This window comes from Corvus cornix, chromosome 3 (assembly GCF_000738735.6).
Source record: "Corvus cornix cornix isolate S_Up_H32 chromosome 3, ASM73873v5, whole genome shotgun sequence".
Lineage (NCBI taxonomy): Eukaryota > Metazoa > Chordata > Aves > Passeriformes > Corvidae > Corvus > Corvus cornix.
Genome location: NC_047056.1, coordinates 85,446,202 through 85,590,380, shown reverse-complemented (window position 1 = coordinate 85,590,380; position 144,179 = coordinate 85,446,202). Strand labels below are relative to the sequence as shown.

Sequence of the window (144,179 nt, the reverse complement as noted above, 5' to 3'; positions counted from 1 at the left end):
GCAATGAATATAAATATTATGGCTAAATCAGAAAATGAAGAACATTTTTTCTTTGTTTTTTTTATGGTTTTGATCCCAGCTTACATTACTTTGTAAGCTATTGTATGAATTTTAATCAGAATGATTTAAAATTTTTTATATAAAATAAATAAATATCTGTGGTGCAGAGATCACTGGAGTCCATTAAGAAATAACACAAGAGATAATCCTCAATCAACTTCAGAAGATTATCTCTTCCTGATAAGATACTTCTTTATTGATTTCTTGCTTACTAAACTCCCCAGGGTCTTTCCATAAGGGATGATTACCAGCTTTTAACTAATGGCATTGCAACATCACTTCCACCTTCCCTTTCAACAATAAAAAGTAACAAAACAAATCATCTGCAAGGGAATATCTGCTGCAGAATATGAAACCGCTGTGTTCACCTTTATGTTAATGGGCAAAGGTCGTGAAAAATGGAAAACAAAATCTTTAGCAATTTTAATATACATCCCACCTGATTTGAAAATGAGCTCACTGTTCTGAAAGCATTTGGTATCCTGCATATGGGATTTGTTTATACAGCTGGTTTTCAGTCCATTGGCTGATGATGACATCAAATATAATAAAAACAGAACACACATCAATATTATCATCTTTTTCCTGTAATTAAAACCTTAATTCCATTCTCTACCTGAAACAGAGATGTAAGAAAAGCAATGTGAGATGATAAACATAATATGTATCCTTTCAGAAGTTAGACTTGATTAAAAGTTCTCATTCAGGTCAGTTGCCCTCTTCATCATAATGCTACAAATTCAATCACCCAAAAAGCACTATGCATAATAAATGTATAAACTTTTTAAAGTTCTTTTGAAAAAAGAAAGTGACTAACATGCAGAGGTTTGAATCCTGACTTGATTTCTTTGCTATTAACTTCCAAGTGAAGGAGGGTGACTCAGTATGTCCTTTGACAAAAGCAGCAATGTATGGCACAAGCCCAAAAAATTCCATCCAAGACCATGAAGAGATGTTCCAAGTAATAACAAACCATAATAGTATAATATGACAGGGAGGTGTATTTCATTTTGGTTTTACAGGTGTAAAAACTTAGGGAAACTAGGGTACCAAAGATCAGGCAGGGCATCAACAAAAAAAAACAATACAGAAGCCCTGAGTCCTGAAGACTAGAGTTCAGAGAAATGAAATTTTCATATTAGTATCATGCCCTTGTAGGATGAGAAGAAGTTTATGTGTTGAATAATGCTATGAAGATGAAAGTCACTACTTTTTTGAAACTAGTTGTTAGGACATTTGGCCTCTATGCTGAAGACACTGACTTCCTGAATAGTTTGAAAGATTTTTAAAGTAAAAAAACCACCAAAGAACATGTCAGGAGATATCCTAGTAGCTCATGGAAAGAAAACTCTTTTTTAAGGGTTGTGAACATCGTTCTTGTCTTTTCTCATGTGTCTGTGCCTCAGACTGCATCTGGATTTGCATCGCAAAAGAAAAGTGACAGGTGAGGAATAGAAAAGTTCTTCTCCCATAGATTTTTATTTGATCCAAAGGGATGAAGTTGGAAAAGAAAGCACATCCAGTATTTCCTCTATGACAGCTACTTTATTAACTTCCCTAATCTTTTTCTTAATGGTTTCATAATATTTTCTTTGTGGGTCTTGGAATTTTGGGGGTGAATTGTGGGCTTTGTTTGTTTGTTTGTTTGTGGGGTGGGTTGTTTTGTTTTGTTGAAATCACTTTGCTAGAGGAGGGAATGGAGAGAAGGAAGATGTCAATGGAAATCATGTTATCATGTTGCATTAACTGTAGCTGATGTATCGGACAGTTTCTGCTGAACTGGGACAAAAGTGAATCCATTTGGAGGATAATCTTTATCTCCTTACCTTTTGACAAGAAGCTATACTGCTGCCAATACCAATTTGAATGTTAGCATATGTTTTTGCACTTGATGTCTTTAGCTGTAAGCTGAGCTACTTAGATTCAGGTATTTTTTCACTGTCTAGGTAGGTGCTATTGAACCCTCAAACATCTGAACAATCCTCTGCTCCAGAAGCAGTTACGTGCCAGATAGTGTTTAATAACTGCAACCACAGGATGCCATCATGGGGCATCTATACAACCTCAGCATTTCAGCCTGCAGCTCTTGTGATGCTCATTCCAAGCAAAGGTGGGAAAGTCAGGCTGACTGCTCTAGGGCAGGCCGGGTGAGAAGGAGGGTAAGGCTGCACAATCAGAGCATGCCCAGAGGAGGTGAGCAGCATCTCACACACCCCAAATTCAGCAACTTCCACACAACTCTTCCTCTTGCCGCTTTTGCCCCAAGAGCTCTTGCATGTGCTTTGCACGCCAGTGATTACAGGCCATTTCAAGACTCTACATCCAGTCTAGATTGTAGATGTTTTTCTCTACCTCCCTCTCTGCTCAGTCATTAATCACTTTGACATCCTCATCCTCTCATTCCTCCTTTGTTCTTTCCTTTTATCCTTCTTCATGCAAAAATAAAACCGTTTCTTATTTTCATATTAATTCTTCTACCCTCAGTTCAAGCCTCTACAATATGTTAAAATTTCTGTACCCCAAAAAGGACCCAAAAAGATCCCAAGTGTCAACACTGTATTTTATTCACATTCAGATGCCTCCATTCATATGTTGCAAATGGTTTTCTCATCTGCTCTCCATCATGTCTATTAAAGACTTCAGGTCCCAGAAGCAGAAATTGCTCATGGGTGTCAAAAGCCTAACTGGGAGGATCAGCACTCTAAAACTGCTACTAGAAGGATATTTGTAACAGTGATACTTAAAGATTGTAATTGAGTAGATTTGCTGGTGATTTGCAAACATAATACTGAAAAAAAGCCCAAGGCAAGAGCGGTAAAGCTTAAAACTCATAACAAGTTGCTGAATTACACATTGACACATTATGATATGCAAGGGAAAAAAAAGTATTCAAATCTTGAACAAATCTTGCAAGTAAAAATATGACATAGATTTCAGTGCTGAGTTATTCAGTTAAAACACATACTGATCTTTCTCCTTAAAAATGGTGGTAATCTTGTAATAAAACCTACCTCAGGCAAAACTCAGCCTACCAAAATTTTGTCTCTGAGGAGCAAAGCCACTCTTGTCCAGTAGAGTAAGGCCAATAAAGTTCAGTTGTGACTTCTCACAGTGAGTAGACTCTATGGACTGAGACATGAGGCAGCAGATTAGATGGATGAAGAAAACATTTTGATTGTTACTGTAGGTACAAAAATGCTGTTAGTGAGGATCTTCTTGTTATTTTTCTAAGTCCGTGAGAGACTTTTCTCTCTCACAGAAGAGGTAGCAGGGAATGTAAACAACCAAGCCACCTGCAACCTTGGAAAGTCTTGTTTATGGTATAGTAGAAAATATTTTGATAATGGATGTTTTAGGATTTTGGCCAATCGCCCCCAAGGGGTGGCTGGTCCTTTGTCCAATTAGACTATGAAGAAAAAAGTCTATAAAAGAGTTTGTAAAATAATTAAATAAATCAATCTTGCTGCACAATTCCTGCCTGCTGGATCTTCTCCTCCTCCCTATAGCTGCGGGACACGGTGATATACCGTAGGAACCAGGCCTGCGATAATATGTTACCATGTGTACAAGGTTCGCCAAAAGACCAGGGCAGCTCCTTTGTAGCAAGTCATAGTTCCTACAGCCTGTGTATCTGTTAAGGAGAGATGAGAAACAATGAGATGGTAAGAGTAGTTTGTTGCTTCTACAGAAGTGATTTCAAACATTCACTGGTGTTTCACATACATCAAAAAGCAAGTAAATGACATACAAAAGATCAGTGAATTATGTCCTCAGAAACCAATGGGCATTTGTTTTTGTGGTATTGTCTCATACTGCAAACTACATTCTCAGCAGGTCCGATGTGTCACGCAGCCTCACGTGATCATAGATGCTTAAAGAGAGATGTCTCTTAATCCACATCTTAACTTCACAATTTTTTCTCTACCTCTTCTACACAGTCTTACCACACAGCCTCACTGCCTTGTCCTCATGATTGTCCCCCTCCTTCTATCATGGACTTTGGCCTTCCAGCAGCCTCAATATTGAACTTGACCTGAAAGTGCCGTGACAACAACTGGGTCTAGGCAGGAGCAGGCAGTCCTACCCAGCTGGCACACCCAGCTCTGGGGCAGGAGGTATGTGCCATGTGGGCATGGGCTTCTATTGCAAAAAAAGCAGTGTCCACAGACAAGAGAAATTCAACCACATGTGAGTAAATAGAAAGAGCACCCTCCTTCATGACAGACACTGGGAGTGGCATTCAGTATTTTGATTTTCACTGTTTCCATTTTAATTTATGCTGACTGTTAACTATAACACTTTCCAGACACTTTGTTCACATTTTCTTTAAACCACCTCAGTTCAGCAGTCCTCAGCATTGTTACTTCCTTGTTACCTTCCTCTCCTCTGGCCTATTTCCTCATCTCTTTTTTGCCCTATATTTATCTTTCTGTCAAGTAATTCTCTTTTTAAAAAGTCAGCCTCAGGAACTGAAACATCCTTCCAATTTACTTCATGGAGAAAGAAATGAAAATCGTGGAAACAGCAGGATATTTTCACAGAGTTCCTCTGCTTGTAAGATTTATCCTTTCCTCAGATGGCTTCTCTCTCTCTAGACTACTTTGTTTGTAAAAATTTTAGAAAATAGGAGTTTTTCCTAAGGTTTTGTGCATGGTGATAAAAGGGCACCCAGAGTGGCCTATAATGCACTGCAATATGCTCTTCCTGTTGCTGTTTTTCAACATCGCAATCCTTAGAATATAAATATTATATTAGAGATAACGAAATGCAACCTCCTGTCATAGACAGTACTCCACTTAAAAGGTGATGAAGGTGTGAATAGAGTCCAGCTGATTGCTTACCAGAGTGGGATAGAAACTTTTAGCCACCTGATGATCATAGAATGTATTACTCATAAGTACATAGTATGTGATAATTGTTTAGTATATGTTATTGTCTTTTGTAACATCTGATCAAGTAATTTAGAGGATGCAAAAGAAAATGTGGATATTGACGCTGAACACCTGTACATTGTGTGTTAATTGGTGAAGGTAAAGTTTCCAAAAGCTTTCATTAGCAGGGTTCCTCCAAGCTTCCTTTTTTGCTTTCCTTCTTATTTCAGCTTCTGTGCAGTTCAGAAAGAAAGAATTATCCATCAATATCAATAAATTAAATAAAACAATAAGAATGGGTAAGATCTTTCCTTATGTGAACAGATGACCATCGGATGCTTTAGTGAAAGGGCATCTAACGTAAGAACTCTGAATCTGTCCACTTCCTCCAGGGCTGAGCTCAGTGTTGCAAAACAGCCACTTTTTCTCTTCCGTCTCCTGCACACTGCCTCACATGTAACAACAGCCACACTCCTGATGGGTTTCAAATTGCTTATTAGGTGCAGATTTATAAGATAAAAAGCAAGAAAAAAAGCACGGTTACCACAGGGTGCAGAATATACAGCACAACTATAGATGGGTATTTTAAGGGAAACCATGGAGCAAAAGCCAGCTGCTGCAGGGTGCAGATGGCAAAGCCCAAGCCAGAGTTCAGGTTGCCTTTGTGGCAGCTGTCACACAATACTCTGCAGCTGCTTCCTACTCCAGCTTCTCAGATTATCACTGAATGCATAGCCCAGCTGATAAATATCTTTAGTAGTATGAAGGAAAACAAATTATTTGTTTACAAGATAAGGCATGCTTGGGAAGTTTGTATTCGGTAAATTATGAAGTCTCTTTTGTCATACTCTGGTTTTGTGGTTAGAAAGTAAGTTTGGGTAGCTAAAGAAGAATTGTTACGAAACAGTGTTATTAAGCAATCCTGAATTTAGAGGAGCATACAGATACAGACCAATTCCTGTTTAGTTTTAGATAAGTACACACAGTGAAAGAATACCATTAGCTGAAGTTTTCATCCTGTTACATATGTCATAAGTTCAGCCCATGGGAAAAATGGGTTGCTACTTCTACCGTGTCAAGAAAACATGGCAAATAAGTGGCTCATATAGTGCTCACTGGTTGCTTTATGAAACAATTTCATGCTCAAATCTGGTATAGAGCCAGAAATCCTAGCCTGTACTAATTGTTTGCCTGATACAGCACACAGCCTCAGCACTCTGACCTGGGATACTCTAACACGTTGATGTTCCCATTCGGTACAGGGCCAGCATATTAAGCCCTCATCTCTTCTTTTGTGCATGCAGCTTTTGGTGAGGTCATTTTAGGGATAAGGGAGGTAGGGGGTCCACCTCAAGGTGCTAGTTCTTAGGCTGTTCAGAGCAAGAACCTCATTTGGGAATGCCATTGCTCTCTTTTAGATCTCATGGCTTAGTTTCTTCAGGAAAATGAGTTTTGCTGTGATTAAATACAGAATGGGTGAGATGAGGGAACATGTGGTGAATAATGAGATCTCACTCCGACATGGAGGTGACCCATGAGCATCGGGAGATATGCCTGGAGTTCACAAGGCTGCAAATATTCCCAAGTACCCCAGGACAGACAGAACCTGACTTGTTCTTAGAGTTTCAGTTTATACCAGGGCTGGGACCATTCTGTTTACAGTGCTGTAACAGTCCTTTGGATAAAATCCTGGTTTTACTGAAACCTGCTAACTCCTCCAGTCCTCAGCAGAACTAGAGTTTTAGCCTTTATTATTTTTTCCCCTAAATACATATACATGTGTACAAAAGAAAGAAATCAGAGATATTACGGTTCTATGTCCATCAAGTCACTGAAGATTTGCTTCCCTCTACTCACACCAAGAACTGAGGCCAACTGTTCATTTTTATTTAAACTGAATACTGTGACTTTCAAAGACAAATAAAAATGTGGGATTTTTTCATAGTAAATTGGTATTAATTTTTTGAAAAATATATTTGACAATCAGAACTTTTTATTCAGAGTTATTTCCAGTTAATAGTTTCTGAATGTCAGTTTTTGTGTCCCAGTTGGGGAGGAGAACAATCGCAGAAGCAAATAGAAAATCCAGTATGAATAGTTGCTGTGCTAGATGTATAAATGCTTTGGAGAAGGACCTCACCACTTTATGTTGTGTATATCCACTAATTATAAATGTCTATTACCAGACTCCTAAGTATCCATCTGAGTTTCACTCCCCCTTTTTTCCTATCTCTCCCAGCATCCTTTGTACTTGTAGTGGTTTGGTCCAAAATACTCATACTAACCTATGACAGTACTTTACCTGATAGGGAAGGTGAATACATTACTGTTTTCACAGATGACAACAGTGAAATATATTTCTTATTTCTCATCTTCATTCCCAGAGACTGACCCTTTAATTAACCAGATGAAGTTACACTTAGTATCAATTCAGAAATTCTAAAAACCCTGATTGTTAACTTTATTTTTTTAAGTATAAGCCCAAGTCTATTGTGAAAAATATATTATGGACCTCTGAAAGTCACTTCTTCCCATTTTTAAATAAATATTGAATTAATTTTAAAACCTTAAATAATAAATTATTAAAAATTCATTAAGAAATATGTCATATTTTAATAGCCCTGATTCTAACTTCTGATTTCCTTGCACTCATTTCAAATCTTATAAAATACTGATTTTTTTTGTCAAACCCTTGATTTACATAGTAAGGAAATAGTGTATCAATGTTACAAAATCCATACACTGTATCCTTCTGAAGGCAATATTCTTTGCAGTGCTTGTTTTGCTATGCACACAGTTTAATGCCAGAAAATATCAACATGATAATAGCTGCAATTATGCAAAAAAATTTAGAATTTAGAATATGTCTGCGTATTACTAAAAAAATTAACAAAAAGTCTGATACACCCATCCCTTGTAAGATATTAAACAATGTGACGTAGACTCCACTTACTCTGCAGGCTATTGGAAGACTACATTTAATGCCTTTGCTGTCTCAAATAGAGCTTTATATGTGTTCAATCCAGTTTGCCTTTCAGGCATTTCTAGAGATACTTAAAATCTCTGCACCTATATAATGTTTTCTGGCTGAAAGTGAAACCATTACCACACTGAGTTTTCAAAACTGCTGAAGTCTTAGGCATTTGTGCAGGCTGCAATACTTTGAGGAAAAGTGATAGTTGTGAACAGCTCAAGAAGTGTTTTTTTGAATACGAAGATTCACAAAATGTACACATCTGTAATACTCAAAACATGGAAGTACATGGAAGATAGACTAGAGTCCATATACTACTTCCTCTTTGTTTATATGGCATGGAATTTTATTTAGGATTTTTTGTTAGTAGCACTGCACTCAACTTACACAGTCTTTAAATCAGTGTGATGAGATAGCACAGCCTTACCCTGTGTGGTAACCCTGGGCCTCCTAATCTCTTAGTTTATTGGAGGCATAAAAGAGCTGAACTTTTAAATTCACAGTGTAAAAAGAAGATCTTCAGAGTATGTCAGAAATTCTGATTTTTATGTTTTTCTAAAAACCACCTGTCAAATCTTAGAATGTGATGTATTAGTATTGCTGTTATGTTGTATTCTTTCTATATTACTGTAATCATAGCTCTGCTATTAAAACCTTTTTTTTCCTTTAAATACAATATTATTTTTTTAAAAACATAACTGAGGGGGTTTTAGATCCAAATCTCCTTTTTGCACTGTTTTTGCACAGTGTAATATTCTTACAGGATCTGTCCTGAAGATTACCAACCAGTCTACTGTTGCTGGATCCTCTTTTAACCTTCCGATTCAGTTACATTCTAAAGCTTCCTTTATTATACCAATATTTTATGTGCACAACTCATGGCACTGATATTTTTCTCCTTTCCTTTAAGGTGGGATATCAAACTATACTGTTGTTATACCATAGTGGTCATCTGCTGGAGCTGTACTCCCTTATCTTTGGTAGAACATTTCTCCCTGTTCTTAGAATTGAGATTTGGTTGGCACTCCAGATCCTATATAGCATCTTTCAGAAATGTTTAGGAAATTATATGACTGGTTAGGGAAAATTCATGCCAAGCACTGCCATGCATACTAATTTTTGACAAACACAACCTTTTATCCGTCAGCTCATTGCAAGTTCTGAGAATTCACTACAAAGAAGGAGCCCCTGTTGACAGGGGACTTGAACTTTGGAGCCTGTGCAAAGCATGAAGGGACATATTTGTTTTCATACTGGGATGGATGTTTATGTAAATCACAAGGTAAACAGGGAAAAACTGAAAAATGGCTGGTTTATTGGAAGAGACTTGGAGTCATTTCCCACTATTACCAAACTTGTTCTCTGTGAAGCTGGTATTTATAATCTTGATGCTGGCACTCGTAACAGGCTGTTAAGGGGTTTGAAAGATCTGTTGTCATGTTTGCTCATATTCCATAATATGCTTTGGATAGATGATTCCCACAGGTTTAAACCATTTTTCTCACTCAAAGAAAGGGTGGGATTACCTGCTTAAGCCAAAAAGGATACTCAGCACAAAGATGTTAGAAAACAAGTGATTATTGAGCTGATGATCCTGTTACAGCTGTAATGAAGTTGGCATTACAGTCCTTACCTAAGCCAAGAAGTTGACATAATTTTCTATAAACTGAGATGAGAAAACTCACAGCATACTTATGCTCCAAAAAAAGAGATTTTTTTTGCCCAAGTTTGCTTTTAAGTGTCTAATTTCTAAGTTTATCCATAATAATGAGAGGTCGATTGATTTAAGTAATAAATTCTGAGACAGTGTGTCTGGCAGCTAGATTTCCTGAAATTGCTGACCAAATTATTGCAGAATTTGTAGCTGAAATGTTTAGCATATCTTATGCAGTGGTAAATTACCTTTTTTTTGGCAGTGTATTGAAATAAAACTGTTATATAGAGAAACCTGTCTTCTCATTTAAATAATTATTGACCTACTTTTTTTTTAGTGAACCTGATGGCAAAAACTGCACACTGTCAGTAACACAAGGCTATCTTTCTGCATAAAATGACTGGCTGCATTTTAATCAAGAAATGAAAAGAGTTCAGTGACAAAAGTAATTGGACTCAAGAAAAGACTTCCAGATGAATAAGAATGGAAAAGGTTAAGTTCTAAAGGACATGAATAAGGAGAGACATGAAGAAGTAGACTGTTAAGGGTAGGATATTTGCCACCTGCAAGCTGTGGGAATTCTCTCTCCTTCCGTCCTCTTGAGGACCTTTGTAGGAACCCAGAAACTGGAAAAAATGTTCAGTCACTTGCCTAAATCTGCTGTGTCAGTCCAACATTTGTCTAAGTCCCTTTAATTTAAAATGCATACACAGGCTGCACCCTTTACCCCACACAACCTGGAAGCACCTTCTAACTCCCTTCATAAACATTTTCCATCCTTTGGAAGTTCATCATTATAGTTAGTCAGGGAGAACAAATGAGACCCCTCAGAAGTGTTTGGCAGAGCCCACAGTCTACACCTAACCTGCCTGACAAGTGACCACAGCCTTGTAAAAGCTGCTCTCCCCTCCTTCTCCTTCAACTGCACTTGAAGGTGATGCTATGGGGAAAACAGAAGCAGAGAAAGGGAGAAGTGAGTCCCACCTTATGCAGCTTGAGAAGAACCCTTCTTCCGGATATGTTGGCATGGCCCCTGCTGCCTCTGCCAGGAAAAGTTCCCCATTGTCAGTCTCCAATTGCTGTGGAGTTAGTGGCACCTGGCTAGTAGGTATGTGGGTAAGCATATTGACCTTTCTTATAAGGATTTCATAGTGGGTATGGCAAGGGATGACTAACGATGGATGCACCTGAGCTAAGGCTTTCTGCATCACGTTTCAAGCACATTGCTCTTCTTAAGAGACAATATGGACATAACTATTGTCTATTTTTTACTGTTAATGTGATACTTGCAAGTAGTCAGTTGTTATTTTCTGAACTTGCACAAGTCTTCTTTCACTTGGAATATATGAATGACATTTAAGGATATATTCCGTATGAAAAAATGAGGCAATAACACTAGAACACTCTTTCAATGTACTACAAATGTCAAAAAATGAGCTTTGTTTCCCCAAGAGAAAAGACCTTTCTGGCCTGAAGTGTTACCTTAGAACTGCCTCAGTGTGGATGTTCCTGTTCAGTCATTACATTGCTGCAAACAAAGTACAGAAACCTTTTTATATCAGCATTTTTTTTATCTCTTTAAAATACTATATTCTGTGCAAGAAACTGTTTAAGAAAATGCAACACAGAAAAGCAGGTGTGCAAAGATACGTGTATGAAGGAGGTGAGCATAACTCCTCATCCCTACACTGCCAGCATTTTTAGTTCTTCTGTGATGTCCACACTTCCTCTGTCTCCATCAGACTAGCAGGCCACGCTACATCATGCACAAATACATGCACATGAATAGGTGTGCCTGTGTGGGTGTGCAGGAAGCAACCAATAGGAAGTAGAACAGTTGTGTTGATAGCAATGGCAGGTTTGTGTGCGTGAAGGGAGATGCATTTGGAAATCTAGGACAACAGGAAACAATGGCTCACTAAAGCCACATGTAAGAAACAGACAACTTATCTATTAAGTCATGATTCATTCATGTGCCAAAGCCCCATATCAAAACTCAGAGTAATTACTGCTGAGTCATGCAGACAAGGGGACGAGCTCAGAGCTTGCACAGGTATTGAAAAGAAGTGATACAGCAGCAATCACCTGGGGTGGGGAGAAGGGAGGTGCTGATTCAAAATTTTGGGCAAGGCCAAAGGCCACACAATGAGATCAAACTATGAATGTTTATTTTAAAAGAAAACATTTCCCATTCTGCCAGGTTATGAAGAAAACCTTAAAAGTATAACAGGCTACCTCCTTTTTGGTGTACAGCCTGATATATTAGCTTCAGTAGGATTAAGCTGTCCTGCTATGTCTCTCTCTAATACTTGCTGCCAGCTAAAGAAGGAACATGTACTGTGGGAACAAGCAGAGGCAGAAGTAGAAGGTCAGACAGTGCAGTTTCATGCAAAGCTTGGCTTTTCTTTGCCTCTGGAGAGGCCCTGTCCATTCTGGGCATGATAATCTTAATGCAAAAACCTATCTGCTCACATTTTCTTGCTCTCCTTTGCAGGGTGACTTTGCAAAACTATGAAAAGATGATTTATGCATGACGTACAAGAAGGCTGGCTATGAGTCACAGTCAAAATGCACAAGTTCATTCAATGGAATGTTCCACACTACACCAGTTATAATTTGAGTTCACTGCCTTGGTTGAAAATTCCTCCACTGCTTTGCACAGCAAACAAAAAAAGCACAGAGTTAACTAAGCTACCTAAGTGAACTGGGAACACAGCCACATGTATTTAGGCGACTTGTCCTGACACAGTGAGGGATGAAATGAAGTGCACTTTGGGGAGCTGGTAGCCCTCAGGAGAGTGCAAGGTGTCAAAGTGTTCTGTCAGCACTGCCTAATGAATCGAGTATCTCCAGGCTTGCCCCGTGCAGCAAAGGCTCAAAGCTGGTGTAATTGCAAGGGAGTGAAGTCTCATTCCCAGGCTGGAGAGTACAACACTTCTTCCTTGGCCTGCTGCTGCTCTTGTAAAGTTCCTGTGTGCCAGGATGGAGTCTGTCACTGTAGATGAGATTTTTGTGGATTTTTAGCATCTGTTCCTTTCTCTATCAGGAGTGTGACATTCCTGTTGGCTATTTAAACCAGAACTGACAGGCAGCCACGTTCCTCCTATGTGTATTTATTGTGGCAGCTACCCATTTTCCTCTCTAAAATGCATGGAATTCATAGAAATGCATACACCTTGACACAGTCATTTAAGTAAAAAAATTTAATATTCACTAAATACATAACATCTTGGAAATAAAAAAGATTTAGTAAGATTTTTGTCTTGTTAGTATCTAAGGGATTAAATGCATCTTTGGAAAAGAGATTTACATTATTACTCTGAAAGAAAAATTAATTCTTTCAGTCATTAACTAAAATAAAACTGGTATTGTTATATTGCAAGTAACTCTGACTTCACAATCTTTGCTTAGGGAGTAATGATTTAGATTTTGAGAATCTGGAAATGAAAAAAATGCAAAATAGAACAATTCATTAAGAAGTCATTATGATTAGCTTTTCTTACCCCTCTGTAGAAAGTTTATGCTGCTGCTGGTTGCTTTGCAAGTGAGTCTGTTCTTGGAGGAGCCTAAAAAAATCTTGGTCTCACACAGAGACAGGGAGATAAAAGCTGTAAAGCTGAGGGTGGGACAGAAATCAATTTATTGGCTACTCTAGACTTCTAATCTCTTTTTTCCCTTAATAAAAAGAAAAGTCTACTTTGAACATATCAGAAATACCTGAAAATATGTGTAGAAGGACTGTGGAAAAATAGATCATCTTTGCTATATTACAGGTAATTGATGCAGTTTATTACCTGTATACTGTTTATTATCTGTATAAATTATCTATGAAAGCGGTAACTAAGAGAAGTCACGAGGATAAAATTTTCAATAAATCTTCTCCATTTAACCTGTATTCAAAAGATTAACTTTTTATATTTTCAACGTTCGAAATGGGTTTCAGATAAAGCCAAATAACATTGCTCATGAAAATCTTTCATCTCACTAAATTAATGAAGTGTTTCTGACTTTTAAGTATCTATTCAAGAGTGCATTATCTTGTTTTCATAATCTTTTTTCTGTTAGAAAAGTGGGTGTCATGTGAGTCATTTCTTTTTGAGTTGCATAAGCCAAAGACTTGTGTATGAAACCCGGCCAAATTAACTTCCCAATTAATATAAATAACACAAATAGCTACTTTCCTTAGCAAAAAAAAAACAACCCACCTTTCTATACAGTACATAATATACACTCAGATAACAAGGGTACCAAACAATTACTACCTAGAGTGTGTTAAGATGTACAGCATTTCACATGTAATCTGAAAAGAGATGTACTGTCTCAAACATTTAAATAAACAAGGTTTTCGTCCAAGAAAGAGAAGACAAATTATATAAACAACCTTGGGAGAAAATTTTGAATGGTCAATGCTTGTTTTGAGATTAAAGCATTCAAAATGTTACTTACCAGCAGAAAAAAAGTTTCCAGTAAGAAAAAACTTCAACAACCTTTTGAAAATGGAAAATTGGTGCAATGAAGGAGTCACGGTCCCGAGAGCGGTAACGGGCTTGACTGTCCCTGCCCACCTCCCTGGGTCTCCCTGCCCAGCACCCCGTGTCAGCCCGCTGGAGACATCATTCCCTGCTCCAGTGATGCTGTGGCTGGTCTCTAGCTCCCCACAGCCCTGTCCTGCCTGGCCATGGGCCCTGCTGAGCTGGGCCCCACATCCTGGCCTGGCCACAGCCCACCCCAGGGAGGTGCCCAATGCCTGGGGCTGGGGCTGCCTCAGTTCCCTGCTGCTGCAGGCCAGGGCAGTGGTTTAGCTGGGGGTGGGTCCCGGGCACAGGGGAACCAGCCAGAGTCATGACACGAACACCGATCCGATTTGAGCATCGTGCTCCAGTTTTATTGTTTACCTTCACCAAGTTATACTTTGCAAAGTTCACGCCCCATTCCCACGAAACAGCCTCTAAGCAGCGGGGGAGCTGAGCAGTGGATACCTTTTCCCAAGGCTGTTCAAGGCTGCCAGCTAGCAGGTGCCTTGCAAGCCTATCTTCAGCCTGAGGCCCCATCAGGGATACTTCTGCAACAATCCTGGGGTGCCCAAGCTCTCCTGGGGTATCATATGCCCCTGTTCACAAGGAATTCCTCCACACAGTGGGATGGGCCCTGACTGCCAGACCCTTCTCTGCCAAACCCCTGGGGACTCCCCACCACTCCATCCCCAGAGAGCTGCCCTGGGTGCCGGAATAGGATGGCAGCATCACAGGGCTGCTCTCAGTTCTGCAAAAACATACACCTACATTCCTCGGCCAGACTTCTTCACAGTGTTGGTTTTTATTTTAATCGACAAATTTATGTTTAAAACATAAACACATTAGAAAGCCTGCCTTCCTGAGGTAAAGAGCACAAACATGCCAATGCTGGAAAGGCACAGATTTCCCATGCTTCCCCTTAATCGGAAGAACAGCAGCTGTCAGATTTTATGAACTGTTTCCTGACCAATAGCAGGTACCTTCATAATCCGTGGTTTTTTATCTATTTTTAACTTCCAACAGAAAACTTCCAGTAGGTATGTTAAATGAATCGCAATGTTCAAGGCTTGCCTAGTGCTTCTAACACAGATTAGAAGGAACTACAAGGAAAGCTGAAGCAAGTAAAAACTGCAAAATAGAACAGCACACTGTGCCCCAAAGCAGCCTCAGGAGTGTAAGGATGCCTTCCCACAGTTGCTCTCCATGCTCTGGCCAGTGCCACACAGCAGGTCTTCACCCCATGGGTTAACTTCTGACTCCACCTCAATCTCTTGTCAGTGAGATCCCCTTCTGCCAACCTACTTTCCACCCATTCAGTGTTCCAGTTGCAAGATTGCACACTATTTTCACATCCTGAGTGCAAGACACTGCATTTATCTTTAGTGAGCTTCATGAGATTTCTGTTTATGAGGCCTTCTCCAGCCTATCAACCTCGTCATCAAGGCAACCCTGTCCTCCAGCACACAGATTGTTCCTCCTACGTTGGTGTTCTCTGCCAACTTGTTGAGGGTGTGTTCCACCCTATCGTCCAGGTCATCAATAGACGTCAATGTTAAACAGTTTTGACCCCAGCATCAGTCTCTGGGAAACACCATTATTAACTAGACACCAACTTTACTACAAACTCCATGAGCTCATTTTTTCACCCATGTTACAGCCTACCTGTCTGGAACAAACCTCCTTACTTTGTCTATTAAGATGCTATCAGAGAATGTGGCAAAAATCTTGCTAAAGGTAAGGTCAATGACATCTGCTGCTCCCCCATTGTTCCTAAGGCCAGCCATTTCATCACAGAAGATACTCATGCTAACCAGGCATGATTTGTTGTGAATAAATCCATGATGACCATTCATAGCCTGCTTCTGGGCCTTCATGCATTCAGAAATGGCTTCCAAGTTAATTTGCTCCATAAACTTTCCCAGGAACTGACTTGGGGCCGAGTGATCTGTAGCTGTCCTGTAGATAGAGCTTTCCTTTTGAAAGCGCCTTTTTATGGTCACTGGGAAACTCCCCTAATCATCATGGACTTTCAAAGCTGATAGAGCCTGGTTTTGCAATACAGTTGACCAGTTCCCTCAGCATGCAGTCTGGACCTATGCATATCTTTACATCCAAAGTGCTTAAGTAGTCCATAACTTAATCCTCTTTTAGTACGGCCATGTGTCTCTCCCTCAAACTCAATCAGTCAGCAAAGACCTAGAGATGTTTGGGGAAATATCTGCTCAGTAAAGACTGAGGTGAAGAAGGTACTTAACTGTGGTTTTCATGTCCTTTTTCAACCACCCCATTCAGCAGTCAGTCTTCCTGACAATGTACCTGTAGAAATTTTTTCTAGATTTCTCACCAGGTTTAAATCCAGCTGAGCTTTGGCTTTTCTTTGCATGCCTGGGCAATGCCTCTACACTCCTCCCATGTAATCTGGCCCCACTTCCACCTTACGTACACTTTAGCCTCAGTGATGTGCTCTGCTTTCAATCAAGCTGGCTCCCAGTCATGCTGGCTAGATGCCCTGCTTAAACATATCCAGGAGTTTTGGACAAAAACAAACTATTAACTTGTTTTATACAAGCTTTTTGGTTATAAAACATGTAGATATTATCAATAGCTATTTTGAATAGTTTTAACATGCATGAGTCAAGAATATATCTCCTTTGTCTTCCAGATTCATCAATAACAATTCTAAAAAAACCAAAAATACCTATCTAAAATTTTTCTTCTTCCTAGATTTCTCATATTTATTTCTTACAACCAAGTCTCTAAGACTCTTTCCTGTTTCCCTTGTGTACAGATGTATAGATAAAGTAACATGCCATCAGCCTGTGTTAGTAAAACATGGTAAGTCAGCCAACATGTAACATGCCTCTACAATAGCCATCTTATCTATTTTATTGACTATTAGAAATTCAAATTGCTTAACTGTTTTATCTTCATTAGTCATCTTTGTAATTTTATTCTTGTAAGTCTTTTATTCTGATACATCTTGTATGCTAATACACCTAACGTGTTTTTATAGATCTAATATTTTCTAATACACCATAGTACAGATACAAGAGTTGTGCTCATAAAAGCTATTGAGTCACAGATTGGTAGAATCATGCACATTTTTATGCTTCGTTACAACATCATAAGTCAAACACAAATTGCGTCCTCTCATTTACTGCTTTGACTGCCATGTAAAATGAAAAAATCATGAAGAAACTTACCAAAAAACTTGCAAAGCATTTTCTTACAAGGATTGGAAAAATCCATAGAAACCAAATCACATAAATCATGAGGTAACACATAATTATCTTTCAGCTCTCTTATTGTCTGTGTTTATGGCATGAAGGTTTTTTACCCTATGAACTGTAAAACACTTTAACCATGCATTCTGCCTTCCATCACCTCCTCACATGTCTCAGACTGAGCAGGAGGAGGATGTGTCACTGTGAAAGCTACACAGGTAGCATTTAAGTAAAGACAGCAATTGGGAGAATTAATTTTTATAAGTGATGTGTGGTGCCTCAGCGCTTCTGTTTGGAACTACTCCACCTTTGAGATGAGAGAATGACAAAGAAACTGTCTCTCCCATCCAAGTGACCATGCCCAGACTTGCATTCTGCTTTTGGCTCTGCTGTGTCACACTGACCCTAACCCTGACAGTCCTGGAGGTGTAAAGGAAGCAATTCAGCCTAACCACCCCACTCCCAAGACTCACAGCAATTTATGAATGTGTCAGATGTAATTTCTTTAAAAGGTACGTAGGATATGTGGGTTGCAAAACGTTACAAAATCCAGATACTTTCACAATGTAAGCCTGTAGCTGCAAGTCAAGTCTGTGTCTGAGCTAAAAGACATATGGATGTAGCAGTCAGTCTTGTGAACTTCCTGTGCTTATATCAAGGGAGGGTCACTGCCTGTCAGCCTAAAGATGCCCCATTTGGATTCCCATTGCAGGCCTTGAGGCATAAATGTAAACTGTTTAGTAAATGAATATTGGTAGGTCCAGTCTTTCACCCCTGGATGTGCTTTGGTACAGATAAAAGATGTATAAAACACAGAGCTAGAAACAGATTATCATCAGATGTATTCATGACTGAGTCTTTGAAATGAAAATCTCAAAAAAGAAAAATGTTTGTGTTTGTCAGCTGCAGTGGGTATCTGAGACCCTCCAAGAAGGATAAGATTTTTCCTATGTGCTCTTAAGAAATTTATGAAGCAATTATTTCTGGAGCATTAGATACATATTGTATTTATGATTATTGAGGCTACCAAAACTATAAGCTATGCTCACCCACATCTTTCTCTACTTTCTCATAGTGATGCATCCCAGATCTCATCACTCACTATGCACACAGCTGGGGAACATCAGCCCAAGATCTGGATTCTCCTGGAGGAGCCAAGGACATGAAGGTTCAATGCTACAATTATTTTCCAGAAATAACGATTCTAAATAATGCCAAAGTGCACATATGCTTTTGGGGGCAGAGGGTGTATCTGCATTCATGTTATGAAAATCAGGACAAATATTCATGTGTATATGCTTCAGCAGGAATCTGGATTTCCTGAAGATTAGTGAGGTAGAAGAAAGACAATGGGACACTGGCACCATGTCCATGTCACCTGAGCAGGAGGTGGTGCAGATGAGAAGCAGATGCCAGGACGCCACATGAAGCCCAAGTGCCTGGACCCTCAACCTGTACCAGCACATGTTGGGTATTTGGTTCTGCTGCTACTCTGAAGCGGGACAATCTTTGCTTCCTAAAACCTTCACCTTGGATTCAGTGGTGTTTCACATTGCTCAGAAAGCCAGACATTTCCAAGGAAGGCTGATCCTGCTGTGCCTGTGCATGACCAAGAACATGAATGAACAGTAAAGCTGCTGATCCCAGAAAGTGCCAGAACGATGATGTGCTCAATTAGCTCATCCAGTTGAAAAAGTGAGGATGGTGTCAAGCATCTTGGCTGGGATGGTGCTGTGCCCTATGGCAGTAGAGCCAAGGGCCAAGTTTACCTTGCAGACTGACTGAACGCCCCCAGAGATATAATCTTGATAGTCATCAATTATTTATCAGGAAATAAATTTATAAAGAATTCCATAAAATTACACTCTTTACTACACAAGTCAATTATTAAACAAAATAAGAAAATAAGAATAATCCCTTTATCCCTGGATATTGTTGTTAGGGTGCTGCATAGAGCATTAAATTCTGCTGTAGTTTTGGTGCTGGAAATTCCCTAACACTGTCAAGGTATGGAGGAGGTAGCAACCAGAGTCTGAACCCAATGCTGAGTGCGAATAGCAGTCTTTTCTATACTTCAGATTGTTTAAGCAAGTTATGGACTCAAAACCTGCTCAAAGTCAATTGAAAGTTTTCCTTTGCTAGGATGCCTTAAACTGCCAGTAGAGCCAGCTTCACTGTGTTAGCTGGCTGTACTCATTATTCTTAAGGGTCCCTTTTCACTACTCTTTTGCAGGAGAGTTCCACTGACTTGAAGCTTCCAAACCACTTTGTCGTCTCTCTCAGTTCTGGTACTAACTTACTAAGGGTAAATCCAATGCAAGTAAAAATATTTCCTTGTAGAAGATACGAAGAGAAGACACAAACTTGCTGATATGTTGCCATCCTTTTCTAGAACAATCATTGCTTTTGGTCTGTCCTGCTGGACAAGGCCCTCTGTAAAGTGTTCATATGCTAATACTCACCTCTGATGCTTCTTGTGCTTGTGGTGGCTCTTTCCATCTATGCCACACTTTTGGAGATTACTGGGTTTTCACTTGACTTTTCAGATGTGGTTAATAATGATAAACAGCATGTGGTAACCTGAGAAAATTATCTAAATATTCCTTGTGCCAGAAAAAAGCTCTGGTTCTCTCCAGAAATTCTATGTGTTTGTTCCACTAGATCATGAAATTCTTTGTGACAAATGCAGATATTCTTTTGATGGGTGTTACATTAACTCCTTTAGAAGAAACTGAACACATGATTTCCAATAAGAAAATGAAATGGGACATATCTTCTTTGGTAATCAGAATGCATCTTTTAAGCTGATAAGTAAGAAAAAAGGGCACAAGTGACCTTGAAAATTTTATACATGATTGTTGTGTATACCATGCCAGATTTCTGACTGTGAAGAAGATGAGTGAAAGAAGTCTCCTTTTTTTTTGCATTTATTTCAGTGTGGTTGACAGTATTCAGCAGACTTCTTTTCCCTAGTGAGGCCGGATCAAGCTGACACTTGTTTAATTTTAGGACATGAGTAACTAACTCCTCTTGCTTCAGCAACACCAGGCATTACAAAACCCACCTTGCTCTCACCAGCTTGTAGATGATAACATGGATCACCTTTGCAGCAGGTCCAAAATGACAATGCAAAATCTGAGAACTGCTAAAGCAGACAGTGTCAGCAATTGAATCACAGACCCAGACCAGCAGGGAATCTGAATCGTTTATTCAAAGAAATGAGCTGGTTTTATACACTTTTCTAAGCCACAGTATTTCCTTATATGGTAATTCTCACTATGTGACCCATCCCATGGCAACACACTTTCTCAATGTCCTTCTGTGGGATGGTCACTCGCTGTTCACCCGTCCCTGCAGGGGTCTGCCGTGTGACACCTCCTCCCCCCAGGGTACGGTGGAGACAAACCTCTGTGTGCTGCCATGTGCTCCTTTGTGCTGCCATGTGCTCCTTTGTGCTGCCATGTGCCTCTGCAGGCAGGTTTTACAGCTCACAACCCAATTCTACCTTTAATTCCCCAAAAGAGATCATGGTTTTTTCATGCCCGTTTATGTGACCATCAGCCTTGGCTGCTCAGGGCTTTCCTCCCAGCCTCCACTGCCCTGGCAAACCACTCATTTGATATAAATGGTATAAAGTGGTATAAAGAACCAATAGAAAACTATTTGCTTTATATTTAGTAGGAATCATTCCATGATCATTTATTTCCTTGGATGAGCTGCCCATGGAAGCAGAAGGAGGCATCCCTGCAGGTGTGGGGTGAAGGTTATTTAAGGCTTTGGGAGATGAGAGTAGGAATATAACAGCCCAAATATGAGATCAGTTTAAGTTTCTGTAGTACCACACCCAACAGGCAAATTACCTAAAATTACTTTCAGCTGTTATTAGACTCGTTAACTTTCATACTAACAGTTTATCTGAAACACCAGCTTGCTTCTTTCTTTTTCGTCCATCTGTAGAAATTATTCTGAGCTGTCAATACAATGAAACCAAACATGGTGAGGGGAACATTAGAGGCCTCAAGAATACAAAAAAAACCACTCCTATCTTAAAAGCTCTCTGCTGTTCTAATGGTAGTGAAGAAGTGGTTTGGGTTTTGGTTTGTTGTTTGTACAAGGCAGCCCACAATATTAAAATAAGCAGATCCATCAGAGTCATAATGTATCCCTGTAGTTTATAGTATGCAAACAAGTAAAGCAATTGACCTAACAGTGCTCTTTCAATTTTGTACTAATCTTGATCTATAAGAACCAGCTTTTTTGGCTCCAAGGCACTGCTAGAAATTAACAAGCCATTTAGAAGACTTGAAATGACTGCATGAAGTGCTGGGCAGTAAAGGAACGGGGGTTTGGATCTGAAACAAACGGGTTTTAGATGCTTTAAATGAAAACTCACTCAACAGTAGCATCTGAACCCCCTCTTTGCTTCAGTGTGTTTTCTGCCCAAAAGACTAACTCTTCTGCTAGAATCCATGGGTGCCTAGGTTCCAGTCCTAAAGATCTTCATACAACCCCCTGTGGTGCTCCACACTTAAAACTCAGGAAGACTCACAAGAGTCTGTCCTTTACCTGTCTCAATGCATGACCCATCTGAGAGTCCTTCCAAAGCACTTTCAGTGGTTTTTTCCTTGGTACCTGTGCTCCTAGTCCAGATGGCCTGCTGGTTTCTTTCAATCCCGTTTTTAGGATCCACATAAATACCTACAGGCTGAAAGTGGGGCTAATGAAGAATTCAGAGAATTAAAATCAAGGTGTAGGTAATGCCCAGCAGTACTTTTATTTGACCTAAAGTCTTTGGGCATGTCTTTTTTTACCAGAACAATTCTTGAGGCACTTACAGTTGTATTTTTTTGAACTAAAGTGGACTTCTTATTACCTAAAACTGTTTGGATCCACCTGCTAGTAGTCTTTCCATGTAAATCCCAGTCCAGTGTGCAGGTTTACTAGAATCATGTCTTTATCTTACATCAAATATTATAAAAGCTGCATTATGAGAAGTTCTTCTGTGGCTCTGACCTTTGATTTCTCAGACATCAGTAGTTTTCATGTCCAGACTATGCTTTTTTTTTAGTATTAAAAAATGTAGTTTTGTCATGTTCTTAGTCTTGATTTTCTTGCATAATTTGACTTCCAGAGAACAATTGGCAGCTAGAAGACAATGTTTCCAGTATAAATATTTCTCATAAAATGATGTCCTTTCTTCACTGTTTCATTTCCTTTTTACACTCTTCAGATTCATTATTTTCCCACCTTCTTGACTTTTCTTTAAATGCATTTTCCTGAAAACATGGCAACACTGCAAGGGGATCCCTTGCTTTTCTGCACATTGCATTGTACCTATGATTTTAAATATTCTCATAAAACAGATAGAATATCTGTGCTGAAGAGCAGAGACCAACAGAAACATGAACATCAGAACTGGGAACAGAAATATCATCAGAAATCAAATATTCCTTTAAATGCTCTCAGTATGAGGAATAACACACCAAATAAGGAGGAGAATTCCTGTTGTCTAACCATGCTGAAGACTTCCATGAAGGCTTTATTAAGTCTGTTTTTGCCCCCACATCCAAGCTGTTTCAGTTTAGCTTTAAAAACTGAATGTGCTTTCTTACATATTTACGTGACTGCAGTGTTTAGTTTAGATCTCAGCTGCAGGCAGATGAGGAATTCTATTGCTACAAGGACAAAAAACATGTATGCAGGCAGAGAAGGTTAAAATTAGATGGGCTGTTTGCTACTTGTCACATGCTGTTTTAGATTGCATTGGCAATAGCTCCATGTATGCTATACTATAAAAAGATTAGTCAAAGCCAATGAAAGGAAAACATTGAAATTGTAACACACTGGAAAGGAAAAAGAAAAATAACTGTGTACCATTAACAGTCCAAACCTTTACCCTCAAGCACATTTTTTAAAAATCTTTTTATTGGTGTTTTGCCCACTTTATAAAAATTACAAAATTACAGCATTTAATTATAAGCCAAAAAACAAAGGAAAAAAAAAAGGAATATATTAGAGTACAATGCTTCCATGGAAAGGATAAATTGTTAAAATTAGTGTGCATGATCATCCATGGAAACCTATGTTTGAATCACTGATTCTAATAAAAGAGATGTGTACAGTAAGAAACCACGGTGACACATGATTATATTAAACATACACAGTAAATCTCTCACAGCAGGTGTAGTTTATAACATTCAGAAGAAGTAAGTTGCCTTTTTAATAGAGACTTTTCAGGTGATGACTTCATTTTTCTCTGTTGCCTTTTATATGTTTTATTAGTGAAATGGCAATGAAAGAATCTTGGATAAATCCATGATTAAGTACCAGACCCAGGTTTGCTGAGAGAGAACAGGGAGGGATTGGGGCAGAATCTTGACCTGGCAGCATTCTAGCTGCTTGATAAGGTTGATTTAGTTAGAAAATAATTCCAAATATTAGGGAAAATACGTCACATTTCCATCCTAAATGTAAAAAAACAAGCAAACAAAAAAGTAGTTTGAGATCACAGTTTTATCTAATTTTCTATCTTTCCTGAATTAAAAAGTCTAGCATTATATTGTGACTCTTGCAATATGTGGATTTTATTAACTTTTGCTTAACACAGTAAAAAAAAATGAAGAGTAACTTCTTTGATTATTGGATGACATTTCAGAAATCAGGCATTAAAGTATCTGTGATAGTTACCTATAAGAATTTTTTAAATATTAATTTTCACTTCTGTAGGAAAAAATGTTGGGTCAAATGTTTTAATGAACAATTCTTTTGCCAAAAAAAGTTTTGGCCAAAAGAAAAGAGTGTTTTTTGATATAAAAAAACCTAGTAGTTAATTCAGGAATACAGAATCACTTTGCATAAACATTTTCAAATTATTAAATATCTTGCTAACTCTTAATTTTCAAAACCATTCTTTCTTTAAGAATATTTTCTGTATTTTTCTTTCCACAAGGATGAATCAGTTATTTGAAAAAACTATTTTTTACTACATTTGTAAATGGGTTACAAGTAAACTTCATTTATACATTTAATTCTGGCTCTTTCTCGTAGGTGGAAATAGCCAGATATTTCTGTGTAAAGTCCATGTTTAACCAGAATGTATAGTCAGAAGAAAGGCCCACTGTACTCAGTGTAGTGAAAATTCAATTTCAAAATTGAAGTTCAGATTTCAGTAAGTGAACAGATAAATAAATTAGTTTCATGTAAAAACAAAACTAATAAAGCAGTCTGGGAATCCATTACAGCCTGCACCAAATTCCCTTGTAAAGAGTTTTCCATGAAGAAAACTTGTAGGTCTTGCCTGAACAGTTAAAGACTTTAAGGACAAGACTGAAAAGGATTCACAGTGAGAAGAAGAAATTGTAAAAGGTCAGATTAGTATTGTTTTGAAGAAAAAGAGTTTGAATTTGCATCATCTGGCAGAAGAGACAGGGTTTTTTCCCACAATGTTCAGACAGTGCAGGGAAATGGTAGAGGGTATTACAGATTGTTCCCACTACCCTTTTTATACACTATGAAGCCAGATCCTTACTCACGTGGGCTCTTTTGAGGCTTAGGAGGAAGGTGAGCTCTAAAGATGAATAATGATACCTAACACAGACTTCAAAGTGAACTCCTTACGTGCCAACTGGTTACTACTACTTAAATGGGCAATGAAAACAGTATGAAAATATACTCCTAGCCATAAATACATACAGCATTTTTTAAATTGAAAATAATAAACTGTTACAGGGATTAGATTAATAAACAGAGGAATAATTGCTGTCCTTTACCAGGGTACAGTATACTCTTTCTAAAATATCCTGCCTTGAATAGTAAACAGTTTCAGAAGCTTCAAAAATATCTAAACAAGAAATGGGAAATCTCCAAGATTTAGAAAGGGAAAATGGTAAGAAATTACTTAAGTAATTATTGATCAACAAACTGATAACACAGTCTTCAACTGCATATATCAGGTTCCCTATTTACAATTAATTTACAATTACATAATCAAATCAACATATCTTAAAATATGTGCATGGTCAGGATTAGCAGATGGCCATCTTACTCTGCTCAAAAATGCCTTCAAAAGCTGGTCTCTGAATAGGAGCTGGCAGGAAAAATATGCAGATGGCTGAAGTAACTTTAATATACATCCATTACTGATACTGAATTAAATGGGACAGATAATTACACATCATAATCACTGATGATTAATTACAAACAACAGACATAAAACGTATATGTTTCATATGTTAGTTCTTCAAGTGGACTGCTAAGGCAGCTGGGCATTAAATAAAAAGATTAAAACCCAAACCAGATATGCTGTTGGCAAAAAAAACCCAAGGAAAAAAACCCCATAACTAGTCAATCAGCTGCTCAATACAATAGACATCTCTTGCACTGTAGCCTGAAGGTCAGTCATCTGTGACTCTGATGGCATGTCAAGAAGAGTGATTTGCTTCAGCTGAAAAGAAATCTGCCCATAATTGAAATACAGCCAGTATGCTTTAAATTTAGATCCTTTTTTCCTGTCAGAAAAACAGAAGACAATCTGTATTGTGTACCCACAGGCATAATAAAGAACATGACAATTGAGCACACATGAGAGAGCTGAAATAGCTTTAGGCTACCTATGTTTGGACTACAAAGATATAGCAGTGGTTCCTGAGACCATTCAAAACAGTCATGGAAGCCATCAAATTACAAGCTGCATTCTGGACTGTTGTATCATTTGTAGCACTGTGTCAGCACTGCAGAACAAGTAGACTTCTGTCCTTTACCTTGGCCTACTGGCCTCCACGCCAATGCTACCTAAAGCCAACATCACACACCCCCTTTAGAGTCCTCAGAATCCTCCTTCAGGCTGCTATTAGTGGTGTCAGAGTTTGTGTGTCCTTTTAATGTAATGGAATTCTTCCCCAAAATTGCTGAATCTACACATAGGTCAAACACAGCACCAGCACTGAGGTGATGCTTCAGGTAAAATAATTTCCTTTTTTTAATGAGAGGCTCATCCTGTCTTATATACATCCTTACTGAAATACATGTTAATAGAGAACAAGGCAAAACATGGGGGTAAAAAACCAATGTCTTTCACTAAAATTTTATTAGAGGGAGGTTCAAAAGAATATGCCATGTTTCCTTTTTCAGTAAGGATGTTCCCCTTTCCCTTTAACAAGCAAACGTCAACTACACTCATCAAAATGTGTCTTCACCTCCTTGTTTATTGTATCAAGCAACTTATCTGTGGCATAGTAATTACTGTAGCATCTGAATACAGCATCAGCAATGGCAGCTTTACCCAAGTGTGATGAACAGCACATTGATCACTGACACAAACCTCGGCCCAAGTCCATTTCAAATGTTTACGCACAGCTTTCGGGTCACCAGCCTCAATTATTAATTCTATTGTTGTCACTACAGAAGTGACATACTGCAGACCCTGAATATTTTTCAACAAATAATCCTATCCTGGTCCCATAGGATTTCTGAGTCTGAGTTTATGATTCTTTTTTCAGATAAAACTCTGAAAAGGCAGAGGCGTGGATTAAGATAGTGCACACAGGAGCTGCCAGCAGAAAAAGATAGTTGGGTACAAAGAGCTGTGGTACTTACCCATCTACTGACAACATATTCTTCCTGTGGGAAAATCAAGGTTCAGTCATTGTAACACTACCAAACTGTTCTAAAGAGTATTGAAGGCAAAGACTCGACTCTGCTTCCAGTTTAAACATGTTTGGGTTTTGTTTAACTCTAATTTCTAGGCATACGTATTTTGAAATGATGTGTCTTTATAGCATTTGAAAAACAGTGAAATATCTTCACTTTCTCAACTTACCATGTCTCATAGCCATTTTTTTTCTATTACTGTTTTCCATTCCCATCAGTCCACTCAGACTTACAATAAAATTTCCTTGAGAAACTTCACTTGAGAAACATCAGAAAGACTGAATGTACCCAGCTACTCAAGAGAGTAAGATTAAACCCTTTCCACTAAGTTGGTGCAACTCTAGTTGAGAAGGAAGATACCAGCTCATAATTTTAAAACCAGCTGTCCTACTGAACAATTTTACTCTAAAATGCTGGATTAATGAGTTTGATATATGATTTCAGTGGACTGCACCTGACTAACTGGATCCACAGCTTATAGCAATACTGCATATGAGTAATTGTACATGAATGACACATTTTTCTGATGTACTTTTGTAGTGTTCCAACTTGTTCAGCTGCCAGATGATAGAAAACTGGAACTGGGGAGATGGAGAGGAGAAATTGAAATGGGTATTTAAATCCCTTGGATTGTATTATCATTCTGACATTTTAAGAAAATGTATAATTTTGAAATCTGAATTTCATGAATGTTACAGGAGTTTTTCAATTTAATTTAATCATTACGATTGGTGAAGGCAAGACATGTTACCGAAAACATTATTTCTCTGTGATTTATATTTTGTGACTTCTCTACATAAAGGAGAGATATAAATTGTGTTTATGGACCTGAAACAAAAATTCCTATGTTTATCTTGAGAATAAAATATACTTGAGGCTATTTAACATGTAGACTTGTTTAAGATGGCTCTATAGATTATCTCTTTTGTATTATACCTTTATATATTTGCCTCTGAAATTTATAATACATACAAATTTCCATTAAAAGTTTTATTAATAAGATAGGACAATCTTTGTGATAGACAGCCAGTTTCACTAAAGAGCTTTAATGATTTTCTGCAGAAACAGATAGCAGTGATCAAGTGTATTTTTAAAAACTATTAATTAAATCATTATGAGTTAACCTTAGCCATCCAGAATTTTAAAGCAAGAACTCTATTAGGGAAGTGCATCGATTTAATTGCACTTTTTATACTCTTAGTCAAAATGTCAAAGTTATGCTCTGAATTGTATATTATCTGATGGCTTGATTACTTGCTTGTTAATAATTGTATCACTCATCTGGAAATAAACTCTTCTGACATTTAGCTTTAGTCTGTTTGCTTTTTAAAGTGAGACGTGATCTAGCTAAGGCAAAGAAAAGAACATGAAGTAGGAAGCGTATGGAATTAATTATTTACTGTGTAAAACTACATTTACATTTAACTGAGTTAGACCTGATCAGCTGGGGTTTTTAAACTCCTACTGGTTATGGATGTGGATGATGTCCTTTTTGGATTTATCTGCCCTCTGCCCGCCCTCTGGGCTTGCTCCCACTGCTGCCAATCCGACAAGAGACCTCCTCACATTTCCCTCAGAAGTTCCAGCTCAGCAATGACTGTTTGAATAGTCAGGCTGACAGTTTAAGTCACCATGTTGTCTGGACCAATAAAAAGATGCAGTGCTAATAATATATTACTTAAGCTAATACATGTCACTGCAGATGAGAAGTCCTCACAGGAGCTATTGCTGCAGAGCACGGCAGTGCCTTATGCAGACACATACCCACAGCTAAGCTTTTTTAGTCTTCAGGATTCAGTGTGGGCTGGTCATGCTGTGGCTAAATTACACCTTTCAGTGATGATATTCCCATCCACACATAAAATGCTTTGGTCATACAAACCCTGACAACATTGTTCAAGACCTAGGTGGGAGCTAGCTCTCAGTAGAAGAGTAGAGCACAAATCCACATGCTCTGAGTTCTGCACTGGATGGCTAACCATGCTGGTTAGTTCCATCTGCTTTGCTCTGTCTAGGCTTGTTCAGCAAACAGAGAAACTGGGCTGCAGGCCTGCTGACAGAACAAAGAAAATTTCAACGCTGGATTTGGTTGCAACAAATACTTTATTTGGGGTAATATCTTCAACATGATAATCAGTCTGTAGAAAACAAGGCTCTAGGAGATCTCATAGAAGCCTTCCAGTACCTAAAGAGGGTTCACAAGAGAGCTAGAGAGGGACTTTTCACAAGGACATGCAATGGTAAGACAAGGGGGAGTTACTTTAAACTGAAAGAGAGTAGGTTTAGATTAGATATTAGGAAGAAATTCTTTACTGTGAGGTGGTGAAGCACTGGAATAGGTTGCCCAGAGAACTTGTAGATTTCCCATCCCTGGACGTGTTCAAGGCCAAGTTCGACAGGGCTTTGAGCAACCTGATCTAGTGGAAGGTGTCCCTGCCCATGGTAGGGGGCTTGGAACTTGATGATCTTTAAGGTTCCTTCCAACCCCAAAAATTCTATGCTTCTATAATAATACAATTCAATTTTTTACTACAGAGTGGACTGTCAGCCATTATTATTGGGCCTGAATAGACAATTTTCCAAAACAATTTCATATCAGGTTACGAACAGACTGTATTCTATTAATTTCACTGTTTAGTGGGTAATATTAGCAAATAGTTTCTATTTCCTACACAATTAGGGGGCAAAAAAGTGATTGTAACACCATATTTCCTGTCACTGCAACTTCTTCCTTCATGGATGGATGTGATAGAGGAGAAATATTGCACTCATGTCCTTAAAAATATTATGTCTAATATATTATGTAGCAAATGATAAAAATTAATAAATTGTCTCAAGTAAGTAAATTGAGAGTCTTCCAGCTCTTTAAGTCATAGCTCACTTCCCACAAGATCTCACTAGATCAGGGATTCAAGTTTCACTGTGGTGCATGCCATCCAAGCCGAGAATTCGGAATTGCCAGTGCAGAGCTCCTCACCACAACCCCGTGTCTCACAGTCTGAGAGGTGCAGAACTAATGAGCTGTTTTCCAGTAATGTTTAGACACATCGTAGTAAATTATTGCAATTTAAATATTTCCTATTGTTATACTGAACGCCATGTCAAGCAGACAACAGATGTGCTGATTCTCCTTTTTCAACAAGCTGATTCCACATTCATCCCTCTCCCATTGCAAGAGGGCTGGTGCTGCATTATCACAGCCTATTTGAACATTGTTGATAATTTAAATGCAGTCAGAGCCAAGATAAGATAAGAAAATGGGCAGAGTCATGTTTCCAGCTGCTGCTTTGCAAATAACAAAGCAGAATCTCTCATTCAAAAGGAAAAAAAAAGAAAAAAAGTAGAAAAAAACCCCAAAGTAAAAAACAAGAAAGCGAGTAAAATGAAAATGAAAAACTAGAACAGGAGCTGCCACATCCCAGAGTTAATTACTGTGTCTATCTGAGTTCAAATGTCAAACTTGCTACCTGGATGATGTCTCAAAGGTGCTGTATATCACCTAGCAATTTCTGCACTGCTTCCTCCTGCCACCACTTACCTTCTACCAAGAGCACGTCAAAAAATTAGGCCCAAGGTTTTACTTAGAAAAATACAGGAGAACATATATTAGAACAGACTGATGATAGACATAATTTAATATATTGCTCTGTCTTTTCATCTGTACTCAATGCATCAAAGTCATCTTTAAAGAACTTGGATTAAACTTATCCATATTGGTAAAATTTGTTGCCAGTACTGTGATGCTTGAGGATGTTAAAATATATTTTAGTTGCTGAAAAATTATGTACATTTTGAATTCACAAAATAAACTTTTCCTGTTAATGGACACTAACTTCCATAGCAGAAGTGATTTAAAATACACTGTGATCATGATCCATAAGAAAACAAATACAACTACTAAAATAATCCTTAAAAAGTGAGAGATTTACTAGATATTAATTTCTGTATGTTTCATATGAGTTTAACATACCCTCCTCCAAGTAATAGTACAAAACCTTCAGAAGACCTTTATCTCATATTAAAAACAAACTATATTACTAGAAAATTATATCCTATGAAATATAGAACCATAGAATCACAGAATGGCTTAGGTTGGAAGAACCTTAAAGATTGTCTAGTTCCAACCCCCTTGCCTTTCACGATCATCATAATCAAGTAGTTTGGGTTGGAAGGGACCTTTAAGTTCATCTAGTTCCATCAAAAAATGAACGGTAACAGAGGCAGGAGAGAGGGAACACCTTACAGAAGAATGAAATCTCTGCTAGTGACTGCAGGCCATATATATTCAGGTGTCTGTTCTCCTTTGCTTTGTAAACCTTGTGTTCTTGGTCACCTCACTCCAAACTGAAGAGGACCTTACACAGAAGGACTAGAGAGGGCATCAGCTCTGAAGAGAAAGTAACTGAAAACCTTCTCGCATTCCCTCCCTCTCCTTCCTTCCTTTGTTCCTTCTCCCTTTCTTCCTCAGAAGACATTTTTGTGCTATACCTGAGTGAGGTTCTGATAACTGGCCTCCGCCTCAGAATTTAACTGATAATGCATGGCAAAAGTCATTTAATACTAATTGCAGATTATTTAAGGCATAGAGGCCTGATCCACTGCAGAAGCATCACATCATTAATGTAAGTGCAGTGATTGGTATCTGCACTCTGTATCTGCGTTTGGCTGGATGAAGCAATTCAGCTAAGAGAATGCATGTTCTCTAACCCTTGATGTCATCGCTCATTGCTCTGTGGAATGCTCTCAGCCAATGTATAGTGAGCATTAAAATATGAAACAGTCTAACACTTGGAAACATTTCCCAGAACAACTCAAGCTGACGTGGCAGGGAAGGCACACTGAAGGTCTGTATTCTTCTCTATTTCACTCCTTTCTTTCAGAAATACCACTGAAAATGGGATACAAGCAGCAGTGGGATCATGAGATTTCTGCAACACTGAAACTTTTGGGGGGTTTAACCATTGTGCCATCACTGCTCAGAATTGTGTTGCTTTTATTCTGGAGCTTGGCAAAACAGAATGAAATGAACTGGCCAAGAATTGAGTGCTGGCAATTCAATCGTTGGCCCAGCAGTCACAGATGTTTTCAAGGCAGCTCATGCTGTGCTGTTCACCAGTGTAGTCAAAACTTGAAATATTCCCCAAACAGTTGTCTTTAACTGGGTTTAAATGGATGGGTTATGGACTGAATGCATATGTATCACCAGATATGAAACTAGCAAGCACAATAATAGAAAAACCCTTCAGAAACTTGGGGGCTACTGTTCTGTGTGAAGGGATGTAGTGGTTTTGGTTCAAAATATTCATAACTTACTTATTTTCCTTCTGTGAGATAAGAATTAGGAGAAAAGCAAAGCAGGCAAAAACCTTAAACAGTTGCAGTACAATGAAAGAGTTTTATTACTAATAGAGTTAAGAGTAAAGAGAAAATAACAAAACAAAATTAAAGCAAATCCCCCCCCCAGCACTTCTCTCCTTTTACCCAGCTCACACAAGGGATAACAGAACATGGGATGTTAGTCAGTGTTCCAGTTCTTGAAAAGTCTCTCTCTTATGCTTAAGGAAAAAAGGGTTTTCCTTCAGTTGCACGTGGTTCCCAAACTGCCACCAACAGCAGATCCGCCCGGAAACAAACAATCTGCTGTGTGTAGAACATCTCTCCCATGAAAAATCTCACAGTTCCTTCACACTGCAAAACATGGGCCATCACATGGGGTTATTCATCTTTTTAAGGATGAGTTATTTTGGCCTGAACACAAAGGCTTTCTCCGCCACAAGTCTCTAACAGCCTCTTACTACTTCTATATAGCCTGGCATAGGTATTCTTCACAATCTTCACAGGCACACGAGGATACTCCATCCCCCCATGTTCTTCAAATGGATTAAAGAGACAAACAGTTTGTGGTATTACAGTTTCTTACCACGGCAGGCAAGAAAGTTTCTTTTAAGGTGCGCGCCAGAATCGCGGCGCCGCCCTCTTTTCTCCCGTCGCCATTTCCAGTTCCGTCCCACATGACTCACTTCTCTTTCTCTCTGACTCTGAAGCCGCCATGTTGAAGGGTGTTCTTGTTCAGGCTTTACGGTGGGGAAAGCCTCGTTCCCTCTGTGCTGCTGGCTGCATGGTGTCCTCTTCAGTTCAGCACGGAGTGTGCTGGCTGCAGACAGGAGGCTCTGCCGGCTCCCGTTGACTCTGCCGGCTCCGCATGGAGAGGAGAGGGACCCGCCTGTCCCCAGAAGCCGCGCTGGATGGGTTTAGCTGTGGCAGTCCATGGCTGGTTTTAGCTGTGGGCAGTCCATGGCTGGTTTTAGCTGTGTGGCAGTCCATGGCTGGTTTTAGCTGCCCGCGGCTCTGGGACAGTCTCCCCCAGAGACCCAGGGTCCGTGCCGCAGTGGTGGGAAAGGGGGGAAGGGGCAGTGGCCCTAGCCCGGCCCGGCGGGGCCGGGAGGCTTGGAGCCCCCCCACCTCCCAGCAAGCGAGCTCCGACAAAAGGGGCAGTCCCCCCTTTCTGTGCGGTTTAAGTATGTAAATTGTGAGAAGCGTAATTGGTCTTAAAGACTGTCCATCAACTCAGGGTCAACCCAATACAAGGGATTAATGGAATACAGGATGCCTTCAATATCCAGAGATCTGTTATTAGGTTCATGCCAATACTTTTTTCTCTCTTTGCAACGTCATAAATGATGTGTCATGCCAACCCTGATTCTAGGCAACCCAAAGAACCATCTGCTGCCTTGATTGCAGACGCCTTGTCCTGACATGTGCCAGCAGGACAAGTGGCAGCACAATGGTGTTCAGAGTACCATGCTGGAATGTGATCCTGGACGACTGACAACAAACTGGGTCTGTTTGCTTTCTTGTTTGGATACTGGGCATGTTTTCCTCTTCACAGTATCTTTGTGAACAAAGAAACAGCTTTGCAGCCGCCAAATACTTAAAGCTGTCAAAGGTGCATTGTCTGCCTCAGCAAAGATGATAAGGAACACCTGTATGTATTTAAATTCCCAGTCTTATCAGTAACATGTTGAAACTCATTCAATGATCTTATAGTTCACTGGCACTATTGCCTTTTATTTAAATTCAGCATTTTTCCAGGCATCCAATGTAAGTGAAATAGCTGTCTGACTGTGGTGAAAAATGAAAATGTTGCATATAACTTCATCACATCCTGATTTTACATTATTTTGATCTTATTCTTTGAAGAATATCACTATCATTGAAGGAATAAATCCTGTTGCACATGAACCTGATAGGGGAAAATAGGGTTTTGTAAAGTATAATGTAATTCCCTGCTTGCAGTACACAGCTGTAACTGAGAAGTAATAACTTCTGTCTAAAAAAAAAATCCATTGTGCTAGCTGATTCTCTGAGACAGTCAACTTCTGCATATAGTAAAATTTTGTAATAGAATTGTTTTTCACAGTAAAGCAACTGGAAGGCTGATTATAAATTATCTGTACTTTATCTTTCAAAAATATATATGAATAAAAGGACAGAATCCCAGCAGGAAGACCAGTGTTTTAAATCCTTTTCAGTAGGCTAAAACTTCATAAACACTGTGATGTTCAGATATAAGCACGGAGAAAAGATCTTCCCAAAGAAAGGAAGCCACCCACCTGTGCAGGCAAAACCTTCCCATCTCTTGTCATATAATCAGATATATACTGTTGCATTCAACCACTGTCTGCAACTAGTTTGAGAAAGGTTTTTCCCATTGCTGCAAGCAGAATAATAGCATGAGCAAGGAATAAAGGCTGAACAGAACTGGCCTGTAGCATGAGAAAAACATCCTCTGAGCACTGCTGCAGAAGCAAGGGATTGTATGACAAAACCCACCCATAAATTTCACATTCTCTGTGCAAAAGAAATATAGGTGAACCTATCATACCCCATGTTGATGATCACTTTTCTCTTCTCCCTCAAACTCACTTTAATTCTTCCTTGTCCAAAGTGAGAAAAAGGTAATTTGAGCTAAGAATGATCTGATCAGCCAGTATGGGGGGTTGCATGAAAGGGGAGGTTGTGACGTATTTTTGCACACATCCCAGTTTTGAAGACGTACCCATCATTAAATGAGGCTCATTGCTCACAGCACTGTAGAGCCTGTGGCCGGGTCCAGGCTGCCGAGGCTCTGTGGGGTTTCTGAAGGCAGATCTATTGGCAGCAGTCCTGAGGGTGACATATTCATGCTAACTCAGAGCACAGTAAATGAGTCCCATCAGTACTAGTTCACAGCTCTCTGCACCACACAGCAGTAAGCAGTACAGCTGTATCTATGTGCCTATTGATCTTCTCATACTTTGCATCCTCTTTACCCAATTCCTGCACTCGTGTCTAGCTATCTTAACACCATGATAAGCCCCTCAGTGTGTAGATCTAATACTAGACAATTCAATGTTGCACTTTGAAGGATTAAAAATATGTTTTCTTTCTTGCTGTGGTCCAAAGTTGTATCTCAGGGTCATTTTCCAGCTAAGTAGTATGCATGGTATTATTCCTGGGTCCCTATACCAGTGCACAGGATGGATGCGCAACAACTTGTATAAAAGCACCATTTTGATCTGACTTCAGCTACAGTTAATTTGATTTAGCAGTGACAGGACAAGCTCTTTCGGTGTCTGGCTTGTGTACACAATGGTAAGGTAATTTTGCAGGCATGCAGGAAAAGCTATGTTAATGCAGACTATTCTCTGAGAGGTTAATGGCAGCTTGCTTTGGATTTGTACCAGCAGTAAAGAGAGACACCTGCTTTTGCCTCTGTTGTTCTGGATAGGGAGTGGGACGGGGACAGTCAAGGTATTGTCCATTTCAGCTCCACCTGCTATGATGAAAATATAAAGAGATGCTTAGACCCAATGTCCAGGCAACCACAAACAGGCAGAAAACCAATTACTCTTACTGTCTTGACCAGACAGTAGTAAAAGCCATAATCTTGACTGGAACTCTTTTTTTTACCTGAAAAAATATAGTATTTTTTCCATAGTACCACTTCAATAATCCAAAAGATCTGGCAGTTAAAAAAATCCAAATTAATGGAAAAGTTTCACTTGCTTTGTAGCTGTCTCAGGTCTGGGTCTCATGTTTTCCAGCCTATTTTTATAAGTCTAAGAGCAGCAATGAAGCATTTCAAATCCCAGACAATGTGAGACTTATAATAAAATAATAATAAAAAAAATTTTAGAGCAGACATGATAGATGACGAGGACCTTCCTTTCATTTTATTAGTGAGTTGCAAAATTAATTTTGTGCCAGAACTGGCTGAAGTAATACAATAGCATAAAATTGAACAATAACCTGAAAACCACTTTTTTTTTTTTCTGTATTTCTAAGTGGCAGTATTTGTATGACTTTTGGTTGTGAGTAGAATTTGTGGTGCTTTTGCTCATCCTTCTTTATAAAAAGAGTATTACAGCTTTCCACTTCTGCAGATACCTGAACCAGCTTGTATGTGAGGTAGCTAAAGAGAAAAACAAATAAATGTTCTTCTGTTGGAGATACCTGCCGTGACACAGCATCATCTTTTTTCCCAAAACTTATCTCACTTTTCTCCAGGGCAATTAAAACCTAAAACACTTTCAGATTCAGCGGAGATGAGATGGCTTCAACAGTTAGTGAAATTTGGAAGCAGACTGACTGTAGTAATAATGAAAGTATTTGCCCTCAGATGCAACTTTCTTTTCACCTTGGAATGACATTTAATGCTATACAAGGGCCAGAAAACTTCAGAATATTATTTCTCATATATTAACTCTGAAAAAGACAGTATTTTATTGCAAAAGCCCTTTATTTCCACTGAGTCTGTTCAAATGCTTGCCTGATATTAGAAAAACAAGTTGTCTCTTTGGAGTTTGCTGTTTCAGGATGGCATTTCACCTGTGTATTTCCATTTTCATACTTTTCAAATTGTTATGATCATTAAGATCTTAAAATCTCAGCATTTCAGAAGTTCCTATCTAAGCAATTGTTTCTCTTTCAAGACAGTAACTTTTTTAATCCAAAATATAGGTACGATGTTGGGGTCCCTCCCCTGCCATGTAGCCCTGGGAGATGGGCCCTGGGGAACAGACACGGGGTTTCCCTTCCCCTGGTCAGCCTCATTTCCCATTGGTTGGTTTGGGTTCCCCGGGGTGGCCAAGGACCCTCGGGTCCCGTGACTGGAACAATTCCTGAGCAGAGCCCCGGCCATGCGGCTGGAGAAATAAACATCTCTGAAACATCTACCAGGAATCCATCCATATATATTTCCTTTCCACGGGACTCCTGGTTTGATATATGCGTGTTACAGTAATCCCCGCTGTAACAGTACATCTGTGGTAGATTCAAACAAATGACCTGACACTACTGAAATTGTGTAATATGATTTAAATTTTGCAAGGATGCATTTTTTTTAACAGTTGAGGTTGTAAACTTAACAGAAGCTTTAGAAAGAATCAATGAAAGACCACCAGGATATCTTAGTGATTTTCATATTCTCAGTAAATATAAAACACAACAATTTAAATTAAAAATAACACACAGCTGTTTGTATTAAAACCTCCTACTAACATATTTCAAAACCAACAATATAATAGATTTGACATTATCTACATTACATATTTTTGTATTCCCATGGTTTAGAAGCATCATTGTTGAGTGACACCAAAGAGGTACACAAAGCTTTTAAAACATTTCCACTAATAGAGGTGCATTTTCAGGAAACTGAGTCAATAAATGAGACTTATGCTTTAATTCACCTCCTTCAAATCTCAACGAAGTCTTTTTTTTTCTTTTTTTCTCTTTTTCTATTTTTTTTTTTCTTAAGGTGATTGCAATCACAATGGTGGGGAATGTCTTGTGCCAGTGCTATAACAAACCAGTACAGGACTCATGTTCTTTAAGCTCTGGCCTCAGGGCATACATGACGTTTATGTCCTTGACAAACACAAAAGAGCAAAGGAGTGATCAAAACATGGTTGAATCCCAAAAGATTTTTGTTTTCTTTCCTTCAGTCTTGTCACACCACACTTCTCTGTCTCTCTCTCTCCTCTTTTTAAGCTTATTATGAGAGCTCATTTGAATCATCAGTCACATGCTGTAGAATAAATCTATACAGATTTATTGCATTGCTGTGCTTCCCCGCTCCCAGAAGGATATACTCTCATTTAAAAAAGAACAGTAAATCTTATACTACATAATCAAACAGAAGATTGGGAAAGATACTGTACACAAAAGACAATGATAAATAGCAACATAGAAAGTGGGGGAAACGCATCTAGTTGAATATTTTAACTGTTGGTTTTAGGTTTGGTCTCAACAATTTTCATTTGTATTTCAGAAGCAAAATCAAGCAATACATTAATTAATCTTAGAAATTATATCCAAACTATGTAAAAAAATTCAGCAGAAAGAAAGCCAGTTTTCCAGAGAAACTAGGTATATGACTGGTAAAAATGAACTACCCCTGATCTCAGAAAAACGCAGGCAAATAATGCAGGAGAGAAAATACTCCAAAATATCATGGAGTTGGTATTGGATATAAAATTGTGGAAATCTCATTTGTATTTCCAAAGCACAAATTAAAAAGTTGTGGGGCATTTGGCTTGAATACTCAGACTGACCCATCAGTACATGCAGTGGTCTCGCTCCACCTGGTATCAGCCAGTTTATACTTCAAGTACTGTGTTTTCCTCCATATAAATTCTACAGAATAATGGAATGAAGTCAGAAACCAGTTACCAAGTGAAGTTACCTTACGGGAAGAGCTGGTAATCCTAAACTTGTGAAGCTCAACATGATAAACAAAAATTTCTGGTGGAAACATCAGTGTATGGTGCTATTCAGGGAAGCAGGCTGCCCAGAGAAGTGGTGGAACTGCCATCCCTGGAAGTTCAGAAGACGTGCAGATGTGGCACTCAGGGACATCGTTTAGTAGTGAACACGGCAGTCATGTGTTAACAGCTGAACTCGATTTTAGAGGCTTTTTCCAACCCTGACTATTCTATGATGCTATGATCTATGGTATTCAGTGCACAGCATAGAAGAACTGTTAACGTTAAGTGCAACCTAGGATAAAGAAAAATGTGATTTCAGTATAAGAAAATACTTATTGGAATATTCTTCCAACAGCCAGGGCAGAAGGCCCCAAGGCAGAAATCGCTTGACATGTGACCTGACCACTGCTGGGTGTTAGCAGGACCAGGCCCTGGGTATCACTGAGAAGAAGGGGAAAGTTCAATGTGGGTGCAGCTGTGGCCAGATTCACAAGACCCCACCCCTCACTTGACAGGGCAAGAGAACAACCTGGAGAAAAAACTATTTTCAGAGACTCCACAGAAGAGTGCACCCATACCCTGCAAACAGGGCACTTTCACTCTCATCACTGCCTAGGAGAACTTGCTCAAAAAGTACTGCTGTTGCACTGGGGAAAGTGTAATTAGCTTCTACTGTTGCCTTTCCAAAAAGGCTGAGAGTTGAAATTGTTAGATGTTGACATGATTATTAAGTATTACTGCATTGAGGTATTTAGGTTTGATACATGGGAACTTGCTAAAGAGCAATGACAGTTAATGCAAATGTATTTCCTGTAGCTTCTCTTGGCATTAGAGTTTTAAAACAAATCTTCAAGTAGATTACTTTCTTAAATCCTAGCGAAGAGATTCAGAATAACTTTTTACATCTCCTTCCCTCACTGCCTTTCATTTGATGAACACTAATATAACATATGCTCTGCCCTTCATGCTTGCAGTTCTTTCTCATGTAAAGAAAAGCAAAACCAAAGGCAGTTTTCTCTGCAGAATCTGTATTTCTCATCATTTCTAACTGACTATTGGTGTTCCAGCACCCTATGGACTACATTTCTTCCACATCCTTGTTTCTTCTTTTTTTTAGAAGGGTAATTAACATGGTATTTTAAATCCTGTTTTTTTCTGCAAGGCTGCATTGCAGTCTTCTACTTCTCTGCTTCCTTTTTTCCTTTTGAATGTACTTCCACCTTTTGATCGTCCCCTCTCCCTCTACAACTTCCCAATAACCAGTGCCCTTGCATTAATACTGTCCCCATCTTCACTTGCATGGTTCCACCACCTAACCTGTGCCCATTCATTTAATCCCACCTCTAGCTACTTTGACACTTCCTGAAGGTCCCATATTTAAAGTCAGGGCATCTAAACCGAAATTCCTGAGGCTGTGTCTGAAACCACTGACTACAGCAATGGTATGAAGGTTTTCCTGTATCACCATTAGCATGCTGTGTGTTAGAAAAGCCAGTTCCTTATTTTTGCATCAACCTCATACCATACAAGCTGAAGGTAGCTACAGCACTGAGTTCCCCATCTTGAGCAGCCTTTAGAGAGCCTCTGTTGACAAGAGGAAGCTGACCTTTTAAATTCTATTGCCATATTTTTATATCTCTCATTTATTCTCCATACACAATTTGTTAATTTTCCCCCATTTACTTTGCAATTCCCAAACAACCAAAAAATTATCATTATTTGTCATATGAGGAAAAGTAGCTTTTAACCAATCTTCTGTGAATCCTATAAATATTGCATCCATTTACTATGTAATAAAGTTTAAAAGCTACTTTAGATTGTTTTGACCAAATTATTTAAAGCAAAAAAATTTCTAATTGTAATGCTATTTTAGTAGCATACCAGTTTAGTTATGATTTTATAATTATATATTCTAATGAGAACTGTGCAATCCCTTGCAGTACACAGAAGCATCTTTTCATTCACTGTTTTCAACACACAGTTATCAAAATGTTCTCAAAATGTAATTAGTTTCTATGTTTTCTTATGATTAAATCCATTGCAAAGGATGTTTCACAGAAATCTGTTATCCGAAAATGAACATGCTTAGTGCTGTGTATCCTATATCTGGATATTCATTTAGGGCACACAGCCAAATCTGGCAGTTGTCTAGAATTTTGTTTTTATTGAGCAATCAGTTGAACGTTCATTCAGCATTTTTCCATATTTTGAAGCAAGCAAACAAGCACAATCAACAGCTGCTTCGCTGACAAGAGTCATTCCTCCACTCATACTTACCCAGTTTTAAACCCTAGACACAGTAATACATGAACCGTCCCTGCAATACAATGTTCACTCCAAATCTGGCAATCTTTATCATCCTATTCTATGCCCAATGTTTTCTCCTCTGGTAATTTTTCTGAGATTCAAGTATTCTCTTTGTCCACCTACATAAACTTCTCAGAAAAACTATTTACTTCAAATTCTTGAATGGCCTCCTGATACACCAACCACTTGTGCACACTGTTACCAAGCTTCCTTGCCAGAATATCTACTGTGGGCTTTTTTTCCCAGGAATCAGGACTGAGCCTCACAGAATATTCCCAGACTGGTGGTTCCACTCAGCTTCACTAGCTCTTTACCACATTATTCCCGGTGTGCTTGTCTATACTATACACAGGAGCAGTGCAGGAAGACCTCCAGGTTATCTCTGGAGAGGCTGGCTCTGAAACTGGAAACCATGCAGCTGCTTTCTTATGGCTTTGCATCTGGGTTCCCAGCCCTGCTTCTCAGTTCATCTACTGGTGACTCCACAGCTTTTGTTTCCTAGTCTGCATGACTTCAATGCTAGCTAGAGGACACAGATCAGTATTATTGCTGTATTGGACCGGGCAGGCATATCCATAAATCAATAACCTATTTTTAAGAAAATCCTGGATTAGAAAAAATGCTCAGCCCAGCAATATGAACTAAGGATTTAATTTCATTTCACATGGAAAAGATGGCTTCATCAGAACTCAAATTGCAGAAGTGGTTTCCAGAGTCTCCTAGATCATACCTAAGCAATCAATTACTTCCAGGCTTCCCTGTGTTAGTTATTAGTGAGAATAATCCGTAAGTTTGTGATAGGGATCTCTAATAAGCAATGCTTATCAGTGCATCCAGGCTTGAACAGGATGCCCTTTTTGTGGCAGTTCTTATGTACAGCACCCAAACTTTAAAAATCTCCTGGACACAAAGGCAGCTTAGCACAGAGACTGAGGGAGCTGCTGTTCCCCAAGGAATAGCATTGTCTTCATTCAGAAGGGCCATCAGATCATCCCTTTCTACGTGGACAAACAGGGAGGCACCAGAAAGCGCATGGGATGCATGTGGGATGTCAATGGACCGATGCCCAGTACTCACCGCAACATGCAAAAGAAAGGCAAGGTTGGCAGCTGGGCTGATTGATGATACATCTTCACAACTGGATTTTGGTGACGGAGGAAATTAGATTTCTCTAATGGGAGTTCGGCCATTTATAGGAACAAGCTGCCGGTTTTCTGCTCGTATCAGTGGACAGTACAGTTACCAAGAAATGCTTCCTCCATCTAACAGGAAAGAAGCTTGCAATACACATTCTCCTACCAGCAGAAGTCTAGTTAAGGTTAAGGAAAGATAAAAGAACAAAAAAATTACAAGCCAGACAAGAATTTATCTGTGCAGATATATAAAAGCCCATCCAAACTGTCAGGTTGGCTTCTGGACAATTCAGCATCCAGAACATCTGCAATAAAATCTGGCTTTTGAGATCCACAGGCACTATCTGGTGCTGAGCATCTTTTAGTAGAAAGCTGCTGCATTTCTGAGGCAGGTTTGAGGCGTGTTTAGGCATGGTGAGACCTTTTGTCAGCCACACACAAATTGCTCCAGTATTTTTTAGTTGTTGGAACTGACTCTGCGGGACCATGAAGCAGTTACTAAAGCCTATCCCGAAATAACCAAGGATAAAACCACAAAATGGCAGCCACTGATGCTGTCGAAACTGCCTTTTTAAAAAGCCTTGAGACACTCACATGCTCCTGATAGAACAGAGGAAAGTTTCATTTAAAACATTAATCTCCCACTAACTGAAATCTCTTTCACAAAAATTAAATTTCCACATAGCCATGAGTTCAACCTGCAGTAAATTTCTGCAAGTAACACAATCTCAGTCAGATTTCACAGAAACAAAAGGTGCTGAGAACTCACAAGGATGTCTCACAAAGCTGGTTTTGGTACTCCATGGCAATCAGCTTCTCATTGCTGTGTCATTTATCCCAACCCAGCGTCAATCTGGCTCCCTGCCTTCAGAGTCAATTTTCTGTTTGCATGTCTGGATGCTAAATCAATTGGTGACAAAATTATTGAAAGAATTCTATGCAAACACTAACATAAAATTTAACATTGCTGTCCACCTGACTGGACTGAAAGACCCTCCTTTAAATAAAAGCAAATTGTCTGCTTTTCAATTCCTCTCTCTGCAAAACAGCTACAAGGTTAGGTTTGGCATTGAGAAGGAAGCACTCATTGAGAGTATGAAAAACTATGCAATCTTTCTTCACATCCAAGATTTTTTTTTTTTCAGATAAAGGCAAGCAGATAGAAGAGGAAGAATAGTATTTTTCATCAAACAATAATTTTGTTTACAATAGTTCTCTGAACCAATTAATTTTCAAGCTTTGTGTCACACTTGTTAATGAGAGAGTAGTACCCAGCATCCCTCCTCCCAATGTTAAAGACTATCAGTTGTATTAGTGCCGTTTACAGCCGATTTACTTCTATTTTGGCATCACGTACTGATAAAAAGGCTTACTGCAGAAACGAGAACTGTTTCTCCATAAAGGCTCATCGCCTTCAGTCCTGCACCCTCTGCCAGACCTGCCCCCCGCTGCCGCCCACCACCCCGGGGAGCCTTTTCCCCGCGGGCTGTTCTGTGCTCCGTGCCCAGGCCGGGCAGCGGGCACCGGGAAGGCAGCGCTGGCGACCGCGGCACGAGGCAGGCCTCCCCGCCTTACAGCGTGCGCCACGAAGGGGTCTCTGGGGAGCGGGCCGCGGGTGGAAAGCAGCCAGGGCCAAGCCCGGGGTGGGTCGCGTCCCTCCCGTCCGGGGGGTCTCCCGGCCCTTCGGGGCCGCCCCTCTCCGATCCCGCGGTGCCGGGAGTAGCGCGGGGCGAGCCGGAGCTCCCGTTGCCAGCGGCGGCCGCCGTGGGAGCCGCACGGGAGACTCCTCGGAGCCGGAGCGAGGCGGTGCGGAAAGCCCGGCGCGGGAGCCGAGGATGCAGCCGCTACCACCGGCCTCTGCTTAGCCGCCGGCGCAGCCCCCCCGGCGGCGGCTCCAGCACCCGCCGCCCCTCGGCGCCGGGCAGCAGGAAGCGGCGCTCGGCCGGCTCCCAGCGCCCCCCTCCCCTCCCCGCCCAGCGCAGAGCGGGCGCCGGCGGCAGGGCCGTCGCAGGAGCAGCAGGCGCTGGCGTCGGATGCCTGCGCTACGCCATCCCGGTGCTGCCGCGGCCTGGACTCCGCGGGGAGCACGGACGATCGGCGGGCAGCGGCAGTCTCTCCTTTGTGTCCCAGGTCGGTGCTGGGGAGCGGCGAGAGGGCGCAGGGTGGTCGGGCACAGCGGCGGGACCATGTCCGTCCCCTCCCGAAGGGCTGGGACAGGCGGGTACCCCTCCGTGCCCGGCCTGTCTCCGGGGCCGCGGGCATGGCGGGCGGGGGACTTGTGTGTTCGGGCTGACCTTCTCCTCCCCGCACCCCGGCAGAAAACTCGGGGAGCTTTTCCGCAGCCCGACCGGGTGGGCGGCGAGGCGGAGCGGGGGGCTCGGCCGCCTTCGCCCTGGGGCACGGGACGCTTCCCGCGAGCCTCCGGTCGGGGGATGGCTCGTGGCCCCGGGGAGTGGCTCGTGGCTGGAGAAGTTTCTGCCCAGGCAGCGTTTCGCCGCCGCTGTTGATTGTTTATCGCTCCGAGGCGGCGACGAAAATAGGTCAGAAATAACGTCCCGCTCGTCCGCGCCGCGAAGTGTCCGAGGGCCGGCCGGGGTGCTGGGAAGTGCCGGAGGCGATGGTGCCTTTCCCCTCTTTTCTTTCCTGAGAAATACCGGACCCTCACAGGGTTTGAAACACTGTGGGGAGGAGGGGCGGGGGCGTTAATTTTTTTTTTTTTTAAATGTTGGTTTTTGCGTGCAGTGTAGAAAGTTGCTGGCCGAGCGTTAGGAATAACTCCCAGCTATTTCCTGGTGCGCGGAGGGCGGCACTGGCGGCTCCCGCCCTCCCGGTCCGAGCGGGAGCAGCCCGTTCCCCTCGGAACGCCGGCGGAGCGGCGCAGGGCGCTGTGGGCCGGCGGTGCCGTGCCTCCGGCAGATGCTCGTAAGCCCCGTTACCGTCGGCAGGATCTCGGCCGGGCTCAGTTAACCTCGGGGCGTGCTCGGCAGGATTTGCATGATCAGTAAGCGCTCTGGTGGAAATAATCTTTCTTTCTTGTGTTACTGTAAGCAAAATTTCGAACAGAACCTATTTGAAAGCTTTATTTGGTAATTACGCGTTGCAAACATACTGCTTGGAAGAGAGGTTGCATAGCATAACGGATTTTTAAAATTTGTAATTGGGGGATTTACAGTCATGTTGATACTATAACTAAAGCAGTATTTGTGCTGATATGTTTAAGCCCACTTCCCCTTTTTTCTGGTTGCAGAGGATTTTGCTGACTGAAAAGTAAACAAGCTCCTGTTTGAGATCTTACATATTATCAGGTAGAGAGGACATAAATGCCTATTTTGTTTTACTGGGTTTTACATTGTTTTTTAAGTGATTCTTTCACCTTGCTTAATGTATTATAAATAGGCAAAGTCTAAGGTAAAATCCACATGCACCACCTTTTGGTTTGCTTGACCAATAGCGAGGAGCAAATGCTGCGGAATCTTTGTAACTCTGGAAGGGAATGTATTACATTTTCATCCATTAAATAACTCCAACTTAGCATTTTGATTGTGAAGATAAAATTGCTTGGCCTTTTCTAAGGGATAAATAGCACAGCCCAAACATGGCTCAGTAAATCTCTGCTTTGCTGGAGCATTACAGCTTTTTTACAATGAAAGAATTCTGGATTTGTGGAGGAACAAATTAAGGACTCCAGCATAGTTTTTATTATTCTGTTCTACAGTTCATTGCCCATTAGAACTGTACTGTTTTGTAGGAAGTGAACAATAATCTGGGTTCTAGCTGTATCTTCGCTAATACTTTAAATGAATGAAGCACAGAGTTGTCATCTTGCTCTGTTTCTACCATGTGACTGTGCCAGTAGTCACAGTCTGAGTACCTGCATTTGGTATGTCAGAGTATAGCTGTAAATCTTAGTCTGTATTTTCCTTGGATGGACCAACTTGTTTTCCTTTTCCCACCACTCGTTTTTCCCCTTGTAAGTGGCATAAGTCAATTCTTAAGCTTTCCCTTGGTAATTGATAAAAATCAGAGAATATTAATTTGAATTCATGCTTTGGAATGGTTTAAATATCCCTTGTGTGAAATACAAACCTACACAACTGGTAAGAGTTGACTGATACGTGAAAATACTGGTTTTGGTCTTAAATTAACACTTTATTAATATAAAATTGATTTGTTACCTTCAATTCAAATTATGGTCAGTACGACCGGCCTGGATAAGATTTGGCATGAATAGTAATAGGTAATAGTAAAGTGCACACAGCAACTGAAATATCTCTTCAAAGCTGTGATATTGAAAATGCGCCAAACCAACACATTTGTTGGTTCAATTTAGTTCCATTGAGATAGAACTTATTTTTGTTTTGAGTTAGGTAAAACCTCAAAAATAACACATTGGGCTCTGTTCAGATTTCAGAAAAGCTAAGCCCTTGCATCTCTTCTGAAGCCCCAGTGATGGATGTGACACTGTAACCTGATACTGCAGTTTTGTAGTTTTAACGTTTCCCTTGGCTGTACCTGGGTTTCAAAGCTCAGTTCCAGGACTGTCTCTGGTGTTTTTTTCCTCACATAGAAGAATTAGTTCCCAAGCAGGGAGAGATGTGAAAACTGAGATCCATTGCTCACTCTGGCATTCCCTGTTGACTTTGCTAGTCAGCTATCTGCTGAGAAAGACTCTGACAAGTTCTAGAGGACTTCATTGTGGTTTTGAGATATGATAAACACTCTTTGACAGGATGTTTCTATCAGCATCTCATTCTGACCAGGTTACAATCTGGTGTTTTTGGTGCAAGCTTCTCTTGCTGGAAGTGATTAGAATGGGATATGAATGCCACAGCCATCTGTCTGGCTGGGGAGGTGCATAGGAAAGCAAATCCTGGCAAAGGAGTGAGGCAGATTACTGTGAGTAGCAAGGTTTTGAACTACTATGGGAGCCCTTTATGAGCTCTGACTCTTGTACTGTTTTTTTCCTTGAAGAGAACCTGGTTGCCTACACCAGTGTAGGAGGCAGGTACCTGAATGTTTATTAATGTAATGCTGAGAGTACTGATGCCCGTGTCTCTCCCTTGGCCTGGCTGCTGTCCCAAACAAATTTGAAAGTTAAATCAGTATCAAAGATGGACCTCAGTGTGAGAACCAGCAATCAAGGGTTGTGAATTCTCGTTACTGTTGACCTTGTTTCAGTGTTTCAAGTTGTTATTGACAGAGACTAATGTTTCTCATCCGTGCTTGGTAACTGTTTCATCTTGTACTTTGTGTTTTCTGTCTTGAAGTCCTTTTGTTCTTTTTCATCTCCCAATCCCTACAGACTGCAGGACAGTCTTGGCAGAATATACTCTCTTGTTAACCAAGGTGGAAGAGTTGCAGTTTTATTGTGTGGGTTTCCCCCTCTCCCCTTTTCCTCTGTACAGAAAAATACAGTCTCACTAGTGCTTTGTTTTCATGACAGAAAAGATGAGTAGCACCTGTGTGTTGACCAGCCATTGTCCCTGATAAATATTTGTTTTGACAGCCTGTTGTTGAGTGTCAGTTACCTCTGACAGGCTGTTGCGCAGAGAGCCTGTAGCCTAAATAAATATTACTTGGTTGAGTACCAGCACATGAATTTCTTTTGGTTAACTATGAGCATAACTCAGAGTTTCTTGAATTATTAATTATTTTATCTTGCATTCAATATTCCTCCTAATGAACAAGCATGGAAAATATGGGGGTTATTTTTGTTAATGAAAAGTTTGTTTATCTTGCAATCTTCAAAAGCTTTTTAAGTTATATAATATATCCTGGTGATACAGTTCAGTGGTTACAGTGGTTGTGCTGGGTTGACATTTGGACTTGATGATCTTTGAAGGTCTCTTCCAACTTTGATGGTTCTATTCCATGATTCCATAAGTCATAATCCTGCTGCTTTAAAACAGGAATGAGAGATTGGTTAAATCCATTCAAAAGTCACATTTTCGGTCCCTGTGAGCTTGCTATGATCATACTATGCTTCGAAAAAATGCTAGTCTTTCTGCCACTGCTAGGCAAAGCAGTAAAGTATGTCCTTACATTCTGTTAACATTACTGCACCATGTGTTTTCTCCTTGGCAAGACACGTGATTTTATGTTTGCTACGCATCTGCTGATTTTGGCCTTCTCTAGCATTTTGCTAAGCATGTTTTGAACGCACTAATTCATTGGATACATCTCATTAAGTATTGTGTGTAGGAAAATAAGTTACTGTTGAAGTACGAACATAATTAAATATTTATGCATTCATTTATAGCAAAAGCAGTTGGTATTTAGTAATGGGGTATTGCTGGTATTAGTAGAAGTCTGTTGTACAAACTGTCTTCATCGAAGAACAATGTGTGGAACCTTTGTGGTAACAAGAGTATACAAGAAAGAGTATACAAGAATAAAAATCTGAAAGGGAGGAAATAAGTTTGCCGTAGTTTCGGGTCAGGAAGAAGTCAGGTGAGCAAATTGTGTTTACTTCAGGCAGGAAATTGGTGACAGCATTGTTCTTGGAAAGAACAGGCAGAGAAATAAGGAACAGAATCAAATCTCACGGAGCTCAACTTACAAGTGGAACAAAAGTTGAAAACGCTAAAGCAAATTGAAATGACATCAATTCTATTTTTTGTTAGATGGTTTCAGTGTTTTGTTTTTTTTTTTTTTTTAATGGATTTTCTGTAGAGGTTTTGAAATTGGGAACATTTTTGTTGCTAAGAATTTTGGACTTTATATTGTGCAAGCGGTTTTGTTGGAAACATGATACAAAGTTAAACTTACCAATATTTCTTACTAAAAATAAATAAAAAATGTCCACATTTCTGAATTGTAAGTCTTGTATCAGAAAAAAGGGAAAACATACACATTTTGCTATTTTTAGTTTTCTGGTGAGAAGTTAGAGATTTTTTACCTGTAATACTAGAGAATTATATATACATACATATGTGTGCATATGGTTTGCTGAATCTTGTTTGTAAAATAAATCACAAACCTGTACACACCATACCCCCAAACTAAGAAGAAATCTATAGCATTCATCAGTTAATTGTGCAGGAAGCTTTACACTTGACCTCTGACATTTTGAAATAATAAACTGACTTGTTTTCCAGATGCAAGTCTGCTTACTATAATCACAACCTTGTTCACGTGCTGTGACCTCATGAATTAATCCCTTTTACTGACAATGCCATAAGTCACTCATTACCTGTTGCATAAAGCATGTTGAGAGATACTGCTTTATCATGCTTTCTAGCTATAAAATAAACTGAATTCTCTTTATGCTTTAGATGATTTTTATTAAGTTAATAAGCAAGGTTTTCCTTTCCATTTTCATATTAGAATGGCTTGCAGTACATCTTTTGTCTTCCTTCTGTTGAAATTTACAAGGAAAATGCTGTAGTATTTGTGCTTCTGTAGAAGTAGAGAAGAAGCTGTACTTTCTCCCCAGTTCTGTTATCACTTGATGATTTTTCTGCATAATGATTGTGTATTTCCATGTAAAAAAAAAATCAATCTAAATAGTATAGTTAATGCTCCTGGGTTTTAGTGGTAGAGGTAGTAGTAGTTGCATATCGAGTGCTTTTGAACTTAATTATAAGTGCTTGCCTGTCTATTTATATGTGGCACATCTAGTTTTCTATAAATGCATATATATATTTTTAAAAGATTTTCTGGGTAAATTCTGAAATTACACCAGCTATCAGTTAATTCTAGACCTATATTTTTAAGCACCTCTGATATTCAGTCCCTCACTCTGGTGAAATAATCCAGATCAAAGCATGCCAAGGTATTGAGGATATTTGAAGTACTGAAACAATAAAGCATAGATAGTAGAAAACATGTTTTACTGCTTTACATGTAAGACAGCTTAGAGGAAAAAAATTTGTAATGAGTGAGGTCAATACTAGACCTGAATGTGGAAGTCAGGACCTAGATCTCCACACGTGGCCATTCTGTCATGCTGGACTTTTTTTTCTAATGAAAGCCCTTGCTGGGGTAGAAGCTCTGAGCCGTGGGGTTTTACCTGCTGTTAATTTTATTCTACACGTTCTTAAGAGACAATCTGTGGAAGGTGCATTGTATGTCTTTGATATTGGTTTGAGTGCCAGCTGGTGCTACTAAAGTTTGGGCTGAATTTGAGTCTGTGACTAGAAGCTCTTAACAGATGTGTTACCTGCCCTTTGATTCAAATGTGTAAAAGCTGATGGAGTTTAGCTAGAAAGATGAATTTTCATGGCCAGTCAGTATAGTTTGTCCTTCTCAGGTAGGACAGGAAGGAACAACAACCTGTTTGAAAACCAACCGGCCATGCTATCAGCAGGGTAGGGAAAGCCTCTGATGACTTTGGTTCCTGGTTGTTGGGCCTTTTTTCCCTGAACGTGTTATGCTATATTTAAGGAGTGGTTTTACTTGTTCTAGTTATAGCAAATTAGAAAGCAGCATGTAAGGGATTTAAGGATTACAAATTTCTAACTTATCATGACAAGTAAATGGTGGGAGAAAAGCAGTGAACAAAAACTGTTCCGTACAAAACATTGTCAAAAGTTGTTTAAGTAGCATTGGTGATGGTTGAAGCTAATTCAAAAAACAGTTTTCTGATTTGTTTTGATGTAACCCTTCAAGTCTACCCATTGAAGTTACTAAAGGTGGTCATTAGATTTGTTTTGTTTCCAATGTGTTATTTTGGAAATAGTCTTGCCATTTTAGGTTTGTGTCAGTGTTTTTAGCAGCTTCTCACACATCAGCGTTGCTCTGTTAGTGAAATGCCACATGAGGAGCATGAAATGTTCAAGCTGCAAAATAAACAAAAGCAAATCTTGAAACTGAATTTGGTAATGCTACTATACTTGTCTGTTTAATAGGGACTCCTTAGTAAGATATTCTGGCACTGTAGTGGCAGAGGAGCAATGCCAGCACTCTGAGGGAGGGTTGCAGCCTGTGGAGCTCAGGTGGAGCAGGCTGTGCTGACTAGGGTAGCCCTGTCGCTCTCTTCCTCCATGACAGGGAGCGGAAGAGCCCTCTTCAGCAAAAATTGTTTCTATCTCCTGATGCCAGATGTATTTGTTGGTAACTCTGCAAGCAGAGTGTGTTTCTGGGCCTGTTGGGACAAAGCTGCTGCAAGCTGCTCAGCTTTCTGTCCTTCCATGCCTCCTTCTGGAAGGAAATGGTCTGGGTTGCCAAGGAGGGTTCCCAGGTGAGACGTTGCCTCCCTGGGAAGCCAGGCCTTTGAGTAGAAAGCAGAATTTGCCCTGTGGAGCAGGGAGAAGGTTAGACTGAGCTGCTGCTTGGGCTCTCGGGTTGTGTGCTTCCATGGAAGAAGTGGAGCAGGAGTAGGGCATTACCGTTCAACTTTTGAGGTGAATCAAAGAAAGGAATGGAGGATAAAAATACTGCCTCAGGAATGGCTGCGAGAAGGAGCAGTTTCTTTCACCCTGCTACTGAGATCTCTTTGCTTTGCTGTGTTTAGTCTGTGGCTTATGGAGGCTGAGGAGACAACTGGCCAGGGAACCGCTGTGTTGTGCTGCTGTGCTCTTCCCTTCCCTGTGCTCGATGGCACTGCTATTTGTGGAGCTGTGCTTTGAAACCGGATAAGGAAGTGATCCGATCAAGCCCTGCAAAAATAGATTATTCTAAAATGGTAACTAATTGATTTTAAAATGCTGTCCCACAAGCCCTGTGTTGGCAGTATTGAGGGGGTGATGTACTGATGCTATGAAGATGTGAATGAGCACCTGAGGCAGAAACTTCTGAAGCTGTTTCTAGTGTGGAAGACTTTGTGTAGTTTCATGGACAAAGTTAGTCTAAATTCTTGCTATGCCCTTACTCACCTCTTCAGGGCTAGAAGTTAATATAGGCATATTCTTTGAGATAGATCAGTAGAGCTGTTTGTGGAACCATGCTGTATTTATTTAAATCAGTGAAATGTTGCTGTTTAAATTAAAAAACAAAAAACCTAACCAAGCTCTTCCCCCCATAACCACCAAAAACTTTCAAAGTAACCTCCAAAATAACTGTAAAGATTTGGTTTGGTGCTGGGGGGCTTTTTGCCTCCCCCAACTGCGAGCACAATTGCAGAGGTGGCATGGGTGTGAGCAAGGGTAGAAAAAGGATATCATTTAAAGACTTCTCTACTGATATATAATGTGCTGTTTTCTTAGGGTGCTCTGACATCAATCTTCTTACAGTGTGCATGCTAAGATCTCAGTTTGTTCAGGCTACCATCACAGCTGTCCAGCAGTGCTGATCAGTGTTATCTTTACTTGACACTTGTTTCTTCAAAGACTTCCTTGCCTTCTTTGTCAGTAAAAAAGCACACACAGTACTCTGCGTACTGTGTTTAGTCCCTTGTCTTCTAAACAGCTAAAAAAAAAATAGAGAGTGATTAAATTTTACTGTGTTGTTTTTTTTTTTTTTTCTTGGGAGTGGGGAGTATGTGTTGTTTGGTTGGTTTTGTTTTTGGGATTTTTGGTTGGTTTTTGTTGTTGTTTTGTTTGTTTGGGGGTTTTTTTGGTTTTTTTCTGTTAGGTCAGATCTGTTTTGCTTCAGGCTTCAGTGGTAGAAAAGAGAGTGGGGAACATTAAGGACAGAGCATTAAAATCTTGTGCTTGAGTGGTTTGGGTAGTAGCTAAGTGAACTTAGACATTTAGGTATGTTTCAACTTAGTGCTCTTAGATTTGAAGGTGTGCAAGGCATAAGCTGCTGGAGGTGCCACCTGAGGTTGCAGAGAAAAGTATGTCTCTTCCTCACCTGCTCAGTATGAAGATAATTGAGCATCAAGAGAGCTTAAAGTCTTAGGCCAAACTGACGTGTTGATGTTTGTTCGCTACCATGTGTTTTTGAAAAGCTTTAATGCACATTCTTTTTATGACCTCGTTAGGTCATTGCTTGCAGTGGCAGTCTGCTAAATTGTCCTTCAACTTTGCACTTGTATCATCCAACCATAACTAAATTGCACTTTGTACCAGAATAATATGGATTTGACTGGAAAATTAATGCATGTTTTGTGTAGCAGAAAAGTTATAGGGAGGGTATTAGAAGAGGGGTGAGTTGTAGAGAGGGTCTTGTAGAGTGTTGGAAAATCAGTAACAAAGGAAGAATAAAATAACAATATATGATTTTTCTCAGGTAGGTATTGAATAAAGGCAGTGGGCAGATGTTATGAGAAGTTGAAAACAATGTTTTATATTGCCACAGTTTTTAGGTTTGGGTTTTTTTGTGCTGAGGATCAAAGAATCAAACTTTTAACCTAAATTTATGTGCTATAATGCTTACCTCGATTTATTTTGTTAAAATGGTAGGAAACTGAAAGCCAAACCACAAGGAAATCAGCAAAAATGTGGCCACCAGGACCAGGGCAGTGATTGTCCCTCTGTACTTAGCACTGGCAAGGCTGCATCTTGAATCCTATGTCCAGTTCTGGTCCCCTCACTGAGGTGCTGGAATGAGTCCAGAGGAGGGCAGTGGAAGGTGAAGGGTCTGGAGCACAAGTCCTGTGAGGAGCTGGGGGAGTTTAGCCTGGAGAAAAGGAGGCTGGGGAAGACTTTATCGCTCTCTACAGCTACCTGGAAGGACGGTGTAGCAGGATGGGGGTTGGTCTCTTCTCCCAAATAACAGGTGATAGAATGAGAGGAAATGGCTTTAAATTGTTCCAGGGAAGGTTTAGATAGGAAAATTTCTTCACTGAAAGGGTTGTCAAACACTGAAAAAGGGTGCCCTAGGGTAGTGGTGAGATCACTGTCCTTGAAAGCATTAAAAAAAGTGTGGAGTTGGCACTTGAGGACATGGTCTAGTGGTAGAGATAGCAGTGTTAGTTTAAAGGTTGAACTTGATGATTTTAGAGGTCTTCTCCAACTTTAATGATTCTGTGATTCTATGAGAAAAAAAGTGAAATCAAGGATTTTGTTTTTAAAGATGTAGCAGCCAACCTCAAATCAGCTGCCTTTATATTGGGTTATTAACATTAGATGTTGAAAAATAAAATAGTTTTTGATACAGTACTCCAGTGTATTTCTGAAAGCACTTACATTTGTAAGAAAGTCCTGTCGGAGTCACTGTTTTTCTTTGTTGGCTGATCCAGCCTATCACCACCGATGCTATTACTGTAGGAACTATCAAGGAAGTGGTTTTGTGACTACTGATCCTGGATCAGATTTACTATCAGATTATCCCCTAATGTAGCTTCGATCAGGCAGCCAAGCTATCACATTTCTTAAGTTAATAAGAGCATGCAATATATCATTTGCTCTAACCTAATGCCTACTGTGAGAGGAAATACAGTAACTATTTGGCATAAAGCCTTCCACTACAAAATCAACCTGTCAAATCTAAACTGTATTTACTGTCTTGTCAAAGAATGACCTCAGAGCAGGTATTGGGACAATGACTCAACTCTCTAAATTGTGCTCTTTCATTTACAGAGGACAACAATACAGAATTATTACCTATTAAAAATAATTTACTGAGCATATACAGTTAGATTTATTTTTCATTTCTCTTTAAATCAAAGCTTTTATTTTTTTGAAAATAAGTTTGCTTGTGGTGGGAGAGAAGTTGCAACTTTCTTTTGGAGACTTTTGATTCATAAAATATGGCAAAGTAATGACATTAACAGTTGTTGCAGACATTTTAATGCCAAATTCATCCATCCATATGGATGTATGTAATGAAAGTTACTTTTCATTTAATGATATTGTAGGGACATGGAATTCAAAGAGAGAGAGCTTTTTTCCTTTGTGTAAGTAAGAAAATGAAGTATGTTTTAAGTACACTTGGATAGACCCTTAATGTTTTATGAAGAACCTATTCCATTGGACAGAATCAAATTATTTTAGTAAGCTTCCCTCTCCTACCTTATTAATTCTTATCTGATACATCCTTCATAAATTCAGCAGTTTATAAGAGGGTGAATGTATTAAGCTCTGCGATTTGGTTTTTTAAGCCAAAATAATAGAGCCTGCAATTTATTGGTTTTTTTTTTCCATTTACTGTAATATCCTTATATACTTTTTATGTAAAGTTCCGAAAGACTTTGATTATTTAGTACAAGTGCTTCATTTTGCTTTTTCCCCTATAATGCTCTTCTGAATAGGTTAGGAAAATAGAGATTGTGAGTTCATTAATGGAAAATTATAAGCAAAACAAGTAATTAATTTACTAGATAAAACCTCTAACTACAGCAGCAGTAATGTATTTTCATCACTGTTGTTAAGGTAGCTCAGCTTTACTGCTGATTTGCACTGTCCACTCTCCTTGGTTCTTAGCATGAGTGTGTGGAAGTTCATTTTTCTCACTCAGCCAGTGTATGGGACCAAAGTGAGATGAGGTGGCTGGCATAATGTAATAGCACATATCCTGAACTGCTACTGTTTATCATCAAAATGCTCCATTTTGGCTGTTTCTGACTCAAAGGCAGTCTCATTGGGGCCAGTTATTTCATATCTCTTTAATAATTTTTAAAATGTGGGTTTTATTTTTAGGGGACGTCTTTGTAAAGGGCAAATAAAACATTCCATTTGGTTTGTTCATGTTCTGATTCCATTTTCTGTGCAAATTACTGTTGAAACCGTTGCTCAATTCATTTTAATGAGAAAGAGGAGAAGGGATCTCAGAGATGATGCAGTTTTTGTTTAGTGTAAATTGGTGGCTGAAGAGAGAAGACACTGAAGTTAGTGTCCATACTGGAAGGAAAAATACAGAAATCTGTAAGCATGGGGTCCGTTTTGCAGCAGGGGTTTTTATGGTGGAGGGAGAAGAACACATCAATAAGAAAGAGAGCTTTTAACTGTGCTCTCGCAGAACTTTTCATGTTAAACTTTTTAATGAGGAAGCTTAGAAATAACATGTCATTTGTCAAACAGACAAAGACCAATGCTAGGATAGAAGGGAATAAGCCTAATAAGTGTTCAAGATGAATTACTGTATCACATGTATGATCTATTAATAGGGGAGAAGAAAAGAAATAAATGCAACATCTTAATGACTTCCGTGCTCAGTGGGGATAATCAAGTTGTCAGCTCAAAGTAGTGAATATGTTGTTTTTATCAGTGTGCTGCATAGAGGACAAGATATTGGTGCTAAATTTAAAGCAAAAAGTATGAAAACTTGAATTTTAATGCCTGATTAAGTTGGTTGTTTATGTAGCCCATTAAAGTATCATAGGTATCTTGCATTAGCTTTGTTAGAATCCAGCCTTGTGGTTGGCTGGGAAGTAGTCTAGACTTAAGAGAACCAGGCATGAAGAAAATTGTGATAGTTGAGTTTTTCCCTGAGCCCATGAAAATTAGGTCGTTGTTTAACTATATGTGTAGTTACTTATTTCACATAATTATTTATAACTGTGAAGCTTTAAAAAAATTAATTAGGAAATCCTGATGTAAAGCAGTCTGTTCTGAAGTATTTTTCTAGTGGTGGTCATGTTGTCTTTTAAAAATTGGGATAATGAATTGAATAAGGTATTCTAGCTATTTCCACTTAAGGGTTTTGTTTGTTTGCTTGCTTGCTTGTTTTATGACATTATGATTATGCAATCCAAAATTCAACTACCATTTCTTTTCTACACCCTCACCTTTTTAATTATGGAGAAGCAGGGTTTATTTCTGGTGCTGGGAAGCTCTAGTCTCAACCAGAACACTGTGATACCGTGTGCTGCACAGCTGTGAAAGGATTTCAAAGGACAGGGGAGTTATGCTTGCAGTAGTCTGGGCTTTCTCTGCAGGGAATGCAGAGAGAGAGGTAAAATGATCAAAATAACAGGCTGGTTCTTTGCAGCACCATGCTGAACTAATACATGCAGTGAATTATGCTTTTTCAGCATCACAGTAATTAAAATAAAAGGATATTAGCTTGGATGAGTTTTGGCTGAATGGATAGATGGGACATATTTCTAATCACATGCAGAAAAATTTGGCAGGTCTTCTGTACAGTGTTGCCAAAGTCTATGAGAACCCAGAGAAAACTAAATGAAAAACAGTGTCTAGGTTTCCAGTCAGATTGTGCTAGTATGCACACTGAGAAAGTAGGCATTAGGAATAGCCTTGCTGGTCAGGTCAAGAACTTTGTTTTCACCACACTAGGTTTCAGCTGAAGGCAGTGTCCAAGAAACAGCTAAAATTGGAATTGAAGGCAGAACTCAGGTGGGGGGACAAACCTGTGAGTCATCAGCACAGAGATAGATGGTGGCTGAATTTGTGTTGGCAGGTGCTGGATCTCTGAGCATACAGGAGAAGAGGACTGGTAAAAAAGCTCAGGGATGGAGGTGTACAAAGCTCCTACAGCAACTTTGAAGAAAAATACTACTTGAAGAATATTAAATGAACAGCTAGTATCTTCATTTGTAGATTCTGTAGTTTTATTTTTGATTTCCACTGAATATCAAATACTAAATCTAAATCTAGAAAAAATTCAGTTCCTCAGAATTTTGCATGTTTTCTCTCTCTTAAAAAAAGAACTTAGTCCTCTTTAAAAGAGAACTGGTATGACACAGGCTGTAATGCTTTGTTAAACAAATGTAATAAATGTTGGTGCCATTTTTACGTGACATTATGGCATCAGGATTTTACTGGGTCATTATTAATAATTTGTGGTATCAAAGATGTAATACCAACATGACATGCACAAGTGAATTCCATTAAAAAAAAAATTCCAGATAATATTTTATGTTCTACTTTCTGTTTTCTTCCCTCCGACGCTCAGGCAAAACCAGTTTAGTTTCACAGCTTGCCTGCACAAGCTGTGATAGATTGTGTTTGTATTTCTCTGAAATGTACATACAGAAAAGATGTAAAGTTCCTTTAAGAGGGTAGAACAAAGTGTTCTCTTTTCTATGTCTTTGAAACCTAAAGGTCATCAGATAAAAAAGAGCTTTTGCATGTTTTTGTTGTATTTTTTAACTACCTTAATGGTTTTGGAGTACAGGAGAGATGAACTGATTCTTAAAGAACAGTTTTAAGGTAGTGGTTTATCAGGAGCTCTAGGGAGAGTTTCAGAATACTAGGTGATATTCACCTACCTGCAGTGTTTGCTCTAAGAAAGTGAGTTCGTGGTCTTAAGGCTCTCCTCCTTGTTCCCTGAATTTTGGCTCCTGCGGAGAAGGGACATAAGATTTACCAGGAGAATCTCATCAGACCTGTTCTTCTAAGTTGTCTCCTCCCTGGTAGCTATGTAAGGCCGTGTGGGGGCTTGAGCAGTATTTGATGACTCAGGCCAGAATATCCTCCTACCTCTTCATGGCTGTGTTGCTGCTGGTGAGCTGAGAGTCTCTCTGAAGATTGGGAAGCCTGCGGGGTGGCTGGGGGTGTACCAGAGTCCTCTGGGAGCTTAGAACTTGGTGAAGACAGGGATAGTTTGACTAGAAATAGCAATTTTAGCTTTGCCAGAGCATTGGCTTCATGAGAAGTTTTATTTTTTACTTTACTTTGTAAAAATACGTATCAGACTGCTACACTTTAAGAGAGCTGAAAACTGCAGTGCAGGACCCAAGGGCAGATTGGAGACTGCTGGTAGGCAGTTCTTGTATGATTGTTGGAGAGGTCATGATAAATGTTGTTATGAGAATGCAGGAAAAGAGAATGAAGTACATAAGTACTAAAACATTCTAGAGATATTGCTCTTAGTAAAACGTTTGTTTGTTTGTTTTTTAGTTCGAGCAGTATGTTTTTGACAGCAGTAGCAGAGAACTGGAAGACTGGTTGATTGACATACTAAAATGGAGTATTTACCAGTGCAGGTAAGACATTCTTTGAATGTGCTTTTGCAGTTTCGTTTCTTAGTGCTGTTTTGCAGTTCCCAGTGCAAATTGCTAGATTAATGCCAGTGTTACACAATCATTTTTCTGAAAACGAAGCTGGTTAGGAGGTTTCTGTCTTTTCAGTTCACTCGCAGATGCTCTGATGCAGCTGATGTAAATTAGCACTAAAATGATTGATTTAGGAAAAAAAACCAGAAACAAGAAGCAAAAAAAAGATTTTTTTTTTTTTTCCCCTTCAGACAGACCTTTAAAATATGTTATCCTGTGATCCTCTTTGTATTCTGGCCTCAGGAAAGATTAGCTTGGATAACTAAAGAAGTGGTGAGCTAATGTGGGGCCAGCATGGACCAGCCCAGATATATAGGAGATTTTCCAACTTAGGAAAATAAGTAAACCCTCAGAAGTGTGAAGGAAAGGAAAGGTTTGGCCCCCAGTGTAGGATCAAGTGGCTTTAACAGACATTTTAACTGTTGGAGATGTTAAGTCTCAGTGCTCTAAATACTTTTGAATATTGAAATGCTGTTTTGATTATAAATGTTAAGTAGCTACCAAAAGTTTAGAACCTCCCCTACTCTAACTTGTGTATTAGGGTATTGTCATTTATCATCAGACCTTCTGATATGGGTTTATATATGCTGCTTTAAACTCTGTTTCTCATGTAGAGAGTTCCTACTGAAGGATTCTTTTGTTTCTTGCATGCAGTTTAATGGCTTGGTTTCCAAATGTTAATGATGTGCTTTAAAATACAACAATAAACTCATTAAGTATTGAAATGAGTTGTGGACTTCTGATGTAGTTGAAGTTTGTGAAGTGGAGCTGTAAATTTGACAGGAATCTATACAATAAATACCTCCACATGAGTTTAGGTTTTTTTGTTGGCTTTGTATGATTGTTGTACAAACTTAAGATGTTGTCCAAGTTGAGTTTCTCCTTTAAAATATTTATTCCCTTCATAACACTTTCTATTACATAGTTCATAGAATTACAACTGTTGTGTATTAACTGTTTTCCTTTGCACTGATATGAAGGACTTTGGCAGAAATGTAGTGATGTGGTTTATGTCAGCCCAGGGCAGTGAATGTTCCCCTTCGTCCAGTTTAAGGTGCACGTGGAGCAAACTGATGCTCAGCAAAGAAAAAGCTATTCCCAGAGGTCAGCTGGGTACCTGTGGCAGCACACAGCACTGCTTGCTGGATGTGCTGTTCTGTGAACTGTGCCACAGTATTTCTTACTGGTATTGCAGTTGGAGCAAGGCATAGACACTGTTTTTCCAAATACTGTTGGTAGTTGAGCAAGAGCTGTGTTACTGGATTAAAATGCATGATGTTGTGTCATGCAGGCCTGTGGTTGCTGGACCCTGTGCTCGGTCTGCAGGGAAAAATTGCCTGCCAGGCAATTTTTAGTGGACTGGCTGGGAGTGCTAAGTAAACTGGATAGAGAAGGAAGGGAGGGAGTGGCCCCAGCTGGAGCCATATTATACACAATAGGAATACCACAAGTTCACTGGACAGCCCTTTTGCCGGTGTCTCGGTTTTGGAGACAAAACTTCAGGAGGAAACACTCCGGAGTGAGTGTCTCCTCCGAAGGGAAAAGGGTCTCCCCTTTTCCTCCACCAATAAGACAAGTGGGTTACAGCAAGTGAAAGTGGAAAAAAACAAACTGGTTATTAACACCAAACAAAACATGGTAGAACAGAAAAAAAAAAAAACAAACCTCAAAATACAACAAATTCCAGAGAGGGAACAGACACTCGGGCTCGGACCAGCCGGGGCCATCCCGTGGGCCCGCCTGGGCCGCCTGCAGGCTCCCCGGACTGGAGAGGAGGGAAGGGAGGCAGTGAGGCAAGGGAAGGCAAAAAGAACAAGAAAAAAAAAAATCAACAGAACCTTTCTCCCACTAGCCGTAACACAAAAGAAACCCAAAGAGCAGCACAGCGCTCCCGGCGCACTCCCTGCCGAGCCCCAGAGCCCCCGAGCCGCTGGGCTGAGCCATTAAACTGCCCCGGTCCTGTGGCCCCGGCCCCGGGTCCATCTTAAAGGCACAGCGTACTTGGGCATTGAGTGGACGGTTCAGGAATAAAGCAGCCTTATAACATCACCCCAGGACAGCCAGTCATGCAAGATGTGGCTCTCTTAAGTTTTTTTTTTTGTTGAATTAACTCATTCATTATATGGACCCTTGAGCTTATCTAATTGGACTAGTTCTGGATGGGTTTTCCGGCTGGGGACTTGAGGGACCCTGACCATGGCCCAGCAACAACTACAGGAATATTCTTCCCTTCCCTTAGTGGAGGCAAACTGCTCAGGGAGTTCGCACCGCTCATTGTGCCAGGAAGTCAGAGCCTTGTGATGTCTTCCTCCCTTGAGAATGTAGTTTCATCAAAATGCAAGCTAGGTGAGAATGCCCCATGGCATCCTTACTTTATAATTTTGCTCTTCCTTGAGTGCTTTAAAGTGGCTTCCTTCTGAGGTACTGGACAGTTTCATGCACAGTGCACAGGGTTTGTTACCCAGCAGCCAAGGATCACAGTGGTCTAGCATCTCTGTCTGGATCTCTGCTCTGTGGCAGGTGAGGTTTCATTTGCAGAAGATACACTTGCATTTTGGTAGGTGGTGCCCATGTGATAATGCAGTATTGCAGCCCCAGAGACTTAGAGTGCCGAACATCTTGATTCTAGCGTTAAAGACCACAGAGGACATCCTTACACAATACTACGGACAAAGCAGTGGAAGAGGGAATTGCTGCAAAGCCCCGTAGGTCGTCAGTTCCAGTCATAACACTACCAACTGTAGCAAAACTTGTGGCATCATTCAATTAATCTGTTGAAGTCCTTTGATTGAAATTCGAATGATGATAAGATCTTTTAGACAAGCTGGGTTAATAGCATCTTCTAGATGCTGTAGTTTTGATCTTGCACTAAGGGCCCTTGACCCAAGTTCTTCATAAGGCAGCAAAATTCCTCTTCCCCTGTCCCCTGTTATGTCAGTAATGCACTGTTCCTGTGTTTTTGTCGAGTGCATTCAGAGTCCCTGTATTGGCTGTTAAACCAAGGTCAGAATTAATGTCTTGTTTATAGTTTAAAATCTACACCTGTGTTACAGTGCTTGAAGCCTTTCAGCTCCTCCAGAGTGAGTACAGAAAGGGAAGTCTTGAGTCATATTCTGAGACAATTTAGTTAGTAGGCTAGAGGTTGTGCCCCTAAAGGTGACTTTCAGCTGACTAATACCTGCTGCAGTGATGACTTTTTTTGCCAGCTGCTCTGTTTGAGTCTCAGTACTGCCTGCTACTTCACAAACATGCAAATCCATGGTCAAAATTTTAGAAACAAAAAACCCCATAATCCAGTCAAGCTCCAGACAATGTCTCCTGCTTATACATCAGAGCCAGAAAAACTGACTAATGTGCATGAAGTACAGCCTGCTCAAGTTTTTTTGATTTGCTTAGCCCTCAAACCAGGCAGTGCTTGCAGAAACTGGGAAGTTTGAAGACAAGTGTTTGCAGGAAGTGTAGTTTGTTTTATTAATCTAGCTGATAGTGTTGACGGAAATCCAGCAGAACTTAGTAAAATCTGTAGGGTTTTAATTTAGGTATCAGCAGGCGGTTGTAAATTAGCAGGAACTTGCTAGTCTGTGGCTGTGAAGATGACAATAAGAATTAACACTTTACCACAAAAAAAATTTACTAAAAATAGGCACGTTGCCTTCTTTAACTCCTGCCTTCCCCTGGAATCTCTCCATCTAAAGCCTTACATGACTTGGTCAGACACTTTCTCTTTACTGTTTGGCTACACTGTAATTCAGCTGTTCCTGTCCTCGTGCCAGAGTTGAGGCGCTGCTGCCTGCATGGTCATTCTGCACCAACAAGGGCTGGAAGCAGCCCATGCTCTTTTTCTCCTTGTCAGAGAGTATTTTTCCCTCTCCAGCCAAGAGCCAATGCAGAGCTGCAGTATGTAGGTATCAGTAAGTGCCAGGGTTGTATTATGCTGACGATGTGTTGTGATGCTTCTCTGATAACATTTGATTCCTTCACAAGAAAGGTAGAAGTTACTCTGAGCTGGATTTGGTACATCCTATATTCTTGTTTACCTCAGGGCCTGCGTATTTAAGGAAGCTGTGCAAAACTGTGTATAAGCATTGTTCTTTTTAGGGCCAGATGGTCATTATCCCCAGCTTGTGTTTTAAATAGTTTTTCTCTTTGTTTTCAGTAACTAAGGTGCTGACAAGTTTTGACTTCTTCATCCTCATAAACATGAGTGAAGTTCAAGCTATGGTAGAATTCTCCGTGGAGCTCCACAAATTCTTCAATGTCGATTTGTTTCAAAGAGGGTAGGTAGCATGTTCTTTCAGACTTTACTGCATTGGATGGCTGATGTTGGAAAGACCTTAATGGGTAGCTATCATGTAGTGTTGCTTCGTGAGTTACTGACTATTTTTATAGCGATTTGAATTTTTTTTATTCTGTATTGGAAAGTCATATTCTTTCCAGGATTTAAAATTAAATATTCAAATAATTTTTCTTAAAACCTGAGTTGTAATACAATATTTTTATCTAAGTGGAGATGATGGAAAACATAGAGATATGGAGAGTACATTATATTCTTATCCAGGTCTTTACCCTTGCATGTCTTAATTTCTGTAATCCCTTTTGTTTGAAATATGGTAGGTGTTTCTCTTCAATATTTTAAAAATGGTCTTGCCCCAATTAACCTACTCGTTTATCAGTTTGGCAGTGGAGAATTTCACCAATGTCTCTCCTCTCACTGTGCTGTGCCTCCAGTTGCACGGGATTCCATACTGCCTCTTTAGACTCTCCTGACCTCCTCTTACTCCACCTTATCTCCGTAGAATTCCTTTCATTTGATACTACATGATCATCCTAGATTGCTTTCTAAGGTCCTTGTTTCCCATGGCTATGCAGGAAATAATCCTTTGTAGTTTATTTTGGAGTTACTAAAGATTATTGGTCCTTTAGTGTTGTGGTACATTCAGTGTTCAAGTAGACTACAATAAAAATGTTAGGGTTTAGGCTGTGTCAGTGTTTGCAGAGACGGAACAAGATGTATCAGGGTTGATTTATGATAGCTGCTTTTTCCAAAACATTGTAGAGTAACTTCCCTCAGAAACATTTTAGTGATAAGAAAATACACTATTGTTTTTAGCCTTGTCATAGTTCAAGTCAGGTGTGTGTGGGCGAGTATTGTTTTCAGTACAGTTAGGGGTTTTTTTCACAGAAGTAATGACCCATTATGTTTGCTTACTGTATGCAGTCAAAGTATATACAACAAACTGTCCCATTTTTAGGGAAAATTGTGATTTCACTCTTCATTGGAAGAGAAGGATTAAGAGAGGCTTAAGAGGTCTGGGAAAACACTGAGAATATTCTAATTACTTCAACAAAAAAGCACAGTCTTTTGAACTGTAGCCTTTTTTAACCTCTGAAATCAGTGGGGAAGGAGAGGGTAGAATATGGCAGCACATTTACTCTCTATTAGAAAACCTGAAGAGAAGACAGTGTCCTAACCTTACACTCCAAATGGTTCTTCAGAAAGGTAATTTAGAAGCAAAGTACAGCAATATAAATACCAGTGCTTTACTTGGCATGTTCCTTTTTAGCTTACTCTTGTGGTAAGCTAAAAAGTAGTAAATTCACAGGGCAAGTTCAGAGAGGTGGAATGCTGACATAGTGAGAAAAGCGGCATGAGGAGAAACCAGACTTTCTGGTTTCAAGCTGAACCTTTAACTCTGGGCACGTTCCCCTAGAAATTAATGTCAGGAAGAAGAGAGAACTTCCAGAATAATTTGACAGACAGAGAAATGTGACTTTTACGATCAATTCAATTTGGGTAGGTTCCAGTATTTTTCTAGGGATCTGTCTTTGTATTTATTTGAGACAGGAGGTAATACTTCTGTAGCCAGAGGAGCTCTTGGATAATGGATTGAATGAGCAGAAAAGGAAATCTTTAGTTTTGTTGTTAGCCTCCTATTTTGGAGCTACCACTGTGTTTAGCATGGTTTGCCTCAACAAAATCAAGTACAGAATTGGATTGTGTGCATTCAAGCCTACCCAGCACAGCATGCTTGTCTCACAGTGTTAGAAACATCATGACCTTCTGAACTGTGTAGAATAAAATGTTGGCTGTTGCAAGTAGTCACATCAAGTTCCTTCTTAAAACTTAGTATATTTTTATTCAAAGTATTTGCTTGCAGAATGAGTCCAGATTCTCACTCATTTGTTTACTGGAGGTGTCATAATTTCCAGCCTAAATTTCCTTCTGATCAGTTTTAGTTGTTTTCCTTTACAGCTTTGTCTTATGTTTTGAATCACTCTATCAGTTTGAAAGTTCACCCTTATGTATTTTAGATGTCAGTCTTTTGTCCCTTGTATTAAATATGAACTGACTTGAATTTGGTCATTGGAATTTGTGGCATGTCCCCCACACCCCTTCACTTTTCGTAGAGTCCACATACCCCAATATCCAGTCAAACCCATTTTGCTTTCTTCCTGCTTTCATAACTATTTGAAGAAATCTGCCAACTGTTGCATCTAACTGTATCTTGTTTTCTTGGATCTGTATCTGTAGTGGCACTACAGTTGCCAGAAGTGCTTTCGACTGTGCGTACACTAACAAATTTGGTATTTAAGGAATGAATTACTAAAAGCAGTGTTGATGTCCCTACATCTATGTGGTTCCAGGGTTACTTCAGACTAGATTTTAACGTCATCTTCTGGACCAGATGTTTTGTATCATGAGTGTAATTTGAAGTTGTTCGTATCTGTAGGTGCTTCAGACCTTTTTGTGCCCCGAGGGATTGAAGTACATTTTGTGACAGGTAGATCAGAATAGTTTAGCTTCCTCAGGAGACATCCAGGTTCTATGACTGGTAAGCTCTCAGTGGACTGAACCAGCATGCAGAAAACTGGGGTCATTGGGGAAAGCCTCAAAACCACTCTGCTGATCTAAACTGATCTAAATAATGCAGACTGAGCCAGAATTTCTCATAGTATTTCACTTAAGATCCTATTTATCTGAAGGGTTATAACCATATTATTCTCCTAAGAAAATGACCTTCTAAAGCAGACTGTTTTCTTTGCTTTTAGATAACTGTTATTGTTCCAAGAAGGGGTAATAGACAGTGCAGACACTTAGTTTTGTAATAGAATATTTGTCTTATGTATCTACTACAGCTATTTTACTATGTTTTCTTACAACTGTGCCATTTGCTTTAAATCCAGCTTGTTCCAGATGGCTCCATTGGTTTATTTTTGTCTGTTACTACATTCAAATAAGACTTCACACAATTTTTCTTTTGAGCTAGTGAGATGTGATGGTAGGAATTTTTGCCCAAACAGTGATTGATATGCAGCTATTGTGTGACAAAATGAATTAAAGAAATGTATTTGTTTGGGACCTGTGAGAATGATAGTCTGAGATAGTGAGGTTTCAGGCTGTTTCATCATCTTAGCTCATAAAAGTTCCAGTAAGGTCTGGGCTCTGTAGTACTGACTTTCTGTAAAGACAAAGGAAACATAACATAGCTTGACTGCAGAAGTGGAGAATGAGTTGAGTGGAAAATTGGTTGGATGATTGGGGTCAAAGAGTTGTGGTCAGTGGTGCGAAGTCCAACTTAAAGTTCGTGACCAGTGGCACCTCTCTTGGACTGATGCTGGCTCAGTAGTCTCAGCAAGCTTTGCATAGAAGCATAGAACAACTTAGGTTGGAAGGGGCATTAAAGACCATCTAATACCAGCCCTCCTGCCATGGGGGAGGCACCTTCCATTAGACCAGGTTAGAGCCCCATTCAGCCTGGCTTGGAACACTTCCAGGGATGGGGTGTTCACAGCTTCTCTGGGCAGCCTGTTGCAATACCTTACTACCCTCTGAGTAAAATAATTTTTTCCTAAGATCTCATCTAACCCTACCCTTCTTCAGCTTAAAGCTGTTGAAGTTCCAAGACTTTGCTGTAAGAACAGGTTGCCACTCAATTTTCTGCTGTGGACTGTGGGTGCTTACCCTCTCATTTACATAGATGTTTTGTATGTGTCAGCATACATATGTGTCCTCAACTGAGGCATAAATGTGTTGAGACTGTCTGATTCCAAACAACTGGTTACTGAAAGTGCCACAGTGCTTTGTAGTGCTCAGTTGAAGTTCCTGTGTTCCACCAGGGGATGGTGGATCCTGATGTCTAACTTGGGACAGTTACACATTTTCTGTGGGAAGGGAGAAGAGTTTCCTAGTAAGCCTCACTTGCAAGAAGATGAGGTTTTCATTTCCCTGGAGCTGTGTAGTGCTTTTTCACCTGTAAGTGGCAAATCTAATGAGCTAAAGAGACTCACCTAGTGGTTTGTAGTTTAGCATAGTGCACATATTGCTGCAAGATCTGCTTTGAAAACAGCTTTCATCTACATTTTCCCCCGTCTCTGTGCATTCTTATAATCCCAGTGTTAAGTTCTTGCTTTGTTACTAATCTTTTGTTACTTTGTCAGTAGTATGCATGCACACACAGCTGGCCAAAGCTGGATTTAGAATACTTTTAATAGTAATATCTTTATGTTTTGTCTCTTTTTTAGGTAGCATTTTTCTTTGTAAGGTACAATACTTGCAGTTTCATTGTGGGTTCCAGAAAAAGAACTTCCTAATGTTTGTTTTGGTGAAGTGTAAGTTTGTTGTTAAGTAAACTATGAGGAGAGGAAGTAAAATAAAGTATTCATAGTAGCTCTTTATTGCAGATTTACTGTGTCTCTGTGTGTCCTACTTTTCTATTATTTGACTTTGTTTTGGGTTAAAAGATTCTTATAAAACCACATGAAGAGCTTATGTTAGTAATGTAAGTCTACCACACTTCTTTAAAGTGTTTTTGCTTTTAACCGTTGGGTAACAGATGGAAGAATAATACTAAATACCTTCCACAGGAGAGACTTTGGCAGATTCTAACCTAAAACATATTTTTGGAGATGGATCATATCTGAAAGGTTATTGGTAAGATTGTAGTAGCATAAGTTGCTTGTGAACCTAAATCCTATTAAAAGTCAAAGGAATTTAAGCTTCAGAGACTACTGAAAATTTAGCCTTATGATATTCTTCTGTTTTTCCATGTGTAGATACTTACTGATGTCTGAGCAGCATTGACATTTTATGCTTCCATGCATGTGGTTGTGTAATGTAGCTTAAAAGAAAATAACACTGAATCTCTGAAATTTAACGAATCTTATTATGATTACACAGTAATGTCATGAGAAATAATGCAATATATGAAAAGTTGTATTGTCTCCTGGATCCAGTGAGATGTCTAAATTAATTTTAAAATTAATTAGAAATTAAAATCCAAAACATATGCTTCCAATAGGACCACTTTTCTTCCTCCTGGATGTATCAGAAATGAAAAAGTTTTGTCCTTAAATGAAGAAGTAGCCCTTGCTAATGATTTGTGTTGCTTGCATATGATCGGGTGACAAACTCGTGGTGGACAAGGAACATTCAGGTTCACCTGTTTGGTTTTCTTTTTAATTCATACAGCTCAGACATACTTTCACTTTCAAACTACGTTTCTGTATGACATATTTTTCTGGAAATAAATGTTTTCAATTGCCTTCTGACAGGATAGCTTATCTTTTGAAGTATTGTGCTGTGATCTTTACTTAATGTAATGCATCTTTGGCAGCTTTCTTCTCTCTTTGTAAATTTGTCTAACAGTTGTAAGATGAGCTCTATTCTTCAGCTTATGGTTTTACAGTAACACAGATAGCAATTATACAGGTTTAAGATTTGGAGGGCTAGGCTGTAAACTCAAGGGAATAGTCTGTCTAGGAAAAATAATGGAAATATTTTTGGTCTTGGGGGTTTTTTGTTGGGTTTTTTTTAAGTGGATCAGTTTGATTCTAATTCATTAGTGGATGCACACACACAGGTCCTGCTTGCTCTGAGGCAAAAAAGGGTAAGACTGGGAATGAGCAGGGGGAAGTCTTATTTTAAATTGGCATTGCTTCAGAAGTTGAAAGTTAGTATCATCAATTATCCTATTAGCCCATCTGATGCAGGATGTCTGAGACACCACCAATGACATGGTCTGGTCCCAAAGAGCAGTAACAATTTAAAAGACATAATCTTGTCTTCTAAAATAAAAAGTCTTATATTTGTGGAAAATAGGGGTTATAAAAGTAAGTGGAAAACTGAGCACTGTTTCCTTTAAGTTAGCTCAGAAATTAAGGTTTTTTGAAGCACACTAATGAGTGGAATTGAAGACAGGGAGGTTGTTCTGCTTGTCGTCTTCAGTTATCTGAAATGCAGTGGCTGTATTAGGAGACTTCCAGCCACACAGGAAAGCTTGTCTAGGGGTCACCTAGAGCCACTGTAAATTGGACTTCTGCTTTTGAATCCTCTTCCCTGCTCTTTTTCATGGTAATTCCTAGAAGACTGTACTCCCAGCTTAAGAAACGAAATGAGATCCTGATACTGCGTTTTTTAGCTACATATTCTGACCCATAAAGATGACTGACCAGGTGCTTATTTCTTCAATCATTGTTCACAGAGGTATAGCTGAGAGTTGGTAGTTGTAGTTGTCCTGGGGGTGTGGTTTTTTTCCTGCATCCCCCCATATTCCAAAAATACTACTTCAGTGTTTTGTAATGTTCATGGGTACTCATTGTGTCTTCTAGACTTCTCAGATATGGGGTACAAATTTCAAATCACCTGAATTTTTATTCAAATATTAGCTATTACACTTAAGTAGTACTTTTGGACCTTTTAAAAATAACAACTTTTGCAATTGAAATTATTATTTTGCAATGGAAAACATTTTCTCAACTCAGAATTAAAGTTGTCTAATAGCATCCCATCTCCTCCAGGCATTCAATTTGGCAAAATTCCATTTTCTAAGAACAGAAAGATAAAGAGCTCAGATGCCTAGTTATGCTATCTTGCTGCCTTTCTGGACCTGACAGTGCTGTGGTAGGCACAGCTCTTTGGTGTGACAGTGATATGGCATGATTTGCCATCCTTTGAGACTGCTTTTGGGGGATCTATGTAATTCCTTCTTTTGTTATGCAGTTGAAGAAATAGGGGTCTTGTGTATGTAAGACCAGGTACTATTTCACACTGCAAAAAATAGACTGTACCTCGGCATGCCTTGCCATGAGGTCTGTCAGCAGAAACATGATCAATGAATTTAGTTTAGTGAGGGAATAAGTGACAGTGTAAGACAGAAATGAGTATAAAAGGGTTTTGTCTGGAGAAAACCCATTCTTTTATTCTGTAGAACATATAGCTATCAGCTGTGCATAATATGAAGGTAGAATGGGCATAGGTGTTAGTTGAAGGGATCACGATGATTTCTTCAGTATGCACCTTCTTTTTCTAAGTTGAGTTTTATTGAGTTCAGTATTCTGGAGTGGGATGTGACAGCAGTAATAGTTTTAACTTTGCATCAAAAACATATTTAGTCATTAGAATTGCTGCTTTTGAGATTCTTTCAAGTGTTAGCACCCTTTTGTGCAGAAGCTTGTAACTTGAGCATAGTCTTTACAGTTCACACCTGACGCTGTGAGATGGTAGCAAAACCCAGAAAAATCTGTCATTCATAAGTGTTTTGCCTTAATTATGTGTGCTTGGCTAATACACGTAATAGTTACAGCAGAAATATGATTCTTTAAGTTAGTTCACCATCCATAGCTATCTGAGGGAAGGGAAAGAGAAAGATGCTCATCCTGTGTTTCAAAGTCTTGACTGCCTCACGATACAGCAGAAGTTCCTGCTATCATGTCTTTTTGTGCCTCTTTTGCTGCACATACAAGCTAATAACACCTTTATGTATACCTGTATCTGTAATCACAAACAGCATGTTACTGGATTGTCACATCCTGCAGAGAGCAGGTGGCTTTGTTGGAATAGGGAACCAGTCTCAGTCCCACCACCAAACGCAAACTCAGACTCGCTGCCTCCACTTCAGTCAGGTGCTTGCTTCAAAATCTCTTCCTCTTTTACTTCTTACACCTCCTGCCAATTACTGTACTCCACATAAAGTAACTCATCAGATTTTTGAATATTTTTTTAATCTTATTTCACCCCACTCCTCTTGTTCTCCCTTTTCCAGATTCTGACTCCACTGGCGAAGGGGGAAGAAACTTAAAATACCTCCAAATACTTAGAGGCCCTCTAGACTGGACCATTGTGTTCATGCTTACCCGTACATAACTTCATTTGTTGATTTCCAAAGTTTTAAAATTGCTTGAAAAAATTGTCTCATATTTTCTCCAAAAATATGATGAATACCTTGGATTAAGTGATCAAGACCTCTGCTGCTAATAATTTTCTATATTCATGTGTTTTTACTGCGAGAAGTAGCATTCAAGTTATTGGAGGTGATCAGACTGGGGAGAAAAAAAATGGTGTATTTTTCACTTGTGCATGTTTCTTTGATATCCATGGTTGTGCCTGAGCACTGGGGGGTTTTTTTGGTGGGGGGAGAGGGTGAGAGAATATACCCAGCATGGCCCACTGTTGATGCCGTGAACCCAAATCTGGTGTGAAACAGCATTCTCATCTATGCATTTATAGTTGGCCTGAGCATTTATCTGCCAAAAGGTATGATATGCATGGTTTTCTGCTTTGATTGCTTCTGGAGTCAGGTCAGGAAGATGGGCTTGCTTTTGACAGCAGTGTAGTCAGAGAGTGGGTTAAGCTGGCAGGAACACAGGGCTAATGGTGTAGATTTTCCACGCAGGGAGATCTGTTGGATAGCAGCTGCCTGAGCAGGGTGATCCTGCTTCCTGTGTGCTTGCAGTCAGGCTCTTTTACCTTATGGTTGGTCAGCTCAGCATGGTAAACCAGCAGAAAAAAAATGGCAAAACCAGAATCATTCTGGGTTATATTTTTTTTAATCTCCCTGGTCCACATCATCATCAGGTATTGCCACTGGTGGTGCAGAAGGAGTATAAAGTACACAGGAGGAATGGGATGCCTACTTCTGTCACCAGCTAGCTTTTGGGTTGGTTTAACTGTAATCCTGGACTGCATCCTGAGAGAAATGTCCATAAAAGTTCCAGCCTCCATGTCAGGAAGACGTGTCTGGAGCAGGAGAGGCCATTATGTCAGTGTGATCTGCTGAGTGAGAGCAGCCCAGAGATTAGTATGTTTTGAAACAAAACCTCTGTTTGAACTTCTGCATTCATCTCAGTTGGCATCCTTGCCCGTAGGATACAGTTATGACAGATGTCAGGTGTGTCAATTCTAATTTCCCTAAGCCCTCATGTGGAGATACAGAGCTCTCCTGGCAATGCCAGTTTGCTGTTTCCACCTCCTTTGCTGCTGGCAGGTTTGTGCTGCTGCAGTGCCCTGCCCCGGGGGTTGTGCTGGTTGAGCTGCTGCAGCTGCCTGCTGGAAGGGGAGCTGCTGGATCCAACCAGTGTCCAGAACTGCTCTGCAAGTGGTGCTTTGGTGTAATTGAGAAAGGTGTCAAATGTCTTGCAGGGTTGAGTGCCTGGGAGGACAGGAGAGAGGAAAAGGGAAAAACAAAATACCTTAAATTTCACTTCTTGCAGAAGTCCTTGTATTGTAAAAGTTCTGTCTAAATTTCACGACATTATTCTTGACATTCCCTTACTATAAGGAAGGATAGCGTTTCCCAGATGCCAGCTTGCTTGACGGACACAGAGAAGGAATCAGATTATTGCAGGAGACAGAGGGATCCAGCTCTGGTATGTGCTGGAGAAAGGGCCCCTAATCTCCTCCAGAATGCCAAGTCCCTTTCTGTAGGTCAGCTCTGAAAGGGGGAAGGAGGAGATGATAGGCATCCAGAGGGGCAGAATCCCTCAGCTTCCAACTCTGCAAGGAGAACTTGGATTCTTCTTCAGTGGATTTTGCAGATCCCATCTTACAGGGAGCAGTGGTGGGAGGTCAGCCTCCTAAGGGGAACCAAATGAATTAGATACCCAGGCGCATGGAAAGTTTGAAGCTCCTCAGTGTATGTAGAAGGTAAATCATACGGTCGCCTTGATGATCATCTCTGCACTTCAGTCATTTTACTAGGGTTCGTGCTTCTTCTATGGAGTTTCTCTCTTTTCCTGATCATATTCTTCTCTCTTTTCATCTCGTAGTACTTTTGCATGCCATCCTTTCAGCAATTTGTTTCCTACCTTTCCTGAATACATTCCTACATAAAATCTATTTCAAAATATTTTGGACATCATTTGAGATTTTCTGCAGTGCTTGTTACAGTTTTCTCAAAACAAAAGCCTTTGAGAAATGTAGACAATTTTTTTTTGCTTGCTTAATTTTTTTTTTTAACATGTTGAACAAGTTCAGCAGGCACTGTGTGTCTTCAGGGTATCCAGCTTGTGGAACTTGGCAAGAGAAGAAGGGATCTGGCTACTTAGTCTGTTTGTTCCCGTGTAATTTGTTTCATTTATTTAAACTGGCATCAGAAGTTTAATTCCTGTGAGTGTACAGGAATGGGGGAGGTCGTAGGAGATGGAAGATACATTTGCTGTAGGAGGTACCTCTGTCATGGCAAAAAGTCTGTTCAAGAACAGTAACTCACCTTTTTTATGAAGGGGAAAGAAGTGGCGTTTTTGCTTTCCAATCTTGAATGCTCACTTTACTCTTTGCCATTCATAAGCTTTTAGGATCATCATAATGTAGAGAAACAGGTCTTGACTTACGTGCTAACTTTTCATTACTTGCTTGTGATATTATTCTGGTAATATTCTCTGAGATTATTTCTTAAGATTTATGCTAATAATAAATGCATAAGTACAGTGTGCAGTCAGCAGTTCTGCTTCTCAGTGTTTCTGGAGGTGAAACTCGTGAAGTTGAAAAAAAATATTTACTGGAAGTGGCAGTACAATTTCATATTATTTCTGAGCATGGAGCCACACCACTAGCTCAGCCTGTCCTAAACCCATGTCATGTCACTGAAGGGAACACTTTCTCCCCTGGCTGTGCAATCCTGTCTTCTGTAGTAGCCCCTACTGGATTCTTTTTTCCCGTTCCAGGTGGATGAGCATGTTGGTTTGTTATACCATACAGTTGATGGAACATCAGAACTTTTTTGAGGAGGGACAAAAATAGATAAAAGAGGTTTTGGCCTGCAAAATGTTTCTACCTGTGGCAGTACTGGCTTAAACTGATTTAAATGAATCATGAACATGTGCCTTGCTTGAAGGAAAAAAGATAGATGCTTCTAATTCTGAGAAATTTTCTTTCTTAGTGTCTTAATAACATCTCAGAGCAGTATGTTGTATTTGAAACTACAGTGTTTCAGTTCTAAAAATTAAATGATAGGAGCTCATGTGACTTTCATGAATGACAGAGCTTACTACAGGGGAAAAGCTGTTGATAAGGTATGAAAGTGATGACCTACCTTTCTTTGATGCATCTTGCATAAGATATGGTAGTTCACATGGGCTCTTTTGTCATGATTTTTTGCAATAGTTTTCTTTGTGGTACCTGGTTTGCCATCTCTGGTTAAATATATGATCTATTTGCTATTAAAACAGATTGCCTGTCACTAAAATAAGGTACAGAGTGAATTGTAAGGCTTGTGTGCTTGTTTACTGACAGATGAGAGGAACAGAATTGCACAGCTGCAAAACTTACAAAATTTGAAGGACTAGTGAATGCCAGAAAATGAATTGTCTTCTGGTCTCCCATCTGTTGTGTTTGCTAAACCTTGATTTCAAAATTAATATGTTATGATATGTCTTAGTAAAAACTGATGCCTGTTTGCAAGGAGTGAAGCTTGTAAGATTGTGACCCTGGATACCAGGAAAACCTAACATTCCCTAGTTTTCTCCCCAGAAAACTTAAAAGTTCCAAGCCACGAAGTGGTTAAACAATTGTGATGTATCACTTGCAAGGCTAGTACGCTGAATCAAAAAGTCAGATGAAAAATACTTTCAAGCTAAATAAATAGAGTTGAATAGTTGTTATAAGAGAAAATGGGAAATCATTATTCCTGAAGATAAGCTTTATGGGACTGCTGTACTTTAAAAATGTAAGGAAATTTAGTATGATTTCTTTCTTTTTCTCTTCAGTAAGAACAGGAAATAAAAGAGGAACTAAAATTATAAATATAGACTAAGGTATATTTGATTAAATAAGAACTCATCTAGTACTGCATGTTTATGTGTCTCTTTTAAAAAGCAATACTTATTTGAGACTGTTCCCCTTTCAAGTTTTTTAATAGATGTTCATAACCATTGCAGGAATTCTGCCTGAGTGTGTCTTGTGGAAAGAATGTGAAGAAAAGGTTTTTGTAATAATAAGGCAAAATCTCCAGCTGCCTTTACTTTCCCCTCTCTTCTGTTTTACGTATTTAATCCTGTTTCATAACACACTGCTGTGACTTAGTTGAGGAATTAGTCTCCCACATAACTCTAATCAAACTTTTGGTCTAATTACTATTTTGTTTATATATAAGACTAATTTTCAGAAATAATGTGTGCTCTAGACATGTGAGGTACTTCAAAAAAATAATTAACTTGCAAGGGAACTTTCTTTCAAATAAATGAGAACCTCTTATCTATTTCCTGTTAGTTTGCCCATTGTGTTGCTCATCTTAATAAAAGTCAGCTGGGAAATACATGGATTTTTCATTGAAGGGATTGATAAAAGATTTTAAACATTGTCTTTTGCGCATGATAGTTTTCCTGCTGCTCAAGTATCTGAATTAGAGTTTCTTAGATAAATCCCACAATTACAGCAGAGTGTAATCTCATATTGGTCTATATCAGAAGTACTTATTACAAAGTGATTGCAAGATAAGAATCTTTTTGTGCGTTCTATACTTGTATTAATTAATTTCCTGTCTAGATAAACCCTGTAGCTAGTTTGGTGTCCATTTGGTATTCTGTGGGCCCCAACTGGGCTTGGTAAGATTAAATTTTTATAGATGACTGTGCATGTCTCCTGGTGAGGAGCAAGGCTAACCAATTCTGTTTTTAATTTGGCCCTTCAATAATCAACGTTTTACTGCCTGTGCTTTATTCTTTCTATGTTCTCTTATTTTGCTTCCATTGCACCTTATTTTACTTCCATTCTGATTTTCCTCTTTGCCTGGATTGCCTTTTTACAGAATGCTTATGAGGTTACAAAAAAAAATCTGGCAAATTTGTGGTAATGTTTAAAATGGAGTATTTGTGTTCCACAATCATATGAAATGCTTTAAACATTACAGGTGTACTCAGATTGCCTAGAAAAGTATGTTGGCATTTGTCAGTATTGGCTTGTGACCATGTGAAATGCTAAATGTCTTTACCGCTTTTAAGGGTTTTTTTGTAATCCATTAATGAATTAGGGATGTATGGTCTCTCCAGTAGCAAGGGGTTTATCTTGTAGAACAGGGGGGTGTTGGACAGAAATAAAGGAAGGTTTTTTCTCATTGTTGGATCCTTTCAGTATTTTGCTGACTCAACCTCTCACTGCAGTGGGAGTTTCTGTTAATGCCCGTTTGGTTCCTTGGGAAGAGGTGTGATCTGTAGAAGACATAGCTCTGCCAGGGTCAGTCTGACACTGCCTCCATGGAATCACTGCCCCCAGAGCTGCCTGTTCCTCTGGAGACTCATTCTTCTGTCTGTTTTCCTTGCAGTTTCTCATTTCAGTGCCACATTCTTTATTTGCAAAGCAGTGCTTCATCTCCAGCTCTGTTTCCTCCTGCACAGAATGAACCTTGCTTGCCTGAGCCACAGCTCACCTTGGAAAAAGGAGAGGTCTTAGTGGTGGTCTGCACTGGAGGGTGTGTCTTCAATAGGGCCCTGCATTCAGTAACTCCCTGAGGTTTTGCATATACAGAGTCACAGCTGTTCTTCCATTTGGTTAACTGATAAATTTAGAATCTGCCCTGCAGGTGACCCAATGTGCATGTGAGTTTTACAGTTCACGACGTTCAGTGCCTGCTGTTGTTAATGTGACTGAATGCATTTAAGTGTGCAGTGAGTGTAGTGGGATTTAGGGAAGGGGAAGGCTCAGACTTTGCCATGCACGCTTCTACCTTTCCTCTTCCTGGCAAGAGGAACTGCAAAAAAAGTTCTGCCTCAACAATGAAGTATGTTATGAGGCTTTTTCAGAATGTACACTTGCCTTGGAATGTTCTTTAGCTGACAAACTAAGTGGTTTTTCAAGTAAATTCTTGTGCAGCTATTGCCATATATGCTCATATGCTTTTTTAATGCATGAGATTTTTTTATTTTAATAACAGTTGTACTTTATGATTGCATTTGCACGCATTACTCCCTGTAGTTCCATGTGGGAGCATTAAAAAGTCAAATCATTATTACTTTGTATGTTTCCATTTTTGTCAGTAGCAAGATATATTCCAGTTATTGACAAACCTATTTCCTGCTCACATTATAAATTACCATTTTCCTTAAATGTGGTAAAACCCCCCTTATTTATGCCTATCTAAATGAAGTTCCCACCCAGTGGGGATAAAAAAAGGAAACCTGTCAATATTCCTGTGTGGGAAAGCATTTTCTGGCACATGCCAGATTCTTGAATCTTCAAGATTGTAATCCAGCTTGATGAACAAGATTTAATCCTTTATACAGGATGGACAGTAGACTTGTCCTCTGCCTACAGGAGAGCAGTAATTCTATTTATTTCAGAACACCTTTTCCTACAAGGTCTGTAGTAAGGACACGAAGCTCCAGATATCCTTGAACCTTTTAATATCATGGTTATGTATTTGCTTGTAATGACATTGATGGCCAAATGACATAAACAGACACAGGCAGGTACATGCATATATTTACTGAAGAATGACTGCATAGACCGGGTTTGACAGAAATCACCTGATATTTATAAGCTCTCCACTTCAGCTTTGCTTGTACGCTGTCTTAGTCTAAGCGTTTGAGATGTCTACTATCTCCCACATTGAAGCAAAAGCAAAGGTTTGCTTTTGGGGTTTTGGATGAATGGGGGGATGGATGTCAAACTGTTTCAGGATAAAGCTTTTAAGCAGTGCAACTAGAGCAAGAGATCTAGTATTCCTCCTAGACCTTGTGTCTGTGGCGAAGATAAGTAAATGCTGTAAGCATTTATAGAAGGAGGGGTTGGCAAATTTTTGGAGGTGGTGTTGTAGGTCATCTTTTTATTTTCTAAGTCTATGACATTGGAAATGTAATAGGAAGTAAAAGATGCTGCCTTTCAGACAAGCAAGTAAATCGGTTGTTGAGAAGGATTTTGCCTGTGTGGACTTAGGAAAACCGGGAGCTGGAATGTGCTCTATTCACAGGTGTGTCTGCAACTTGTTTTGTGTACCAGCTCCCGACCAGATGTGCTTTTTATTGTGTTACCTTTCAGTCATCATGTTGTAAATTGCTGAATGCTGTTTTTCAGGTTTCCTTTAACTTCTGGGATCACAGACTGATTCATGGTGGAAGGGATAGTAGCATATCATAAGTTCTGACGCTCCTCCTGGTGAAAGGAGGGGCATAATTTGATCCAAACCACGTTGCTTGGAGCGCTGCCGCCTCACATCTTGAAAGCTTCCATAATTGGAGATTCCATAGCTTATCTGGACAATCTGTTCCAATGCTTAAGTATCCTTAAGACTGTTTCAAGTCTCATTTACTCAGCCTCCCTCTGGAGACTGTTCTTCAAAACACATCAACACCATGAACGTCAAGCTGTTGCAAGCTGCTTGTTGTCTGGAAAAAATGGGTCTAAAACCTCATTCAAAATCTGTTCTTGGTGTGGTGTCAGACCTTCATCCAGCTGTGTTCCCTGCACTGCCTCTACTGCAGTGACTCATGCTAAGGCTCAACTTCGTAGCTGCCATTGTAGCCCAGCCTTTCAAAGTGCCAAACCCTAGCTGTATCATCTAGGATCACCCAAATGTATCTTGCTGAATTATCAGGTGGTGATTCTAAACATCATGGCATAATCTGTCAGGGTATTTTAGCAGTTAATGCATATCAGGCTCTTGATCATGAATTAATTTTTTAGTGCATTTTCTGTCATACTGTAAATTAAAGTTCTTGGCGGTATCTCTGTTGTTTTATTCTTTGTTTAATAAAATACGCAGTTATCCAGCTTGAGCTAATGGCTGTTTGGGATGGATGTTGCTGTTTTTACAGGTGATTAATGTGTTTACAGTACACCACCTTTCTGAATACCATTGATTCTTTTCTTCAAAACAGAATAGCTTTAAAGCATCTTTGTCAAAATACTTCTGACTTTGTTATCTGAAAAAGTCAACCCTTAATAAAAAGGCATTTTTTCAGTGTAGTGCAGTCAAAACAGAGAGTAAGGGACAGATTGTAACAGGTTTTTTCAAATTATTCTTCAAGAATCTTCACATAAAAAACTAGGCTTTAAGAAGCCTAGCACTTTTCTGGAATCCTAATGCTGACTGCAAAGCTTGAGCTATTTTGTTTTTCTAGTATTTCTGCTTTGGAAAACAGTTTTACATAAATCTTTATATGAACCTGAAGCCCCTGTCTCTAGTATCACTAGAGCATTTTTCTAGGTTGCTGTCAGAGTCAGGACTTGAAAAGGAGCCAGACTGGTGCAGGATCAGTTTGATTATTCCCCTGTCATGTTCCTGGCACTTAGAGGTGCGTGTTAGAGAAAATGAGCTGTACCGAGGTTGGGTATGTGAATCTCACTGGCTTTGCTCTAGCACAAGCCATGCTCTGAGATGTTTGTACTGGGTTCTTCATTCCAGTGCGCTTCAGGAAAGCAATTTAGTATAGGCACACCGATGGACCCAAACTATTACGCTTGAAAAGTTGTAGTGGTAAGCCTGCAACTGTGTGACTAAGTCTGCATGTGCCACCTTTTGGAAGAAGCTGGACTGGGGTTTGAAAGCCTTGGTAGACTGGAGTTTACTTCATCGATTGGGGCACACTTGCCATACCATCGGTTGTGTGGTCGATCTGTAGCATTGTTATCATCTGGGATTTTCCACTACTCAGGATACCTTCGTTCTCCCGTTACATTAGATAATGGAGAGTTGATACATGAGACAGTGGAGAGCTGATTGTATTCAGGTGTTATTTATGGAGTGTTTTAAGGATATTTGGGACAATTGAATGTGATAGATGAGTAGCAAGTCCTTGATACTGAATTATGTGTAGGCCCAAGCAGATACAATAGATCAGGTTTACAAGTCAGTTGTCCCTATGAGAACGAAACAATGTTTAAGGAACAGCTGGGAAATAATTGAAAGTGACTTGGTTTTGGTTTGTTTTTTTATAGAAGTGGAAACATTGCAACACAAATTGATTAGTGGGTTGAACAAAAGATGGCAAGATGAGGAAGGCAGGGCTTGGGGAAAAGAGTGATGAAGCTTGATGCATTTTTTTTTACATTACTTTTAAAATTTCCTGTCAAATGAGAAATGTATATCACAACTTTAAAAAGTAGTTCCTTATTTACAAATTGCAGATATAACACCTTTGTGAATCAAATATCCTGTTTCAGTATAATAGCTCTTCATTTGCAGATAGATCCTTAATATATATACAGCATTTAAAGATGAATGACAGTGAATAATTCAGGTAAATACTGTGTAGGAGGCTGGTTTTCTTATTTAAATATCTTGATGAGTTAAATAATTTTGTCATATATCTAGGCATAAGATTTTGAATTAATGTTTACATATTTGCCCTTTGCTGAACTCCTACAAGATTTTATTATTCAGATTAATAGGTGAATGTTTTATGTTCTAAACTGCTTAAAGTATAAATCTGCTGAAACTCAAAGCCACTTGTCTCAAATGAGCAAACAATACCACTTCATCTCCCCATTAACTCGAATAAAAATATCAGGCAGGTAAAGGGTTTACTGAAGAAAAAGGATAGAATGGTCTGCTCTTGATTAATTGCAAGCAAATAATAATAAGAAGGGAGCGATGTCCTAACAGCCTTTTCATTTCACAAATTTCATTTTAAGCATGAACAATTCTACTGATTGTTTTCTTTGAGGCACAAATTGTAAACAGTCACTTAATAGTATCTTTAGGGTGAATGAGTCTTATTGGATTAAGTAATGGGAATATCCCATTGCACCTTTTTTCTGTTCAATGCTCAGTTTTTATTTTACCTTGCCTCTCATTTTATCTTGTTACAGTGCTTATTCAGTAATCTATCCACATTTGATAAAGTTGTTAAGCCTTAATTAAATTTATGCTCTGCAGAGCTGTCAAGTGCTTCGAAACATCAGCTGAGAATCATGTAGATTTTGGATGTTTTAAACTCTTGGTGGAATGACACAGTTTGGTCTAAAGCCAAGGTGAATTAAAGTATGTGGCATGTCTCTGACATGTCTCTGAACTTACTGAGATATGATGTTTTAATAGAGAACATAATGAGACAAAATATTTCAAGTAAACCATATCAACAATTTTACATTCTTTTAATATATGAAATAACAAGCAGCATGCTTTACCATGACAGATGGGTCATTAGGATCATGGGAAGATGCAGCTAGTAGTGGTAGGGCATCAGGCTCTTGATCAATATTTGCTGTGGATCCAAAAATGACACTGTGAAGCTGGGGCTGCTGGAAAGTATCTCCTTGCTGAGGCTATTGTACATTATAATGTATCATGTTTCTTCAGTGTAGGTGAAATGAGTAACTAATTGGGTGATGGGAGTCTCATCTGACCCAGAAAAAAGGAGTACATCAGTGTACTATACAGCATCCTTTTGGCTTAATGTTGAGAGGGCACTCTTAAATTTTCTCAATTCTTTATACTCTTCGAGAAGATAACAGTGAAAGCTTAATTTATGTTTCTTTAACCCAATACAAAATGAATTCATTTACTATTTATGAATCACTTAGGGAGTGTATTTGGAATCATGTTTGATCTGTGGGTTTCCAAAAATGAAATATGTAACTAGTAGCTTGCAATAGTTTTAAGTTTTGCTCTGTTTTTGAAAAGTAGGAATCACTTCATCTCTTATCTCTAACAGTGTTACTGGTTCATTATAAAGCATTCTTTGATATATAAGTTTTGACAAAACTAAAGTTGACTTTTTAATTTTGCAGAAGAATTAAATTAAGAGCTTTTTCATTGGTTGATTGTTAGGCTAATACACAGTTGCATCAGTTAGTTGTAGTGAAGTCCTGAATGGTGAGCTTCAGTTGAAGCATTAGAAGCCAAAATTAGAAAGCCACAAATAGATTGGTTTGGATTTGGATTTTGGAGGATGATGAAAATCATGACTGTGATTTGGTGTACACTGTGAGTGAAATATGAAGGGTAAATGTGTACTCGTAGGGGCATTTAGGACCATGCTTCTACAAAAAAGGTGGGTTTTTCTTCCCCTCTCTAGCTGTGAGTGTTTGTGTTGCCTCCCTTTCACTGGTGTTAGTGTTTGTGGAGCTGTGTGGTAGGTCACATCAGCTCACTGAGGAGCTGAAGCTAACTCTTCAAACAAAAATAAATTATCTGAAAGGGGATGAGATGGTTAGAATGTGTCATCTAAGTGTATTTGTGGGGTTTTGTGTTATGTAAAGGCTTCCATAAAATCAGTCTGGTGACAGTTAAGGATTTCTTAAATGAAAATCAAAGTTGGAAATGGTATGGAGCTGAATAAAATGAAAAATGGTTTAGAGATGGGGTAGAGACCCCAAAGACTTGTGTTGGGGTTTTTCTCAATTGTAGGCTTGAAGCCTGCAGTTCCTGCCTTTGATAGTATAAAAGTACTGACATGTTGTGCCTAGAGTGACCCTTTATGTGCACTTTTGCATAGCTGGTGGCCACAAACAATGTAGAGAGTGTCTGGCAAGCAGTGTGTTTTCAGGAGATCCTGGAGTGGGGAGTTTTACAAACCGCGGGTTCACAAATACCTCCTTCAGTGTCAGAACTGATTCTAGCAGTCCTGTAGGTGTGCTCCGTGGCAGATCCCTCCAAGATGGCTGTAGTATAGCTGACAATCCTGATTTTTTTATTCTTACCAGTTTTCCAGTGTAGTTTACTGCATGTCTTTACAAGTATTTGCCCCAATTCTGCGGGGTATGGAAAAACAAGTGCTGTGCTCAGACTTTTTTATTCATGTTTGGCTACTGCTTTGGTCAATGATTTAAAAAATAAAACATAACAAGATAAAGGGTCAAGTAAAACAGTATTAAGCTTTGTAGACTTCCTCGACCTCTTCCTTCTTCCCATTCTCCATTCATGCCTTTGTCAGTATATCTCTGTATGGTGAATGAGATGTGCTGTAACGCACGTGTTGCAAATCACTGTCTTTTGCTTTAGCTTTTACCAGATTCGTGTGTCTATGAAAATTCCTCCAAGAATTCCACACATATTAGAAGCTAGTTTGTTACATGGAACTGGTAAGTGCAAAAACTTTTCAGTAAATTAGGTCATTATCCTGCCTTGCTAACTGAGGGATTACAGTTTTTGTCTTACATTGTTATAACTAACATAGAAGTGTTTTTAATTTTGTCACTAACAATGCAAATATTTCTTGTTCTTAACAATGGGACTCAAAAGTTGATTACAGAATTTGTGTTACTGTTTTCATCTGCTGATTGCCTCTGCTGGTGGCAAAGCATGGCTATTTCTTTGTATTCGTGTCTTCTGTTTTTTTCCTTTGATCTGCTCAGTCTTCTCCATGGCTAAGATGACCAAGGGCAGATCTAAGTAGATATCTGAAAGTAGTGGAGAACTTCAGATACAGACTTTTACACAGATTTATACACCCCTTCTTTTTCTGAAAAGAATACTTTGAAAGGATCCAGTTTTCAGACTTTGTTGTTCTCTAGCGGTAAACCTGAAAATTGATTTAACTTCCTGAACAGAATTATCTATTCCCTTATCTTTTTTCTTTTTTAAACCTGACATTCACTTTCGGTTTTTGTGTCCAGGCAAACTGAATCCAGAGAAACCTGTTGCAGTAAGAAGCAATGCAGTGTCCTGAGGCAGGTCCAAAAGGGAGCTTGTTTATTGCCAAAATCAGGCCTTTTTAAGCAATTAGGTCTTTATCAGCTGCATACTTCTAAAACACAACAATCATCATTTAACCAACCACCGTAAATCACGATACGAACACATGATGATTATATAATTTTTTTTCCACCTCTATTCCAGCTGAGTCATTACCCAGAGTCCTTTTCTACTTAGCTGAAGTAACAGAAGTGAACCATGATTTTACAGGGGTAACAAGCCTTCATTTTATAAGGTTTTACCTATCCGCAACAAAACCTGTTAGTGCTCACCTAATTCTGTGTAGGCCATACCTCAGCATGGTGTAAAAATGTGAAAAGCAAAAAATTAATTAAGTTTTCAAATGTTACGTGGAATTACTGGAATTTCAAGGAAGAAAAACCTAACACAGTCTGAGAAAATGTGATAAGATGTTACTGAAACCTGGATTTTTGAGGCTATTTTGAAAGTAACTGAGTACAGCAACAGTGTAAATACTGAATTTTGGTCAAGCTTCCTAAATATTTCTTGGATTTGTGTGAGATAAATGAAATTTATTACCCACTTCAAAGGCAAAATTTAATGTAGTTTAAAGAATTTGGGTCTGGTAAACATCCTTTAGTAAAACATATTTTTTGAAAAGCAACACTTAATAATATGATTGATATTGCTGGAAAAAAGTTCTTCCATTTCATGGTATATTTTTGAATGTTCTTAGGTTATTTTTTCAGAAAGCTGCAGTCTTGTTAGTAAATTGTGACATGTGTTAGCTCTTGTGTCTTGTTACTAGGCATAAAGGGCATAAACATTAAGACTGCAATTTGGTGTGAATTTAGATCAGCAGTTCTGACAAAGGAAAAAAAAAATAGCCCATGATTCCCCCTGGCCACTCTGTCTTACCTTCTTACTACTCTGCATGTTGTTGACACAAGTGTCTGATTTGGTCTGGGAACTCAACTGGGGAATTCATTCAGCTGACAAGCAGCCATTTTACAAAAAACCAAAACCCCTTCAAACCCAAAAACTGGGGTTCTTTTTTAGATCAGTTTCTCAGTTTGGTTTTTCAGGTAGTCACTGATAATGTTTCTCCCACAACAAAGCAGAAGGAAGGGTACAAGCTGGTCAGTGAAAGGGGGTTAGTTTGTCCTTCTTGTGCACATCATAGTGGTTGCTCTTGCCAAAAACCTCTGCTTTCTATTTCCATTTAGCCACTTGCTTGATTTGGCAGAGCTGGATGCTGTAGGCTCACTTGCAGCCCTCCTGCTCCAGGAGGAGGAAGAGCTGATAGCAATTCCTGAGACTGTTGTTGTGTATAGAAAATAGCTATGGAGTAGCACTGTGTTGCCTCACTGTGTGAAAATGTTGCTTGTTGACCACAGAGGAGGCTGGTCAGCATCCCACAACTCCCACTCTTGAGAATGGTGTCCTGTGTTGATAAGGTGCTTCTTTCTGTACTTTTTTCTCTCTTCTGTCTTTCTCATACTTACCTGTTCTAAATCCTATTTGCTTTGTCATGTCATGATTTTCCCACTCCTCTCCATTCATTTTGCCTACCTCTAGCTCTCCCTAGACTCTGCACAAGTCACCCGCAGTTTCCTTACTTTAGCTGTCTTTTCCCCTCTCCCACAGACCATTTGTTTGATCTCTCCCCTCCTTTTAGTTCCCCAAGTCAAATACATAGTCTCAGTTTTTCCTCATCTTCCTGTTTGTTTGCATCTCCTTTCACCCTTTGCCCAGCTCTTCATGCAGTCCTTCATTAATTTAAATAAGTTTTTTTCCATTTCTATTTCCCACATCCTTTAGTAGCTCACTAGAACTGCTTGGGACTCAGCATGAATGTCATTACAGATATGATAAGGCAATTCACTTGCTTTAGCTCCAGCCTTGTGAAGGACTTTTATTATTCTTGTAATTTGAAGGAAGATGTAGTTGTGCTTTAGAAAAATGAAAAGAAAAACATACGTATTTTTAGTCTTTATGAGGTTGTTTCAGATTTGAGGATGTTCTGAATTCCTCCTTCTCTTAAAAATTCATGGCTGGTTTTCAGAGGAAAAAAAAAACAAAGGCAGGGTAGGAAGGAATGAGGTGTCTTTGTGATGCAAGGCTAAACTATCTTGTAAATATAAATCTATAAATATATATATAAACCTATATATCTAATAAAAATATGAATCTAGTAAATTTATATGCAAGCGTAAATATGTAATTTATATGCAAGAGTAAAAAAAAATCCCAGTATTTTTTCTCCTCTGCTGTGGAAATGGCCTTTTGTGTGAATAGAAGCTTAGAAATAGTCCTGGCCAGTCAGTGCATTGTTGATTTAAAATACAGTAGTTCTGCCTTGATGGCCTCACATTTGTGAGACCTTGCTCCCCATGTGGAAGTGGCTCAGCCTGTTCCTGACTCAGATTTTCCTCTGCAGCTCCTCTCTCTCTTCTGGGGGTGCCGGTTTGTGTTACACTGAAGTCAGCAGAGGTGAGGGCTGTAACTCAGGGTGGGACACTGCAGAGGAAGTGGGACCTCAGCCATTTGTCTCCATTACTACTTTTGTTTCAGCCAGGAGTGGGAGATCCCTTTTGCTGATGCTTTGCAGTTATATCAGATTATGTGCCAAGTGAAACCATACCTGCTCTGCCCTTCAGCTGTAACAGATGACACAGATGGATATAAGCTGAAAGTGGCATTATACATAGGGGAATTACACTGTAATGATTCAGCCTTTGTAAGCATTTTGTCTAGGACACCTAAACTGATGATATGTATGAAAACACTTCAGCAAAACCCAGTATTTGTACGTTCCTGAAAAGAAGTTGAATTCAGATGTTACTAAGAGTGGGAATGTTTGCCAAGGGCAGTAATATTCTATCAGAGGCCCCAGAGCTGTAGACTGCAAACTGCAGGTTTTTTTTCCTCTTGTGGATTCCTTTGAAGTAATTTATTAAGAAGAATCAAAAGAATTTTTAAAAAATCTTTTGCACCCTCATTTACACAATTTCTAAGACTTTGTGTTCTGGAGACACAGATGTTATTGAGCCATTTTTTAAAAGGAGTTATAAGAAAGTGTCAGTATTTGTTACATCTGTTCTTCCAAGTTCCGATGACTTTGATGTTTTTTTCAGAGGACAGTACCCATCATGATACTTCCTGTGTGAGAATCCTTTGCTATTATGATAAATATTTCCTCAATAACTGTTTAAATCATTCCTTTTCTCATTTCTTCTGCAAGTCTTCTAACTCTTCTTTTTTTTCAGCAAAAGATTCCCCAACCATTTATCACACTTTTCTGAACTCTTTTTGATGATTAGCCTTTGGTTTGAAAGCAGAAGCCTCATATTGCGTGCGCAGTGTCAGGTTCAGGTGATAAGCTCAGAATGAGTCTGGCCTGAGTAGGATGCAAAGATCTCGAAGTAAAGAACAAATTACCTCTGTTCTTGATTAATTCAGTGGAGTGGTAGATGTCATTTAACCTCTTTGCCTCATCTGTAGGTAGTTAAGTTTTCAGTGTAGTTAAACCCCGCAAATTAACATGAATGCGAGATTAAACAATACAGAAGTCAGGATTTTTATTACAATTTTTGATGCCTAGAATGTCTTCAGTTTGTAACAAAGCAAAAATTCTTCAGAACTTATATTAACAGCAAATTACATTAAAAATAATGACAGTGTTTCTTTGAAACAAAATGTACTCCATCAAACTTCACCAGTTTATGACTGAAAAGAAAACCACTTATATTACTGATGTTGTTGCAGTTAAACGGTAATCATGAAACTGATGGAAATGATAGTTCCACTTATTAGCTGCTCTGAGTTTTCCAGTTATATTAATACTTGTTTCTCTCTTCAGGTTCAACAGATCTTGCCTTTCCTGCTTCAGTCCATGACAATATAGTTTGCAGTAAAACATTTCAGATTCTTTACAAAAATGAGGAAGTTTCTGTGGATGATGTGATGATTTTCAAAATAAAAATGCTGTTAGATGAGAGGAAGGTAATCTGCCGTTCAAATTTACTATATTCAGATAATTTAGGCTTTATTATGTACAATTTGAATTAGTACAGATAAGAGACCTGAAAGATTTCATGCTTCTACAATTCCTTTGTAGATTGAGGAGTCGCTTAATGAAATGAATTTTCTGCTAACATTAGATTTACACTTCACGGATACAGACTACTCGTAAGTTTAAATATAGAAGATTTTACTAAAGCAAGAATATATGTCAACTTTTAAAACTGTTTAAATCTGTATTATTTATAGGTGTAGTGTGTTCATATTAGACATAAATGATGGTAAAAATGAAATCCAACACTGAAGTCTCTTAAGATTTCATAACCGGTTTGTCTCATTCTAATTTTTTTTTCCCTGGGGGAGATGCCATTGCATTCCAAAGTATAGACCCATGCTAAATTGCTATTTGTGTCAGTTATTAATAACTTGCATTTCAATTATGATTGTTCTAATTATATGTTGTTTTGTTATTTTCTTTTTAGACCAGATGACCTGAGCACACTACAGCCAATTAGTAGCCGAACTTTAAAGTTGCACTTTAACTTACACCAGGGCCTTCATCATTATGTCAATGTTATGTTTGATTACTTCCACCTTTCCGTCATATCGGTTATAGTCCATGCTTCTTTGGTTGCTCTGCATCAGCCGTTGATAAGGTAATCTCTTGCTAATAAAATGCCAATAAATTATTGGATGTCCAAATGGAAATGTTATAAAAACAGAGTAATTACGAAGGAGTTAAATCTATGGACAGTATTGTTTTCTATGATGATTTTTGGAATTCAGGGCCCAGCGGGATGAGAAACATTTTGCTTTTAAAGTTATCTGAAACAAATTTCGAGGGGTTTTTAAATTAGAAATAAGAGTGTGTAGTGTAGAAGAGAGAGAATGCCCAAGGCCAGGGAAGTGGAGGAATGAATGAATATTTATATGTGTATATTTATATGTATAAATACTTACGAAATTTTCTAATAAGGAAGATCTGCTTCTCACTCTACACAGTGACTGAAATAGCTGCTGTTAATAGAAATGGGCTGCCTTGTGTTAACTATCTGCAGTTTTCAGTTACTACAGGAATGGCAGTGATGTCTGCAAATGATATATTTACCATTTTATTCATGTAAATGGAACTGGAGAATTTACTTTTCTTTTTAAAAAAGATTTTGGCTAGTTTTTGCAGAAGCTTTTTTATTTCATCTACTTGTGTCACCCTTTGCAATCTCTGTTTGCTTTGCATCTCTCTCTGTGTGAAAAAGGGCTGTACAGTCAGTTACACATATGAAGTATTCTTTACACGCCTTTCTTTTAGCATATCTATCTTTTCCTTCTTTCATGGTCTTCAAGTACTGCATGCTACTGCCCTCGAGTTTCCTCATATTCAAGTCCAGTCTGTGCCATAAATGCCCAGACCTTTAGCTTCAGGTATTCCCACTCCTTGTGCCTGTCTTCACATTGTGGAAAGCACTATCTCTGTGTATGTTAGACAGCTGTTCTGTGCTGTAGGGCTGCACTGGTTTGGAGGATTCAGCTGTTTTTCGTGGGGTTTTTGTCCTTTTTTTCCCCCTGCAAATTGGTTTAAATTATTTTGGTGATGTATTTTAGGCATAGTTACATAGGAAATGAACTAACACATCCGAACAGATGGCACAGCCTTATTTGGGAGAGAAACAAGTACGGAGAAGGTGGGAATTATTGTTGTTGAAGACGTAGTCTGATAAATGCACTTTTTAATGCACTTAAAGTAGCATCACATATCTAAAATGTACATGGTCACACTGTCCTGCAAGTGAAATTCAGGCATTTAGCCTATATTGATCACTTTGTTGTCAGAAAATGAAAAATAGGTTTTGATACTAATTTTTAGTCAGAAACTTATTTGTCCCTACTAGCCTAATCTTTTAAAAAGTTGCAGTAAATCTGAGGGGTTTTCTGTGTACTTTTCCTCAGTTTCTGGCTTTTCAAGTGATGATACAATAATGCTATTTTATTTTAAACCTTAACTTGATACAGCTTGTGTAAGGAGAGACTGAAACAGAACAGCAACTTCTATGCTGCTTTTGTTATCGTGAGAGTAGGATGTTGCTGGTGTCCACAAAATTATTTTAAGTATTCAAGTTGTCCTTTAAATCAGCTTATGATGAGGAGAGGAAGAAACTTCAAAATTTACAGTGTTTTATTTCAGCTGAGCTCCCCCATGTAGCAAATACTTGAGAGTTGCTGTATCCATATCTGGCTCAATTTTCTGGAACACCTCTTTCTGAAAAACCTGAGAATTGCAGATGTCACTCCTCTTTGTCCTTGGGGCTTTCATGGGTGACAGTTTGGTCTTCTGCTAGGATCATGCTCACATTATTGGCACCTCTTCCTTTCCTGGGAGTGGCGACTTTTTGAGTGTTTTCTTCTTCTGAGTAGTATTCAGGTTCACCTTCTCTTGGGAACAACCAGAGTTAAGACTTCCCTTGGAAGAGACGAGGTAATTCCACTTGGATACAGCCCTGAAGTCCTGTATAATCTACACTTTTTTATTAACTTGCAATTGCTTGTTTCTGCCTGTTATCTAATAGTCTCCACTTTCTGCATTCATTCATTTTTCATTCATTTTTTGTAGTTGTTGTCACAAGGCTACTGTTGCAGGATGCTCTGTCCTTCTAGGAGTTCAGGATAGGATCTCCTCCTTAGTAGGCAGAGGTCAGAAATGTCAATTTGTGTGACAGCTTTCAACTTCTTGCTACTACTTCACTTTTAAGAGTTAAAGTCCTCACAGCAAAATTTGCAGAAAATAAACACTTCATACCTGTTATAGTTAAAAAATTTATCTTTCTGGCTTAAATTTTCAGGAATATTATTTCAATTATTTGAAGTTTGCATTGGAAGTAATGAAGAACAGTATGTTCTGATTATCAGTTCATTTGTGCTTTTTGCAGTTTTCCTCGCCCAGTGAAGAATATGTGGTTGAACAGGAATGCACCAGCACAAAACAGGGACTCTGTGATTCCTTCTCTTGAAAGTGTGGTCTTTGGCAATAACTACACAAAGCAGTTATCAGCAGACGTAAGAACATGTATCAGTTTAAGGTTTTATTTGTATTCTGTTGGGAGGTGTGAATTTTATCTTTTCTGCAGGAATATTATTTGATAAACAATGAACTTTGTTAGAGTTGTTTTGGGGTGCCATGCGATAGAGGAGATGAGAAAAATTATTCCAAAAGGCTACGTTACATGCTTCAGGAGTGTATATATGGAAAGCTTACAATATTGAGTGTTTAACTTTCCTTTTTAATGTCTTTTAATCCATTGAAAATCACAAAAATGTGGATCAATTTTGTGAAAAGAGGCAGTTGCTTATCTTTTTAGTCATTCTGCTAACACTTCATTTATTATACAAAATTAATATGTGCCTTTTCTTCTTTATTTTAGGGTTGCAGTTTTGTTGTTTCAGAGTCTTTCCTCAGCCATGCTTATAATTTCCACTACACACTTTGTGCCACTTTGCTGCTTGCTTTCAAAGGGTTACATAGCTATTTCATTACAATAACCAAGGAGCTGCCCTTCTGTCACCGAATTGAACTGGGTATGTTCACTTCCATAAAATGTATCACTTTCTTGTGAATGTTTATTAAGAGTACACATCTTCTAGACTAAACTGTCATTGATTGCATATCTTTTATATCTAAAATATTTTTGCTTAAACTGATTTGAAATTTAGTAACTGAAGAAAAAATAAAAAAGAAACAAGTACTGTCACATCTCTAATAAAATAAGGAGGTAACAGCCTAAATCTACGGAAATACATTTTTTCTTCGTGGTCTTGATTTGTGCTCTTATTTCAAATTACTGTGTTTACTGGTGAGAAAGTTAGAGAACCTCTTAATCCAAGTAGCACACTGCACTTCTTTGTTTGTTATAAGGAAACATTGCATATTTGTACAAAAATGTAAATTCTGTAAGCTTTGAGAAGAATATTTCACTGGAAACTTGTATGAAAAAAGACCTACAAGAAAAAATTGCTGCTGCCTTAGTTCGTAGTTTAATTTTTTAAACAGACTTAGTTGCCATGAAGACTTCTAGCTAACCAAATGTGATAAAAGTAACTGCAGAAGTATTACATGTGATGTATGGAAATGTACATGTACATTCGTTTTCTATAGCATGAAGATATATTAGAGAGCCTAGCCTTGATTTGTGTACTGGAAGAGTGGTGGAAGTAAAAAAGGAAAATACATTGGCATTGTAAACAATCATTTAGACTTTCCTCAGCAAGCATGTACTCTTTTTAGTCATGTTCTATTTAAAAAAGATCTTTTGGCATTTATATGGATTGTAGACAATACTGACTGATTTTTGTGTTGTTTAGTTTTATCAGTGTCAAAACTAAGCACAGTGAAACAGTAAGGTTGGTAATTGAGATATGAAAGATAGTGTAAAAATGTGATGTGGTCAGTTAGTGATTCAAAGAAAGAATGTTTCATTTCTGTATTACAAAATACAAAGCTATTTCGGGGGGGGAAAAAATTTCAGGGAGTGTATTACAAATCTGTCCATAGAAAAATACTAGAAACTGAGGTGTTTTCTTTATAGGAGCAAAAATAGTGCTACACTTACTGCTACATTTTTCTGTCAGTCATCTTAATCTTGATATGGAGGGAAGCACTTTATTAAAGGAGCGACTCAACTCTTTTAAGGTCTTTTTCCCAAATCATAGGATCAGAGGGTCATTTAGGTTGGAAAAGACCTCTAAAGATCATGGAGTCCGACCATTAACCCAGCACCACCATGTTCACCGCTAAACCACATCTCCAATGCCACATCCACATGCCTTTAAAATGCTTCCAGGGATGGTGACTCCACCACTTCCCTGGACAGCCTGTTCCAATGCCTGACCACCCTTTCAGTGAAGAAATTTTTCCTAAGACGCTATCTAAACCTCCTCTAGTACAACCTGAGACCATTTCCTCTTGCTGTGTCACTTGTTACCTGGGAGAAGAGGCTGACCTCCACCTGGCTACACCCTCCTTTCAGGCAGTTCTAGAAGAGCAGTAAGATCTTCCCTGAGCCTCCTTTTCTGCAGGCTGAGGAACCCCAGATCCCTCAGCCGCTCCTCACAGGACCTGTGCTCCAGACCCCTTCACCAACCTTGTTGCCCTTCTCTGGAGCTTTACCAGCCTAATGTATTTTGATGGCACTATTGTTGTTCTAAGGATAGGCTTAGACTTAATCTTGATACTTAAATGTTTCAGATATGATCTTCAGTTCCCCTAAAACATTCTTTCAAAATACATATGTAATAGAAAAAAGCTGCCATTGAGTTGCCTACTGGCAATGCAATGTTGGGTTGTACCTTTCAACTACAGTGAAGCCACCAAAACCACTCACAAGCTTCAGTGGAACTTGAATCAGACCTTTTCTCATCTCTACGGGCAATTTAGCTTACCTTTAGGAATGTATTTTTGAACAGAAATGATCAAAATAAATACCTGACGAGAAAATTAAAACTTAGATTTACACTCATTGTACATATTCTACTGTTTCCTGTGGGTTTAATTTTTTTTTTTATTTTTTAAGTCTCTGCTAGAATTACTTGTTTTTTCATATTTATAAATATCTTTTTCATTTATTTCAGTTATTTTGTATATATATGGGTTGGGACAATTGATACAATAAAAAGTACTAAAAATGTAAGCATTAATTATTACTCACATTTTGCTCATGAAAAATAATACCTAGCATTAACACTAATTTTTCTAAAATCCATCAACAGTTAACAAAAAAAGCTATGTTTCTGTAATGTCTATAAAGAAATTGGCTCACTGGACTTCCCAAAGTACACAATTGTAATTTGCACCTTTTTTTTTTTTAATTTTTGAAGTAAATGAACTATTTTATGGTGGATATTTTATCTGTGGAGTTTAAATGGGTATTGCAGAAGAGAACATGCAGTCCTGTTTAAACTTCAGAATCATCACTTTTTTGTTTAAGATAAAATTACTCTCTCTCTAATTTTGTTTCTTCTGTTTGCTTTGCTATTGCTCTGTCATATAATTTTAACACAAGACACTGAATTTGCAGAAGCATGTGCAGACAACTATTGGACTCGATAACTCTAATTGAGCATTTAAATATTACTGATTTCAGGAAATAAAAAATGCTACCTTGATGTGTATCACAAGTGATACTTAATCTAGAAACTACACTAAAATATGTTTTCATGTACTGATCTAACTGCACTAATTGCTAGGCTAGCAATAAGCTCTTTTACTAACTTTAAGGCAAATAATAAATCACAGGTGAAAAAAGGAGTGTAGTAACTAGTCATGTGTGTACAATCCCTGTAACTAGCCAAGGCCAGCATGCAGGTCCTTTATGAACGCCTTCTCAGAAGAAAATATCCACGAACCCAGAGATCCGACTACCTAGGTATGTTTCCAAAGCAGGTGATATAATCCCTCAGATTTTTATTGATACTATAAAATATTATATTCTTATTAATAATATAAAATGTTACATCATTTGTAGAAAGAAACAGTTTCTATATTCAGCCATAGTGAACATATGTTGAACTCTGAAGTCTGCAGAATTGAGCTACTTACTTTTAGACTGAGTATAGATGATAAAATGAGACATCATCATTGATTCTTTGTTTAGTGTTGTTCTACCTTACTATACAAAAACGATTGAAAGTTCAGTCAGTCATCAACATTTAAAAATAGTTCAAAATTATAGCTTCATTTAATGCAGCACAGATGCTTTTATGTTTTTAGATAATTAAAGATAATTAATACCTTTTCTGCCTGAGAAAAGATCAGATTCCTTCTGATATCTCAAGCCTTAATTCTTTCAAACACTACACAAGGCATTATCAGTGCTTAGGGTGCATTTGTCTGTATCTACATGGGCCAGTCCTCTCTGGAGAGTGTCAGTGTGGCCCTGATGCTGGACAAAAGATTACAGTGCTGTTCAAGAACAAGGAAATTTCTGTTGGGAAAAGGATATAATGGCAGTTCAGTCTCATAGTAGGTCACCAGCTTAATCATCTATAAGTGTGTTTTGGTTTTATTGTAAAAAGGAAACAAAACTGATTTTTAGCAGAGCCAGCAAAATTGCATCAGATGTTTGCTGGGCTAACATTGCTGCTGTAGAATGTAAGTGCCTAATTTTTTGTTGTTAGCTCTATTCTGTCTTCTCTTTTTTAATAAAGCATTGGGATATTAATATAGTTTGGGGTTTTCCATAATGATTTTAGATTTCAGAGTTTTAGGTCTTGTTCAACAAGCCTATTCTCAATTGAAGTGTGGCAAACAAATAATCAGTATGGTGTCATAAGTAAACCATTTAATTTTTTCACTAATGAAAAAATTTGTGTGGCCACACCAAAACTAGTATTATATCTTAAACTATTTTCACACATTTTCAGAATAATTATCATCAAGTACTGTTTAGCAAAAGGTATATGTAGTTGCTTTAAACAACTTTTGTAAACTTTTTTCTGAGAACATCGTACATTTCTGTAATATGCTTTTTTCCTCAGAACATTAAGTTGTGTGAGTTAATTCGTGTGGCATTAAGTTCAGACCTAAGTATGATGAATGCTATTAGTTGAAAATCAGTATATACTTACCAAGCATAGGTGGCGTAATTCAAAGAGAAGTTGAGTATACACATTGTTGCCGTTCTGTAAACCTTTGTTCATTATGCATACCCTGAAGTTACTATTGGGGCTTTCAGGGCATATTTTGTTGCTATATGTTTTCCAGAAATATTGAACATTTTTGTCCTTAATACTGTGTTTCAAAAATGAAATGTAAATACTTGTTACAGGTAATTTTAGGGTTTATGAATTGTTCTCTTATTACTTGTACTTCAGATGCAGAAGGAAATTAAACATAATACCAAATTATTATTTGATTTATCAAATCCCCCAAAGTAAACAGGGTTGTTTAACAAGGAAAAACATCTACATGAAGGAATAAATCTGTTTTCTTCATAAGCAAGTCATTCAAGGTTCAGATCCAGTTTAAGCTGCCATACTGTGTTAGATTGATTTGCTCTTAACATTGAGCTACTGAGAGAAAGATTGCTTAAAAACAGTTTCATTGACTAAAAAATAATTCCTCATACAACTGAAGACTGGTATTTATATTCATGTAGCTTGTAAATAATACACCTTTAGAAAAATGATTAGAATAAGGTTTCTCTAGAAAGTCTGGTAGAAGAGGAATTGTATTACCTTGATTTTAAATGATGACAATGCTGCTGAATAGCAGCAGTATCAATGGATAATCTGAAAACTGTATCATCTAAACTACAGTATCTTCAAATTTAATTTTGAATGGAAAATTGTTGTCCTTGACAAGGTATCATGATAAGCAATCATGATAATTGCAAATTTTTTTCTAAATTATATTCTGTCCTCAATCTCAGAAATTGCTATGAAATTATTTTAATGGAAGTTTATAGTTTACTTAACTGTGGCACTTAATATGGCTTCAAGTTTTATTTGATTAATTCTTTTTTATGTCTTAAAATTGTTTCGTGAGATAATTTGTTTCACTCTGCAACTTGGAAAGTAAATACTCATGGATATGTCCTCTCATCTTTCCAGAAAACATAGATGTAGAAATGCGTCTTACAGAATTGTGTGAAGAAGTCAAGGTACAGGACTTTTTTCATGTATTAATTAAGTGAAATAAGTATAAAAGTAGAATGTGCTGATTTTATATCCTACTTGGAAATAAACTGTTTGTTTCAGGGATGACAGCATGTATGTTTTTTGCCAGCACATATTTCAACTCTTCCTCCAAGGAGAAATTGCTCAACTGATGCCAAAAACTTAATTCTTGATCTGGCGGCTTGGTGTGTCAGTAGTAGCCACGTAACTACTTATATTGTGAAACTGGAGGTTAAGAAGGGTGGATTACTTGTATGAAAATCATGTTTTGAATTTTTGGCAGTTACAATTTGATTTTTTGGGGGTTTGATGGTATCAAATAACAATGACACAAGATCAAGCAATAGTAGTAGGTTGTACAAAAGGAGATTCTGCAAGTCATCCCCTCATCTGAAAGTAGGTGTTCTGATGCTGTCTCCTTTTCCTGTTTTCCCTACCTTCTTAAGGAAACACTATCTACTTCAAATGGCTTAGATTTGTCTCCTCATCTCTCTCCTTAGTCAGAACTAGCCCAGCTGAATAACTGATTTCTTGGTCACAGCGAAGTTTAAAGGACAGGTTTTAAAACTTCTTGAAGGATTATCCATGCATTGCTGCCAAGTGGGCTGTCTGCCCAGCTTGGAAGAACAGTCAGCTCACCTTTAGTTACGCAGTAGTAGTATAACCACAAGAAAATGTAATATGGCCATTAAAAGGATGTAATTTGTATAACTGGAGACAAATTCAGCACTACTAGCTCTCTATAGGCAACTAATAATCTTTATGTATAAAATAGTTTTTACTTTTACATAGCTTCTCTGAATTCTTTAGTTTCTCCCTGAACATTTCCTGTTTTCTTCTTTCTCTTCTTCTGTACAGTTCTTATCAAAAGTTCCTCTTACTTCTCTTATTAAGTTGGTGTTTCTGTGTTCCTGATCCTTTTTTCTGCTAGCTCTGTAATATTGCTAGAGTTGGTTCTTTACTGTCTTTTCATTTTAAACCCTTTGCCTCAGTGCCTTATGGGCCTACAATGAGTTTCTGATAAACTGTATTTTTTTCTAAAATGGCAAGGAACATAAGCTTAGCTGTCTACAATTGACTGGTGTGGGACTGTATCACAGGATTACAGTACACTGTAAAGAAAGCAAAACTTGTTTCACACTGAATTTGTCTTGGTGTGATCTGGTTCTAGGAAGCCTATGCTACAACGCTGCTTCTTGACTATGCATAAAATGTATGTAGATATATAGCATCTTATAAAGATTATTGTGAGTTATAACTATTCTGAAATGGAGATGTCTTTATTAAATTCTTACGATTTTATCAAAGTTGAACTAACATAGCAAGTGTCAGTTTTTGGTTTCCTGATTCCTCTCCTTTCAGGCACCTGATATTTTTATATGTTAGAAAATACAACAGTTGAGCTCTTTGCCATAAGTGGAATAATTGCTTTAATTTTTGGACAGGAGTCCTAATTCTAAAAAGCAACGGGATAGTATTTAATACAACATAAAATAATCTATTACTGTTGTAACATAGATCGATCCAGTTTTGATACTTAGTTGAGACAGTTCTCATTTGGAAGTTGCTTTTTAAATTAGATTCTCACTAAGATAAACTATACTTTTTTTTTTTATTCCTGGCTGTACATTATGGTTTCATCAGTGAATCATGTAAATATTTTTTCCTGACTTCAGAAAATGGAAAATCCTGATGAACTGGCAGAACTTATAAATATGAATCTTGCTCAGCTTTGCTCACTTCTGATGGCACTCTGGGGGCAGTTTCTGGAGGTCATTACCTTACAAGAGGAGGTGACAGCTTTGCTAGCAAAAGAGCATCACACATTAAGAGTAAGTATTGACCCAGGCACCTTCATACGCTCACTGGGACACATTGTTATGGAAATGTGTATCAAAATGAGACTCCAGATGATCATTTTTCTATTTTTATTTGGGAAAGCTGGTTGGAATTGTAAAGGGAGCTGTTGCATTTCATTTGTTACCTTGTGTTACATTATGTATTATGTTGTTGGAATATAATGCATAAAACATATTGTTTATGTTTATGACCCAAGTAATTCACTGTTTGTTTGAGTAAGAAATGCAGTTCAGAAGGCAGACTGCAGTCTGTGGAATAAGATATATTTGTGCGCACTGATGTACTTTTCTGTGGGAGCCATGTCTAGTGCCCACCCTATGTTTTACTTCTCTGCTGCATTGAGGCTGCCTGCTTTTGTCATAAACAAAGTGTATTTCCTTCCAAATTAAGACTTTCTAACATTAATTTTTGAAAAGTCTCTTATGTGGGATTTTATAAAGGAAGAGATGTATGTGAAATGATCTGGCACGTATGTGTGTGTATGTACTAACACATCTATAGTGCTGTGGGTCTGTCTATGGGTGTGTGTAATTCCTGTGGGCACTCTGCAAGCAGAACCACAGCAGTGTTGTTCCCATAGTGAAATATATTCAGGTATGAGCTAAAGCATTACTCTTACTTGATAAATCACATTGTTTAGTGAGGAAATCATGGTTGTGGAAATAGCCTGTTCTGGAGAATAAATGGAATCTTTCAGAAAGAATGCAAGGGTTATTTGTTTGATGTCCTAGCCATAAGAAAGGGATCATTTTATTGCCTGTCTCTGAATCTTACATTTCTGTGGTTTTCGTATAAATTCTGGAATCCCTCAAGTTAAGTGGTGGAAGGTATGAAGCAAGAATACCATTTCATTTAACGTGCATTTGCATTCAGCTGCTGGTATGTTAGTGTTTGTACAAACTTGTATTAATTCTTCCTTTGGTTTTATTAAATATATTAATTTTTACTGCTCCAGAAGAGACACTGCTAATGATTACGTGTTTATCTTTTTAAATGTGGTTCTTTTAAAACCTGTGATGTACGTCATCCTCCTTAGCTCATAAATGCCTTAATTATTGAGTTTTACTGCAATTATTTTATGGAGTATAAATCAAAGTATTTAATTATACTATGGGAATTGAGCTATTGCACATATTAGAAGTATTTCTGTGATGCTTTCCAGTTTCAAAAAAAATTCGAATAGCAGTTTCCTTCCTCCCTATTAAAAAAAAAAAAAAAGTATAATTTCATTTCATGTCTGCATGACCTGTGTCCTTTTGAGTTGCTGTTACACTCTCTCCTTTCGTTATCTGTCACTGTATTTTATGGATACTCTATAATCTGTCAAAGACTCGAGAGGAGATGCAAGGCATGGGTAATCCTAAAATTACATTTTTATTTAGGATCTGATGGCAAAAAGCAAGCAGGCTGACTCTGTAAGAATTGCATAATACAGCATTGAGAAGGGATTTTTACCTAAGCCAACTTAGGTAGAACCAGCAATGTGATATTACTTAATTTTTAAATGGACACTTGTTTCCTGCGCTCCAAGATGGGATGAGTTTGTGTGAATATTTTGCAAATATGTGTAATTAAAATATATGTAAGAAACCATTGCTCCACTGGGCTTCCCATGTGGCAGTAGAGCAGGAAGTCACAATCCATAAATTTGGTAAACCTTTAAATGAAAAAGAGATGCTAAAATTGAGCCTTGTGTTTTCTAAGAGTGTGTTCAGTTGTTGGTTTTCAACCTTGTTTTGCAGTGCTTAGTATAATAAATTTTAACTTTTATTAATGAAATATCTTGAGAATTTATATTCAGAAGGATTGTATAGACATACTTCGGGAAATCTGCAATGATGATCGTGTTCCACTGGAGCCATTATCTGCGCATACCAAGTGATGCAGGCTTTCTGGTTACTGGATTTAGTTGAAATTTAAAAGATGATCTGCGAATTCTCCTGTTTGGAGACTATATGTTGACATTTAGAGTCATGGAATTGTTAAGGTTGGAAAAGATCTTTAAGGTCATCAAGTCCAACTATCAACCCAGCACCACCACGTTCACCACTAAACCATATCCCCAAGTGCCATATCCAAATATATTTTGAACGCTTCCACAGATGGCGATTCCACCACTTCCCTGGGCAGTCTGTTCCAATGCTTTACAACTCCTTCTGTGGAAAAAAAAATCCTAATATCCAACCTAGACCTCCCTTGGCACAACTTAAGGCCTCTTGTCCTTTCACCTGGAACATGGCAGAAGAGACCAAGCCCCACTTGACTACAACCTCCTTTTGGGTAGCTGTAGAGAGCAATGAAGTCTCCCCTGAGCCTCCTTTTCTCCAGGCTAAAGATCACCCACTAATTCTCCTCTTAAGAGGCTTACCTGTCCTTTCTGGAATAAGAAACCTTTTTATTCCATTACTTCAGAAATGGATACTTTGATGTGTTTGCTACTGGATGCTAAATCTCATTTTATCTTTTCTTCTTGCAATATTTCCAGACTATACCTTCCACAGGAAATTTCTCCCTGGTCAAGTTTATTAATGAACCCTTTTAGGGAGTGATTAATCTGACTGATGAAGATACTTGTGTTAAAATACTCCCTAGAAATGCCTGCCATCTGTATTTGGTCAAATGACTTTACCATCTTTGTGTAGATGCTTATAAAACAGGTATTTCTGCTGAAGTGTTGTTTAAGTATTGAAATTATTATTTTAATAATTTTACTTATGTTTACTTAAGTGTTTCAATATTTAACTATTTTCAAATACTTGGAAAAGCACTGCGTTAAAAGGTGAGGAAGACTTTAGGTAAACTGGAACATCCATCAACTACTTTATCATACTGATAAGGTTTACAACTGTATTTTATTGAAAAAAATGCTCTGAGTATGTTATTTTATATTACAAAATGTTTGAACACTAAACTGGTTCATCTCTTTGTTCTGTAGTGACATCTTCTGGTAGGTCTGAATATATTCTTCCAATATTGTTTCTTTCAGTTTGATCAGTCCTAAAATAGGAGAGCTGAACACTAAGATCTGTGACTGCTATTCATAAATATGCAGACACACAACATGTATTCCACAGCAGTTTTTATATACAGTTCTTCTGTTTACATTGGGAGGACCATAAAAACCATGCTTTTGAGAAGCCTGTAGGGATTAGGAGTAGCAGCTGCAATTTCCTCCTGCAAAGTCCTTGTGGAGTCGACCCAAGCCGGTAGCGCCTGCGTCACTAGCACAGCTGGCAGTCATTCTAGTTCTGCAGAGCCTGTTTAATCGTGTCCTAGCAAGTGCCTCAGTCCTTCAATAAGTTAAGTACTGATTAAACATTAATAAACTACTGTTGATTGGGGTTCTTTTCTCTCATTAATAAAGACTTATGTGCTTTTGGAGTTTGCTTTCAGCTAGTTTTATACTGTTGCTATTCTACTTGGAGCTGTCTGGAGTTGGTAATGAGATTTTCTTCAAAAGCGTGGAATTATTTAAACAATTACAAATGGGATTTATTGCAAATGAAAAAATGCCTTCCTCTTCTGTTTGTGAGAGAGTGCAGTATTCTAAAAATCTAGTCTCTATAAAACTCCAGTTACTTTATGTGGTGAAGTGCTCACATCTAAACTCAAAACTACCTTGCTTGCTTCCTGGGAAACAGCTGTGTGCCCTTTTCTTGACATATACCACAGACATCTACTAATTTGGCAGTGTTCCTGTAACTATTACCTGATTGATTAGAATCTTTAATTAATTTTTAAATTGCTTAATTTAAAATGATAATGTCCATTCTTCATATCAATTGTTCCAAAATCTAGTTTTTAAGCAGTAAAATTATCTGTTAAGTCTATTGTATAACAGTCCCCCCTTTTTGAGGTAAAGGTTGGGGATTAGCTCTGACAAAATCATGTGTTTGCAAGGTAGATGTCTGTTTAGAGAAGCCAGCTGGGAAAATGCAACAAATTACTTGGAAACATCAATTCTAATCCCACGTGTATGCATAAACTCCTACCAACAAATTCTGAAAGAAAGCAAATTGAGTGCTGGCAAGAGTGGAAGTTGCATTTACAAGAAAATGTTGAATTTAGTGTTTTCTTTTTACTTCAAAGCATTTTCCATGAGTATTCAGAGATGATATTATGACTAAGATTGATTTCATGTAATACAGTAAAATAAATTCTGGGAGGTTGGGACAGGACTTTCAGTTTCTAGTGCAGATTAGAGATTGGGGTAAAATGTTTGTGATTTGGGACTGGGTTTTTTCTTAAGCACCTTGAAACACTTTTTTCCCCACTTCTTGTATTAAGAAAACAAAAAAATGCAGAAGCTACAGAACTGAAAGTTAATCCAAGTAGTACTCTCTAAAAGTATACTGGGCAGTGTATCAGGAGGGAAAATGAATTCCCTTGCAAGTGCTTATCTCTGAATAAAATTAATATGGTCCTGAAAATCTGATGTTTGCCAGTTCATGCACAAGATTCTCGTAGAGCCGTGTTTGTGCTCAGGGTGGGCACAGATGCTGGCTGCAGCTCTAAGTGAAAGAGCTGAGGGAACTGACCTAGGTCTTCACACTTGTTGCCAGTTTCACGCTGCAAACTTGCACAGTCTGTTCAAAAAGTTCCATAATTTAAGAGGAAGATCCAGAGTGTATTGAAGAAATAAAGGCGTAGGAGGCCAGGAAGTGCTTGGTAAACAAAGTATTGATTCAGTAGACTGACATATGTAATTCTCTAAGTGGGATAAAAATTTGTTTTAATTGATACAAACAAATTAATGTTAACAAACAAGCTGTTGCCATCAACCATTGCACAGCACGTTCTCTTTGATTTGCTTTTTTTTGATGCAGGTAATTTGGCAGTTGCAAAAATAAATTGCATGTTGATTGAATTAATATTTATATATAATGTTGAAATTTGAGAAATCTCATAGTACAGAACCTTTGGGCTTCTAGATATTGCACCTTCAATACATTGATTATATTTTCATTTGTAGTAAATTGTTGTGTAATTCACATTCTCTATTTTAGCATGTATTTGATGGTAGAATATTGATGGTTTAACACATTTGATAGTAAAAAAAAAAATGCTCCCCTATGGTATTAAATAGCACTTCAGTATCGTATTGTTTATTGACCTCAGGCATACAATTAAGTCTTGAATACAGTGCTTATAATTAATGTACATTCTGTTACTGTCCTCATCATTTCCAGCTGAAATCCTTGCAAACAAAAGATTCTTTTGCACAATAGTTTACTGTGGGCTAGAGAGTACTTACGGAAGGTTTGAAACACTCCTCTATATTTTGAGACTGCAGAATATCTAGTGGGTTTCTGCTTCTGTAGGTAATACTCAGGCTCATTCAGAAGTGCAATTCAGCAGTCATTTCCTTTCTTCTCATTGACATTTCAAATAATATTTTTGTGTGTTATTGTTTCAAGTGAGCCTGATTTGGATGATTGATTTATTGGAAATCAAATTTTCAGCAGGCAGTGGAATCTAATATAATTCCCAGTTATGCAGAGCACAAATTAAAATTGTTTCAGTCACTGGTCTTGTCTATGGCACCCATCCAGAAGGAACATTTTTAAAAAAATAACTGTCTGTATTATACATACAAATGATACATTGATGCATGGGAATGCTGGTGGATTTTTAAAAATTATTTGTAATGTAAAATAAGTTCTACCTTCATTTGGATCTTGCAGGTGCGCAGATTTGCTGAAGCATTCTTTTGCTTTGAGCATCCTAGGCAAGCTGCTCTTGCCTTTCAAGAACTACAGTGAGTAACCTTTGGAATTCCACAGTATATAGCATGTTGTACTCTTCCTCTGTAGTTTATGTTGCGTGGAAGTGGCATTGCAAAAATACATAAGAAATTCAAGAGAAACTTCTCAATATAGATTTAAATTACTGAAAGTTATATAAGAAGTTATTAAATAATCAAGCTATTAACAGCTAATTAGTAGAAAAGCTTCTACTAAAATTAATTAAACTGTTGGTAATTTCTGTTAATGTAAAAATAGTTCTGTTTTTTAATGGAGGACTGCTTCCTTTTTTCAGTGCTCAAAGTCATCTGCAGATGTGTGCAGCTATCAAAAACACTTCCTTCTGCAGTTCTCTTCCACCCCTCCCTATTGAATGCAGTGAATTAGATGGAGATATGAACTCCTTGCCTATTATCTTTGAAGATCGGTATTTAGATACAATTACTGAAGGTAAGCAGACCTCACAGTACAGTTTCCTTTTTGAAGAAATGAGCAAAAATTATGTAAAACTTGAGTATTTTTCTATCAATTTCTTGCTGCCTTTAAAGGACAACATTTATTTGATAGGGTATAGGGTTTTAGCTTGAGTTTTGAGGATGTGTAAAATTCTATAATTGCTAGTGTGTTATAGCATCACTTACCCGCATAATCTTATTGTAAATATCCTTTCTCTTTCCCCCCCCGCCCCTCTTTTTTTCTGTGAAAGATTTGGATGTACCCTGGTTGGTAGCTCAGAGTCTTCCAAGGGCAGAGTCCAATAAACAAGATAAATTTGAAGCTGAAGAAGGTTTCGTTGCTGGTTTTACTAGCCCAGAACTGAAAATAAGACCGGCAGGTGTCTCCATCTTTTGTCATTCAGAATCTGAAAAGATGCTAACAAAAACTTTGAAAGGGAAAAATGAAGATACAAATAAATCCAAAGCTAAGGTTGTTAAGCTCATAAAAACAATAAAAGCTGAAAACACAAAAAAAGTCATAAAACAGAACCCAAAGGACTCTGTGGTGTTAGTAGGATACAAATGTTTGATAAGTGAAGCACTGGAAAATGCCTGCAAAAGATTGGAAGGCGAGCCTTCATACAATGTTAATGAAGGGCTGGACCCTAGAGTAGTTGGATTTCCTTGGGATACAAAGGCCTGCACCAGGCAAATAACTCGAAGAGACCTTCCGTATTTGGCATTTGATGAAACGGCTGTCAGGATTGAAGGTGACCAACCAGGTCCAAGTAGTCCTGTGCACTGTGAAAATGAGGCAATTTTTGATAGACTGACTATCTCCCAGACAGGTTCTGGAACTATTCAAGCAGATAGTGCTTTACAACACAGAGGTACACTTGAAGGTTGTCATGGAGGTCAACCATCTTCCTCAGGAGTCAGGACAATTGAGGTCAAACCAAGTAATAAGAATCTTTATGAAGAGGAGAAAGGAGTGGCTCACACTGGATCATGGGCTGAGTTTCCACAAGATGGAGTGCATGAAGAGAATTTGCTGACACCCAGTATTCAGCCTTCAGAATCTGGAAATAAATTGAGTTTGGGAGAACAGGAATCTATGCTTGAAAAGGAAGAGGTCCATGAGAGAAACTTTCAGCATCCCAGTGACATCTTGACAAAAATGAAAAGTAATCCTCCTACTCTTTCAACAAAAGAAAGTCAACTCTCTGCAAGTGGAGACATGACTAAATTACCAGATCTTAGTGTGACATATGCCTCTTCTAGGTTTTCAGATTCAGGTGTAGAAAGTGAACCAAGTTCTTTTGCAACTCACCCCAACCCTGATCATGTTTCTGAAAATGTTCATGGACAAAGTGCATACAATGGTGAGAGAGTGTTTCCTCAGCCTCTACTAAAACCAGACTGTGCAATAAAAAACACAATAGAAAGCCATTGCACTGAGAGTACAAGTGCTGTAAGTGAAATACAGTCATCCCTGACATCCATAAATTCACTGCCTTCAGATGATGATGAGCTGTCACCTGATGAGAATTCAAAGATATCTGTTGTACCTGAATGTCAGCTAAGTGACAGCAAAACAGTAGTGGATCTAGGAGCAATTGACTTGCCAAAATGTGATGACAGTAAAACATCAAACACCAGTTTGCAGCAACAGCCTGTTGTATTTTCAGGGCACTTGGATAACAAAACTCTGTCTATACATTCCTCGCTCTCAGGAAAAAAAGATCTGTTACACTTGGTTGCTTTAGACGAGGATACACCGACTGATGTGAAAAGTTACAGCCCAGAAACAGGCCCTGGCACAACCTGCAAGGACTCTCAGGACCTTGAAAGGCATTCTAGAGATACAGAAGAAACAGTTAAGTTGTGTTTGGAAACAACTTGTATGGGTGAGCCATCTGCTGTTTCAGGTTCTTCATCTGTAAATGAGGTGTACGAGGTTAAAAAAACAAACAAAGGAAAACATAATGAGGCTTTAGAACTAAAGGGCACAACTGAAGAACTGTCAGTAGCTAAAAGTGAAACTGGTACAGATAATCCTTCTCCAACTGGTAGTGCTGACATGGTAAAGCAAGGACTTGTTGAAAACTATTTTGGCTCTCAAAGCAGCACAGATATTTCAGATATTTTACCTATGGACAACAGCAATCCTGTTAGCCCTCAAAAGGAAGCACATGAAAAACAAATTATTTGTTCTTCCCAACAAGATGAGGAAGAAGAGGAGGATCAAGAAATGATTGAAAATGGGTATTATGAAGAAACAGATTATAGTATATTAGATGGAGCTTGCAGTGCTGACCAGGATCATGGCTTAGCAGAAGAGAGAGCCCTGAGATCTGAAATGATTGACAGTGGACACCTGCAAGACATAATAACTGTGCCCCCTGTCTGTACTCCTGGTTGTCTGTCATTCCCTTCTTCTCTGAGAGACTCTCCCTGCAATGTTACCTCTTCTTCAAAGAATAAATCTGATGCAATTACACAACAGCCAGGCAGCACATCCTACAGCTCAGCTTCACCTGTTTCCTGGTATGAAAGCTCCCCAAAACCTCAGATGTTAGCGTAAGTGATTGTTTTAAAATAAACTTTTTACTTTTAAAAATGATGTTAATATAGTAGAGAAGGGGAGAAGAAGCATAGTTGGGCTGTAGAATGCCCCAGAACTGTGGCTTGTGGATTCTGCATGCCCAAGTAACAGCATGTTCTAGATGTTGAGATAAAACGTGTCTTAGCACTGAACTACTTCTATCAGTTATCTTGTAATTTCATGTGGTTTGAGAAACAAGCAAAACAGGAGCTTTCTTTGTTATTTTTAAAGAATAATCATTCAGCTGAAGAATGATGTTGTAAAGGCTACTGAGCATAAAAATGGTATTTTATGAAATGGAAGTTGTTAAAATAGCAAGCTTGGGAAAATATGCTTTGATTTTAAAAACATAAACCCAAAAACATTGTGTAACTGGTTGTCCATCTGATTAGTTAAGTGAAGCAAATGTGTAATGCAAGCTACAGTAATTGCCTTATTTTTAAATCTTAACTTCAGGTATCAAAAATGTAACACCTCGGAGATCACAGTGCTCTAAATTACACTGCAGTTTGGATACCAGGAAAGCCAAATTTAGAGGAACATCAGGGATCCCAGATTGTATCTCTTCTTGCTGTAAACATCGGAGTTTCCCTGATAACCCCCTGCTGCTAAATGAACACGTGAAGCAGCAGCTTATGTGTTGTATTGGAAGTAAAATGTTGCTGTGAGAGAGAAGAAAATTTAAGGGTAGAAACAATGCTGAGCTGGCAGAAGAGATAAAAAACCAGATAGTTTGTGAAAAGCAGCTGAGAACGGGAAGAAGGATTGAGCAGTCAGATGGAGGAAAACAGGTTAGAAGTGGCCAAAAAAGTAGCTTCTGAAATACTGTATGGTGGGTACTGGTGTGGAATGGGAGAGATGAAGAGCAGAGACTACTCAGGCTGTTCTGTAACAATAAAAGTGAACTTGGAATAAAATCAAGGACTTGGCCGTGGTAAAAGCAGAGTCTCCTGGAACATGAGATAATTGTGAATCCACACGGTATGATCTGCTCCATAAAGAACCACCCTTGGTGTGTTCAGGAAACATGCCTTGAGTACAAACTCAAGTAGCTTCTGTTGCAGAGTGATAAGAGCAGCTGCCAGCAGAGGTTTCTGTTCAGGCTGACTTCACTGAGGCCTGCTCCTGCCAGTTAGTGAGGAATGAGCTAAAGATAAAGCTGGGAAAACAGAGAACAAAAGGTAGAATGGGAGGGAAGCAGTGAGCAGGCAGAAGAGGATGGGGTACAGCATGGCGCTGTAAGGCATCGTGCGGAACAGATGGATTAAGGAAGCATAAGAAAGCATAAAGCTGTATCTGCTGCAGGGAAACTGATATGCAATTAGGAAGGTCATCCACAAAAACTAAGGGAAGTGGAAGAAAGGGAGGAACACAAGGAGCTCCTAGCATGTGAGGATCTCAGCTATTGAAAACCTTATAGTGCATGCCTTCATAGAATATATAATCAGAAGTCTGGATCTGGTTGTTTCAGAAGCAAGTATCAGTTATTCAGCCTACCACAGGAACCCTATGGTGAGATATTACAGCACTGACTCCACCTCTCTGCTGACCTAAGAAATGGGTTTGGCAAGAATTATCAAAAGTCAGTGAAAATCTTAAACTTGACTTCCAATTGGTTATAATTTCTATAATTTTGTTATTGCATGGAAACAAAGCTGTTGCTTGCTCAAGACCACAATGAACCCAGAATCTTCAGTGGTTTCAGAAATACTTGAGAGTTTTTAAAGATGGTTAAAGGAGAGAAGAGAGTAGAGCTTGAGATACGGTTTTTGTTACAGAGGAAAAGGGGCTGTAGGGAATCTGCAGTAAAAATATTTTGAGGAATTGGGTTATTTTGTGAAAGTAGTAATTTGATAAATATATTTTTGTTCATATTAATTACATGGAATACAAAGCAAAATTACAGTAGAAAACTATCCTGGAAGACCCCACATTTATCTAGCAATAGTAAATGTATAATAAGTATTTTTTTGTTCCAGTTTCCTACAGGCTAAAGAAGAATTGAGGCAACTTAAACTTCCTGGATTTATGTATAGTGATGTTTTCAAACTGGCTTCTTCAATGCCTTATTTCAGTACGGAAGACGATGAGTGTTCAGACAAAGGAGTACATCTTATTGTCTGTGTCCATGGCCTAGATGGTATGCTGGGAAATGTGATACTGTACAAGATAGCAGTTCAGATTACCCGTGAGATTTAGCTTTGGTCATTCGAACTCTGAACTGAACACCTGAAATAGGTTCACTGGAGGGAAATGGGAATCTGACATTGGACTGCTACATTTGACAACATGTTCCATAAAATCTTTTAAATTAAGAAGACTTCTTAAAGAAAACTTCCCTGCACATAAATCTGTTTAATGCCATAGTTCACATCAGGTGCATCTTTAAGTTTTTTATGTCATAGAGGAATTTGTCTGTGTTGTGGTAATAGAATGGAATTACTGACAAAGCTGTTTTCTTTAGAATTGCTGTGTTGTCAAGGAAAATGAAATATGTGTGTCTTGTTAGGAAAAAGAAATAGTACATGTAAAACACAGTCAGGTGTTTATTTATAAGTTTTTAAAAGGTTAAGTCACTGAGTCACAGAGGGGTTGAGGGTGAAAAGAATCACTGAATATTGTCTTGTTCAACTTCCCTGTTCAGAGCAGGGTCGCCTACAGCAAGTTGTCCAGGATGCAGTCCAGTTGGGTTTTTGAATATTTCCAAGGACAAAGATTCTACTGTGGTAGAAGTGAGAAAATCGCTTGCTAATTGAAAGGGTTGTAAAGTTTAAGTAGCTTGAGTATATTCACCTTTTTAGTTCAAAGCATATATGCATATTAAGAAATAATATCCCATCTAGGTTTTGTGGGTTTTTGAGACACTCCTTAAATTAACAATGTAAAGAAACACAAGAGGGCAGTAGAATAGAGTACTGGACTGCACCAACACTGCACAGATACCTTCTTCATTTTTCAAATTCCTAAGTTAAAAAAATAAAATAACAGTGTCGTTTTTCTTTCCTCCTTTGGGCAGAAAGCAGCCTGTGTTAAGTACTTTTAAAGATAGGACTTGGAGGTATTCCCTCTTACTAGTGTAGATATTCACATGCTACTCTATGTAGAAGTGGCAGAAAAGTTAACTTGACCGAGAAGCCTGTTGTTTAAAAAATACATGTGTTTGAAGCCTTATGAAAGTCCACATAGTTAGAATTTTCTTATGAAATGGCAAGCTTATACAAGCTATTTCCTATAAAGGATAGATGTAAATAGAAATCCTGTTCTCTAATTAAGGCAGAAAGGCTACTCTTTCTTCAAAAGTATCCATGACTATTGATGTGGAAAAATCTTCAGGATGCTAGTTAAACTAGCATTTGTTGTTTTGGGTACCAGTCTAAATGTATCTTTATCTGCTGACAGTTCACTCTGCCTTTTCATTTTATGAAAATACTCCTTCACTGAATTCTTTAAGCGAGCTCTGAGTTCTTTGTCTTTATCAAAATTAGGCTTCCGAGAATGTAATGTTCACAGTGCTATGTATCAGTTGGATGCTAAGACAAAATCAAACATGATTTCCTACATCCTTGCTTTTTTAAAAGTGTTTGCATCAAATGTCATTTTCATAACCATTTTGTCACTTAATTTGACATTGTAGTTTATCTTTCAAAGTCTCACTGAATTTTAATTAGGGCTGAATATCATTAGCTGTGTTTAAATAAAAAGTTCTGCCAGAGATTCTTTTCAGTGCTTTTATTGAGTGCTTTTATTGCAAGTTAACTTTGCAGAATCTAACTCAATTGTTATTTTTCTTTTGAAGGTAACAGCGCAGATCTAAGATTAGTGAAGACTTACATTGAGCTAGGGCTGCCTGGAGGAAGAGTTGAATTTCTTATGTCTGAAAGGAATCAGGTATGTATTTGCCAGCTACGAATTTTTGTAAAGTTATGAACAGTGTAAACCTTTAGACATATTTATTTAAGGGCACTATTTTGTTTACCACATTTTATATGTTTTTATTGTATTCTCATACATCCTTGATTTGATCTGTGGCTTGTGTCAAAGTAATTACAATATGGTATTGAAGGTAAATATTTTAACAGGCAACATTTGTTGCTACCATTTTGTTGTGTGTACTGTGTCTCCTAAGTTCTCAGCATAAGCAGTTTGGATTGTGGATAAAATATGCTCAGTCCTAGTGGTACAAATGGTAATAGTGAAAACTGGTGTAGCAAGAAGGGAGATGTGTTATTTCAGAGGATCTGAGAAATACAAAATATCTGTCTCTCGTTCTTTTGTCAGCATGCTGCAAGATCTACATCATCACACTGAACCAATATCAAATTACCTCTTGTGTTAAACTTTTGTGAATTTTACTATTTTCTGATGAAGTAAACTTGACAAAGCACAAAAGACTAATTTTTACTTTTTTTGTGTGTGTGTTACATATTGTATTACACGTACTTCAGAGATGAACTAGAACAAAGTCTCATCAATGGCTCAAACAAAAGCTTCATTTAGTGCACTAGCATTTTTCTAGCAGTAGCTGCTGGGACGCTTTGTGGAACAGGCTGGACAGGCACCAAGCCAGGCTTTCTCTTCTCTAGCCCTATAGTTTGTGTCAGTCAGCAGCTGTGAGACCTTCTGATTTGTGGATTCCACTGAGACCACTGAGCCTAATAGCTACTGACAGACGTTTCTCCTTAGTGTTGGCTGATTCTTTTTGAATGTTTTTACTTCTGTATCCACAGCATACAGTTGAGGTTAATTCTGCAGTTTGTATACATTAATAATTCAGTTGCAAACAAGGATATTGAAATAATTTACCTTACAGCTTGTTTTGGAAAAAATATTTAATAATCATTCCTCATTCACTGCTTCAGTTAATCATGTATTTTATAAACAAGTAAAATTTCTTCCTCAGGCGGCAACTGAAGAGACTTAGTCCATTTAATATTTCTTACAACTAGATGTGAGACAGTTTCTGTTCATCCATGATACCTTTCCCTGCCCACTTGAAATTTCTTGTCATTTAAAATCGAATTATGAGAATTAGACAGGGCATTTAAGATGCTTGTGCAGTATGGACTGACAAAATGCTATCTTGCTATTTTCTTTCCTTGCTTTCCTAACACAGCTGATTATATGCTACACAGATGTACAGATTATTGTTTCCATATACAGTTAGGGCTGGCTTTCCCTTTGTAGCATGCGTTTGCATTTCTTGCCATTTTATCACCCAGGCATGCAGTAGTATAAGATTCTTCTGAAATTCTGGTTGGTTCTAGATTTGTCTATCCTGGATATTTTGTTTTATCTACAAACTGATACTTCATTTCCTTCTTCCCTTTCCCAGATCGTTTACCAATATGTTGAACATTACAGATTTTAGCACAGATCCATTGGAACTTGTGTTGAAAAGTTTTAGGCAGACTTTGCCTATCTCTTTTAATTTCATACTGCTGATCATTAGAGATAATCAGCTATGAGCTGGGCATAAGGCCTTAAGGATTTTGTTTGTTCGTTTGTTTCATTTTGAATAAACAGTATTAATGTAGACTGCTGTTGCAGTAATTGTCTCATCTCTATTTCATGGGCAGTGGGATTTAATTCTGAACATGCAGTTTGGTCTTCTGTTTCACTACAGATAAGCTTAAGTGTAGAGAACAGCTTAGAAGTACGGCTGGGCATGTAGCATTAAGATTTGTTTTGGTGTATTAGAAGAAAGTAGTCTTACAGTAAAATGTGTATCACTTTATTCCATGTTACAAGAAAATGACATGAAAAATTTATAATAACTAGCTGTAGTGTTTGTATTCAGAGTTAATATCGATGCTTTTATTTGTGTTCTGTTGATCAAAACACTGGGGAATAAGAATTCAGGCTGAATGCAGAATGTATATTGCTGCATTAGAAAATACAGTTATTTTTTATTTCCTTTATTTTACAGAATGATACCTTTGCTGATTTTGAATCCATGACAGATCGTCTTTTAGATGAAATTATACAGTATATACAAATTTATAATCCACCCCTTTCAAAAATCAGGTAATATCTGTTCTATACTATTTACAGAAATAAACTTAAAACTAGAACCCTGGGTTGTTCCAAACTGTGATGCTCAGGAGCAGGCCAAAAGAGAGATGGGAAAAAGCAATTTGGCAGGGGGGAGGAGTAGGGGGAAGGAGGACAATGGAGAGAGGGAATTGCCAAATGAAAGAAGACTGAACAATGCTGTAAGCTCATCTGTTGCTGGGTTTGGGGCAGAGGTTAAGCATTGCATTTAATTAATTGCTGTCCTGTGCTTCCACAGATCCTACATAATAGGGTTCTGCAGAAAAACAGATAGTATTTTGAGAAAGTTGAAGGAAACTGTAGTAGCACTATGCCAGGGTGAAGTTAGGTTCCTTCTGATTTTATAGTCCCTTCACCAAGTATGACATGGCAGACTGCTTGTCTTGTCATTCCTACAGGGCACTTTCATCTTACCTGTGACGTTGAAGGGCAGCTGCATGATAATGTATTTCATTATTTTCTTATGTTTCCTGAATGTTTCATCTGCTAAAGAGCATGTTTTACATCTTACTAGAGGGCTTACCAGAGTCTATGCATTCCTGTTTTCTTTTACATTTACTTCCAGGGAATGCCTGTTGCATTTATTTTCTCAAAGTAGGGTGCACCTTTTGGGCAGACTACCTTACCAACTCAGCAGTGTTGCTGGAGTTAGCTCATCTATAGATGACAGGAGCTAATTCAAGCCTGACTTCATTGATTTTTTCAGGCATCCTCAAATTATCCATCCAGAAGGTTTTTTTACTTGCTAGTCACGTGTTTCTGGCAAGTTTCTGCATGTACATGTATTTGGTAGGCTTTATTGAGCTGGAGGAAACATCTAAAACATTTAAACATAATCTCACTATTTAAACAAATGTTTCTGGTTTGAGATAGGCAAGATTTGACATGCCTAATTTTGTCTAAACTGTTTGTTTAAAAATTAAAGAGGCACTATCCGATCATATTTTTGTTTCACAGACTACGTAGTAGCACTCTTGGTATGGGAGAGAAGAGTTCTGTAATCCACCAGCACACACCAGGATCTTCTCTCCCAGGCTGTTGTCTGAAGGCTGTAGTGAGCAAACCCACCCACTTACCTTATCATTAGTCATCCCTGAGAACTAAACTCTTGTTTGCTTTTGGCTTGCTTCTCTCATGAGACTTACAATTTGTAAATATTTTTTCACTTTTATTTGTTACTCGTCACTTGAAAGAAAAAAAAACTATGAATTTTTATTTTAGTTTCCTTTTTAAGGTGTATACTGTCTGAAGCAGAAGTTTTCTTTTCTCAACTTAAGCTTTTCTTATGAGAATGTTAAATCTGCCAGCAAATCCTGTAGCTGTTCCCTGGTAACTACATGAGAGAGCTGTCAGAAAGACATGCTTCTGTGCAAGGCCTTGAAGGGACAACCCAGAAAGTATTGCTGAGAAATCCTCTGCTCAAGCAGCCAATGCTTTCCTGCCTTATTTTTGTTACGCTACTGTAGAAAGCAGACCTTGCAGTTATCTGTGGTCTCCTGAATGATGCTGGTTTCTCCTCATAAAATCTTCCCATCTCCTAAAGGAAGTGTTCTCTCTACAAGTCCTGCTCCATAACCCAGTCAAAATAGACATCAGTCTCTAGATCCATGATTTTGTATGGCAAAAAAAGCCAACATCCTAAGATTGGTGGATTTTGTCTTGTTTAAGCAGTAGGACATCAGCATTCCAGGGCTTCAGTATAAGGACAATGATGTTCATGGTGGGAATTCCAGCTTCCTTGGCCTTGGGTCTGGATAGATTAATTTCATATTTCTATATTTCCAGATGGCCCATATGCTCTTTCGTTTCCCATTTACTCTTTTTTCCCTCCCATTCTGTGTTATCTCTAATGCCAGCTTTTTCTCCTGAGTTACACAATTGTGCTCCTGCAGTGACCATTAATAGACCATTGGGGACCTCTGCCATATGATACCTGTACCTGCACTCTTCCACACCACACTTCATTCTGATGATACACAGTCAAGCCACACAGAACAACTACTTGTTATTAATTGAAACTGTAGTGAAACTAAAACAACTTTAGACCTGAGTTGTTACTTCACTGGCAGATGATTGTTGTCACAGCTTAAACAAATTAAAATCAGCTCAGGTCAAGACAAGTCCAGAGATGTTTGGAGATTCTGCCCTTTATTTGGATAAATGCAGAGTCTCGTGCTCTCAAGTAATGCGGAAATCTGATTTACTGCGTTACATTCCTGTACTGAGAAAAGACACTCCCTGTACCATTAGAATAGTGTCAGCTTCAGGAAACGTTTTTGGTACCTCCAGAGCTAATATCAGTTATTGCAGCAATTCACTATCTAACACGTTTGTTCATCTCTGAACAAAATTTTTGTGCTCACTACAAGCGTGCAGCAAGCGTGAGCTGGAAGCGTGATTCAAAACAAATGCAATTTGCCTTATAAAAGAGCTGTTTGGTAAAGAATCATGGGAGGCTTTAGGTTGAGGGGGCATCTGGAGGTTATTTGGATCAGTTACCCACTCATACCAATGCCACCATCAAAGGTAATGCATTGGAAGCACGTCAGGTTGCTCAGTCATACCCATTCAAGTTCTGAGTATCTGCGAGGATGGAAGCCCTCCCAGGTAACCACGCAGCTAGGGAATAAACCACCTGCTCTTACAGTGTAGTTTCAGAAACTGTTTTGCACATGTCAGGTCTTATGTAATTTCTGATGACTTGTATTGGACTTTGACCTCAGGTGGATTAATCAGCTTGTCATCCTCGTCTCTAAGTAACATTGGCTCATTAAAAAAAGGAAATTTTTTAATGCTATGTGTATAGTAAAACATGTGTTTGTTGTTTCAGCACATCATTGATTATGAATCTTGATTGATTTTTCTTTCTACCATGAATTTTTATAGTTGGACTGGGTTTTTGTTTATTGGCACAGAATAATGAGGTTTTGCTGTGTCTGATTTTCTAGTATGATCTGAATTGGTAGACTTGTATCATAAAGCATGTATAAAAACGATAATTCTGTTAACTTCAGTGTGTTAATGATGCATTCAGAAGATTGTAATACTGTCACCTAGTGCTCATTGCTTTTGCAGAGCATCCCATGAGTAGGATGGATTACATTCCTGTCTTATCCTTTCAAGACCCTATTTGAAGGGTTCTCCTTTTTCTCTGCTTTTTGATTTGAGCAAATTGTTAAACCTTTCTCTACTAGAAAACAAATTTAAGGCTTATCATGTGTTCACCTAAGCATCAGAATTGGACCACAACATACTACTGTAACCTCTGTTTTATTTCTAAGTCTTTTCCAGTTAAGTACAAGTGTTTAATCTTTGAGGTACATTCACATAGCTGATTGTGAGCACCCGGTTTTCCTTAAAATGGGTCTGCCATGTTTCTGAAGTTTTGGTTCAGGTATGCCCTTATTCTTAGGGATGATAGAATTGATAGATGGATTTCTGAATTTTTCACAGAAAATGCCCTTTGTTATGGTACAATATAAGAGTTTTTCATCCCTTTAATGACTTTTAATAAACACTGTCTGAACTGTAGGAGAACTGTCAAGAGAGTATCTCTGCTAACGTTCAGATCTTCTGTAGAAAACAATGTTTTACTCAAGAGAAGTTACATCATGCAGATCATCTTCAGGATCAACTGAGTTTCTGTGGTCATTTACTTGTTCTTAAAGAAATCTGTAGTTTTGTTGTTCTTGCGTGGATTTCATGAAGTACTCTAAGAGAATAGTTTTAAATTTTAGTATTCAAGAGAGCAGCTCAGTGTTTCATTTTGCAAATGCACTGCTGTTGTGCTGACACCTCAGAGGATACATAATCTTTCATTTCAAAATTAGTTAGGCAAATATAGCAAGCTGAGGCAAAGAATTTCTCATACAAGTAATTTTGAAAATCTATTAGTAAAAGTAACTGAGAAGAATATACATACATGCTTAAACTATGTATTAATAATGAACAAAAGGCCTTTTTCTGTCATAGGAATGCATAATTGTTTAGGAGTTCAGGGTGGTTCTGCCATTCTATAACCAAATGTTTGAATTTTTGTAATTTACCTTTAAATTGGTGTTTTCCAAGGCAACAATTCTTGCTTGGGAAGCATTTGAACAGTCAAGTAATCTTTTAGCACTGTATTTTATACAGATGTTACAGGAAGCTTTGTTTTAGCTACTTTTGTTGATGAATGTAGTGATACAGAGCAAACAGGAAGGATGATCTTAGAGGTATAATATTGTAGCACATATGTGATCCAGCAATGGTAGTTCAATTATACATAATTTTGGATGGTTTTCTGTTTTCACCATATCCTGAGATTGCATCCGTAATGCAGGAAGGCATTTTTCCTTCTAACTTTATGAGTCTGGTCCCTACCATATACTTTTAAGTCAGTGCCTAGTCTGATGTGGTCCTTACCTCAGCAGGGATCTGTAAGCATAATAACTATAATTGCTTAATTTTGTAGTGTCCGTTTTAAAGAAATGCCTTATATAGACTTACATATGCAACGTTAAGCACCTCAGATTAAGTAATATTTATCTTAGATACAAGAAGCTAAAGAATCCTATCCATCTTTCCCGGAAACACCTAAGAGTAATATTCTCCTGACAGAGACATATTCTTCAATTGCTTGCTCAAGCCAATAATCACTTCTTTTGGTCCAACTGCTCAGCAGATCTGAGATGTTGCTTCTGTTTTTAAATAATTAGATCCAGTTAAGTAATGGTGTTCCCCCTTATTAGGACTACCTCTGGAATCTGTCTTCACTAGATTGTTTCAGGAATGCTCGTACATTTATCATACTGAGTGCCATCACATGCAAAAGTAATGATTTTTTCAGTCATACATGGCTGATAAAATATTTTCTGAATAGTCGGTGCTACAGGAAATGAGCCCAGAAATAATCTTGGGTTTGGGTGGTAGATGCTGGTGGAAGGATAGTTTGGTTTTGCTAGCTTTTCAAAAATGCTGTATAAAATGTTTCTGGAGAAGTTCAAAACATGTTTGTAATGAGTTTGTGCAGCTCAAGAGACATGGACAAGCTATGCCTTCTGTATGGCATAAAATACAGGTTCTGAATGGAAACGTTTTATTAATTTTCTCCTGTGCACTTTTAGCATTTCACGACACCGGTTTTCTTTTTCTCCGTTAAAAGAAAAAAAAATCCTGCCATAAAATTCTGTGTTATATTGCTTCTTCTTTTTAAACAGCTTTATTGGACACTCACTGGGTAATTTAATAATCCGTTCAGTGCTCACAAGACATCGATTTAAGTATTACCTCAACAAACTTCATACCTTCCTGTCTCTGTCTGGACCACATCTTGGTACCCTCTACAACAGCAGTGCTCTTGTTAATACAGGTGACGTATTCTTTTCAGTAGTGTAAGTTTAGGGGAAATACTGTTTTGAAATGCACTTAGCAATTTCATGTGGGGTGCACATTTCTGCATTACTGTAATTACGAGAAACTGCATATTTCACTGTCACAAGAAGAGAGAAAGGTTGTAAAAATAAAGTGTCAATAAAAGGCATGTGCAAGAGATGATTGGTGTAAGTATTTTCCAGTATGTTTGGTTCAGGTTTTCTGTTACAGCATAAATAAAGTCCAGTTTTAATCTGTTGAGCTCAATTTACTATAAACTGAATTTGAATATACTTAATCTGCCAAACAATTAGATAAGGTGCATTAAAATAATTCTGAACTCTTAGTGTCTTTTCTCTCTCAAAAATGCCTTACAACCTGCAGTGTTTTTCTGCAAATGTGCATGGTGAGGGAGGCAAGATTTTCTGAAAAGCCAGTTAGCCACCCGGCTCATTGACTAATAAAGAGAATATAGCACCATAGAAAACATTATACTGTGGTATTCCTGTGAGAAAATTCTGCTTCCTTTTTTCAAGCTACATTTAATGAGTTCAGTTTAGAAATTGGAGAAGTAATGCCTGTTGTTTTTTGAACATCAGAATGTTCTAATATTATATAAATTATCAAAATAGAATATGTATATTCTGGCTTACTGTATTTACACTTTCTGGAAGTTATTTTTTGTGGGCAGGCATGTACAGTAGTGGAAATAAAGGCCTTCATGCTTCATATAGATAGGAAAGAAAACGAAAATTTAAACTGTTTCTGAGCTTGACAATGCTTACATGAAAAGTAAAATTAACATCTGAGAGGCTGTTATGAACTTTACATATTATACTTGTGTTTAATTAGTTTTTATATTTTATTGTGAATCTATACTCATGTTGTACCTAACAATGCAGGACTGTGGTTTATGCAGAAATGGAAGAAGTCTGGTTCTTTATTGCAATTGACATGTCGAGACCATTCAGATCCACGAAAGACATTCTTATATAAACTTAGTAAAAAAGCAGGTAAGCTTTCTTAATGCTTCCTATCTCTTAAAGGCAACTGTGTATAAATGTGAATAGGAAACCTAAAAAAAAAAAAATTATTTTCAAAAAAGCTCCTGTTTCAGTTTTAATATTTAAGAGTTACTTTAGTCCTGTATGCTTCAAGTAAACAGTAAACCATTTTTTGATCAGAACTTGAGTGCAACCAATAGTTAAATAGGGGATTTTTTTAATATCTATCTATGAGCCACTGTGTGGCGAGTCAAGTACATTTCATACACATTTAGGATGACCTGTTTCTGTATCTGCCTTTCTTATCTATACTATAAGTGTAAAATTTGACTTTAAAGTTTTTGCTAAATGGTCTTTTATTACCTCATTAAGATGGTCAAGGAAAACAAAAACTCATTTTCGAAAAGGAAGGAGAAGTTGTACTTAGCATAATAGCTAAAACCCAGATTAGATTATTCATACTGTATAATTCATACAGTTTTCTCTGGGTTTAATATTCTTATTTCAACTGTTGGCCAAGAACGCGTTTTCCAGTGGATAATGTGCCAGCAGGCGGGTAGTTTCCATTAAGCATTATAAAGTTACTGAGGATTCATCTGACAGGTGTTTCTGAATGTGTGTCAGTCAAGCAGTTGTGGAGCCAGAGATGCTTGTGGTTTTTTGTGAAAAATCTGGGCACACTCCTACATCAAAATATTTCTAGGTTGTCACAGCTGGAATTTTGTTAAGAGCAACGAAGTACAAAGATATGGGCAGGAAAAGACTGGCATATAGCTCTTGAGGTGCTTGAATATAAAATTTACATGACTTGGAAAAAGCAGAATAAAATAAGGAGCAAGAAGAAAAATTATAGGTAAGATAGGAATATTGATCAGAAATTGGTTTTAGAAAAACTTGGATTTTTTTTTTTTTTACCCTCCTCTTCAGAATCTACTATCACAAAGTGATTTTGTTGATGATAAGGTAATATTTAAGGCTGAACTGGTATTTGAAGGTGAACTCAATCTAGCTTTGCAGTCTTTTGAAAATAAAGGTTTGAATATAAACAGAAGTTGTGTGAGAAGTTACACACTAGATGCTGAATAAGACTGTGGGACCCCTCTTAAGAGAATCAGATTAATTAATTAGTTGGCTTCAAAAAAATTCACATTGCATGGTTTTATGTGTATGTATCTCAACATGACTAGAGACACTGTCATTTGAGTATTATTTTCTGTTGTAGAAATGTGACATATTTTCTGATGACAGACGTTTATATGACAGGATTTTTGAAATACCTGGATAGCATCGTCTCAAGAGCCATCTGCATTTCAGGCTTTGTTTCTCATAAATAGTAGAAGGAATATAGAAGTCTTCAGGCTCAGTTTCTGCTTTTCTTTCTTACCAAAGAGATGGAAAGAGCTATATTTTGGGCCACAGCCTCATATACCATCTTGTCTCCAGGTCCCTCAGTGAGTTCGGTGTAAGGGAGAAGAAAGGCTTGGGGAGAAAGGAGAAAGAGATGTGAAAAATTAATAATTTTAGATAAGGAGAAAAGAAAGTAAGTTTTATGCTTCCCTCATAGAGAAGGAAGAAAGTTTTTCTTTGAGGTGTGAGTTAATATACGGTATGTACGCTGTAGCTGTTGGTGCCTTTAACTGTTGGTATCTGTACAAGGCCTGCTTCTGTCCTGTCATCTCTTTCTTCACTCAGTGGGCATACAGCATTGGCTGTGCTTGACTCTCAGACTCAAGGTGAGAGGCATTTGGGATTCCCCAACCCACAATTCCTCTTTCCAGATTCTCGATACAGGGAATTTGTATACTGGTCTCTATAGGGATTCTAAACATAAGTCTTTCCAGAAGTCACTTAACCCCAGGGTACATGCAAGAGATTGACAGCACTGTTGAGAAGTGTAGCCCTGATTTTGCAACTTCTGTTGATTTTTGTAATAGTATAGGAAAATAGGGGTCTAAGATGAAGAAACATCTGTTGTTGCTTAATGTGGTGTCTTGTTTGGACATTGGCTTTCCATCTGGGAAAACCCCTAAGGCAGCAAAAACTAAAATTTGCTGTGGATCCAGCAGGTGGTGTTTTGAGGGTCAAGGTTTCAGCTACGTTGTTGTATGGTGGCTTGTGGCTCTAGATTTCAAATTTGCCAAAGAACATACCTGTTAAGCACATCCTCCTGTTGCTTAACCCCAAAATGGATGAAGAATAGGTAAACAGTAAAACTCACTTATCTTATGAAATACCCTATATACCTTCTTTGCTCCTGCTGAAGATTTCGATCAAACACTTTTCTCAAAAGGAAAAATTCCTGATACTTACATCTAAAATGTGATACTCAGAAGGGGCTGTTCTAAGGCAAACTATTTTCTTAAAGTGCTTCATTGTGTTTGGCCTAAAGCAGGTGGGCAGCACCAGAAATCTGCTGCTGCTTTCTAAAGAAAATTTAACAACTAAATGTCTTTAAGGACCGTAACTGTCATTACTGGGGGTTCCTACCTTTGCATCATTCTACTATTAGCGTGCTTGTCCAAGAAGTAGGAAGTCTGGGTTTAGTTATAAAGGTTTAATTATACTTCAGGTGTTATGTTGGGTGGATCCTGCACCTCTGCTCAAGCTGGTTAAACCTTACAGTGAGGCAGTGCCTAATAGAGGCACCTGCATTAGGTGGGCTGTATCATGTATGTGTCGGTGCTAGGCATGAATTCTAATGCAGCTGTTGTCTGAAAAATCACCATCCATCTTTAGGTTTCTTTAAGCTATGTGGAGGCTTTACTCTCTTCTGTACAGCCAGAAACCAAGCACTGTATTCCTAAGAAAAAAGATGAAGGTTTGAACTATACTTAGTTTAATGGGAAACTTTACAACTGAGCCATGACCAAGTGTATTAAATATGTACAGAGAAAAGGCTGGTACCAAACATCTCGTTATTTTGTAGCCCTACCTATTGTAATTGATTTTTCTCCCTTTTTGTGCAAGATCCTGTATAAATTAGTGCCAAATATCAGTTGTAAAATGTTTAATTATTCTGTAGCAATAGATTTGCTGTAAGTGATAACCTTTTTTCTTGTAGGTCTTCATTACTTCAAAAACATTGTGTTAGTAGGATCTCTGCAGGATCGTTATGTTCCTTATCACTCTGCTCGCATTGAGATGTGTAAAACAGCTTTAAAGGATAAACAATCAGGTAATAAATATCCTGCAAAATAAACAAACTACTCGGGTTAAAACCTCACACGTATCAATCCCATTTCCTCCCATTTAATTTTGATTGCTTAACTGAGGCACCTCTATTATGTGTTTAGAAACTCTGGGCTTACTTTGTAGTAGGAGAGAGAGAAAATCCACGTGGAGGCTGACTTGCTTTCTGTATCTGTCCTGTTCTATTACATGCAGATGGAGATGAGACTGAACAGGTTTCTAACTTACTGACTTTGCTGAAAGTTAGGTGAGATAGACACAGCCCTTCATGCACTGTTCCATGAACAGGGAGGACAAATAATTTTGATTTCTGAGGATATCAAATTGTAGCATCAAGCCCTGGGCTGTATTTAACTGCGGCTTAATAATAGCACTGAAAGAAAAGGTAATTTTTCCATAATCAGTTAGGGCCAGTTGCTGTATTTACTGCTGAGATATCCTAGCACAATTGCATTCTATTATTATATATTAACAAAAAACTTTAGTGTAATAAATTATTACTGATAAGTGCATTCTCACTATAAATGTACAAATACTAAAATGCATAGCTTCAAATCATTTCTCCAGCATTTCTAGAGGAAATTAAACTTTCTGTATATTCTATCTTAACAGAGCCACAGCATAACACATTTCCTTACTTCTCTTACTCTGGAATGTGTTCATTTTGAGTTCAAGATCAAAGAATTGTGTTTGTTTCTGGCAATTCACACAGCACTACTTTTCTTTTCCTCTACAGGACCAGTTTATGCTGAAATGATCCAGAACCTGCTTCTGCCAGTTCTTCAAAATAAGGAATGTAATTTGGTTCGTTATAATGTAATTAATGCATTACCCAATACAGCAGATTCTCTCATAGGGAGAGCTGCACACATTGCTGTTCTTGATTCAGAAATATTTTTAGAAAAATTCTTTCTTGTTGCTGCCCTAAAATATTTTCAGTAGAAAAAAGCATTGTAAGAGACTTGGTTATTACCTCATTAACAGATGAATTCAGATAATGTGTGGTGTTAAAGTATAGCTGCAGCTGTATTTTAAGAGATATTTATACTTTTTATATGGAAGATAATTTATATCATCCACACTTAGGGCTTTTTAACATCAACTTTACTTTCTAGGTAATGTGACTGTGCAATATTTTTTTATTTTGTTCTTTTTACTTTTCTATTACTTTTTCTTAATTTTGGGTACCTAATTATTTGGAGATTAAAGCACAGTGTGTACTTTTGTTTGGTTGGTTATTGGCTCTCAGACAACAGAAGTCGATGTTACTTGGCTACATTTTACAAGAGGCTTTAGATGCCAAAAATAAATTGGATTTTAAAATTCTAAGAATGTCTTACGTGTTCACTTGTCGTATTTTAGCACTGTAGGAAGTTTAACTGGAAACACAATGAGCTGCTAAAATACTGGATATTTGAAAATGACTGTATCTGCTACAGCTTAACAGTTTTGTACAAAGTCATTACTGTCATTGTTAAATATGTTATGCCTGTGGGAATATATTTTCTACTGATCTCAAAAACATCTTAGTTTACATACTCAAATTTTATTACTGGAACTTTTGTTTTCAGAAGCAAATGGCAACTAAGGATTTTTGAATGTTCAATGACAGCTGCCTTCAAATAATTGGGGTTTTGCAAACTATATTAAGATGGTTCCTTACTCTGTCAGTTCTTCAGATGAACATGGACAATTTTACATGGACTTCCTTGTATGTACTTAAAATAAGTAAATGTTATAAATTTCTGCAATACTTTTATGAACTTAAGCAATTTTTAAATATTGTTAAAATGTTTTATTGACTATAAAGTATTGTAAATATAAATCAATACATCTTCAAATGAGACAATATTGTAAACTTTACCTGTTTAGTGACACAGATAAAATGTTTTTGATATACAGGAAAGTTAAAGGTCTGTTGACTTTCTACTGGTGCTGAATAGCGTTGTTTGGTTTCTCCTTCCTTCCCTTTTCTCTGTTTCAAACAATAATTCACTAAAGGTGGGGGGAAAGAGTTCCATGTGCATTCACTAATTGTACACTAATTGTAATGAAAATTTTTTGAAAAATACAAATTTGTTGTATAATGCATGTTTATTTTTAGCATTGTGTTATTGCATCTGGTGTTAATAAAATGAACAAATTACTCTAATGAAAGCAATTAAAAAAACTGAAATGTTCTGCTAATTACCAAAATTCTGGGGAGGCTTTTTTATATATAATTAATAATTTTGTACTTTGGAAATTAATATAGCAATAATAGTATATATAGTGAAGTGATTTTGCATTTGATATGGAATGTTGTATCATAGTCTTTGTAACATATGGGGCAGGGGTTCCCCATAATTTACAAGGTGCTCAAATGATCATCTGAGCATCTACAGTTCAGCAATGTATATACTGCAAAGAGTACTTTTATTAGAGTTGTATTAGGCAAGTCCTTATGGCACAAAGATATCTTTAATACATTCTCACTATAACAATGCCGATTTTTATTCATAATTTTATATTATGATGATGCTATTAAGGTCTAAATATTTAAATTATGTTCTGGTATCTCAATTGTCTTTTATTTAACAGAATTATTGGATTTGGCTACTGGCTAAACTTTGAATATCTGTTTAAGGGAGCTAAAGTTACAAAATATTCCTTGATTCATAATGAAGACTTTAAACTGTTTTTAGGAAACAAGTATTTAGATAGTTCTGTCACTGTTGAAAAATGTGTCTTGCTTTCTGTCTCTGGAAATCTGAAAGTGTGAAGCATGCTTTTGTGATCAGAAAAGCAGAAGTATCCTGACAGAAGTAGCCACTTCTTTTTCTTTTCCTTTTTTTTTCTTTTTTTCCCCCCTTTTTTTGGGTTGTGGGGGTAACAGTAGATCCCATCCATTTAAGGCAGCTTGAATTAGGTTTGTTCTTTGAGGAAAATGGATGGTGCAGAAAGTTATGTGGTATTTGCATGTAAGTTTATCAAGGAACACAGCAAATTAAGAAAATATTAAATTCATTCTTTCTTAATTGTTATTGCCTACTCCAGATGTGGTTTGGTAGCCCTCTCAGTACCGTAGCTTTTGTGAGGGCTGTTTGACACCCCAAAGTCCCAAAGGAATGTGCCGTTTGACAGTAGTGAGAGGCGTGATGACCCCAACACGTCCTTGGAGCATAGGAAGTTCATATTTACTTGCAAACTGTATAGTCACTTGCAGTTGCTCTCTGAACAACACATGCAGGCTGGGATATTTTGGACAACTGTGCATGTGTTGCATGGCATGTTCCCCCTACTCCTGCAGATTTCTGCCTTCTCTTTCCTAGACTAAAATACAGACTTGTGTACACATAAGTCAGTGTCATCTGATGCAGTAGCAGCTATAAAGTGCTGCTACTCACCATCTCACCACTCCTCTGTTTGAATGAGGGCTTCATCTTCCTTTAGCAATAGTGACCTCTCCTTCATGCAGGTATCCTGCAGCTGCTTGAAAGAGAATTATGCTGATAACAGAATGAGAGGTAAGAACTGAGGTCTTAACATTCCTTTTGAGAACTGTCAGTCTCTTGTTCCCTGAAGGCAGTAGGCTGGTAGTGTTATTTCAAAAAGCTCTCAGTGATATTATTAGATTGCTGCATAAAATGACATAGTGTCTGCACTTCTCTTTCCATGTTGTGTATATAAATTAATTCCTTGGGTTGTGTTTGAATCCTTAATACAAACTAAACTTTCTGTTCCTGTAGATCTAGGAATTACTACTACTTTGGAAAAAGAGCTTGCATTATACTGGAAATCACCAGGTTTTGCAGCAGAGCCAAGAGATTTGACATTGATGGAAAACTTACTCTGTAACCATGAAACAACCTTGTTTCCAAGCCAGTTTTATTTGTCCAGCCCTGACCAGGTGTGGTCTTCAGATAACCAAGGTTCTTGATATGGTCTCAGAGGCAGAGGGGGCATTTAGGCAATATCAGTACACTTGGTGCCCAGGGCAGTGCTGGTTCTAGTGCTTTCCAGATAGCCCCCAAGACCAGTACATTGGGCTCATCTGAACTGACCTGCTGCAAGCTTCGTGCCAGCTTTAAGTCTTTTATTCCCCACTTTGTAGAACAGCAAAGCTAAATACAATATTGTTTGTGTCATCTCAGGAGGCAAGCTGCAATGCGAGAGATAAATGATCAGTAAACAGAGGAAGAAGAACAAGGAAAGAAAACACTCAATCACAAAGTAGAAAATTCCTGTGGTGTATGCTACACTTGTTTTTACCAGTGTTAAGATTTATTACCTCCTTAGCCAAAAGATCTAGAAATTAATAATTCAGAAGTTAAAAGTGAATTTTGCATTTTTACAGCAGTACAATAAATAAAGACTAGAAATATGTTTTGAAGACAGTTAATTTTTAGGTGGATAAACAGTACCTCATTAATCTTTCATTGCTATTTCATTCTTACCATTTGAAATTTGACATGTATGCATGTGCGTATGATGTGTGCATACATGTATGATTTTTCATGGATTGTGTGAAGTGGTTTAGGAGCAGAGCTTACTATTGCTTGGTGTCTGCAGACAACTTGGTACGTTTTTTTAAGGGAAGGATTTCATGTTTTTATTATATTGAACACATAAATGCTAACTTTTTGAACTTTGGTGAGATCCATTTAGGTTTTTTTCTTGCTGCTTTTGGGCAGAACATTTTTTTCTGCATTAATCTTTATTCACTCTGATCTAGAGGCCCAGCATCTTGCTGTTAGAATAAAGGAAAGGGTTTCCATTATTTTCAGTCTCTAATGTCTAATTAGCCGTGTTAAAAAAGGTGATTGAGAAAACGTCACTTGTAAGGCAGTCAGTTAAATTTAATCACTTTCAGTGTGTAGGCATTGCCAGATATAGCACAGTAAACTCCAGGGAGTGCTGCTGCTCTATAATTTACCAAGATTTACTTAAACCTTTCAGATGTAAACACAAAGTGATATTTTAGATTCAGATCTCCCAGTTTCTTCTGCAGTTTAGTATCTGTGGACAGAGTAAATTCTGTTTTATGTAAGAACAAGGTTAGCTGGAGAAATTTGAAGAGTGACAAAAAGCAAAACTTGCCGTATTCAAAACATTAACTGGAGCTAATTAACTGGAGCGCCACTCCATGAACGCAGGTGTTACTTATCCCAGGATTAGGATACTGAGTGTTAAAAGCAACATCACTGGTTAAACTCAGAACCTGGAAAGATGCCGTGTGAAAGCACAAGCACTGTCTGTGCATCACTGTGGTATTAGCCAACATTCCTTCATGTCCTAAGCAGCCTTTGTGTATTATTTGAAAAGTGTACAATTTTTTTATTATTAAAAAAATTTTAAAAAAAAACCTGGACTGCACTACACACCGGGGAGAAAACGGGTTCTTGCAGCACTAGACTCTTCACTGCATGAAAGAAAGAACACGTCTTTGCTCCAGGTTTGGCGACGGGCGGAGAGAAGAGTTACAGCGTATTTCTCGAGCACCTCTGTGAGCCCGTAGCTGCCCTTATCGGGACCGTGGCTCTGTTTACCGGAGGCGGGGAGCAGCCCGGGGGGCACGTGGGAGTTGCGAGGCCGCCGCTGCAACCGTGACCGGGGCCGCGTTCGCCGCCCGCCCCCGGCTGGAGCCGCCGCCGCCTTGGGCGCCTGCGCGGCGGCGCTGCCCGCCCCGCACGCCTTCGTTCTGGCCATGGCTCTGCGGCTGCTGCGCGGCGCGCCCGGAGCAGCGAGTAAGAGGCGGGCGAAGGCGGGAGGGCCCGCGCTGTGCCGCGGAGGGGCTCCCCGGCTCCCCTGCTCTCCCTCCCGCGGGGAGTGACGAGCGAGGGGTCGGGGCCGGGGCCGCCGGCGCTGGGGGAGCTGGACAGCCCCCAAGATGGCGGCGGATGAGGAGCGTGACACGCCCCGCTTCCTCCGCCCGCGGCGGCCGGGCGGCCGTGGGGCCGTGGGCTTGCGCAGCTTTCCTCACACGCTTCATTACGGTTTCCCTGTTCGTCCTCCCATCCCTTCCTCCAACCGCTCCCCCGGTATTAATATTCTCCCCTGTATTGCGAACCTACTGCTGTCGGGCAAATCTTTTGTTACGGAGGTTTTCTTGCCCTGTCATTGCTGCATACTTAACGGCAGTAAAATGTTAAACAGTGGTTTGACGTTTGGAGAATAGCTGGAGGAGACGTGCTGTGGTCCTGAAAGTTACTGGTCCGTGCCCTTCACCTGAGGAGATTCAGGTCCTTTGTTTAAAGTAAGGCAGACTGGGTAACAGAGCCTGTCCCACAGGCCTCAGCTTGGGCCGTTCGTCGGGTGCTTCTCTCTCCGTCAAAAGCTGAGGTTCTGTGATGCTATTGATAAAATACTCTTATGTATGTTAATGGAAGATCTGTTAAAAAATTGTTGTTAGGTGTTTGTGCTCTGTTTGGCTGTCAGGTTCATGGCAGGATGTAGCTGATGCTCTAGTCCTCTGAGCATCCCAATGTGTGCCCAGCTCCCACTACATGGATAGCTTTGTTATGATAAATCACAGTCTGTGGGCTGCTTCAAAAGATGGGATATTGGAGTCCAGCAGCTTTAGAGACTTGGGATTTTCAACTTCAAATTCAGTTATATAATTAATAAATGGGAGGGCTTTGTAACAGCATATGAAAGAGGAGAGAATCAAAGAGCAGTTTGTAGAATGTGGTTTACTGATGAAGTTGATAGTTTGTCTCGTCTTTTTCAGAGATGTTTAGTGTTGAACCTTTGTCACCTCTCTGTCAAGAAGAGTGTATTTTGGTCAAGAATATCAAGTAAATCCATCAAAGAAAATGGATTTTGCCTCTCTTGACTGAGATAATCAATTTCGTACCAGTACCTTTTATTTGAATTGGACTAGAATACCAGCTATAATTTAATTTTCTAGCTAGCTTTTCTTTTAGCTTACTGAAGAATGACAAGAAGCTTGGCAGGAATAGAAAGACCCAATGTTTGCAACAGATTAGATCCTTTACTGTTAATAGTTTGTTATGTCATGCTTAAAGGAAAAAAAAATATTACTCCTTTGGGGCATTGGCAGCAGATGGCGGACATAATACAGTTTATGTGGCTGTAGGGTTTGATATTAAAGATGTGGTATTTTAAAATGAATGAATATGCTGGGAATACAGGTGAGTTGTTAGTTGGTATATATTTACATATATATGTCAACTAACAAGTTGACAGTGCTTGAGAAGGCTTCCTGATTCAATCTCCTCAGGAAGGTAGAATAATAGTTCTTTCAGGTACTTTGCACCCAGCTGGTACAGGGAGGATTTCTGAATCTTGCTTCATAAGAAATGTGAGAGCTGCTTTAGCTACGTGTCCATAGCCAAAATAGTTTTAGTGGATAGTTTATGCTTACTGTGGACATTTGGCTTTTTAACTGAAATGTTAGTAGGACTTTAAAGGAAAAAAATTAATGCTTTTAATGAAAGCATTTGCATGCAGTTACATAATTGAACTTAAACACACTCAAAGTTTTTCCTGCTTTTGACTACCAGCTGAATTATTTTACCATCCTAAGGGAAGCCCAGCTATCCTCTGCCGACATTCTGGGAAACCTGTTACTAAGGGAACAATGTTTTATTTTTTTTAAACTTTCCTTTAGGAAAGCAGAAGCTTTTTCTGACTAAAAAGCTGCTGGAAATGAGCCAAGACCTGGAAATCAGCAGGTTTCTTGGGGGAGGTTAGGATTTCTCCCGGAAAGCAGACTGTACTGGTCTATGCTAGCATAATTACTGTTTAGGAGTCTAAAATACAAGAATGTAACAGCAAAGATAAATTCAAGCAGTTTAAAATATACTGTTTATGTGAACTGAGTTATACAACTAACACAGTTTTGCCTACATATGTTTCTAGGGCCAGAAATAATTATCTGTGCTGATTTCTTAGGTGTTCATGAGTTGAATGTTAAATAATTTTTAGAGTTTGTTTTCCTGTCCTCCACTCCCTCATTCCTGAAGTAGGTTTTTTTCAGAGGTGCTCTGGACAGTCACAGCATTACTCAGTGTTAAACTCCCACATTTATGCTACTCGTGTCTGTTTGCTTGATAGAGTCATCACTTCTTTGCCACCTGCGGAGCAGCTCCAGCTCTAAACCAGGAGGAAGATCTGAACCTGCTAAGCAGCCCCTTAAGAAACCAAAGTTACCAGTAGGTCGGTTTGATGAAACAGAAGAGTCCAGTATAGAGAAGGAGCCCCTGGAAAGTAAGTTATGTTTTACAAAATTGGAAGGTGTGTTTTAAAGGCAAGACTGTGAGATGCTGTGCTGATGTCAGTTTAAGAAGATGACAGGCATTCAGCACTCTTTAGAATCATTTTCTAAAAGCTTACTGGTTCTGAAAAAAAACCAGAGAGGTAGGGCAATGGGCACAAGTTGCAGCAAATGGTGCACCAGGGAAGAAGTCTTCAGAACAGCCGTGGTTATGCATTGTAACAATTCACCCAGACTGGGGATTCCTCTGCTCTTGAAGATGGGCAAATTTGCCTGGCTGTCCTAACTTAGTACCAACCCTGCCTTGAGCAGGGCTGGTGCCAAGTGCTTGCCAAAGGTGCCTTCCACCACCACAAATCATTCCATGATTCAGAGAAATGTAGCTGGTATTGGTCTGTAATAGTACAGCTGTGAACAGTGGCAGTAAACTTACCAGGGTACCAGCTACTTTGTATTATTCAAAAGGCCTGTTTTATTTCTTAGTCCACAAAATATTTCTGACTCATGCTGCATTTCGTGGCCAAGATTCCTTAATCTTGCAGGTAGTTTTTTGTAAAGAAACAACTGATACTGAGTTTACTGAGCAGCTCGGTGGGGCCTGGGCAGATCTAACAAACTGGTATTGGTGTTGTGTTCTGGTGACCGCACTGGGACTGCATGGTGAGAACCTGACAAGATTGGCACAGATGTATCACTGCTGAACTAAATAGGAACATACTTTTTTTGTCAGATGGGAGAAGGACAGAATCTCTTTCTTTCTTCTTTTTAATTAGCCATCTTCACTTAACTAAAAGCAGTGCTCATGCTTTGTATAACTCACCATAGTATGATATTCTGCTACAGTTCATCAGTAGCAATAACCCATGTTTTTCTATTTTGAGGTCTCTAGGACAAGCTTTTTAGTGTATAAATAGATTACTATAAATATCCAGGTGACAAAATTATTGAAAAATCCTAGAATCATAGAATGGTTTGAATTGGAAAGGCCCTTAAAGGTCATTAAGTTCCAACACTCTTGCCATGGACAGGGGCACCTTCCACTAGACCAGGCTGCTCAAAGCCCAGTCCAGCCTGGCCTTGAACATTTCTAAGGATGGGGCATCCACAGCCTCTTTGAACAACTTGTTCCAGTGCCTCAGCACCCTCACCGTAAAGAATTTCTTCCTAATAGCTTATCTAAACCTACTGTCTTTTATTTTAAAGCCATTCCCCCTTCTCCTGTCACTACATGTTCTTGTTAAAAATCCCTCTCCAGCTTGTTTAAAGGCCCTCTTCAGGTACTGGAAGGCTGCTAAAAGGTCTTCCCAGAGCCTTCTCTTCTCCAGGCTGAAGAACCCCAATTCTCTCAGTCTTCTCTCAGTCTGTCTTAATAGGAGAGGTGCTCCAGTCCTGTGATTGTCTTAATGTCCTTCTCTGGACTTGTTCCGACAGGTCCACCTCTTTTGGTGTTGGGGGCTCCACAGCTGCACACAGTACTCTGGGTGGGCTTTGGGATTTTTATTTTTTTAAAAAAAAAGTATTTTTGATACAAGAACTTACAAAGAGGCAATGCAAAGAATAACTTTAAACTATTTGCAGCAAATTAAACACAAATTTCTTCTGCCCAACATGTTCATGAATTAAACATTAACAAGTTGATGAAATATTTTCTTCTTATTCTTCTATATACAGAATATATTCTGCCTTACCATGTAAACAGGAAGCCAGGTCTGAAAGCACTAACATCCTGGGGAAAAGAAATCCAGACTGATCTATAGTCTCCAAAAGGAAGGCAGCAGAGTGCCCACTGGAAGCAGAATTTCCTTCATCTGTAGATAGTACTTCATGAAATCCTTCAAACACATTAATGTGCCCTTCTGAACAGAGCTGGTAATTGCGTCAATTCTTGGGATGTATTCTTCTTGGATAAACTTGGATAAAGTCATTTTCCACAACTGGATGTGATACTGTTTCATGAGAGCATTGCCACTCACCTCCAGAAAACTAAAAAGTAGCATAGCTGTCAGAAGCTGGATATTCAACATCCAAGCAAGCCAGCATCATGCATAGTTCAGTCCATGAGGATATTATTTATATTTATATTTATATTTGTATTTATATTTATATTTTTTATTATTTACATATACTTCTTTCCATAAGGCCACCAGAGTTGAATGATGGCAGCATAAAGACTAATCATTCCTGACATTCATTTAAGAAACTGATCTTGTTCTTGCACCTTAGAATCCTTAATTTCATATCCAGAATCCTCAGATACTCTTCCACAGAGGTCCCCTGTGGTACATACAGGGTAAAATGGCACTTTTTGTGCAGCAGAGCTAAGAAAACGTCTCCAACTTCAGAGTGTATTACCTTGAGGCCACCACAGCCATTGGGAAAGCTGCATCATGGTGAAAAGCTACTTCTGCTTCTCCTTCTTTCACAAATTTATTAGCAAGTTTGTCGTTATATTGTTGTATTACAGTATCATCATTCTTGTATTATAGAATCATCTCCACGCAATTTCACATTGTGGCTCACTTGAGAACTAACTCACAGTTGGGGTTACTGTGTAAGCAGCTGTTTAATTCTCGTCTTTTTATTCCCAGGAAAGTCAATGCCATCACTGCTTCATTTAAAACATACATAATCAATATCTTTTATTACTTGTTTAGGTATTCCAGGTTTGGAGCAAGACTCAAGGTTTCTTTAGTTGCACCTGTATTTTTTACATGTAACATCACCAATAGTTTGCAAACTGCCTGTTGTATTACTAGGAAAAAACTAAGGGTTGAAGCTGGATGTTGGAATTCCCACTGTTCTGTAGAAATGTGTATTGTGGAGAAATCTTTTGAGCATCTGCATCTACTGTCAGCACATCAGTAGTGCTTTGACATTGGGATGATGACATGTACAAAATAATATTAGGTGCATTTGCACTCCTTGTAGTGCCAGAGGTGCTGAAATACTGACGTTTCTTTTCCTGGTCTGCATCAGTTACGAAACAGGCATCCCAGTATGTTATCCTGTATAGCCTGTAGCTGCGTGAGTTTCCTCCATCACTTTTCTTTTTGTCTGCTGTCCAGAATTTCTGTTGTTGTCTGCTCTCATTTTCAACCCTGCACCTCATTACTTGTGTTGCCCACCAGGGCTGAGTTAGGGATATGCATGAGGGAGTCCCAAGTTAGGTGTATTTATGGGAAGCTCTGGAGAATCAGTGTGGCAAGGGGCATGTGGGGTACTGTGATTTTCTGGGAGCCCCGCAGTCTAGTGCAGGATGAGAGACAGCCTAGGGTGGTGCTGTGCCCACAAATACTTAATAGCTTAATGGCCTGAGTTAACTATTCTTAGGAGAAAGCCCTGAGTAAAGGTGCAGAAAGTAGTGTAAGAATGTTGGCTGAGGTGCAGAAAGCTCTGTGCTGTTTAAGAAAGTAGCATGAGCTGGCGGGGTGCTTCTCTTTTGTAGCAGGGTAGGGGGTTGGATGAAAAGCCAGACATGATCTGGCAGTGTGTGATTGCAGCCCATAAAATCGGCCAAATCCTGGACTGCATCAAAAGCAGCATGGCCAGCAGGTCAAGGGAAGTGATTCTCTCCCTCTGCTCAGCCCTCATGAGACCCTGCCTGGAGTGCTGCGTCCAGCTGTGGGCTCCTCAGCACAAGAAGGGCATGGACCTGTTTGAATGGGTCCAGAGGAGGGACGCGAAGATCATCATAGGGGTAGAGCATCTCTTCTACCAAGACAGGCTGAGACAGCTGGGGTTGTTCAGCCTGAAGAAGAGAAGGCTTTGGGAAGATCTAACTGTGGCCTTCTGATGCCTAAAAGGGGTTCAGTACCTTAAGGGGGTTTGTAAAATGAAGGGAGTTTTCATACAAGCAGTGACAGGATAAGGGGCAATGGTTCTAAACTGAAAGAAGGCAGGTTTGTATTAGATGTTAGGAAGAAATTCTTTACTGTGAGGGTGGTGAAGCACTAGAACAGGCTGCCCAGTGAAGCTGTGGATGCCCCATTCCTGGAAGTGTTCAAGGTTAGGCTGGATGGGTTAACCATCCAACCTGGGATGTTTTAAATACAAGACTAATAGAATCTTGAGTAAAATTCAAGCTAAAATTAAAACAGTGCTTAAAGTTAGAGACCTGAACAAACAGCAAGTGACCTGGGATTTTAGATTTAGTGAACATAAGTACAGCATACCTGAATGATGCAAGTTCTGACTTGAGAAACTCTGGTGCTTTAATGCCTCTGGACATTCAGTTGCCTCTTTTTTTTCAGAAATGAATATGATCATACATATTGCTGATTGTAGTAAAAAAACCAGAAATTACTTTTGTAGGATTCTGGGAAATGTTTAACTCAAGGCTTCCTTTCAAAACAAAAAATAATTGATTTTGTATTTGAAAATGAAACTAAAAGGAAAACATCATCAATGATGACATCTTTGTATTTGTCAGCATTACAGAAATTTTAATGAACTTTCCCTGTTATTTTAGAATTCCCTGATGGAATCAATCCTACTACAAAAGAGAGGGGTGGACCTAGAGGCCCTGAACCTACACGATTTGGAGACTGGGAGAGAAAAGGACGTTGTATAGATTTCTAATATTTAAATGTCTGTATTGCTAATAAAATATTTCTGGTTGCTGAAAAATATAATGTACAGAAAAAATCTCACCTGGATTTGTCATTGAGCTTATTGTTTCTGTCGTGCCACCACATTCTGTCATGTGATGAATTTTCTGAATAACACAATGTAATTAAACACAATGCTGCAGCTCAGATTATGGAGCTGTTAGTGGCTCAGTGTCTGCCTGATCTTTTAATGCTATTTACTCTGTGCAAGTATAAATGCAAGTATAGTGGTGTGAGATTGGTAGTCAGGTGCTTACTGAGATGTATAAAGGTTTGTATTTCTTCATTAATGTAAAGATTTATGTGGTGTTGTAAAAGTGTTGAAAGAACTTCACATTTTATGAAACTGGACACCATTCATCAAAAGTAGAACCAGCTCTGAGGAGATCAGTAGGTCACTGATTTCACACAGTGGTTCGCTGATAAAAGCCCCTTTACTCAAGAACCTTCCCCTCTGTCCCCATTGCTGTGGGTTGGGTGTTTCTTCCTGTTGGTAGAGAAGGGACAGTCTTGTCTCTGATTGAGGACTGTAAATAGCACAATGGAGATGGAGACTTAATTTGGAGAGGGTCAGCTCTTGATTGCTGACCAGTAGAGGTGCTCTGTATGCAATTCTAGGACACTGTTCTTTATCACCTGTTTTCTTCCTGCTACTTGCATTTTCTTTTGTAAGTGGAGGTGCCCTTTTGCGCATGGGCTAAATGCTGCTTGGGAAAATGCAGCATTACTGCCTGAAACCTTGTGGTCAAAGGGGACAAGTTCTGTTAGGTGATCTAATATTGCAGGGGTTAAAACTAAGTTATCTGGCATCAAAGTAAGTATCTTTCAGTCACACTGAGCTCAGTTCTTCATTCAAGAATTTGCCTAGTCATAAGTACTGTAGTAGAGGAGTAGTAGAGGGCAAATCTACCACTTCTGTGGGTACTTACTAATGAGAGTAACTTGTCATTATTGAAATGTGTGAACGTGTGCTCTATTTCTATGCAAGTTCTTTTTGATAGCCTGAACAAATGGGTGTTCTCTAGTCTCAGAATCAGAGAAAGGTGTGGGGTTTGCCCAGCTTTGCCTTTGCATGGTTTAACTAGAGCATTAAAGTGTGTTGGTCTTGTCACAAACCTGCGCAGCCTCCCCTAAAACTCACTTGACTGGCAGCCAGTGGGGGAGCTCCTTGTTGACATCTGACAGTTTGCGTATCCAGTGTGTATGTCATGGACATAGTCTTGCTCTAGTTGTGAGTTTGGATGTTTGTCTCACTGTGATGATTCCCTACAAACATACTGAACCTGTTCAGTTAAACATTTATCAACCAAATACCTCACTGACAAGCAAAATGAGATTAATGAAAGCCTGTTCCTCATAAAGGGTGTGAATTAGTGGTAATTACATTTTGAACCTTTAAATTCTGCAGCATGGTTTGGATACTGGAAAATTGGTTTGTATTTATATCTAATTCATTCTAGCTTCCCTTTTGTAGAGTGACAGATCTTTCCAAAATCTATTGACATTTTCAGTTACCTAAAGATAGGTTGGGTCAGCTATCTTTAATATATGCTGTTTGTTAATTATTTCTAATAATGTTTTGCCTTTTCACTTGCTGGTGTGTTGGAAAATACTTTCTCACACAATACATCACCTTTTCAAATAGGAAGTGGAAATTTTAACTGGAAGCTTCTGCCTTTTCTGCATCATTATTAATAGGCTTAACTTCTTAATTTGCAAAGAGGTGGTAAAATACTGCAGTTATTTTAATTTTTAATTCTGAATCTTCTCCATGGATTGTTGCATGACTTCATTATCTTCACATACCAGGTTTTACCCTTCCCAGCACACACTCCATGAATGTTTACCTAGTTCCACTTCTTGGCATTCCTGCTTTTCAAATCTAATTGCTTTCTTCAGCATCTGCTTCAGGTGCATTACTCCCTGGATGGAGGACTATGCTGTTTTGATTTAGTAGACAAGGAACTGGTCTCACTTTTCCATCATTTTCCTTACATTTCAGTTGGTTATCTTCGATCTCCTTCAGCTTTGTGATTAAGGGCTGACACAAGTGCTGTCCAGGCCCCTGCTTGTCTTCTTTTATGCAGGTGATGACTGCTGCTGTCAGAGCCACAGGCAGGCAGTCCTTCCTGTCAGAGCTCAGGCAGGTCCTAGATATTCCCTGCTAGCATCCATGAAGTACCTGGATTTGGGAGATAATTCTGAAAGCACTATCATCTGTACCAATAAGACAGAGTGTCTCATAAAGGCAGGGATTTTGCTTTCCATCAAAAAACAGAGTCACAGAATAGTTTACATTGAAATAGACCTCTTAAGATCATCAAGTCTGACCATTAACCCACCACTGCCAAGTCTGCCACTAAATCATGTTCCTGAGTGCAACATCTACATATCTTTTAAATACCTCCAGGGATGGTGACTCAAACACTTCCCTGGGCAGCCTGTTTTAAGCTTGACAGCCCTTTCATTGAAGAAATTTTTCCTAAAGTAAAAAGGTTGTTGTTAACCCGTGTAATAAATAGCTGCAAAGGAATTGATGCATGGAAACAGAGGATACCACTTCAGTCTTGAGCAACTTCAGGCCTTTTTTACCACTTCCAAGGCTGGTGCCAGTAACCACCAAGTATTTGCTTAACTTGTTTATGGAATGTGTCAACAAGACATAGGAAACTGAACATTTGGGCAAAATAATATGTAAGAGCCAAAGAGTGGATGCCAAGGGGCCCTCGTATGTCGTCTGGCAATCTGGCATTTGCCAAAGAGAGGAGCCCAGGGCTCCAGTAATAATTAAGCACAAAATCCTATGGTACTGCAAAATCTCTTGTGGTACTTGTCAAAGTAATCATAGTTTGAACGTAACAAACGATACAATGATATTGTAGGGTATAAATGATCATTTCTCTTTGTTTTCTTGCAGTGCCTGCAGTTGGGAAAGCAGCACTTCAGCACTTTCGGGGCTGTCTTCCTGCTCTTCCCAGATAATTACTGTTAGCAATTCACTGGAATTTAGCATTAGGGTAAGAAAATGGCTTGGGGCATTAGGTGTTAGATCAGCGATAGATGTGTTTTTATCATAAAGATACGTTTTTATCATAAATACTGATTGAATCTTTTTTTGTAGCTCTTTTTGTTAGTATAAACAGCGAAAAGCAGCAGGGGTTGTATCCTAACATTTCCTGTTAACTTTCTGGGAGGCAAAGGAAAATTGTTCTGTGTGTATAAGCAAATTCTTGCAGTACTGCAGGATGCTTGCTGCTCTGTTTCATTTTCTTTACTAAAAATCTGTATGTTGTGTTTCTGTAGTAGGTTTTGTCTTTTAAGCTTGTTTCTGCTATTCGGCATAGATACATTTGGTACATTATTAAAATATTGAAGCCTGTATTGTTTGAAGGAATTGCACCATAATTACTTTATTACAAAATACATGAAGTTTCATTTTACAGATAAAGAAAATATTTGCTATATATTGCCTTGTTTGGAAAGTATGTATTTCAGTGTTGATTTTAATTAAGTTAAAACACAAGATACCTAAGAGAATCACTGTAAAATTACCTGTGATGGTAGCATGTTTGTAAAGGACCATAGAATGTTGTTACAAATATTTACTACTTTTTCAGTTGACTGCAATAAACAATGACAAATTTCAGTGGTCTGTAGTGACAGATGCATTATGTGCCTTTTTATGACCCTTATTTTGGTATTTTTATTGAAAAAGCACCACACCATCTTGTTCTGAAATGTCAAGAAAAGGAGGAAAACTGCATTCATTTATAAGAGAAGATTTAGTAGTTCTGTGGTTTTTGTATTTGTTCATGAGTCAATAACGTAGCATCAAGCATAGCAGAGCATAAGGAAATTATTTGAAATGTGTCTCTGTGTGCTGATGGAGATGAAAACCATGCACATTTGTGGTCACTTTCTTGCTTTTGTAAAATGCACTATAAAATACCTTTGCTTAGCTGGTGATTGGTGTTCCGTGTCAGACCAGCTGAGATGTGCAGGCTACATTCTAATGTGGGTATGGCTCTGCTACCTCTTCCAGCTCCATAACTGCTGCTTGTTTGGGGATAGTCACCTGTAATCTTCCCCAACACTTCTGTTGCAGAAAGGGTGTCCCAGTAGAAATTGAATCTGAGTTACAAAATGGCAAATCCTGAGAAAAGAGCTCTATTTAAAATGAGTGCTGTAAGGGGCAGAACTAATGAAGTTCTGTTTCCTATGAATGTCTTACACCTCCTACAGATCAAGCATCTTTCTCTGTGTTCCTGTGTTGATTGACATTATCTCCACTAGGCCAGAGCTGGGGCATCTTTCTGCCCATTTTTTCCCCCTGAGAGGAATTATTTGGACCTCTTTCCCAGCCACTGATTTCCACAGAGCTTTCAAGAGCTTAATTCTCTTAATGTCTCTCCTTGACACCTTTTCAGAATACGTTGGAGTTACTCACTGACTTTTGAAGTGTGAGGGCAGCGCAGATATTGGCCTCCCATCCATTGGAAACCAAGCTGCTGGGTGACTTTGACCGTATGTATTTTCTTCAGAAATATTCAGCATCTTTCTGCATTTTTTGCTGTGAGAACCTGTTTTTTTTTCCCCTTAAATAACATCAGAAGTGCCAGTTAAAGCTTACAGCAGGAAAGTCTTTGGCATGCATTCTCCAGGCATTAAATCTCCCAGTCAGCTACAGCCTTACGCCTGTAAAAAAATCACATATTTTAATGTGATTGCTGTTTTTAGGGTGAGAGTGTTCAAAGCAGCTCTTTAAGGTCCTTACTTAAGACATTAATTTATATTGAAGCTGACATACATGGCCCATCAAAACACAGCTGTAATGGTCAAATGTTAGCTTCTGACAAAGTCAGGTGAGCTATGCAGTGGTGGTCAGGTTAGTCCTAGAAGCCAGATACTGATCTGTAGCTTCCACTCTTCTAATTGACTGTTTTGAACTTAAGTGACTTATATAGCCATCTGTGCTTCCTTCCTAGTTGTAATGCAGGGAGATACCTCTAAAAGGTAGTCTTGTCTTAGTATGGGGAGAGTTTGTCATTACAGATGATCAGTGGGGGTGTTTTAAGGGCACCCTCCCCGTTGACTTTAAAGGCTGCCTAAACAGCTGTCCTAAGCGAGATGCATTCAGTGTCAGCGCTGTGGTGGTGACAAGGAGTGTCCATGGACATGAGTGTGAGCTACTCAGTTCCTCAGAGGGGGAGGGTTGCAGTGAGGCAAAAGAGCCTGCAGTGCTTTTGATGCCCAGGCTCTTCCCAAACGCTGCTGGCAGGGAAGCAGATGTCCAGCTCTTAGACACCTTGTAAAAGGTGTCCTAAAATGAGAGGAAAAAGGCTGAAGCTAGTACTTCAAATTCCTTCTGCCTATCCACCTCCCAAGTAAATGCCTACAGTGTTACAGCCAGGAGGGTAACACTGAGTATGCTTATACTCAGGTGACAAGAAGTATCTCAAACCTACAAATTAGTTGGGATTTTTTCTCTAATAAGGGTGAAGTTCATCAACTTAACAACTAAGCAGTCTTATCTGATGTGCTGCTGAGAGGGAGCAAAATAGAACTGGCAGACTAGGAAAAGATCATATATTTGCTCAGCAAACCTTTAGTCTGTGTGTGACTTCCTTGTGAGAGGCTAAAGAACAAAGGATAGTGTTTCCAGTTACCATTTGAAAGCTGGGGAAAATTTCACCATGTCTTAAAAGACAGAGGAGCAAGTGTTGTTTAGCTCAGGGAGTATCCTGCTTTTGGTTTACATTTTACCCCAGGGCTTTCACTTACAAGTTCTACAGTGTGTATGTGTGATCTTTAAACAAATTTTTTCCCAGATGATTTTCTTGAGACAGGACTGCAGTAGCTGTTTGGTCTGGCAGGCATATTGTTTGATTCTCCCTGGTTTTTTTTTCAATGTGATAATGACAGCTGCAGCTCTTTTATTATTAAATTACATATTATTTAATTTCACTTTTATTTTTTGCCATCCTTGAAGTGGTTTTTTTGATAGGCTCTACCCTTAGTTTCTCTGTAGTAGTAACAGGGCACTTCATAAAATTAATCACAAATTGCAGGTGTTTCTCCCTCTGCATCCTTTCTTTGAAAGAAATATTTTGATAATATGGGGCATTTTTGTATGTGGAGATCTTACTGACAGTCAAGAAAGATAACTGGAACTTCTTCAGTTACATTTGACTCCCAAATTTAGGTTTGTTATTCTGTCAAAACCTAGCTTTTGTCGGAAGTCAAAGATGCAAAGAGGGAGAAAGAGATGCCTCTAAGAAGTAGCATCAGTCTCCCTGAAAGTTTTAAACATAAATCCAAATTCACATCAAGGTCCCCTTGGTAAAGGTGACTTAGCTTTTAGGTTACATTATTTAGCTTCTTTCAGAGCATGCACATGGCTGTGGTCCAGTCTGTCCAGTCAGGACATTCTGGTATGTCAGGACAGTCCCAAAACAAGCTTTTATGGTTTGATATCTTAGTTTGCACAGAGAAATCCTGTGCTGAAGTAGTACACATCTGGTACACTGTAGGCTCACCTGTGAATGACTGTGAGTATCAAAACCATCTCTGAAATGGCAGAGAGATTTGAGCAAAAGGGCTCAGAGAGCCAAGTGGTTACCTTCTGGTCCTATTGTCATCTCCATTTTGAAGATAGGCTGGGATTTATTCCTTCTTAAGAACAGAAATACCAGAAAGGTGTCTATACCTGCCACTGTTTCAGGAGATGTGCTGCATCCTCTCGTCCCCTCACTCAGGAAGACCTCTGATGGGAGAGCACCTGTCAGGGAGAGGCTGAATGACACTGAACAGGTGCAGGAGGCAGCAAATGCACATTTGGGCAGCTGACCACCAGATGGTCCTTCCTATAAAACCGTTTGTAGAGAGCTGTGGATAATACTGGGTGTATCACAGAGGCCTGCTGGGCTCCACAAACCCTGTGTGAGGGGAAAAACCAGAATGCTCAGTGCAGGATTTGTGCAGCTTACTGTGGTGCTTCAAAGGAAGTCAGAAAGCAAAACAGCACAGGGATGCAAGGAAAGAATAAGTATTTTCATTTTGCCATATTATTGAATTAAGGGTGGCTGGAGAATGAGGTTACCAGTAGTGTGCTGTGTTGTGGAGGGTAGGGGAGGCAGGAGTAGGCTTCTCCACATGAACTGCACCAGGCCTGGGCTTAACCTGGAGCCTGAGCCCCAGAAAACAGGCCTGTGTTCCTGGAGTCTTTCCTTCCATTCTTGTATGTCAAGGTTACTGTAACATCTAACTGATTTTTTATTATAGCCTTTTCTTTGTTGCAGCAAGTCCTGCAGTGCTGGTCTGGTTGGGATTCCTGCATTTCAGAAAACCCCACCTGACCAAGAAAGCCCCTCAGCATGTCCATCAGCAGATCCCTCCTCGTGTACCTCCTTTAACCCAGAATGTTTTGAACCCTTGAACTGGCAGCTTGTGGAGGTAGGTGATCCCTTGTCCCTCGGTAAGAAGAACGGCCCTGACCTGCAATGCTGCTGCATACCTTTCATGTCTGGTCATCAGCAGAAAATGGAAAACTTACTTTTTTATTTTACACCATAATAGAAGTTTCAGTTCTTAGCTCTTTTTTGTGTTCTTCTATCTCTGCTTTGACATGATTCCAAGACTTTTTTCCTGTCACAGAAGGAAGTGTGTTTTTTCTTTCAGTTTATAGTAACAAAAAAATGGTTACGTCCTTTCAGATTATGTTGAAACGGGACTGATGGCAGGGCAGCATTAATGATGGTGCTGGCATTAGTTTAGACCATAGCGGCACTGGAAGACATGGTGTTGGTTTGTTATCTCTGAGCAGAGGAAAGAACAATTCCTTCTGGCCTTCAGGAGAAAACTAATGTATTATGGAGCTTGCTTCATCATCTCCCTGGTTGCTGGGAGAGAATTGGTAGGGTATGGAATAGGTGATGAGTGGGGATACGGAAATTTGGCAAGAAATCCCTCTAACATCTTGAGCTGCCTCATCTGTAGGAAATTCTCATCCAACCTAATTTGGGAATAGCAGCCCAAATTTCACTTTGTAGTCCACAGAATTCTTTCTATCTGCAGTACTTCAACAGCCAGACATATATTTATAAAACCTCAGGAGTGGTCTGGATGTCATACTGTTCTGGACACACAACAAATATTTCCTTAAGCCTGTGTCTTGTCCATTTTTAGTTTTGTTTTTTAAAAGTTAGGCTCTCTCCAAAGAAGTTGCCTTATCAAAAGCGGTTTTAGCATGAATATGCTGCTTTTCTAAACTCAAGGACAAGAGACCTGGATTTTCTGTAGATTCTGGGAAGGGTTCAGTGTGCTGGAGACTGACTGCTGATAATTGATAATTTGTTGACACTGATTGGCACGCAGGGCTTTTTCCTTAGGCCATGAGCCGTAGAATGCACTGCAGTCCTTCCCTGGTGGCACACAGCAAGAGCAAGGTCTGTGGGAGGGCAGTCGGCTGAGTTTCCTCTGGACAGTAAGGCATGGACAGTGTGACCCAGCATGTAGCTGTCACAGACCCCTCTCACACACCCTCTATGCTGCATCCAGTCACAAAATCATCCTTTTCCTATCGCCTCACTCCCAGTACTTTCAGCTGTTTTCCCGAATTTCCTTGGCTACAGGCTGGGCTCACAAAAGCAGCTGCAGAGTGTGTGGGTCACCCTGCTTTCCTGCTGCCCCATGTAGATGCCGGATAAGC

General features: G+C 38.7%; 2 protein-coding genes across 5 annotated transcripts; both read left to right on the top strand.

Moving 5' to 3' along the window:
- Window positions 1-45,114: 45,114 nt before the first annotated feature.
- On the top strand, window positions 45,115-124,804 carry FAM135A (family with sequence similarity 135 member A). 3 transcript variants are annotated; one of them, XM_010405600.4, is made up of 22 exons: window positions 45,115-45,133; window positions 58,758-58,843; window positions 63,069-63,189; window positions 83,065-83,144; window positions 87,581-87,723; window positions 87,839-87,909; window positions 88,224-88,397; window positions 90,666-90,792; window positions 91,158-91,311; window positions 94,077-94,154; window positions 96,340-96,389; window positions 98,082-98,237; window positions 103,950-104,023; window positions 104,305-104,459; window positions 104,716-107,026; window positions 109,031-109,191; window positions 110,848-110,939; window positions 112,978-113,075; window positions 118,301-118,452; window positions 119,357-119,467; window positions 122,520-122,633; window positions 123,384-124,804. In XM_010405600.4, the coding sequence occupies exons 3-22, from the start codon at window positions 63,113-63,115 to the stop codon at window positions 123,587-123,589; spliced, it is 4,584 nt and encodes a 1,527-aa protein (XP_010403902.3). In that variant the 5' UTR covers window positions 45,115-45,133; window positions 58,758-58,843; window positions 63,069-63,112; the 3' UTR covers window positions 123,590-124,804. The 3 variants fall into 3 exon arrangements, with proteins under 3 accessions (XP_010403902.3, XP_010403906.3, XP_010403914.3); XM_010405604.4 differs by lacking the exon at window positions 94,077-94,154; XM_010405612.4 differs by lacking the exons at window positions 45,115-45,133; window positions 58,758-58,843; window positions 83,065-83,144 and having other exon boundaries at window positions 63,075-63,189.
- Window positions 124,805-128,271: 3,467 nt separating this feature from the next.
- SDHAF4 (succinate dehydrogenase complex assembly factor 4) lies at window positions 128,272-139,118 on the top strand. 2 transcript variants are annotated; one of them, XM_010405587.4, is made up of 3 exons: window positions 128,272-128,373; window positions 130,706-130,858; window positions 135,334-139,118. In XM_010405587.4, the coding sequence occupies exons 1-3, from the start codon at window positions 128,334-128,336 to the stop codon at window positions 135,441-135,443; spliced, it is 303 nt and encodes a 100-aa protein (XP_010403889.1). In that variant the 5' UTR covers window positions 128,272-128,333; the 3' UTR covers window positions 135,444-139,118. The 2 variants fall into 2 exon arrangements, with proteins under 2 accessions (XP_010403889.1, XP_010403876.1); XM_010405574.4 differs by lacking the exon at window positions 128,272-128,373 and adding an exon at window positions 128,502-128,667.
- Window positions 139,119-144,179: the final 5,061 nt, after the last annotated feature.

What these genes read in the sequence shown, in the direction of transcription:
- FAM135A (XM_010405600.4), top strand. Translation starts at nt 63,113, where the DNA reads ATGAGTGAAGTTCAAGCTATGGTAGAATTCTCCGTGGAGCTCCACAAA. An exon ending in CTGCATCAGCCGTTGATAAG is followed by an intron (nt 88,398 to 90,665) that starts GTAATCTCTTGC and finishes TGCTTTTTGCAG; the next exon opens with TTTTCCTCGCCCAGTGAAGA. An exon ending in CCAAAACCTCAGATGTTAGC is followed by an intron (nt 107,027 to 109,030) that starts GTAAGTGATTGT and finishes TTTTTGTTCCAG; the next exon opens with TTTCCTACAGGCTAAAGAAG.
- SDHAF4 (XM_010405574.4), top strand. Translation starts at nt 128,517, where the DNA reads ATGGCGGCGGATGAGGAGCGTGACACGCCCCGCTTCCTCCGCCCGCGG. An exon ending in TTCCTCCAACCGCTCCCCCG is followed by an intron (nt 128,668 to 130,705) that starts GTATTAATATTC and finishes TTTGCTTGATAG; the next exon opens with AGTCATCACTTCTTTGCCAC. An exon ending in AGAGAAGGAGCCCCTGGAAA is followed by an intron (nt 130,859 to 135,333) that starts GTAAGTTATGTT and finishes CTGTTATTTTAG; the next exon opens with AATTCCCTGATGGAATCAAT.